At 49.3% G+C, this 112,303-nt stretch overlaps 5 protein-coding genes across 10 annotated transcripts; 3 read left to right on the top strand and 2 right to left on the bottom strand.

Moving 5' to 3' along the window:
* Positions 1–14,532: 14,532 nt before the first annotated feature.
* BCL7C (BAF chromatin remodeling complex subunit BCL7C) lies at positions 14,533–52,825 on the bottom strand. Of its 3 annotated transcripts, none has more exons than XM_007186432.2 (6): positions 52,476–52,821; positions 51,847–51,925; positions 51,404–51,512; positions 51,149–51,310; positions 49,592–49,677; positions 14,533–21,031 (listed from the first exon to the last, which is right to left on the bottom strand). In XM_007186432.2, exons 1-6 carry the CDS (start codon positions 52,565–52,567, stop codon positions 20,831–20,833), a joined length of 729 nt encoding a protein of 242 aa, XP_007186494.1. In that variant the 5' UTR covers positions 52,568–52,821; the 3' UTR covers positions 14,533–20,830. The 3 variants fall into 3 exon arrangements, with proteins under 3 accessions (XP_007186494.1, XP_057385443.1, XP_007186493.1); XM_007186431.3 differs by lacking the exon at positions 14,533–21,031 and adding an exon at positions 48,850–49,039 and having other exon boundaries at positions 52,476–52,813; XM_057529460.1 differs by lacking the exon at positions 51,847–51,925 and having other exon boundaries at positions 52,476–52,825.
* Positions 52,826–55,802: 2,977 nt separating this feature from the next.
* Positions 55,803–61,161, top strand: CTF1 (cardiotrophin 1). Of its 2 annotated transcripts, XM_057529459.1 has the most exons (3): positions 55,803–55,882; positions 57,065–57,183; positions 58,837–61,161. In XM_057529459.1, the coding sequence occupies exons 1-3, from the start codon at positions 55,858–55,860 to the stop codon at positions 59,299–59,301; spliced, it is 609 nt and encodes a 202-aa protein (XP_057385442.1). In that variant the 5' UTR covers positions 55,803–55,857; the 3' UTR covers positions 59,302–61,161. The 2 variants fall into 2 exon arrangements, with proteins under 2 accessions (XP_057385442.1, XP_057385441.1); XM_057529458.1 differs by lacking the exon at positions 55,803–55,882 and having other exon boundaries at positions 56,040–57,183.
* Positions 60,771–63,642, bottom strand: LOC102998729 (cardiotrophin-2; the record flags this gene model as incomplete). Its single annotated transcript, XM_007186433.3, has 2 exons — positions 60,771–61,229; positions 63,493–63,642. Coding segments are annotated over 2 exons (609 nt in total), but the record flags the coding sequence as incomplete, so codon positions are not given.
* A 19,709-nt stretch (positions 63,643–83,351) lies between these two features.
* Positions 83,352–104,207, top strand: FBXL19 (F-box and leucine rich repeat protein 19). 3 transcript variants are annotated; one of them, XM_057529451.1, is made up of 11 exons: positions 83,352–83,554; positions 87,279–87,479; positions 88,873–89,016; positions 89,138–89,224; positions 89,318–89,536; positions 90,037–90,198; positions 91,342–91,853; positions 98,600–98,763; positions 98,854–99,015; positions 103,357–103,575; positions 103,684–104,207. In XM_057529451.1, the coding sequence occupies exons 2-11, from the start codon at positions 87,303–87,305 to the stop codon at positions 103,860–103,862; spliced, it is 2,025 nt and encodes a 674-aa protein (XP_057385434.1). In that variant the 5' UTR covers positions 83,352–83,554; positions 87,279–87,302; the 3' UTR covers positions 103,863–104,207. The 3 variants fall into 3 exon arrangements, with proteins under 3 accessions (XP_057385434.1, XP_057385435.1, XP_057385433.1); XM_057529452.1 differs by lacking the exon at positions 83,352–83,554 and adding an exon at positions 85,040–85,958 and having other exon boundaries at positions 90,037–90,069; positions 103,684–104,206; XM_057529450.1 differs by lacking the exon at positions 83,352–83,554 and adding an exon at positions 85,040–85,958 and having other exon boundaries at positions 103,684–104,206.
* Positions 104,208–105,287: 1,080 nt separating this feature from the next.
* Positions 105,288–110,656, top strand: ORAI3 (ORAI calcium release-activated calcium modulator 3). Its single transcript, XM_007186435.2, has 2 exons — positions 105,288–106,294; positions 109,178–110,656. Exons 1-2 carry the CDS (start codon positions 106,034–106,036, stop codon positions 109,838–109,840), a joined length of 924 nt encoding a protein of 307 aa, XP_007186497.1. The 5' UTR covers positions 105,288–106,033; the 3' UTR covers positions 109,841–110,656.
* The last annotated feature ends 1,647 nt before the right edge of the window (positions 110,657–112,303 follow it).

Genomic DNA, 112,303 nt, shown 5'->3' with positions numbered 1-112,303 from the left:
ACGGCCAAAAAAGAAATAAAATTAACAAAATTTGAGTTGATACTTAACATTGGGAGTTTCCATTAAAGAAAAAACCAAACAGGTTTCCAGCTTTCGATCCATCAAAAGAGCTGGAAACAGTCGGCCCAGGTTCTTGCCTCCAACATCTAGTTTGAACCGAGCAGTGGCTGCCCCCTTTTAGATAGGGCTGTGTTTGCCAGTTCACCCTAGTCCCGTCCACTCCCGAATCCTCCCTGTCTCTGAGCCTGAGGATCAAATGTTGTGCTTGCACTGTTGTTTTTCCTAGAATAGAGAAGTAGGTTTTGGCTCCTGGGTTTCTATCAAAAGGACTCAAATGGAAAGTAAACCCAGAGGGACCTTTGTGTAAAGACAACAGAGAGAGTAAGCTCCCAGCATCCTTCATGCTTTTCCTTTTCTTTCTTGGACCCCATTTCCATTTGAATTTTCCACTTGCCCTACAGGAACCCTCACATCCAGCTAGATTGCCTCACAGCCTCTCAGATGAACCGGAGGACCATATCTTTGCAGTATCTTCTCCAGTGAGTAGATTCTATTCAGCAATGTCCTCGGCTTGTTCTCCTATTCTGTGAAACCTTCCCTGACAACCAAACATCCAACCAACCCCATCCGTCTCATCATTTCTGGAAGCCACGCACTAGGTTAGATGAGTATGACTAAACCACCATCATTTCTCCCTCCCCTGGATTTCTATGGCCGTGCCTGAATCAGTGTCTTATACAGCATCTTGCACATGGTAGGCAGTCAATAAATAACTATCAACTGATAAATGGCCCAGTCACACATGTCTTATCCTCCTGGTTGAACTGTAAGATCTTCGAGGATGGGGTCTAAATTGGATCTATCTTTGCACTGCCCTAGCAACCGTTACAGTGCCCGGCACATAGCAGACACGTGGTAATGGCTAAGGAAATAGGTGCCATAAGGAGGTGCCCCAGACAAGCAATAAATACCGAGTTTCAGTCCAGTCCCATGGCTGGAAGCAGCACCCCCTGCTCCCCCAAGCCCCAGAGGAATGGAGAGACAGCCCCAGAGAAGAGAGAGCAGAGGCTTACTCAGTCCTGAAAGCCAGGAGCACTTCACAGACCCCTCAACCTGGAGGCTCTGCTCAGGATTCAGCTAAAGCTACATCTAGGACCGAGCTGTATCCATGTGACCTTGTGAGTGAAACCCAACCTGATTCTGATTCTGAATTCCAAGCTCTAGAATAACAACAATGGTTCACATGTACTGAGGCTCCCTCTGAGCCAGGCACTGCCCCGTGCTTCACACCCATGGCCTTCCAGCCTCTCCAGGGCCATGGCGTCAATACTGTGAGTATCTCCTCTTCACAGAGAGAAGGCCGAGGCTCTAATGCCTGAGTAACTCACCTAAGGCCACATAGTAACAGGCTGGCCAGGAGCTAAGTCCACGTGGGTTGATTCCAGGGCTTCTGAGCTTAGCACTGTGCTCCTTCCAAACATCTGAGGCTCTATTGAATACCAAGAACTGCACATTTCAGAATGGTTAAGATGGTAAATTTTATGTTGTGTGTATTTTAACTCAATTTTTTTTCTTTCTTTCTTCTTCTTCTTCTTCTTTTTTTTTTCTTCCTTTTTTTTGGGCACACCACAGCATGTGGGATCTTAGTTCCCCAACCAGGGATTGAACCCATGCCCCCTGCATTGGAAGCGTGGAGTCTTAACCACTGGATGGCCAGGGAAGTCCCTTAGCTCAATTTTTTAAAAGAAAAAAAAAAAATCTGAGACTGAGGAGGACATTGGGCCAGACCCAGGGACTCAAACAGATAAAAAAATAAAAAGTCCTGCTCTCACAGAGGTTAAATTCTAAGGAAGACAGAAAAACCAAATAACAAAGTGGGAAGGGGGCTAGGAAGTGTCCGGGTCAGGGAAGTTGTTGCAGTTTTGGAGAGGGAGGCTGGGCGGGGACTTCTCTAAGAAGATGAGCTTTCATGTGAAAGACTGACAGGAAGCAGATGCGTAACGACTGCCTGTCTGCTGCTGCCTTCAAGAACTCTAGAAAGGAGACAACCTAGACCAAGGAAAGCGACTCAGGTGCTATCTGCTATCCTTGAAGTATTCCAGGAGGGGGAAAAGAAAACACAAAAAGTGAAGTTGATTCTTTTCCTTCTCAACATTCCCCTTTGTTTCTTCTCATTTTGCCCTAGATTGATTCTCACTTCTCCAATCTCCTGCAAGACTCACCTCTATTCTGCCTTGTCTGTCCTTCCTTTCTTTATCCCAGCGCCATCCAGAGTGGCCAAGAAATGAGGTGGCAGAGGAGGGGGGTGAGCAGGTGGTCAGGGGAACTAGCATGCTTCCTTCTATTACATGGAGCCTTGCAGAATGTGAAGGGGTGGCAGGAACAGGAGGCAGGCAACCCTGGAGGTGACACATTTGGAGATTCAGGAAACATCTGCAGGGCCAGATGGCCCAGATCCCCTAAGAGTGAGAGGATTAAACACACAGAACCTAGGGAAGAAGCAAAGGCACATGTTGGTTGGTTTTAGTTTTGCTTTTTGATATGCCTCTTTTGTCATAACAGCTTAATTGAGGTAGAATTCACATACTGTATACTTCACTTAAAGTGGACAATTCTGTGAATTTTAGTCTAATCACAGAGTTGTGCAACCATCACCATAATTTTATAACGTTTTCATCACTCCCCAAATAAACATCCTATCTATCAGGAGTCACTTGTCCGCCCCCTTCCCAATTTCCCCCCTGCCCTTTCACTCCCACCTCCTCCACTCTAGGCAACCACTAATGTACTTTCTGTCTCTGTAGATTTGCCTAGGCTGGACATTTTGTATAAATGGCCCACTTTGGTTTTGGTTTTAGTTGGCTTTTTTTTTTTTTTCCCTTTTTTTTGGGAGGTGGGTGGGTGACCACTGAAGAGTCTTACAAAGGTGGGTTTGGAACATTAGAAGTTGAGAAGCTCTTCCAAGGAGACAAAGGTGACAGGAAAAGCAGAAGACGGAAATAACTTGCTTCTGTTTTATTTTTTATTGCTCTGTTTCTTCTTTGTAAGTCACCCCAAATGTCAGGAGGAGAGGAATCCTAAGTAAATGAAAGTGGGAAGTGCTGCAGATTACATCGTCTGCTTTTATTTCTGTGAACAATTTTTTTAACCTGTTTTAACACAGTTATGCCTTCTCTTTGCCAACACTGTAAAGTGTAAAGGGACCAATCATGGAGTCAAGTCAGGAAACCTGGTTCTTCCCATTAGCAGCCTGACTCAGCTCTTCTCAAAGTTTTTTCTTCTGTAAAATGAGGGGGTTAAAGATTATTCCACCCTCCTCTCCAGCATCATCTCCTGAGCGGCAGGCAGTCAGCCTTTTCTATATCTGTTGACAGTCCGTATTTCATTTTTAGGTGCCACCCTAGACTCTTCCTCCAGCCCTGGAACCGCTGGGTACAGAAAGTAAGGAGGATGAGAAGATAGTGACGTAAATTGCTTACAATTTATATAACGGGTCAAATATTTATGAAGAACTTTTATACGTGTTACCTGGGCTGTTTCATAGCTAGGAAGGAATACTAGAAGGGACCTTGGAGAACATCTAGTCCAGTCCCTTCACGTCAAGATGAGGAAACAGGCCTAGAAATAGGATATAACTTGTCTAAGGCCAAACAGCAAGTGACTGCCATAGCGGGGCACTATTCATTTACACTTGAGGAAGCTGGAGCCCAGAGACTTCCATGAAGAATAGGGACTGTCAGTCGGGGAAGGCTCCTTGGAGGTCATCTAGAATCCAAAACCTCTTTTAACAGCGGTTTAGAAGAGGTGCCGGCCCCGGCCAGGTTCCTCGGAATTTACTGGACCTGGATCCAGACCTACGGTCTCGCACTGTAGCATGAATGAATGTGATCTTAGGGGTTCCTGCCGGCAGAGGCACCTCTACTTGCGTCGGGCCGGGGCGATTACTCGTGGCGGGGTGTCCTGGCCTTTGGGGTCCCCTTCCCAGGGAGGAGCCTTCAGGATCTCCTCGTAACCCGGCCCGGAGCAGCAGACCGCTTGGGGCGCGGTGCGAGTCCGCGTTAGGGGCGTGGCCCTCAAGCTGCGAATCAATCCCAAGCCAGGTCGTGAATAGGGGCGGGGTGTCCTCGCTCCGCCCATTTTTCTCAGCTTCCGGAAAGCTGGGCGGTGACCTAGGCAACCGCCCTAGAGTAAAACACCCCCTTGCCAAAATTGCTTCGTCCCGCCCTTCTTGGCACAACCAATCGGAAAGCGAAGTCCTTTACGGGGGCAAGAGAAAAAAAGGACGGCGATTTTTGGAAACCGTGAGCCTGGGACATACACTTTCGAGAAGCTGAGCAGAGAAAGAACTTTGGTGAACTGAAAATTCCGTGTTTCCAATTCGAAGTAGCTGCTCTCCTAGGTGTGGGCGAAGGTAGTGGGAGTCCAAAAACCACCCGATGTTGTTAGTTATACTTCTCGGTGGTAGTAGTATTGCGAGGAATACAAGCATTTAATGTTTAAATTGAACATTTATTGAGCGCCTGCTGGGTGCCAGACACTGGTCTAGGTGCTTGGGCTCAGTGAGCAAACCTGATTATTGCCTTCTTGGAGGCTGTATTCTAACGAGGGGAGATCATACCTTACGTAGTGTGTTAGAAGATGGGACAAGGCTGTGGGGGAAAAAAAAAAGTAGAGCAAGGGGGGACTTCGCTGGCGGTCTAGTGGTTAAGACTCCGTGCTGCCAACACAGAGGGTGCGGGTTTGATCCCTGGTCGGGGAACTAAGATCCCACGTGCTGCCCGGCCAAAAAAAATTTAAAAAAAAAAAGTGAAAAGACAACCTACAGAATGGGAGAAAATGTTTGGAACTCATATATCTGAAGGGACTTGGAGTCATAATAAATAATTAATTCTTACAATTTAACAATAAAAAGATGAATAACATCCCCTCCCCCCCCAAAAAAGTAGAGCAAGGTAAGATGGAGCAGGTTGCATCATTAACGAGGTGGCCAGGTTGGACACCAGTGCAAGAGTGAGATCTGAACAAAGAACTGAAGGAGGCAAGACGGTTTGCCAGTGGGCTATCTGGGAGAGTATCCAAGGCAAGAGGGAACATCTGACTGGTATTACTGAAAAACGGCGAGGAGAAAACTGTGGCTGGAGCGTGTGAGTGAAGGGAGAGTGGTGGGAAACGATTGAGGGGACAGGGAGCGCAGATCTTACAGGGTCTTGTATGCTTGGCTTTTGCTTTGAAATAGGGAGCCATTGCAGGGTTCCTGGCAGAAGAGTGACATTACGAGACATATTTTAAATAACCCTTCTGGCTGCTGTGTTGGTAATCAATCGAAGGTGCAAGGATGGAAGCAAGGAAGTCTGCTAGAAGGTAATTGCAATAATGCATGTTAGGGAATTCCCTGGTGGTCCAGTGGTTAGGACTCCACACTCCTCGGGCTGCCGAGGGCCCAGGTTCATCCCTGGTCGGGGAAATAAGATCTCTCAAGCTGAGCAGCATGGCCAAAAATAAAATAAGGGACTTCCCTAGTGGTCCAGTGGTTAAGACTCCGTGCTCCCAATGCAGGGGGCTAGGTTCCATCCCTGGTCAGGGAACTAGATCCTGCATGCCGCAACTAAAGATCCCCCGTGCTGCAACTAAGACCCTGTGCAGCCAAATAAATAAATAAATAAATAGACATTAAAATAAAATAAAAGCAGCTTGGTTAAAAAAAAAAAAAAGCATGCTAGTGTGTAAGAGATGAGGGTAGTTTGGACCAGGGTGGTGGTGGTGGAAGTGGTGAAAAGTGGTCAGATTCTGGATATATATTGAAGGTAGAGCCCAAACGGTTTCCCCCCAAATTGGAAATGGGATATGAGATAAAGACAGGAATTAAGAATCACTCTAAGGATTGTGGCCTGAACAACGGAAGAAATCGCCATCAATTGACATAGAAAAGGCCGGGGGTGGACCAGACTTGGGGTCTTGGGAAAATCAATATTTACAGGTGGAGTTTTTCAATCAGAGAAACACAGGGGTGACCAGAGCACATAACAGGGTTCAGTTAACTTAGTTGAGAGTCAAGAAATCTTCCTCTCACCTATGTAAGCTACCCCAGTGATTCTCTAATTAATGATGAGGTCGTATCAGAATCACTTGGGAAATCTTTTCAATCTAAACCACGGAGGCAATCTTTATTCCCCCAAATCTTGATTATGGTGAGGGGCGGGGGAAGGAGTGGTGCGAGCAGTGGTGTGTGCAGTCAGTCCAGCAAGGAAGACTGAGGCTGATAAGACAGAGGGAGGGAAGGGTATCTACTCTCTAGTAAAGGGCTCATCTTGTGGAACAACTATTTCCTTCCCCCAAGTTGAAATTTAGCCATCAGGTGACAGGACCAGAGAGAAGCATCCTGTCCAGCCTCTAGAATTTTATTATTTTATTTGTAAAAATGATATAACAATGACGTTAATGGGAGACTTCTGGTTAAATATGGTGGTCTGTAGGCACTTTATCTCTGACTTTTCTTAAAACTCCTTTAAAATGAAAGTAAAGACCTTTTCAACAGGTTGAAGTACACAAGACAAAGAGAACTAGAGAGGAAATGAGAGAAGATAAGAGATAAATAATATTTTTTGAAGCTTGAAAGCATAGAACGCTTTCTGGTAAATATGGCAGGCTATTCAGAGCAATCTATTCGCTGAATACAATACAAATGTGGAATAATAATAATAATAAATTTTCTTAAAAGTACTGAAGAACAAAGAAGGAATTATCAGACTAAAATTTAGCTGAAAGTGTGAACCCAGAGAGGAACTTGAACACAAACTGCTTTTACACTGAAAGCATTTGCCAAACTAGATGAACTTTGGCAGGCTTCACAGAACAGAAATTCAAGCCCTGCGTCTGCCCGGTGCTTATGGAGAGACACCCCCTGCCGTGATCAAACAGGAGTAAACCAGGAGCTGGGAGAAGAAACTACTTGTGAGAAGTTGTGATGACAAGCCAGCCCTGGGGTGGATATGTAGCTCCAGATCACCTCACTTGTGTGGTCAAAAGCAAAAACATCAAGCTGTAAATTTAAATTGGCTGTCGATTGCCTGTGTTTGGGCACTGGCAGAAGCAAATACAAATTCCCCCAAATAAGTTTTCAAGGAGAATATACTGATAGAAATATCCAAGGATACAGAGAAATAACCAAAAGAAGAAACCAACCTGCAAACATTTCCTATATTGGAATTATCACACCCAAATTATAAAATACCTCTGATTATTATGTTTAAAGAAATAAAACATAGACTTAAAATATCTGCCAAGGAGCAGGAAATAATAACGCCACCAAATGACCAAGCAGACTTGAAAAGAATCAAATAGAACTTTTAAAAATTAAAAGTACAATAACTGAAATTAAAAACTCTTCACCAGGGCTTCCCTGGTGGCGCAGTGGTTGAGAGTCTGCCTGCCAATGCAGGGAACGTGGGTTCGAGCCCTGGTCTGGGAGGATCCCGCATGCCGCGGAGCAACTGGGCCTGTGAGCCACAACTACTGAACCTGCGCATCTGGAGCTTGTGCTCCGCAACAAGAGAGGCCGTGACAGTGAGAGGCCCGTGCACCACGATGAAGAGTGGCCCCCGCTCGCCGCAACTAGAGGAAGCCCTCGCGTAGAAACGAGGACCCAGCACAGCCAAAAATGAATAAATAAATAGCGTTCCCTTTAAAAAAACAAACAAAACAAATAAACCTCTTAACCACTTCCCTGGTGGCGCAGTGGTTAAGAATCTGCCTGCCAATGCAGGGGACACGGGTTTGAGCCCTGGTCTGGGAAGATCCCACAGGCCGCGGAGCAACTAAGCCCGTGCACCACAACTACTGAGCCTGCGCTCTAGAGCCTGCGAGCCACAAATACTGAGCCCTTGCACCACAACTACTGAAGCCCGCGCACCTAGAGCCTGTGTGCTGCAACTACTGAACCCATGCACCACAACTACTGAAGCCTGTGCCTAGAGCCCATGCTCCGCAACAAGAGAAGCCACGACAGTGAAGCCCACATACTGCAATGAAGAGTGGCCCCCGCTCACTGCAACTACAGAAAGCCCACACACAGCAATGAAGACCCAACACAGCCAAAAATAAATAAAAATAAATAAGGAAATAAATACCCTGTTTAAAAAAAAACAATATATAATGTCCTTATTTGTCTCTTATTACCTTTTTTTGATTTAAAGTCTATGTTTTCTGATAATAATACAGCCAATCCAGAGCTGTTTTGGTTACTACTTGCATGGAATATCTTTTTTTCCATTCTTTTACTTTCATCTAAAGTGAGTCCTTATTTCTAAAGGACTCTTTGTGTCCTTATATCTAAAGTGAGTCTCTTGTAGAGAGCATATAGATGGATCCTTGGGGGTTTTTTTTGTTTTTGTTTTTGTTTAATCCAAGCTACTGATCTGTATTTATTTATAAATTTATTTATTTATTTATCTATCTTTGGTTGCGTTGGGTCTTTGTTGCTGAGCACGGGCTTTCTCTAGTTGCCGTGAGCAGGGGCTACTCTTGATTGCGGTGTGCCGTCTTCTCATTGCGGTGGCTTCTCTTGTTGTGGAGCACGGGCTCTTGTCGCGTGGGCTTCAGTCGTTGTGGCACGTGGGCTCAGTAGTTGTGGCTCACGGGCTCTAGAGCACAAGGCTCAGTTAGTTGTGGCGCACGGGCTTAGTTGCTCCGCGGCATGTGGGTTCTTCCCAGACCAGGGCTCAAACCTGTGTCCCCTGCATTGGCAGGCAGATTCCACTGCGCCACCAGAGAAGTCCTGATCTGTGTTTTTTTTTTTTTTTTTTTTTTTTTTTTTTTTTTTTAAACTTATTTATTTATTTATTTATTTATTTATGGCTGTGTTGGATCTTCGTTTCTGTGCGAGGGCTTTCTCTAGTTGCGGCAAGCGGGGGCCACTCTTCATCGCGGTGCGCGGGCCTCTCACTGTCACGGCCTCTCTTGTTGCAGAGCACAGGCTCCAGACGCGCAGGCTCAGTAGTTGTGGCTCACGGGCCTAGTTGCTCCGCGGCATGTGGGATCTTCCCAGACCAGGGCTCGAACCCGTGTCCCCTGCATTGGCAGGCAGATTCTCAACCACTGCGCCACCAGGGAAGCCCCTGATCTGTGTTTTAATAGAAGGGTTTACATTTAGTGTGATTGCTGGTAAAGAATTTACTTCTGTTATTTAGCTATTTGTTTTATGTGTGTCATATGTTTTTTGTTCCATGATTCTTCCAGAGTCAGACTGGAACTTACACCACCAGCTCTCCTGGGTCTGGACTCCTCAGCCTCCATAACTGCACGAGCCAATTCCATATAATAAATCTCTTTATATATATTTCTATCCTACTGGTTCAGTTTCTCTGGAGAACACTGCCTAACACCTCATTTTAACCCTTTTGAAGTGCACAATTCATTAGCATGAAATATATTCACAGTCTTTTGCAACCATCACCATTATCCACTTTGAAACTTCTTTTTTATCACCCCAAACAGAAATTCTGTCCTCATTAAACAGTAACTCCCTATGCCCCTTCCCACTATCCCCTGGTAACCTTTATTCTATTTTCTACCTCTATGAATTTGCCTATTCTAGGTACTTCATATAAATGGAATCATAACAAATATTTGTCCTTTTGTGTCTGACTTACTTCATTAGCCTAATGTTTTCAAGGTTCATTCATGTTGTAGCATGTATCAGAATTTCCTTCCTTTTTAAGGCTGAATAATATTCCATTGTATGTATATACAACATTTTGTTTATGCATTCATCTGTTGATGGACATTTGAGTTGTTTTCACCTTTTGGTTTGTGAATAGTGCTGCTGTGAACATGGGTATACAAGTAAGCCATGCCTTTTTAACTTCATTCTTCATCAAAAGAACTGTGTGGTGGGCATCTAGGTTTTTGTTTTTGTTTTGTTTTTGTTTTGTGTCCAGCACCCCTCCTTCCTTCTGGTCACAGCCCCTCTTTCACTAGGAATAGAAGAGATTCATGGGGACTAGATGACTCCTTATCCCCAGTTGTGGCCATTTGGTAGCATGCTGGACAAACCAGGGGCAGAGCTGAGGAAGGTGAGGTGGAGATGCTCTTTGCAGCCTCATTTCCAGCTATTTGGAAATACAACTCTCAGGGAATAAAGCAGACATGAGTAAAAGCATAAGTAAAGTTGGAAAAAGGGGAATTTCCTGGTGGTCCAGTGGTTAGGGCTCCACACTTTCACTGCTGAGGGCACGGGTTCAATCCCTGGTCAGGGAACTAAGATCCCGCAGGCCACGTGGTGCAGCCAAAAAGAAAAAATATGTTGGGGAGAGAATGTCCTGATTCCAGATGCTTCTGTGGCCCAGGTGTACTCATTTCCTCCTTGTGATTACTTAAGATATCCCAGCATCCTTCTAACCACTCCCCCCTTTTGTCTAAGCTAGTACCTTTGGGGTTTATGTCCCTTGCAACCAAAGGGACAAAAACTGACTACTATGTTCTCTCCACATCCGAATTCCTCCTGTTAGGAGGGAGTGAAGCAGTTTATCTTAGGTCAGATTCTCCCGGAAGCTTAACCTGGGCCAAGGATTAAAGTACAAGTGATGGGGGCTTCCCTGGTGGCGCAGTGGTTGAGAATCTGCTTGCCAATGCAGGGAACATGGGTTCGATCCCTGGTCTGGGACAATCCCACATGCAGCGGAGCAACTAGGCCCGTGCGCCACAACTGCTGAGCCTGCGCTCTAGAGCCTGCGAGCCACAGCTACCGAGCCCACGTGCCACAAGTACTGAAGCCCACGTGCCTAGAGCCCGTGCTCCGCAACAAGAGAAGCCACCACAATGAGAAGGCTGCGCACCACAACAAAGAGTAGCCCCTGCTCGATGCAACTAAAGAAAGCCCGTGTGCAGCAACAAAGACCCAACGCAGCCAACATAAATAAATAAATAAATAAAGTACAAGTGATGTATTAAGGAAGTGTTCCCAGGAAAAACCAGTAAGGGAGTGAGGTAGGCAGGTTAGCAAGTGTGTTAGCAGCTCTGGGATATAAATAACACCTTAGAGTTTGTCCTACTTCAGGCCAAGGAGCTGGGCTTTTGTACTTCACACCAGTCTTTGGCTATAAGCTCCCTTGGGGGAGGGAGGGCATGGTGACATGCAACTTCCCATGGGGAAAGTGGCTGCAGCATTGAGGGCAAGCATCTGAAGGTTGCAGGTGGAAGCTATTGACAGGAATCCTATAGCGTTCCGGCTCACAGCCCTGGTGGAAGAGATGTGAGGCTCTGAGGGCTGGACAGTAGTGTTCAATACAATATCCAGGGAAGGCTGGGTCCTCCCCCTCTTCTCCCGTCCTACCTGCCCTCCCCACCCCCACATTAGTGGCAGCAGGCCACTGACACTCACCCAGTGATCCCACCATCAAAGCCAAAGTGTGTCACTGCATTTGCATGCTGGGAAGTTGTCAGCTTTTTTTTTTTCTTCCTGTTTTCCACAGTGCCTCCTGGCCGCATGGCGCAGCTTGCAGGATCTTAGTTTCCCCCACCAGGGATTGAATACTCGCCCCTTGGCAGTGAAAGCGCAGAGTCATAACCACTGGACCGCCAGGGAATTCCCCACAATGTCTTCTAAAGTTCTGCATGAAGAAGCATTCTGTTTACCAAATGTTTACTGGATGGAGAAAAAGAAAGAGGTTCCTAGAGACCTTTTCTCCACAACAGAGACCTCGAATGCCAGGAATGGTCAGCCAGGCAACATAACAATGATTGTAACAGTGAATTCTGGCTTTATTGAGTGCTTACCTTGTGCCAAGCAGCATTCTAAATGCTTTCTATTCATCATCTCATTTAATCCAACAACTATACAAGAGACAAGGGAAATACCATTTTTTAAAAAACAAATTGCAGGGCCAAGCAAAGAGAAGAGGCAGCTTGTGCTTAAAAAAATCCAAACTTGGAAATACCATTATTAGCTCCATTTTGCAGATAAGGAGTCTAAGCTGAGAGATGGTGGAGCTGGGGTGTGAATCCAGGCTGTCTTGACTCCAGAATATGAGCTCTTAACCTCACTCTCTAAAAGGTATACTTCCACAACATTGTAAATCAACTATACTTCAATAAAAAGTAAAATAAAATTAAAAATAAAAGGTATACTTCACAGTGAAGGGGTTTAATTTCTTATGTGTTAAATAACAACAAAGATCCATGCAATCAAATATTTCATAATACAAGAAGAAACATGAGAAACAGTTTTATTGGAAATATTCTAACACGTTTTCCAAACAAATAATCAAAAAATAAATAAGGACATAAAAGATATGAACATATAAACTTTTGACCCTGAAAACAGTGTACCTTCATTTCAAGTTTCATGGACAGTGACAAAATTCAATAAATATTAAGCTACAGAGAATATTTTGGTAAATTTTTAAAAGTGGGAATTCTAGAAGTCAGTCTCGGATCAAAATGCAGTAGAACTAACAATAACATAAAACACACCACTCAGAAATTGAAAAACATAAATACCATCTCAAATTACCCTTAGGACAAGAAGTAAATCAAGGATAAAAAGCAAACTATTTAGAAAATAATAATAATTTTTAGAAAAGGATACAGTCAAAGCTATCTGCAGAGGCATAATTAATAGCATTAAATGCTTTTAGTGTCAAAAAGAGAAAAATAAAACAAATGAATTAAGCATGCAAGTTGAGATTTTGGAAAAGAGTATAAAACAGTCCCCCACCCCCAAAATGGGAAAGGAAATATTTGAAATAGAAAACAGAAAAAATGAATGCCCAGGAGCCTAAGAGTAGGAGAGATGTGCCTTCCGACCTGTGGACAGAGAAGTACGTTGCTGTGCTCCACGTGAACTTGGTCCTCTGACGTGTGTCCTCCGACCTCCCCCCCTTCTCGCTGTGCCGCTCTGCCTGATATACTCATCTGCTCCCAAGGCCTCAGCTCCCTTCAGCCACTTTCTGTGTGTCAGCACCGCTTCTTGTATGCGCTGTGCCTCTACGGCAGCATGTACCCGCGCCCTACAATAAATTCTCTCCACTTGTGACGCCCTTTCTAGCGACGTGAGGTCTTCAGAACAGGAACCACGGCCTCCTCATCGTCGTCGTAGCCTCAGGGCCTGGGATGTGGTGGGTCTTGCTGAATGGAGGAATGAGCGGGTGGGCTCAAGCACTGATTCCTGAGTTGCATTTGGTCCCAAGTTGCTTCTGTCCCCACTGCCCAGCCCCAAGCCCCAAGCCAATGTCACGAGGCCTGGTATGAATTATTCCAATAGTCAGAGAACTAACAATGGAGGATCTGCCTAACAGGATATTTATGCAACCAATAACGACTGTGTTGACAATGTCAATAAAATATGGGGATGCAGGACTTTGATTTTTTTTATTTCCTCTTTTCCACTGAATAATCCTCTACCCTCAAGGCCTGATTCAAATGCCACCTTCTCAGGGGACCTTTCCTGATTTCTCCAACTAGAAACAATCTTGCCTCTCCTGGGCTTCCAGAACATCTGCCCCTCCCTCTGGCCTCTTAAAATGTCCGCTTTTGGTTGTTTGTGTCTCCATCCAAACAGGTGCTGACACCCTTTGGGCAGAACTGCAGGTCCCCTGCATAGCACCACCCCTGCTAAGGAGAGGATGCACTGAGATGTTCTTCCAGACGTGACCCACCTCCCCCTGCATGTGTGGGTGTGGGGAGGGGACAACATACAGGTTTAAATGGGCAGTTGCCCGGGGGACAGAGACCACGCTAAACTCAAAGCAGGCCGGGTCAGAGGATCACGGTCCCTAAACAGACTCTCACCCTCAGAGACCATCCCCTGCACACCTACACTTTGCCTGGCTCAAAAGGTTCAAACCCCCCACCCCCCAAAAAAAGCCTCCAGCCAAAATGAGGCAAGGAGATGGGGGTTTGCTGTCACATTACCTGGGACTGATAAGAGCAGCTGGGGCAGATGTTTGGATCATCTTTTTTTGTGCCCAGATGGACAAGGAGAGGACATTGAGGTGCATGTGGCCATCTGAGCAAGCTCCAGTGGCAAAAGAGAAACCGATTTACTTTAGAAAGAACTGTAACATTAGCTACTGTCATGACCTTCCAAATCATCCTCACTTGGCTCTCAGAACGATCTTTCTAAAACTCAAATCATTCCCTGTCACTCACTTCCCTACTCAGAACGCTTCAGTGCTTTCCCAGAGCCTTCAGGATTTGGCCTGACATTCCAGGCTCCATGGGATCTGACCCCACAGACCCGTCCATTGCCATCTCCTGCTGCGCACCTCCAGACCCCTAAACAGTGAACTCCCTCAGGATTCTCCTGCCTGATCCCTCTCTCTCCTCTACACTTCCCTCTCACAGCATTTCATCCAGGACCGTGGATTCAGAAATCATCCATCTGTGGCAGTCCTAAATTTTCTTCTGGTTTGGACTTCTCTCGTCAGCTCCAGAACAATATATTCAATTGTCAACTTGGCTCCTTCACTCAGATGTCAAAGACATCTCAAACTCAGCTGTCTAAAATACCCATCCCACCCGACCCCCTTACTCTGCTTGTCTTCCCCGCGTCAGTAAACGACTCCACCATCCCCGCAGCCACTTCGGTCACTCCTGACTTCTCCCTCTCTGACCGCTCACACATTCACCCCCCAACTGCACCCGCTAAGTCCTGCCGATTCTACCACCAAAGTTCCTCCAGCGTCCATCCATTCTCTCCATCCAATATGTCACCACCCCAGTCTAAGCCACGTCTACCTCCTGAACTACACAAGAGTTTCCCATCAGGTCTCCCTATGTCTGTGCCCCTACGACACACTGTCACACAATAAAAGGTGGTCATATGTGCAAACAGAATCATGCTACTCCACTGAAGTGGGGATAAAAACCAGGCTTCTAGTTTTAAGGGGCTCCCACTGCCCAGACCTGGAGCAATTTGAGCACCAAAATAAGTAAGGTTAATAACTATAAAACTATTGGAAAATAATATAAATCTCAAAGTCCCTACTAATAATAAATATTAAATAAGTAGGCAGAAGAATGTCAAGTGGAGGGAGTCCTGGAGTTGAAGTCATCATTTTGTAACCATCGTAATAAAGACTGATCTGATTCAGGCAAGAATCATGAAGAGACAGTCAATCTCATCTATTTAATAATCTATGGAATAGGGCAGCTGCATGGTTGTAATGTATCTCCCGGACGGCTTATCAGTTATGAGGGGAAAATTTAAACTAGAGATTGGAGAAATCAGACAAAATCACTAAGGAGGAGTAGACAGACATGGTGTGCCTCTTGCTGTCACACTGAGAAGGATATGACAACATTTATGCAGTCTTCTGGCCGGGAATTCTTAACCCATATATGATCATGAAGAAACAGTAGACAAAGCTCAAATGAGGAACATTCTATTAAAGGGGAAGACAGCATTTTTCCACCATGTCAATGTCATAAAAGACAAAGGCTAACTATTCCAGATTAAAGGAGACTAAAGAGAAATGACAATTTAATGCAATACATCGTTTCTAGCCTGGATTCTGGACTAGAGGGGAAAATAGTACATCAAGGATATTATTGAGACAATTGACAAAGTGAATGGTAAATTAGGTACCATATTGCATCAATGTTAAATTTAGTGAAGTGGATATCTTTACTGCACTGGGGCAGGAAATTCTAAGTATTTAAGGGTAAGAGAACAAGATGTATGCAACTTATTCTCAAATAGTTCAGAATAAAAGTCACATGTATATACTACATATAGAGGGAGAACAAGTAATTTTTAACAGATGAGTTTGGAGTAGAGGACATACGGATGCCCTTCGTACTTTTCTGTAACTTCAAAATTATTTCCAAATAAAAAGTTAAACCAAAAAATCCAGGCTCCTTACCATGGCCCACAAGGCACCTGCCACTGTCCCCAGCCAACCAGGCCAGTCTTGTCCTGCCCACATGCCCCAGCATACTCAGAGCCATAGACACGGGTTGCCTTTCAGTTTTCCCAACACACCGCGTTCTCGTCCACCTCTGGGTCTTTGTGCGTGTACCTACAGTTGCTTCTATGTGGAATTCTCTTCCCTCAACTCAGTTCTCAGGAATATAGTAATTGTCACTTTCTCCAAATGGCCTTTGACCCCCTCCCCCCACCCAGTATAGATTTACCACGTTCTTTCATAGCACCCTGAACTTTTCCTTCATGATACTTGTTACAGTTTGTAAGAGTTGGTATTTGGGGAGGATTGCTTGAGGTCCGTATTCTCTAGTGGCCTGAAAGCTCCCTGAAGCCAGGGATCCTGTCTGTTTCATTCATGATTGTGTCCTCCACCCCTGCTATTAGACCAGGCCCACTGCCGGGCACTTAGCAGACAGTTGATTAAACGATGCATTCTACCCTCCAAGTTCACCCCCAAACCCATGGCAGCTCTCAAAACACACAGCCCACAGTCCCTCTCCAACCCCAAGAACTGACTCAAGAGGCTTTATCTAGGAAGACTTCTAGGGTTCCTCACCACTACAGCAGTATTTGAAACTAGGAGGCCATGGTAAGGAGGAAGGGGAACTCAGGAGGCGAGGCATGTTAAGGGGGAGAGGATGAATTCGGTTGGGAGGCTGGAACGTCAGAGGGGATGTCAAGGAGGCAGTTGGCTGGATTGAGCTGGTGCTCAGAGGGGCAGTCTGGATTAGGAGAGACGGGGAATTCCCTGGCGGTCCAGTGGTTAAGACTCTGCGCTTTCACTGCCGAGGGCCCAGGTTCGATCCCTCGTCGGGGAACTAAGATCCCACAAATCGCATGACGCAGCCAAAGAATTAAAAAATAAATTAAAAAATAAAAAATAGGAGAGATGACTGGCAGCTGAAGCTGTGGACATAAAGGTCTCTCACAGTCCTGTACAAAAGAAAAGAGTCCAAGGATGGTGCCCAGAAAACCTGGACTTAAGGGCTAAGCAGAGAAAAACATCCCTGGAAGCAAAGAAACAGTGTCCAGAAAAGTAGGCATAGTATGGGGAGAGAGAGTTGTTACAGAAGGCAAGAGAGGAGGCCACTTGAGGCACTAAATCCTATACGTCTGTGTTTCCTTCTTCCTTGTTCAAGCTCAGCATCTGGCACCCAGTGAGTTGAGGAAGACTGGCGGAGGCTAAGGGTTTGGACTTGGTCTGAATCTTGACTCCACAACATATAGGCTTTGTGACTTTGGGCGATGGACTTAACTTTCCCAGACTCCAAGCCCTCAGCTACAGAACGGGAGTAATGCTAGTATTTACTTTATGGGGCTGCTGTCAGGATTACACAAGATCATCTTTGGAGAGCCCTTTGATTCGTGTTTTGTCCACAGTCTAAGAATGAATGAGCATCGTAAGTGCACACATGGCAGGAGCAGGATGCAGTGGTTCCGGCTAATAGAATTGTTTCCTAAGTTCAGCCAATAAGAGGGCTTCAGACAACAGTCAAACAGCCCCTCACCCCTTCTATTACACGCCCCCTTCTCTTGATTTGATCCCTATTAAACAAACCTATGGTGGGCAGGCTCTGTTAAATATTGTCCTTTCTCCAAAGCTTCCTTCTGAAAACTGGCTTTCCCCCAAGTGTGCCCGCAGTCAGATGATGCTGGAGTTTGCCTATCTGATGGCAACTAAACCTTCTTTCCCAGGTAACCATGGTGACACTGCCTCCTCAACACAGCTACCTTCTGTGGGTACAGGTAGGTATTCTTGGGCTCCTTACTGGGAGAAACCACTGATGTCTGCCAGGAGCTTCTGGCCATCTCATCTCTGAAGGAAAGGGAAGTGTGTGGATGACCATTTCACAGCTTAGAAAGCACTTCCACAATATAACCTCCCTTTCATCCTCACAACTGCCCTGTGAGGTAGTAGATACAGCAGGTAATAACTATACTGGTCCACACACATCAAGCATTCACAGTGTACCATGCTCTGTGTTAAGTGTTTTCATAGGTGATCTCATTTGAACTCACCAAAATCCTATGAAATGGGTTCAATCAGTTTTTCCATTTTACAGAAGAGAAAAAATGGGGCTCAGAGTGGTTAGACCTTGCCCCAGATCAAAGAGGTAGTAAGCAGTGGATTCAAACCTCAGACTGTCTGACTCCAAAGCCACACTTTTAACCCTTCTTCAGTACCGCCTCACAAAGCAAGCATGTTATTTCGCAGGTATCATTCTATCCATTAGATTGAAGCTCAGAGAGGTAAAGTGACTTGCCCAAGGTCTCACAACCAGGAACTGGCAGAGCTGGAATCCATAACTGGATCTTCTGATTCTGAGGTTCCTGAAACCATGAAACTTCAGTGACTGGGCTTTATGCTATACAGGATAATTATTTCTGCAGCATATTTGCCTTGCCAACCCTACTCAGCTCAGAAGAGCATTTTGATGCAGGAAGTCCTTCCCGACCATTTTCAGGAAATTTTTGTTTTTGTTTTTGTTTTTGGCCGCACCCCGCAGCATGCAAAACTTCCCTGAAAAAAACAAAACAAAACAAAACAAAACTTCCCTGACCAGGGATCAAACCTGCATCCCTTGCAGTGGAATCGTGGAGTCTTAACCATGGGACCACCAGGGAAGTCCTGAAATTTGTGTTTTTCTGAATCCCAAAAATAATCAGTCAAGAAATTGGGAAAACAGGAAAAACTATTATAATTCTCCTGTGAGAACGAATGCTTAATAATAAACATCGAGGAATTCCTGGTTTGAAGGAATCCACTGATGTCAAGTAAAAAGCACGGCACGAGAAGGAAACGCTGACACAGAGTCCAAGGTTAAGGTAGACATTTCTGGAACTTGGGACCAAAGTACATAGGAGGTAAGTGATCACAACTAATCAGTCTTTTTTTTTGTAGCTGTTGCCATGTAAAAAACGTATTCGTGGGAATTCCCTGGCGGTCCAGTGATTAGGACCCCACGCTTTCACTGCTGAGGGCCTGGGTTCGATCCCTGGTCGGGGAACTAGGTTCCCACAAGCCGCCACAAACAAACAAATAAAAAAACGTATTCGTGGCCCTACTTGTTAACAGTGAGTCATTCTCACAGATTAAAATATTAACCTGTTTACATGTATTGTATATCTTATACAAATTCTATGAATGATGTTCTGAGAAGTAAAAAGTTTTAGAAACAAGTCCTTAAATTGGCAATTTCAACACATGATTCTGTGTAGTGTAGTTGATCTTGTTGAAGGTTTAAACATTTTGTTATCCAAATACTACCCAGTAATGTTCTCTGGTATTTTCCTGGTTTTGAATATTTGCTATAGCCTACAGTTCTTTGTAACTACTACTAAATGTTTATTTCTCATTAAAAAAAATATAGAAAGTTATGAAAAATACAGAATAACATGACTTCAGGAATTCCTAAGAATTCTAATTTTTCAATCCCCAATCCTAGATTGATATGTGTGGGGAATTTAGAAACCTTAGCCCAGAGAAACTCGATGACCTTCCTAAGCAATTCAGTGGGATGGCAAACTGGGGAGAGGCCATCTTTCTTGGCCTCCAGGAAGGTTCCACACAGAAGCTGGCCCTGCAGCAGAGCTTCCCTGGTCAACATCCCTCCAAAGGCAGAGGTCTGAGAAGAGGTCAGTTCAGGGAGTAAGGGGCTGAGCCTGAAGCCTTGACCTTGGCATGGAATATCTCCGACGTCTCAAGTTGCATTTCCATCTTGGCACAAATGTTCACTTTCATTCCTGGGAGTATCTGCTCACTTTAGTATAAAAAGTGTTTTAGGTAATTACCACGAGAAAAATGAATGCTTCATAAGCAGATGTCCAGTCAAACCTGCACCCTTCACTCGTGTACCGGCAGGAGAAGCAGTGCCGTGGGGCGGGCTGCGGAGTCAGGCAGGCAGACCTGGGTCTGAATGCTGGTTCTGCCACATACTGGCTGTGTGACTTTGGGCCGGTCCCTTAACCTCTCTGAGACTTAGTTTCTCCTTCTGTAAAATGCTGATAATGAGAACCCCAATGGCACAGGACTGTGGTGAGGATTGAATGAGGTCATTCCCATAAATCACAAAGCCTGGCACGGAGTAAGCCCTCAACCAATGGGAGACGTGATTATTTCGTAGTACGACGGGCCCAGCAGTGGAGTGGGCAAGCAAGAACTCGGTGACGGCCATTGGAACCGCTCAAAGGGCTCACTCGCCCCGGGCCTTCTCCAGGTGGGGATTTTCCGGGTCTGTTGGGGGTGGCTCAGGGTTGTGCCAGAAGCTTCGTGAGCTCCCCGCCAGCCAGCCCAGGCCACCTTCCGCATCCCCACGTGGGCGAGGCGGGCGCCTGGGCGGGAAGGTCTCCGGCCCCGTGGTCTCCCGGGGAACTAGCGAGGCTGGCCCCGCCGGGAGGTCTTGCTGCAGGTCCTCCAGCGATCAACGGAACTCACCCGCAGGCGGAGCATCCGTGGGCCTTCGGGGAGGCAGGAGGGAGGCGGTGGGGAGATGGGCGTGTGACGCAGGGTCTCTGCGCGTGCGCTGCCTCCCCGGGCCTTGGCCGGAGGCTGGCGGAGGCCCCGGCGCTTCCCGTGCAGCCCCTCCCCGGGTGGAGGCCGGGCGCGCACCCACCACTCCGGACCCTCTGGCTACGATGCGTCCTCAGGCGCTCGATGTGGTCCGATTGTGCCCGAAGCCCTTCCCACACTTGGGGTGTCGTCGAGCCCGCTCTGTGCGGGTGTCGGTGGCGAGCCAGATGGGTGCTGTGGCCTTAGGTTCGGGTCAGGCTGGGGCCGCTCGCCCCCGATGATCCCGCGGTGGCTGTGGAGCTGGGAAGCTCTCTGCACCCTCGGGGGCACGGGTGGGTGGCTGGATCTTGGGGCGGCCAAGGGAAGCCTAAGGGCTTCCTCTTGCCTGGGGAGCCGGCTCACCTCCCCTTCCCCTGGGGGGTCGTCCTCGGTGCCCTCGGGGCCTTGCTTCCTCCCACGGGAGCTCTGGGGTCCTGAGGCACCGTAGAACTGGGCCGGGCGTTTGTCCGGAGACCCCTCCTGGGAAGGAGCCGCCTGAGGGGCTCTGTTTTCAGGCCTTTCTCGTGGAGGGCTCTCCTGGTCATCCTCACTCCCGAATCCTGCAGTGAAGAAAGAAGAAGCTGTAGTGTTTTCCCTTCTCCTCACCCCAGCCAAGACTAGGAAGACCCCGCCTTGGGAGTTCTAAGTGGGGCAACTTGGTGGAAAGTCTTTATAAACGATGCATTTCTGACATCGGGCAGAGGTGGAGGCCGGGCCCTGTGGGAGCTCAGTTTCTGAAATTTGATAGAGCCGGGCAGCTCTACACTTATTTGCAGTGTGATTTCAGGCAAGTTACATAACCTCTTACAAAGTCTCAGTTTGTTCAGCTATCGGGTGGGGATAATAGTAAGGGCAGCATCATGGTAGCCACAGACCGCCAGGAAGGCAGGGCACAGCAGCGATATGTTAAATTGGAAAGATCAATATAAACGTGTAATGGGGACTTCCCTGGTGGTCCAGTGACTAGCACTCCACACTTTCACTGCCGAAGGCCCTGGTTAGTCCTTGGTTGGGGAACTAAGATCCCACAAGCTGCCCCGCACAGCAAAAAACAAAAACAAAAAACAAAACAAAACAAACAAAAACCAAAAAACCTGCACCTAAAAGAACACTTCTTTCTACCAGGTGAGGTCCAGTACCCCGCTACTAACTCTCATGTATACCCCTAATGCCCAGATGTTGGTGTCATATTATTTACCATTAAAATAACCAGGAGTCCTAGGAGGGTAGTGGATTCCATTTCTTGATACAAGAAAAATCAGGATGGGTCTACAAGCATCCTGTTGAGGCCAGAAAGCAAGGATATTTTCAAGGATATCAGGGGTAGTGTTACAAAGAGAAAGATGCTAAGTAAATGGACTGCCATTGTCCAAGCTGTAACGATTTGAGCACCCTAAAAAATATGATGATCGTTATGCTTAAGGGAAATATCTGGGAAAGGCTGTGAGACCCTAAGCTACCCAAAAGTATAGTTAATATCAAGTCTTCAAAAAGGTAGTTGTACTACCTTTCTTACATAAAGAAAGGTGATGAGAATAGATATGTATAATTTTGATGCTTTTTATAAGTAGGAGAGTGTTAATATATGGATATTTTGTTTCTTCTATTCTTCCTCTATTTATAAGGCATAAATATGAACTCATTTCTATCTGTGCAAGGAGGAAAGAACAGACCCAGGGAACTGTGAGTCCAGTGACCCTGGAAGAACAGGGTTACCGTGACTGGACAGCACTGATGGATACATACAGTAACCAGGTAGGAAATTTCAACACTCTTCCTATAGGATGATATACCCATTTGTCCTGATGAGAACTAACTTAAACACACTGTCTCATTTCCTAAGAGATGACATGCGAAGGAGCTTTAAAAAATACCGATCTACAGGTCTCATCAAAAAGATCCCTAGATTCTATGATAAGCGATTAACATTCAGGCTATCTAAAGAACTCCCACAATATAAAAACAATAAAACAAACAACCCGACTGAAAAATGGGCAAAGAACTTGAAAAGACACTTCTCGAAAGAACATACACAAACTGACCAGCAAGCATATGAAAAGATGCTCAACATCACTAATTATTAGGAAAATGCAAATCAAAACCACGAGATGCCACCTCACACTCATTAGGATGGCTACTATTAAAAAAAAGAAAAGCCAGAAAATAAATGTTGGTGTGGATGTGGAGAAATTGAAACCCTTGTTCACTGTTGGTGGAAATGTAAAATGGTGCAGCTGCTATGGAAAGTATTATGGTGGGCCCTCAAAGATCCAGCAGTTCCACTGCTACTGGGTATATATCCAAAAGAATTGAAAGCAGAGTCTCAAAAAAAGTATTTGAACACCAATGTTTATAGCAGCATTATTCACAATAGTCAAGGGATAGAAACAACAGATGAATGGACAAACAAAATGTGGTATATACATGCAATGGAATATTATTCAGCCTTGAAAAGGAAGGAAATCCTATCTGACACATGAATTAGCATAGGTCCGTACTTCTGGCCATTTCTCATGCCGGACATAGTCAACAGCCAAAATGCACTGCTCGAAGTTCTGTCCACTGTGAGGATTCTTTTTCACCACTGTCCTCCAGGTTCACCCAGCTGGGGAGCGGGGGCTGTAGCTGTCCACTGTCAGCTCATAACGGCCTATCAGCCAGACTCATCTGTAAACAGGCTTGAGTCTTCATCAGTCAGCTGGGCGTAAGGGACACCCCAGAAAGTCATAGCCAGTGATTGAGGGAGAGAAGACCATGCAACAGGAGCCACCTGGTCCTGTAAATGGCTCACACCTTCTGGACCTTTCCAAGCCTGGTCTCTTATATCAAGTGATGATAGATTGCTGCTGTGCACACCCAACCTCGTGGTTGGGTTGGTCAGACAACACCCCATTCATGATGAGAAGCTCAGGTTGCATGGTCACCTGATGTCACCTTGTTAGGTGTTCAGTTCCTACCAACTCCCAATGGCAAGCCAGAGACTGTTGCTGAAAAGCAGAATAGTTATCTATAGAAATGAGCCTACACTTATCAAAAATCCTATGAGTCTGTGCTTTGATTCTGCTTTTGGTGCTTGCTGGAGTATCACTGGCTCTGGGGGATCATAAATACCAAGAGATAGGGCAGCTGTACTGCAGCCTGAACATGTCACAGAGCCTTCTCTTGCTCTTGTCCCTACTCAAAACTGGCACCTCCCAGGTGACTCTATTGTTGAGATACACTGCCTCCAAAATTCAAATAGGCCTACCAAGCACTGGGCCTCTTTTAGGGGGAGTAGGTTGTATGAGGAGCAACTTGTCTTTCACCTTGGAGAAGATACCTTTTCATACTCTAGGCCACTGCATCTCCAGAAACTTCACTGAATCTTTAGTGGGGCTTATCTCCCACTTTCTAGTTTGCATATGTCTTATTAGGGCAATTAAAGTACTTGTTACTTGCTGCTCATCAGATCCAGTAATGTTGTCAATATAATGGACCAGTGTGGTGTTTTGTGGGATGTTAATGATTAAGATCTTTGCAGACTCTATTACGGCAGAGCAGAACTGACAGAGCCCTGAGGCCACCTGAAGTTACACGGTGGCCTTGCCAGCTAAAAAGGAAACCGCTCTGGTGGACCTTGCATACTGGTATGGAAGAAAAACCAAGTTGATAGCTGCATACCAAATACCAGGGGAAAGGTGCTAAATTTGGGACAGCAGCTGCAATTGGAAGTGTCACCTGATTAAGTTCATGAAGGTCCACCGTCATTTTCCATCTGACTCTTGCACAGGTCAGACTGGCGGGTTAAATGGGTATGTGATAGGTCTCACTACCCCTCTTCTTTCAATTCTTTGGCATGAATCTCTGCACTTCTCCCAGGGATGTGGTATTTTTACTGGTTTGCTGTCTTTGTAGGAAGTGGGACTTTCACTTAGCCCTCCTTGCCATATTGGTCCCCAGTCTGTGGGTCAGAGACCCTATGTGGGGATTCTGCCACTATGACAGTTTTCAATTTATTGCCTCTCAGCTCCAAATTCAGGCTCTAGTATCTGCTCTGAGATACTGGACTGGACTATTTATGCATTTCTCCTTGCAGTTAAGCTTTGTCAGTAGAGGGCGCTAGAGGGACATTGAAAGAGGAAGGGGATGATTTTCCTGGCCCTGGTCCTGTTGAGGTTTGTTTTTTTTCTTGCGCTTGCTGCACAGTTTTGCAGGGGCACATCCAGTGGTTCCCTGCCTTAGATGTGTGTGAAAGTGAGGAGTCCCTTGAGGAGCTCGCAGCCCCCAACTTGCAACCACCTTGCCGCACCCTCTCTACCCCCACGTGGTCACCACAGACCCCAGACCACAAGCTGACTTTGCAGTGAGTGGACTCAACACTTCAGACTTCTTTTGCACCTCATGAGGCTTTCTCTAGCACTGATCTCTGGCAGAGCAAGCTTTCTCCAACACTTGACTTTGGTAGCAGTCTGGTTTTCTCCAGCACTCTGCTCTTACCGAGTGCACTTTCTCTAACGTCAACAGTGCTTGATTCTTGGGGCAGCTTTCTCCAGCACTGGGCTCTCCCTGATTATACATCTAGCTCTTGACTGCACAATGGTATGACTTTCTACAGTGCTTGATCCCTGTACTGGCAAAGCTCTCTCCAGCACTGGGTTCCTGTAGAGAACACTTCCTACAGTCTTGGTTCCAGCAGTGCTCCGTGATTAGCATGACACCCCAGAGGGCAAATTTCCAGGAAGTCCCATTGGTGAGGCAGTCAGCGACTTCTCTGCTACGCCCTTTCAAGTGAAGTCTGGATCTCAGCCTGGTGGGAGAGGACTCTTCCTTGGGCTCTCTATCTCAGTCCTAGGGAGAGTAGCTGATCTTAATACCTCTGTTTCTGTATTCTTTAGAATTGTCTTTAGCTCTAATTAGCCAATTCCCTATTATTCCAATCCCCTGTTAATAATGCTTTATGTTAAACTTTCCCATTGTGGCTTCTTTCTCCTGGTTAGACCTTGATTGATATAATAATTGGTACTGGGAGTGGTCCCAGGAGAAAGACTCACAAAGATGCGATTTTGCAATGATATGGTCATACCCTTGAGTTTGAGCACAGTGCTGAGCTCCTAACCAATGGGAAATGGGATGCCAGCAATCCATGGTATGCAGTGGCATCACAGTTAATCAGACTGTCGCCTGTGGTTGATTGTGATGAGGTGCCAACTGAAGCTCATGCGTTGGGAGCCCAACTGGCTGCTGCCCTTGACTCCTACAGCAGTAGTAATGACTCAGACCTGTGGTGTAGGATGGATTCTTTGCAGTGCACTTGGGTGATTACAGAGAGAAAATGACAAACTCGGGTCTCTTAACTTCCAGCACAAGTCACAATCTGAGAACCAGGATACTTATATGACAGTCCTAAAACTATCTTTTAATTATGTAGGCCCAGAGCTGATATTGCTAAAAGTCAAATACAAAATTTAATTGTGTAAGTTGATGATTTATAATGACAGTTGAATTCACACTCTTATCAAATTTGTCATGGGAAAACTAGGGCATCAATCAGGAAAGAATAAGGTCCAGAAATTCGGAAGGGTGCATCTGGTTGGAATCAGATGAAGCAGACAATATTGAACTCCCAAGTCATTCTGAGGCTCCTTTGCCAGTGGAAGTAGCTTGCTCTTCTGTGTCTGATGAGACTAGCTGTTCTCTGTCTGAAAACCCTGTGATAACCTCACCTGGGGCAAATGCCTTGAAAGGGGGTGCTCATTCCACTCAAAATTCACCACAACTACCCTGTTGCCTCTAAGCCTTTAACAAGGGTCAAGTCTCAACACATTTCAGGAAGACAGGTACACACCATGATCCAGGAAGAAACAGCTAATACATCAAAAGAATAGCAATACATTGCTAATATGTTGGCAGAAACCTAAGGAGTGTGTGAGAATGGATTCTAAGAGTGTTAGACCAATGAGGGTAGAATATAACACTAGATAGGGCCACATTCACTTATATGGGTGTATTTACTAAAGATCCCATATTTAATGTGCTAGCTCACACACCTGAAGTTGGCACTAAGAAGTTATTTGGTTAGCTGACTGAAATTTAGACCTAATAGTGGTCTACATTTAGTGAAGTTGAGATACTAGAGTTCTCCTGGCATCACACAGAAGAGAGAATCCAAAGGCTTGGGTGATAGACTGATTTATCACGTGTAATCTGTCAACTGTATTCAGTGAGAGGACCCAGAGACAATTCCTTTGCTAAAACATTGAAGGGAGCATCTCCATGCTTGAAATAACCATGCTCTGGTTATTCTCCTTTGTAGGCCAGGTATGACTGTAGGGGGTATCACCATTTATTTGGACTCCCTGCTATCAGTGGGTATGAGGGGATCCAGATAAGGTGGACACATTAACTGTAAAGGGCAGCAGGGACCACCAAGCAATCTGATTTCTTGGCTAGCAGAGATATTTGGCAGTGGTATTTGTTCACTGTCCCTAGCAATGAAATAAATGGGAAACCTACTCCACTATTGTTGGATTTGTTTCCTTCTTGACCTTCTGTCTAGTTATTTCGTCCATTATTGAAAGTACAGTATTAAAGTCTCCAACTATTATTGTTGAATTGTCTATTTCTCTCCTCAATTCTGTCAGGTTTTGTTTCATGTATTTTGGGGTTCTGTTTTTAGGTACATATATGTTTATAATTATAATGTCTTCCTGAGGGATCAACCTTTTTATCATTATAAAATGTCTTTTGTCTCTAGTAACAAGTTTTGTTTTAAATTCTGTTTTGTCTGGTAATTAGTATAGCCATTCCACATCTCTTATAGTTGCTTTTGCATAGCATATCTTTTTGTATCCTTTTACTTCCAACCTACTGATGTCATTGATTATAAAGACAGCATATAGTTGGAGCATGTTGGGTTTTTAAAATCTGTTCTGCCTCTCTATCTTTTTTTTTTTTTTTTTTTTTTTTAAAGGATTTTCTTATTTATTTATTTATTTATTTTTGGCTGTGTTGGGTCCTCGGTTCGTGCGAGGGCTTTCTCCAGCTGCGGCAAGCGGGGGCCACTCTTCATCGCGGTGCGGGGACCGCCCTTCATCGCGGTGCGCGGGCCCCTCTCCATCGCGGCCCCTCCCGTCGCGGGGCACAGGCTCCAGACGCGCAGGCTCAGCAACTGTGGCTCACGGGCCCAGCCGCTCCGCGGCATGTGGGATCCTCCCAGACCAGGGCTCGAACCCGTGTCCCCTGCATCAGCAGGCAGACTCTCAACCACTGCGCCACCAGGGAAGCCCTGCCTCTCTATCTTTTGACTGCAGTGTTTAGTCCATTTACATTTAATGTAATTGCTAATAGATAGGATTTATGTCTGTCATTTGGCTATTTGTTATTTATAATTCTTTTCTTTTTTGTTCCTATGTTTCTCCACTACCACTTTCTTTTTGTGTTAAATGTTTTCTAGTATTCTATTTAAATTCCCTTGTTGTTTTATTCTATTCTTTTGAGTTACTTTTTTAGTGGTTTTCCTGGGTATTACAATTAACATCTCTACTTAAAACAATCTAGTTGGGCTTCTCTGGTGGTGCAGTGGTTAAGATTCCGCCTGCCAATGCAGGGGACACAGGTTTGAGCCCTGGTCTGGGAGGATCCCACATGCCGCGGAGCAACTAAGCCCATGCGCTACAACTACTGAGCCTGTGCTCTAGAGCCTGCAAGCCACAACTACTGAGCCCACGTGCCACAACTATTGAAGCCCACGTGCCTAGAGCCCATGCTCTGCAACAAGAGAAGCCACCGTGATGAGAAGACTGCACGCTGCAATGAAGAGTAGTCCCCACTCACTGCAACTAGAGAAAGCCCGCACGCAGCAACGAAGACCCAATGCAGCCAAAAATAAATAAATAAAATAAATAAATTTATTAAAAAAAAAGAATCTAGTTCATGTTAATGCCAACTTAATTTCAGTAGTATATAAAAACTTGCTCCTATATAGCTCCCTTCTCTCACTCCTCCTTTGTGCTATTATTTTTATTTTTAAATTTATTTATTTATCTTTGGCTGCTTTGGGTCTTCATTGCTGAGCATGGGCTTTCTCTAGTTGCGGTGAGCAGGGGTTACTCTTCGTTGTGGTGCGTGGGCTTCTCATTGCGGTGACTTCTCTAGTTGTGGAGCATGGGCTGTCAGTGTGCAGGCTTCTGTAGTTGTGGCTCGCGGGCCTCTGTAGTTGTGGCTCGCGGGCTCTAGAGCGCAGGCTCAGTAGTTGTGACGAACGGGCTTAGTTGCTCCGCGGCATGTGGGATCTTCCCGGACCAGGGCTCAAACCCGTGTTCCCTGCATTGGCAAGCGGATTCTTAACCACTGCACCACTAGGGAAGTCCCCTTTGTGCTATTATTGTCATACAAGTTACATCTTTATTTATTATAAGCCCATAAATACAGTTTTACAATTATTGCTTTTTGCAGTTGTCTTTATTTTTTAAATTATTATTTTTTTTTTATTTTATTGGGGTATATTGTTTTATAATGTTTGCAGTTGTCTTTAAAATATAAAAATTATAAACAAAATATATTTATACTGTCTTTTCTATGTACTTATATAGTTTCCTTTATTGATGTTCTTTATTTCCTCATGTGAATTTGAGTTACTGTCTAGTCCTTTCATTTCAGCCTGAAGGAGTCCCTCTGTATTTCTTGTAAGGTAGGTCTGCTAGGAACAAATTCTCTCCATTTTTGTTTATCTGAGAAAGTCTTAATTTCTCCTTTATTTTTTTGAAGGATTGTTTTGCTGGGTATAGATTTCTTGGTTAACAGTTTTGTTCTTTCAGCACTTTGCATATGTTATCTCACTGTCTTCTGGCCTCCATAGTTTCTGATAAGAAGTTAGCTGTTGATCTTACGGAAGATCCCTTGTACATGATGATTTGTTTTTTCTCTTGCTGCTTTCAGTATTCTCTGTCTTTCAACAGTTTGATTATGATATGTCTAGATGTGAATCTCTCAGTTTATCCTACTTTGAGCTTCTTGGCTGTGTAGATTAATTTTTTAATTTATTTATTTTATTTATTTATTTTTAGCTGTGTTGGGTCTTTGTTGCTGCGCACGGGCTTTCTCTAGTTGCGGTGAGCGGGGGCTACTCTTTGTTGCAGTACGCGGGCTTCTCATTGCACTGGCTTCTCTTGTTGCGGAGCATGGGCTCTAGATGTGCAGGCTTCAGTAGTTATGTCGTGTGGGCTCAGTAGTTGTGGCTTGTGGGCTGTAGAGCGCAGGCTCAGCAGTTGTGGCACACAGGCTTAGTTGCTCTGTGGCATGTGGGATCTTCCTGGACCAGGGCTTGAACCTGCGCCCCCTGGGTTGGCAGGCGGATTCTTAACCACTGCACCACCAGGGAAGCCCCGATTAATTTTTTTAAAAATCAAATTCAGGGAAATTATTTCTTCAAATACTTTTTTCTTTTTTTTTTTTGGCTGCATTTGGGTCTTGGTTGCTGCATGTGGGCTTTCTCTAGTTGCAGTGAGCAGGGGCTACTCGTAGTTGTGGTATGTGGACTTCTCATTGCGGTGGCTTCTCATTGCAGAGCATGGGCTCTAGGTGTGAGGGCTTCAGTAGTTGCAGCACGTGGGCTCAGGAGTTGCAGCACGCGGGCCCTAGAGCGCACAAGCTTCAGTAGTTGTGGCTTGTGGGCTCTGAGCGCAGGCTCAGTAGTTGTGGTGTGCAGGCTTAGTTGCTCCATGGCATATGGGATCTTCCCAGGCCAGGGATCGAACCCATGTCCCCTGCATTGGCAGGCAGATTCTTTTTTTTTTTTTTTTTTTAAAGGATTTTCTTATTTATTTATTATTTATTTATTTATTTATTTATTTTTGACTGTGTTGGGTCTTCGGTTCGTGCGAGGGCTTTCTCCAGTTGCGGCAAGCGGGGGCCACTCTTCATCGCGGTGCGGGGACCGCTCTTCATCGCGGTGCGCGGGCCTTTCTCTATCGCGGCCCCTCCCGTCGCGGGGCACAGGCTCCAGACGCGCAGGCTCAGCAATTGTGGCTCACGGGCCCAGCTGCTCCGTGGCATGTGGGATCTTCCCAGACCAGGGCTCGAACCCGTGTCCCCTGCATTAGCAGGCAGATTCTCAACCACTGCGCCACCAGGGAAGCCCGGCAGGCAGATTCTTAACCACTGCACCACCAGGGAAGTCCCCAAATACTCTTTCTGCCCCTTTCTCTTCTCTCCATCTGGGACTCTCATTATATGTATATTAGTACATCTGATGGTATCCCACAGGTCTCTGGGGGCTCCATTCCTTTTTCTTCATTCTTTTTCCTTTCTATTCCTCAGACTGAGTAATCGCAATTGACCTGTCTTCAAGTGTGTTGATTCTTTCTTCTGCCAAGTCAAATCCTCTATTGAGCGCTGTTAGTGAATCTTTCATTTCAATTGTACTTTTGTACTGTTGAGCTCCAGAATTTCTATTTCTATTTGATATATATATATATATATATATATATATATATATATATATGTATGTATGCATGTGTATACACATACATACATGCACATTTTTAATATAAATGTAATTTTTCTATATGCTTATTAATAGCCTCTGTTTGGTGAGACATCATTCCCATACTTCCTTTGGATTCTTTTGGCGTGGTTTCCTTTAGTTCTTTGAATATATTTATAATAGCTGATTTAAAGAGTTTGTCTGATAACTTCCTCAGGGACAGTTTCTTTTGACTCCTTTTTTTCCTTTGTATGGGCCATACTTTCCTGTTTCTTTGCATGTCTCATAAATTTTTTTATTGACAGTGACATCTTAAATATCATAAGGTGGCAACTCCAAAAATCTGATTCCACCCCTCCTCAGGCTTTGTTGTTGTTGTTGCTGCTGTTTACGAACTTTCCTAGATGAATTCTGTAAAGACTGCATTCTTTGCGCATGGCCACTGAAGTCTGTGCTCAATTAGCTTGCTTAGTGGTCAGCTAATGATTGGACAGAGATTTCCTCTAATGCCTTCAACCAATAAATTTCCTAGCCTTTTCTGAGGGGCTCTATGTGTGTGTGTGTGTGTGCACAACACTGCTTTAACTCCCACTTCTGCTTGCACAGAGCATCAAGGTCAGCTAGAGGTAAGAGCTTAGGGTCTTCTCAGGTCTTTCCTGAGTGCATACAGCCCTACTCATGCTTGTGACCTTATAGGGATTCCCAGGAATGTGTCAGGGCTTTTCAAAGCCCTCTACGGATATTTCATTCCCTAGTTTTTCCTTTCAAGTTTTTTTGTGCTTTTTTTTGTCCAGCCTCTTTTTTTTTTTTTTTAGTATTTACTTATTTAGTTGGTTGTGCCGGGTCTTAGTTGCAGCAGGTAGGCTCCTTAGGGAGTTGCGGTATGTGGGCTCCTTAGTTGTGGCACACGAACTCTTAGTTGCAGCATGCATGTGGGATCTAGTTCCCTGACCAGGGATGGAACCTGGGCCCCCTGCATTGGGAACGCGGAGCTTTAACCACTGCGCCACCAGGGAAGTCCCTAGCTTCTTTTTTTTTTAATTTTTTGGCCATGCTGCACAGTTTGCGGGATCTTAGTTCCCCAACAAGGGATTGAGGTCCAGCCTCTCGTTACCCCAAAACTGGTATCACCATCTCAGGCTGCTGTGATATTAAACAATGGCCACTGATTGTTTTAAACTAGGGATGTTTCAACATATCCCTAGGGATATGGCTGTAGCACAGGGAGAGTTCTGAGTCGGGTCAAATAAAGACAAACTCTGAGAACAGAGCTTTTCAGAGAGCTACCAAATAGAGACACTTCTCTGGGAATGGAGCTGTTATGGAGATTCAAACCTGTTCCCCCTCCTGTGGCTACTAAGCACTGGTTTTCACAATTCCTTTAGTTGTGAGGCTTTTATTTTCCAAGGTTTCTGTGAACCTGTGAAGAGGAGAATGGGACTAAGGCAAGTTAAAACTGCACAGAGTTCACTGTTTTCACTAGGACACAGCTGTTTTTCTGGAATAAATGCTCCTTGGGTTGTAGCTAGGCTTTGGTTAATTTCAGAGTTCTGAAAAAGCTTATTTTGACCATTTTAGCCAGAGTTCTTCTTGTTTTTATGAAGGAGTGAATTTTCAGAGGTCCTCACTCCACCATTCTGGAACTGTTTCTCTTCTGCTTGATCTACAGTAGAAACCCTACGTCTGGTAGCCAAAATTCTGATTTGAGTTGTCACAGTGGAGAATCATAGCCTGTCACTAGTTCGCAGACCCAAGTCAATCATAGACCCAGAGCCGCTTAACTGAGGGTGATGCCAAGTCTCCTTGAGGAAGGACCTTGTACCATTGCTGCAAGTACTCATCATAAGTCTTTCCCTAAGCCTTCCCCAAAGGGACCTGTGGCCCTTTTACTAGGGTGTGCACTGGGTAAAAGGAAATATCCAGACCCTTCATGGGTTATTAGACATTGGCTCTAATGGACACATTCCTAGGGACCCAAAATGCCACTGTGATCCACCAATCAAAGTAGATGCTTACAGCAGCCAGGGGATAGATGGAATCTTAACTCCAGGCCAATTCAGTGGGCCTAGGTGGCCCATAGACCCATTCTGTGGTTATTTCTTTAATGCCTAAACTTATCATTAAAATAGACATACTTGGTAATTGGCACAGTCAGTAATGAGAGACTCAAAGATACTGGAAGAAATCTTACAACACATCAAAAATATAAGGGAAAAGAAATCATACTATTAAATGTAAATTTGAAGGACAGATCCAGAAGACCTAACACACAAATAATAGGAGTCCCCAAAGGAGAGAAAAGTAACAGGTGGAGAGGGAAATTTGAGTCTGAAGATTAAAAGACTGACATGAATGAAGATAAACATCTAGACATATCCTGATGAAATTCCTGAGTTCCAGAGGTAGAAAACAACAACAACAACAATTTGCAAGCTTCCAGATAGAAAGACTAGGTTACTTAAAAAGGAGCAAGAATCAGACTAGTTTAAGACCACCCATCTGCAATCCTATGAGCTAGGAGACAGTAGAATACAGACTGCTAAGAGAAAAGGAATGTAACCCAAGAATCAAAACAAGTCATCGTGTCACTTCTCAACCAGGGCAAAAGAAAGACATCTGCTAGCATACAAGATTCAGTGCATGGATCAAGTGCATGCCTATCTGAGGAAAGTGCTCAAGAAATTCTCTCAATAGTGATTGAGAGCTCATGATAATGCAAGATGAAGAGATGGGGTAGCAGAGGTGAGCAACAAATCTTGCGATATATATAGTTTGGTTTAAATGGTAGGAGATAGACTGGGAATTTGTGCTGTAGGTATTAAGTAAGGATTCTTTTGCAGAAGTCATGAACTTTAATGGAAAGCCTAATAATAGATTAGAACAAAAAAACCCTGTAAACTATCTTAGTAAAACTCCAGGAGTAGGGAGAGTGGGGAAGTTAACAGCATTCTAAAGGTATCATCTTTCAGGAGATTGGGTGGGAATGGGCAAGTAAAACATTTTGGTGAAGGAGTAGGATTATTACCATGTACTGATACAACAATTTAAGAATAATTGTGATTGCTAGGAAAGAAAAGATAAACACTAGCAGCTTAATAAAGGGGGAGGGTGGATGGCAATAAATAGAAACTTGACCAAGTCAACGAAAGTTAAAAAAAAAAAGCAAACAGGAAAACATTAATGAAAAATAAATAGTAAATGTAAAATAAGGTAGAAAGAAAAAAGTATATTGTTTATTACAATAAATATGAAATTATAAGGCAGAAACTGAGACTAAATGACTTTAAAATCTAGCTATAAGCAATTTATAGGAAACACATAAAGTGACAAAAATGTTTCAGATAAATGGACAAAAAATTTTCAGGCAAATGCAACCAAAAAAACAAGATTGAGGGAAGAGTTCTTGCCAAGATTCTGGCAATGTTTATTTCTGGTTTTGAGTGGTGGTTATGAGGGTATTTTGTTCTATAATATCATGTTAAGCTATTTCTTTATGAATGTCTATGCATGATATTTCATAATTGTGATAGGGAGAATAATGGCCTTTGTCTAATGTCCTAAAATGTCCACATCCTAATCCCCAGAACCTGTGAATCTGTTACTTTACATGGCAGAAGGGACTCTGCAGATGTGATTAAATTGAAGTCCTTGAGACAGGGACATTATCCTTGATTATCCAGGTGGCCAGTGTAATCACACGAGTCCTTAAAATTGGAAAACCTTTTCTGGTTATGGTCAGAGGGAGATGTAACTGTGGAAGAATGGTCAGAGAGATGCAACATTGCTGCTCTGAAGAAGGGGGAAGGGGACCACGAGCCAAGGACTATGGAGTCCCTCCGGACGCAGGAAAAGGCGAGGAAACGGATCCTCCTCTAGAGCCTCGGAAGGAACACAGCGCTCCCTACCCCTTGATTTTAGCCCAGTGAGACCCATGTTGGACTTCTGACCTCCAATACTGTAAGATAATAAATCTATGTTATTTTAAGCCACCAAACATGTGGTAATTTGCTACAACAATAGAATACTGATACAACAACAAAAAAGCTTTAAGATGTTTGCCTTCCTGTTATGACCTCTACTTCATCTTCCTTTTCTTTTCAGCTTCACTCTTTTTTAAATTTTATCTTATATATATTTTTGGCCGCATTGCATGCCTTGCGTGGATCTTAGTTCCTGGACCAGAGATTGAACCCAGGCCCTTGGCACTGAAAGTGCAGAGTCCTAACTACTGGATTGCCAGGGAATTCCCCCAGCTTCACTCTTAAGCTAAACTTCCTCCTTGCCCATAGCTTTGTGAGTCAACAGTCATGGGGAGAGAACGAATGGAAAGAGCACTGAGCTTCAAGATAAGGAACCAAAGTTGTAGTTCTAGCTTTGCACTAACTTGCTGTGTGACTCTGAGCCAATTGCTTTCCCTCTCTGAGCCTATAATGTTAATTATTTTAATTAACAAAAATTATATATTGAACAAAATATTTAGCTAGATGTTGTTCAGGGGTATAATACTTCCCCAGTCACAAAGTCTACTTATCCAAACTCTTAAATATGTGAATTTACTTCTTTCTGTTCAACTTATAGGCAACTCTGAGGATTTCAGATCCAGTTCATACAAATTTCAAATCATTCCTTGTTATGACCTTGGGACGTGGAGCTGTAAAAATTAAAAAGGCAACAAACATTCCATAGAAGAATATCCCTCTCAGAGGGCATGCTACCTATCCCAAAATAACCCACAGAAAGAATGCATCCTAAAACATTTCAAGAAAATAAGGAAGGGTATATAGAATATCCATTAATAGAGGAAGTAGTTTAAAAATATTTAAAATGCCACTCTATGCCTATTCAATAACTTTAAGTAAAAGAAAAAAATGTGTAGGATTTTTCATAGGTTTATATATCCCATGTAGCTGCTGAGCATTTATGGTGGAGCCTCAAAGACACCTGGGACATTGGTCATGCCCTTTGAGACCCACGGAAGTCATGGGGTCCCTGGAACGTCCTTGTTCCTTAGAAGTGGCACATTCACTCCCAGCACAGTGACCCCCCCCAGACTCCTGATATGGGCTCTCATGGCCCCTGCTGTTTCAGTTCACTTTTTTCTGGGTCTGGCTTTCAAACTTCCCAAGAGGTTAGATCTGATCAGCTGGGTAGGCATGATCCAGTTGGGCAGTATTTCCAGGCCCAAACACCTCCCAGGCCACCAGGACAGCCTACAGGAGTCCACTGGCGTTCTGGGCATGACCTTTGCTGTGGACGCTGCCTGGTGAATTATAGGATGACCACCATCCCTCGGCCCTGCTAACTGCATCCCTGTAGCAGCCTCAGAAATTATGAAAATCAAATCTGCCCTATACTTTTCTGAATGCTCAGGCCCCACTGAGAATCACTGCTATGGAAAATTGGGTTCAGATGCCAATTCCTGGGCCCATTGGGGATTTGAGAGGAGGAAAGTGGGGTGTCATGACATTTGCTCAGATGGGACTGCAGATGCAGCTGCCATGTGAATTAGGGGGACACCTCTCTAGTACAAGGTCTTGAATTCCTTAACTGGAATTTCTCCCACCATGGGGGTTTTGAGGTATGTAATCATTTAAACTGGAGAAAGAGTACTGTACATGTAGGGGCATAATGGGGGGGGAACTTATTTTTATTTTATTATGAAAAAGAAAATACAGGGAATTCCCTGGTGGTCCAGTGGTTAGGACTCCAAGCTTTCACTGCCGAGGGCCCAGGTTCGATCCCTGGTCAGGGAACTAAGATCCCACAAGCCACACGGCATGGCCAAGAAAGAAAGAAAGAAAGAAGGTACAGAAATACAGATAAGCAAAAAATAAGAGTAACACTATATTCCTACCACCCAGAGATTCCTATTGCTAACACCTTGAATTGGTCTTTTCTATCTTTCCTAAGAGCTCAGCATGGGGCCCAGCATAGAACAGAACTTCCATGGCTGTTGAGGAATGAACCGAAATGACTCCTCACCTATAAATTAGGAGGTATGATGAAGTGATCTCTAAAAATCTCCCCTCTAAAAATCTAGAAGTGTAGAGTAGGGCGGTGGATAAAAACTTGACCTCTAGTGTGTGTCTCATGTAAACATACACATTACATATACCCATCTATCCAGCACTTAACCTAGGGCCTGGCATGTTAGGAAGACCCAGTCAATGGGAGCCACTGTTACCATCATGTCCTTGCTCCCCACAAGGTTCAAGGATCCCCATCTCCTTTCCCCCAAACTCCAAGCCCCTCAGCCCACTTGCTGCTCTGAAAGCCGTGGCAGAAAATGTCTCCTTAGAGCAGACTGTGAGACTCCTTTCTTTACAGGAATACTCTCTTTACAGTGGTCTTTGAGTTTAATTTTGAAATTGAAAAAAAAAGGAAAAAAAAAAAAAAAGCCTGCTTTCGTACTTCCCTGGTGGCGCAGTGGTTAAAAATACACCTGCCAGTGCAGGGATCATGGGTTCGAGCCCTGGTCTGGGAAGATCCCACATGCTGCGGAGCAACTAAGCCCATATGCCACAACTACTGAGCCCGCATGCCACAACTACTGAAGCCCGCGCGCCTAGAGCCCGTGCTCTGCAACAAGAGAAGCCGCCGCAATGAGAAGCCCGTGCACTGCAACCAAGAGTAGCCCCTGCTCGCCGCAACTAGAGAAAGCCCGCGCGCAGCAACGAAGACCCAACGCAGCCAAAAATAAATAAATAAAAATTAAAAAAAAGAAAAAGCCTGCTTTCATTAGAAAGTTGGGAAGAATAGGGAACACTAAAATTTCGCTGTAGATGATGGAGGAAATAGTCTGACTTCAGAGTCTGTGCTCTGTGTTAGAGATCACACGCTCTCCAATCAGACTACGTGGACTCACATCTGCCTCTACTATTTACTGACTGGGGGACCTTGGACAAGTGACTTAACTTCTCCGTGCCTCAGTTTTCCCATCTGTAAAATGGACACAATAATCATACTTATCTCACAGAGTTGTTGAAATGATTTTTGTGAGATTATGCATGTAGTTTCTTAGAGTTTTACCTGGCTCAGGGTTAGCTATTTGGTTCTATATGGGCCCAAATTATTCTTAGATCTAAACTGCTTGGAGTGAGGGTTGAGATTCTCACGCAAGTTGAATAACAATGGACCCTAATTGCCTTTGAAGGAGGATAGGTGTGATTCTCACGCAAGTTGAATAACAATGGACCCTAATTGCCTTTGAAGGAGGATAGGTGTGATTAACTTCAAGTTTGGGTCCAAGCTGAATTGCACAGCTATGTGAGTGGAGGACCAAGTATGTTTGGCTTCTGTATGCTACATTTTTAAAGTTAAGATTTAAAAATTAAGCTCCCTGCCCTCGAGGAAAAGAAACTAGTTTAAATGGAAATGGGCTCTGAGTTTAATGTGCTATTAAAGCCAACAGTGAAAGAATATGAAGTGTATTAAGAAGGGTAGGAGGGTGGGAGGCAGAGGGTCTTGGTGGAGGTGATGGCAAGGGATGGAAAAGTCCCCAGGCCTGGAAGGGGAGAGAGGGAGTCCTGGCACATGCCCCAAGGCTGTGCTCCATGAAACTAGCCAGTCCTAGGAGTAGGTGGCTGCCTGATATTCCAGGAATCATGGGATCCTGCGTACAAGGAATCTCAGGCAGCCCTAGATTCTGGTGCCTTGCATGTGGTATGGGGCAGAAGCCATGGACTTTAAAGGACCACTGTCCCTTGGACAGCGATGCCAACAGCAGCCAAGATGAACAAGGGATTAGACCCTCCCTGGCACCAACACACACACACACATGCACACACCCCTAGGTATCCAGGCAACACTTCTTGGATTCTGGTGTGCCCTTGAGAGAGGAAGAAAGCCCCAACAGTACCTGAGATGGAATCTCTGCTTAGAGTCACAAATTACATTGTTTTTTAAAAAAATATTTGATTATTTGTTTGAAGGGATACCCAAAACAACCAGCCTGGTCCCCACATGTTTTGGTCTAGTGGCTAGAGTCCTCTCTCAAGCCTGCTACTCCATTCCTCACCCCCAGTTTTACTTTCAAACTTGGTTAATAGGTAGTCTTTGGAATTAAAGAGACCTTAGGTTAAGTCTAGGTTCTGTCAGTAGCTGTGTGACCTTGGACAAGTTACCATAGTTAACTTTTCTATACCTGTTTTTTTTTTATTTTAATTTATTTGGTTGCACTGGGTCTTAGTTGCGGCAGGTGGCCTCCTTAGTTGCAGCTTGCAGGGTCCTTAGTTGTGACTTGAGGGATCCTTAGTTGTGGCACGTGGGCTCCTTAGTTGCAGCAGGTGGGCTCCTTAGTCGCGGCTTGCGGGATCCTTAGTTGCGGCTCACTGGCGCCTTAGTTGCAGTACGCAGGCTCCTTAGTCGTGGCATGTGAACTCTTAGTTGCGGCATGCATGTGGAATCTAGTTCCCTGACCATGGATTGAACCCAGGGCCCCTGCATTGGGAGTGCAGAGTCTTAACCACTGCACCCCCAGCGAAGTCCCTATACCTGTTTCTTCATCAGTAAAATGATGCACTTCCTCTTAGGAATTGTTAGGAGATTGAATTGGAATAATAGGGTGGTTTTCCAACTGCGTCCTGGAAAGCCTCAAATCAGACAACCTAGTGTTTTCCAAACTTCATTCACATCCCCTGTTCCCAACCTTCAGACACTTGTACACCATCTCTACTATTTGCTTAATCTTGTCCTTTAAAAATATCAACTTTTAAAATGGAAAAACATTTATTCAAGAAGGAAACTTTATATCACTACCATAAACAGGAAGTACCTATCACTTACCCTAGAATGGTAAAAAATAAATATAACAAAATCAAAATGTTGGTATTCAATTCTCGCTTGCCATGGTTATAGGCCAAAGCTCTGAGCTCAAGGCCAGGACTTTGTTTAAAAAAGATTATCTCAGTCATAAAAGGCCACTTATGGCTGTATATGAAATGTCCAGAATAGCCAAGTCTATAGAGACAGAAAGTAGATTAGTGACAGTCTAGGGCTGGAGGAGAATGGGGATGACTGCTAATGGGTATGGTTTGAGGGTGATGAAAATGTTCTAAAGTTGACTGTGGTGATAGCTGCACAACTCTTTGAATATACTTAAAGAACCACTAGATTGTACACTTTAAATGGGTGAATTGTATGGTATATGAATGATCTCTCAATAAAAGTTGTTAATAAAAAGAGAAAACTGTTAAATCTTATTTTTTTTGTCCTTGAGGTGAATGAAAGGATGCAAAGATACCTGAACCAGGACCACTATTATTTAACTTAACCAGGTCGGTGAGCACCCCCCGCTCCCCATCATCTCCCTGTGGTAAGCTTTTGCCCCCTTATGAAAGGATTCAGTCATAAGCACTCAATGTTAGCTAATATTCCCCCAAACAGATCTGCCAGTCAAGTCGCACAAACCTGGTTTATAACCCTCGCTACTCACCCACTGTCCTGCATCATGACTGTGGAGAAAATCGCCCTGAACCTCACTTTTCTTACTTGTAAAATGTGGACATCTCCCGAGGTATGTATGCACCGCTCCTGACACAAAGTAAGCTCTCAATAGTGGCTCTCATCATAAATGTCCTTAAACTCTTGGAGCAGCAGCGCTAAGAATCAAGGGATGTGGCTTTGAAATATGCCTCTGCCCGGACTAGATACACTGGTGGGAAAGCTTGTCTTTGCCATTCCAAAGTCACATTCTCTTGCTGGGCCTCGGTTTCCTGGACGGTATAATGGGGAGACAGTGGATTCCCAGGGGCAAGTAAATAAAAGAAACCGACTGTGATCGGCTAGTCCCGGGATCCTCACGCCGGCATTACAGCCGGGGAGACAAAGGCCCAGAGGGTCTCAGATGCTGCCCACGGTCAAAAATGCTGGTCAGGAACTCGGGGGAAGGGGACACGTCCGCAGGTCCAGTCCTAGGTGACCCTGATCTGCTGCTGTAGAGCAGACACAACCTCGGCGGAACAGTCCCCCACCCGCGCCCCGCAGCCCCGCAGCCCTGGGGAAAATCTTGTCCGGAGCGCCCGGACCGGAAGTCCGCCGCGGCCTCTCTAGGACCCCGGCTGGGCGCTCGGTGCCCTTAACGCTTGAGACGCCGCGGGGCGCCCTCCCCGCGCTCGGCCGTTTCCGAGGCACACTGCCCTCCTTTGTTTCCAGGAAGCTTCACCAAAGGCAGGGAAAGGAGCCGGGTCTGTGGGTCCAATTCTACAGACAAGGTGACTGAAGTCACACGGCAGCTGAACCAGAGCCCTGGCGCCCCATTTAGGGCTGTTTTCATTGATCCCAACCGACTCTCTCTGGCTCCCTCACAATATCTTAAAATAGATACAGTAAAACCTCAACTGGGGTTATAATCGATTATAACAGACTTTTACTTTCGTTTCTTTAGCACTGCATTTCCTACATTTCCCAGAGTGCCTGTAGTCCTACCGGTGATTTTAAAAATTAAAGATCGGAAATATTATTCGATTCACAAAAATTTGGTTTACATACAGCTTCTCCGTGCGTGATCTGCACTTGGTTCACTCTGCTCCTGACACGGGTCAAAGATAGATGAGGAAAAGATTTAAAAAATATATATATATATATACACATATATATATATATAGTAAGTCCCCTACATACAAACCAGTTCCATTCCGAGAGCACGTTCGTAAGTCCAATTTGTTCGTATGTCCAACAAAGTTAGCCTAGGTACCCCAACTAACACAATCGGCTATATAGTACTGTACTGTAATAGGTTAATAATACTTTTCACACAAATAATACATAACAAACAAACAAAAAATAAAACAATTTTACAGTACAGTACCTTGAAAAGTACAGCAGTGCACTACAACAGCTGGCATACAGGGGCTGGTATCAAGTGAACAGGCAAGAAGAGTTACTGACTGGAGGAGGGAGAGGAGGTGGGAGATGGTAGAGCTGAAGGATCCTCAGCAATAGGAGACGGAGGGCAAGCTTCAATTTCACTCACGCCTAACGTTGATGGCACAGGTTCTGGTTCCTTGCTGGATTCAATTATATCAACCCTCTTGAAAAAACGATCCAGTGATGTCTGGGTAGTAGCTCTTTTCTCCTTGTTGTAGATGACATGGTAGCACTGGATTGCATGCTGAACGGCTGCTGCAACCTTCGTGTACTGTTCTACGTTCAGGTCCTGTGCCTCAAAAACTAACAGTGCCTCCTCAAATAAAGAAAATCCCCGGGCTTCCCTGGTGGCGCAGTGGTTGAGAGTCTGCCTGCCGGTGCAGGGGATGTGGGTTCGGGCCCTGGTCCGGGAGGATCCCACATGCCGCGGAGCAACTAAGCCCGTGAGCCACAGCTGCTGAGCCTGCGCGTCTGGAGCCTGTGCTCCGCAACGGGGGAGGCCTCGATGGTGAGAGGCCCGCGCATCGCGATGAAGAGTGGCCCCCGCTTGCCGCAACTAGGGAAAGCCCTCGCACAGAAACGAAGACCCAACACAGCCAAAAAATAAATAAATTAATTAATTAATTAATTTAAGAAAAAAAAAAAAAAAGAAAGAAAATCCCCTTGCCATTTTCTGCATCGTGAATCTCTTCGGTTCTTCAGTTATTTCTTCTTCCTCTTGTCTCTCTTCGCCCTTCCTCTGGGCCTCCAATTCCATCAGGTCTTCATTAGTACAGTACGTGCCTTCATCAATAATTTCTTGAAGTGTTTCAGGAAACTCCCGGGCAGCTACCGTGTCTGCACTCGCTGCCTCACCACTTACTTTTAGGTTTTGAAGGTTGGCTCTAGCCTGGAACCGATGAAACCAGCCATGGCTGGCATTAAAAGATGCACCCTCTGATTCTTCGCTGTGTTTCTTCTTTGAGTCTTCATAAAGGGTTTTAGCTTTCTCTTGAATCGGCATAAGCTGAGCGGGACTCGACGCTGATGCTGATTCTGCACTCACACTCTGAGAAGTTTCTCCATCTCCTCCATCACTTTTCCACGCTTCTTCGATACTATTGTCGACATCTTCGGCACAGCAGACTTCACATGTTCCATGATCTTGTCCTTGTTCTTTAGAATCGTGCTGATGGTTGAACGATTCATGTTATAAGAACGAGTGACATCTACCATCTTTTCACGTCGCTCCACTCTCTCAATTATTTTCACTTTTGTTTCCATCATTATCGCTTGGCGCTTCTTAGCAGTACCAGCTACAACACCACTGCTTTTACACTTGCTTCCAGACATCCTGGGCTTGAAATAAAGATACTGTACTACTGTACCCTATACAATACTGTACAGTAAAGTACACAAAAGCACAACCACTTGTAGAGGATGCACGCAGGTGACAATGTACGCCAGACACGTGAACTAACTTACGTGATTGGATGTGTGAACGTAATTCGCATCTTTGAAAGTTCACAACTTGAAGGTTCGTATGTAGGGGACTTACTGTTTATGGAAAAGATAATATTGGCTTCATGTTTCAGATGAGGCAACTAAGGTCTAGACAGGGAAATGACTTGCCCAAGATCACACAGTTAGTACAAATCAATTGAATCTGGAATACCTCCATTCCTATTCTGCATCCTGACCCTTCACTACACCACAGTTGCATCCCAGAGCTGACTGGAGGAACAAAGGAGGGGACAGGCAGAAAAGCCACTGCCAACAGATGAATATAAGGGAATGGAAAGTAAGTTATTGTGCTCTTCCCTTTCACTTGCCCTGTGTGGGGACCTGGGGGTCACCAACCAGTCACACCTGTGGGGCCAATGCCTAAGTCGCATCCTATACCAATGAAAATGTCTGGGGGTAGAAGCCAGACATCAAAATTTCCCAGGTGGTTCCAATATGCAGCAAAGTTTGAGAACCACTGCCATAGGCTGAGTATATTCTTTGGGTTGCCAGGCAAAGCCATGGGGAGCCATGGGAAGTTTTAGAGCAAGGGAGCAGCAGACCAGTTTGGAGTTTAAGGAGAATCAATTCTTAGAAGGAAGGAAGTGTAGTCTGGAGTGAGAAAGGGCCTGGGAGACTAGGGGCAGTGGTGGGATCCCAGTTTGCCGAGAACTGAGGGATTTCCGGGAATGGAATTTGAAGGGCTAACATGGGGAAAGTCCTGGGCAAACCAGAATGCTTGGTCACCTTAGATCCTACCTCTGATATCGTTCTGTCTCCCCAGATTTCTGGGGGACTGATGCCATAGACTCTCCATTCTAGAAAGGTCCCTGAGAAAAGGCTATCCATCTCCCTGGGATGTACTCATCCAGGGCTCTGAGCCCCAGCCTTGACAGGCTTGTGCAGGGAAATAGAAACAGGCAGAGGACTTGGACCCATCTGCTCTCCACCCAGCAGAGGGATCCTAGTCAAAGACAAGTCTATGGCATCTAACCCAGCAATAGAAAGGAACAAACTACTGATCCAAGTAACAGTGTGGATGACTCTCAAAAACATTATGCTGAGTGAAAGAAAACGGATGCAAAGGAGTACATACATTCCACGCATGCGAAGTTCAACAATAGGTTAACCTCATCAAAACCGAAATCAGAACAGCGCTGCCTGTAGGGAGCTGGGGACAGGGAAGGGGCAACAGGAAACTTTCCGGGGGGGGGGATAGTGATATAGTTGATAAGGGCTTGCATTATGCAAATTATATATTTGTTGAAACTCACTGGATCACAGTTAACACCTGTGCAGTTTGCTATATGAATAGTTTTTCTTTTTACAGGAAAAGAAAAACCTGTAAATAAATACTGGACTCTAGTGAAAAACATGCATGCCGAAGTGCAGAGAGGGAAGTATACCATTGTCTGCAACTTATTTTGAAATGTATCAAGAAAATAAGAAAGGTTGTTAGATGGATGGATAGGGCTATGTGATAAAGCAAACACAGTAAAATGTTATAGAATCTAGGTGGTAGGTACATCAGTGTTACCTGTACAATTCTTCCAATTTTGCTGTAAACTTTAAAACTATAATAAAATATTAAGGGAAAAAACCCTCTAAGTCTGATCATGTTACTCCTCTGCGCAGACCCCTTCAATAGCTCTTCATCTCACCCAGAATAAAAGCCAAAGTCCTGACAATGGCCTCCAAGCAGGATAAACTTACATCCTGGTTATCCCGTATCACGTGTTATCTGGGCATAATTATTAATACATCCTCTTTTATCCTCAAAGTTTGAATGACAGGTTATGTGCCTGTCCTGCCTCTGAGGCCCTTGCTGACCTGACCTCACTTCCCACCACTCTCTCCCTCCTCCCTCTGCTCCAGAGGCACTGATCTCATTTCCAGGCATGTGCCCCCTCAGGGCCTTTGCACTGGCTGTTCCCTCTTCCTGGAATGCATTTCCCTCAGGTATGTGCAAGGCTTTCTCCCTCACTTCCTTCAAGCTTTTTCTCAAATGTCTCCTCAGTCAGGCCTCCCCTGACCTCCCTATTTAAAATTGCAATCTGCTCTTTCCCCACTTCCCTTACTCGATTTTTTCCGCAGTACTTTTAACTTTCTACATATAATCTAATTTACTGAAGCTAAGTTCCATGAAGGCAAGGATATTTTTCCATCTTGCCTATGCTGTATCCCCAGGGCCTAGAATAGTACCCGGCAAACAGTAAGTGCACAATAAATACACGTTGCTATGAATAAAGGAATTCCCCTGCCTTCGTGGAGCTTGCAGTCTGGTGCTGGAGACCGAAGCCAACATCGACCATCACAAGAGAATTCCTGATGCTCTGGGAAACGGCAGAAGAGGGGACAGGGGGCACAAGGAGAGGAGAGAAGACCACACCAGGAAGCTGAGGTTTGAAAAACAAGAAGCCATCTCCCAGATGAAGAGGGACGAGAAGGGCACTCCCGGCCGAGCAAACAGCATGAGCAAAGCCGCAGAGGTGAGGAAAAAAGCAAAGTGTGTGGGGGTGATTATAGGCAGTTCCAAGGGTAGCTGTGCAGGGATGGGAGGAAGAGGCGGAGTGTGGTGCCATCCTGCAGGTAATGAGGGGACTGGAGGGTTTTAACCCCGGGCAGCATCATGGGCAGATTCAGGTTTCTGAGACCGCCCAGCTGCTGGGTGGACAATGGATTGCTGATGGGCCAGAGCGAAGCAGGGAAACTCACTGGGAGGCACCAGCAAAACAGTGGGGCCCTAACGAAAGGGGCAAGTGGGAGGGTTATTTAGGACAAGGACTTAAGGGGACAGGGTGACTCATGGGATGTTGACTCTGACTTCTGGGTGCTCCCATCTTAGCCAACTCCTGGGATTGTGGGCCATTTCTGGGGAATCCCAGAGGGGATGCTGGGAACAGGTTGGGGGGAGGGCTAGGCTGAGGATCTGTGGGACGTCCTATGAAGGCATTTGGCTCTTTGAGCCTGGAGGTAGGGGGCAGAACTGGGAGGCAGAGACTTGGGAACCATTAATTCAAGGAGTAGGTGGGACCTAGCAGGGAGAGTGTTCATGAAAAGAGCTAGGCCAGAGCGAGAGATATTTAAGGGATCAGGAAAAGGAGAGAGTGACATAGGGGAAGAGAATTGCGGAGCACTGGAGGCTAGGGCCTGAGAGCCAAGGGTGAAGAATTTCCAAAAAGAGAGTGTGGATGTGGGGAGGAGGTGGGGATGGCATGGCAAGGTGATGGTCAGGGATATGGCTATGGAAGAGGTGGCTTTTAAACCAGGTTACAGAGTAGGCTACAGAAAAGGTGAGGGCAGGCTTGGGCTAAGGGACAGCTGCCCGGGGACTGGGGCCTTGGGCCAGGAGAGGGATAGGAATGGGGAAGGCTCAAACTTTAGCCTTTCAAGCCTACTCAGAAATGACTCTTCCTCCCCAGTCTCACTGGCAGGTGAGTCTCTGACCTCTACCCCTACCCCCTAATATCCTCATCTGTAAAATGGGGTAATAGGAAAAACAGCTGCCATTTGTTGAGCACTTACTATGTACCAAGCCAAGGACTCTCTCTCCATGTATTGCCTCATTTAATCCTCACAATAATCTCACCAGGCTGATGTTACTATTATCCCCATTGTACAGATGAGAAAACTGAGGCACAGAGAGGTTAAGTCACTTGCTCAAGGTCACACAGTGAATGAATGGAGACGCTGAGATTCTAACCCAGAGCCTGAATTCTGGGCCTTAACACTGTACTACTAATCCATACAAAGCACTTTACATTTTACAGAGCACTCTCATTACCACATGAGGTGATTCAGGGGAATAAAGAGATGACCCACACACCCTAGAAATGGCTGAGATTTTTACCACTTGTGCTGAGGCTGAATAATGGCCTTCCAAAGATGTCCAGGCCCTATCCCCAGAACCTGTGAATATGTTACTTTACATGGCAAATAAGATTCTGCCGATGTGATGAAATTAACAATCTTGAGCTGGGAAGATTAGCCTAGATTATGCAGGTGGGTCCAATGTAATCACAAGAGTCTTTAATAGAGGGAGGCAGGAGAGTCAGAGAAGCAGATGTGACAATGGAAGCACAGACAGAAAGGGAGTTTGGACGATGCTATGCTGCTGGATCTGAAGATGGAGGGAGGGGCCTCAAGGGATGCAGGTGGTCTGCAGAAGCTGGAAAAAGCAGGCAAACAGATTCTCCCCTATAGTCTCTGGAAGGAACCAGCCCTGCCGACATTTTTACTTTAACCCACTGAGAGTAATTTTGGATTTCTAACCTCCAGAATGCTAAAATAATACATTTGCATTGTTTTAAGCCACTAAAATTGTGGTAATTTGTTAGGCGGCAACAAGAAATGAATGTACCACATCACTGCACACCTGGCTCCCCTGGCCAGCCTGGCTCAAATATTACTACTGAAGCTGCTGTCAGGAAACACCCTGAATTTTTTAAAAAGTTCTTTAAAGTTTCAATTTGGTCTTCTCTGAACCTTAGTCTCTTCCTTTGTTAAAAATAAAAATAGGGCTAATACACCTGACTCTGACTCTCTTACAGGCACAGAGTGAAGGTACCCTTTTATTATTTGAAGTTTCCCACAACCCACTGCAGCAGATGAGGCCTAGTTATTGTCCCCATTGCTCAGATGAACAAACTAAGGCTCAGAGAGGGGAAACAGCCAGCATAGAGCCACACAGCTAGTGAGTAACAGAGCCAGGACTTTCACCAGGACTTCTGACTTCAGATCTACCACACTGAGGTACATGTCTCAGAGTCAAGCTTGTGTGCCACCTACTCAGAGAAGCCTTCCTGGAGAGCCTCAGCCCATTCATTAATTCATTCATTCACCAAACAATTGCTGTGACTGCTCTATGCCTAGTGTGCTGCTAGGCAAGGCTGGGACCAAGTTCTGCTCTCAGGAGCCTGCAGCCTAGTGGATGAGATAGACACACAAACCAACCATCCCCAAACAGCCTGATAAATGCTGAGACAAAGGGAAAGAAGCACACGGGGTTGTGGGAGCCCGAAGGGGGGAAACTCACTGAGCCTGGGGAAGGCTTCCTGGAGAAGGTAGTGACTGAGCCGAAGACAAGCAAGATTCAACCAGAAGTGTGGGCAGGGGTTCCAGTGGAGGAATGGCTAAGCAGAGGCAGGGAGGAATGATGCTGTAGCTTCATGACAGCAGGGAATGGGTTAGGTCATCCCAGGCCCCAAAGTCCCTCTGGGCTTCTGTGTTCCTGTGTGTGAATGGGAATCACGGGCCTAGCTGCCCAGAGCTTTGGTAATTGCTGGGCCCAGGGGAGGGCTGAGCAGGAAGAAAAGGGGTCCTGGGATTCCCAGAGCAGGAGGGCTGAAGGAAGGGTCAAAGGTAAGGGGGACAGGACAGGGTGGAGGGAGTGCTGGGGAGGCAGGGTCCTGGCTCAAACCCCTCTTCCATGTCTGACTCAGGGTGTGACTACAGGTAGGTCCTCTCAGAGCCTCAGTGACCCCATCTGAGAAATGGAGCGTGAGACAAAACTGTCTCCAAAGACCCTCCCCAGCCCTGACGGGGAAATGACATGACACAAAATTACAAAAGGGTCTTTATTTGTAAAAAGCCAAAGGGACCCCTGGGGCGACAGGACAGGCAGGCCGGCTTCTCAGGGGTCAGGGGCATTTGGGCAGATGCGCTTGAGTGGGGGGGCGCCCTCCGAGTCCTCTGTATCACCCTGGGCTGCCTCGGGGACAGGTGGCACTGGCTCAAAGACGGGGTAAGCTTCAGGGGCCTGGAGAGGAAGGGTGGACAGGCATGAGCTCCACCCAAACCCAGGAGTGCAGCCTCCTTGCCTATGCCTTCTCGAAAGCCTCCACTCCACTCCCCTCCCGGACCCGGGAGTCTAGCCCAGGGCCAGGGCCCCAGGACGCAGATTAAGTAGGGCGCCGGAAACAACAACAACACCGTTTGGGGGGAAGAAGTTGACATTTGATATTTCTCGAAAACGTATCACAGTAGTCCTTGTGGGAAAAGTCAGAAGTTTGTAGGGGACTTTCTTAAGCTAATTACATACTTAGGATTAAAAAAAAAAATACTTGGAGGTGCACCATGATCTTTTCAGGCTTTTAATGGTCTCAAATCAGCCCCAATCCAGCCCGCAGGATTTTGTTTCTAAAACACCCTTTTCTTTTCAGTCCCAAGAACCCAGCCTAATAGCCTTTAGCTGTGTCCACGGTCTACATTTCCCACCTGGACCTCAAGAGTGCAGCCCCCAAGGCTTTGGCTACCCCAGAGCCCCCATTCCCTCCAAGACCTGGTAGTCCGGCCTCCCAGCCTCTCTCACCTCAGCCTCCAGCAGTGCTGGAACAGGCTCCTCCTTGGTCAGCATTGGAGGCTCATCCGTGCCGCCTGCGGTTACGCCCCCAGGATCTGGAACATGAAATTAACAGGTGTTCCCTGAGCAGCTGCTCTGTGCCACAGCACAGACCGAGAGGGAAACACACCAGTCACATAAGCCCGCGGGCTGTGGGAGCACTGAGAGGGGAGCCAGTCACCCAGCTGCAACCCAGGAAGAAAACACAGGAAGGACATTTAGGTGGGATCTTGACGGGTGAGTAGATTTGATCAGGTAGACAAATGGGGAGCTGGAGTACATTTCAGGCAGAGGGAACAGAAGCTTGGCAAGCCCAGATTCTGGGGTTGGACTGCCTGGGTTCGAATCCTGGCCCTGGGCAAGTGACTTAATTGCTCTAAGCCTGTTTTCCCCACCTGTAAAATGGAGATGATTACAGTAGTTACCACCTGAGACTGTTGTAAGAATTAAATGAGATAACACAGGAAAAGCCATTACTACAGTGCCCGGCACACAGTAAGTGCTCAATAAATGCCAATTATTGTTTTTATATTAGTAAAGGTACACAAGCGTGTGGTATGATCTAGACAACACAGAACATAGGCCCAAGCCATGGTGTTCTTGGAAGGGAACAATGAGGTCAGCAGGGGACAGTTCACGAAGGGCCTGGAGCGCCAGGCTGAGAAGTCAAAGGTCACAGGCAGCCATTGAAGGCTTTGAAGCAGGAAAATGACCTCGTCAACCTTGTGCTCTGGTAGCTGTGTGGGTCCAACTGGAAGAAAGAAGACCCAGGAGGAGGCTGAAGCTGGGTGCGGGTGAGAGAGATGACAGAGCCTGGGAAGGCAGACACATTGGGGAGGTAAATCTGACCAGATAGGGGATTGACTCTATGGGAAGAAAGAGGAGCTGAGGAGGACTCATACCCCAGATCCTGGCTCACTGGCTGTGTGAGCTTGGGCAACTTACTTAACCTCTCTGGGTTTCGGTTTCTCATCTGGGTTTCTTATGATCTAAATGGAGATCATAACCCTCACAGGGTTGTAGTAAGGATTAAATGAGATAAAACATGGAAAGTGCTTAGAAGGGTGCCTGGCACACAGTAAGATCTCAATAAGTATTAGCTGTTATTATCACTTATTATTAATCACTCTTACGATTATCACGATTATCTATTCCTTAGCAAATATTTATTGAGCACCTACTATGTGTTCCATGGTGTTTTGAGGATACAGCAGTGAACAAGATTGATATGGGCCCAACATTCAGGAAGCGATATGAGGTGGGAGTGGCAGAGAAAGATACTTAACTAGTAAAAAGCTAAATTTACATGAAAACCTCAGACAGTGCTAAGTTATCCACAGATGCTAAGAAGCCAGGGGAAGGAGACAGTCCCTAGAGGAAGGGCAGTGACTTTCCACAGGACTCAGGGAAGGCCTCCCAAGGAGGCAACACAGGAAGGGGAGCAGGTCGAGGGGGTAAGCTGGTGGCTTTGACCTTGGAGAGGACAAGATTCAGAAGAGAGGGCTCCTGGGAGGCACCTGGTCCTACCTCTCTCCTGGCCCAGCTGTGGGGGCTGAGCATCCTCCGGGACCCCTTCCGGTGGTCCAGCAGGTGACACAGGGCGGCTGGGCTGGGGGGTGCCCCCAGGGCTGGGATCGGTGCCCTTTTGCAGGGAGCCTTCCGAATGGAAACTCTGGTTACTGTTCTCATCTGTGGGAGCAAAAGCCAAAAGGGTTGGGCCTGAGGCCTCCAGCCCCCTCCCTCAATCCCCACAGCCCCCCACATCTCAGCATCCCTACATACCATTGAGATCAAGCAGGATGAGAGGGCCACCCCCTCGGGGACTGGCACCCCTGCCCCTCCGCTCCCGGCCTCGGGATCTCTCTGCCCCGCCACCTGCCCTCCGTCGCTCCTGGGGGTTAGAGGGCTAAGGGTCAGAGTCAGCTTTCTAGTTAGCACTTGCAAAGCCCCCACTGTACAAATAAGGAAACTGAGGCACAGAGAAGCAGAAGGCCCTGCATGAGGGGACAGGTTGTGCACAGTGGGTTAGGTCTTGAACTGGGGTGGGGGGGAGCAGGGTCTGGTGTGGGGGGAGGGGGAAGAGGCGGAGTTGCTACTAATTGTTAACATCTGTCCGGGCTCCTGCATTTGAGGTCTGAGTGGGGACTGGAGGTGGAGGCCAGGGTGGGGAGGGGCTTGCCTGAGGCTGCACAGAGGAAGGGCCTGGTGTGGGAGAACTTGCTCACCTCCTCCTGGGGGTCCACCACTGGCACCCACTTGAAGATACGAAGGGAAGTGTCGCCCACAGTCACCCAGCGCTTCTCCCTGTGGGACAGTGGGGGGACTGGGTCAGAGAGGCCTGAGGAGAGAGCCACCCCAGGAGCTGGACACATCTGGGGATACCTGTAGAGGTGGTGGTGGTGCCGGAGGGAAGGGGCAGTTTTGCTAATGGGACACAGTTAGAGGGGGAAACCCTGCAGACCCGAGAGTATAGATAGGGGGTGCCTCTAGAGAGAGAGTGTGACTTGGGGTCATGGCTCTGCAGACCCCTGGGGTATATACATGGAGACCGCGACTATGGGCCCGGCTGGGGACCAAAGCAATGAAGATCACTCTGCATACCTGCGAAAGGAGTGTCAAAGCTTCAGGGGGCGGGGCATAAATGGGGGCTCCAGCCTCGGGAGGGCAGGGTTGGGGAACACGCTTTGTAGACCCCAGGGTGTAGCCAGGAGAAGGAAGATAGAGCCCTGCAGATCCAGGGAGCAGCTGGGAGGCACACCTAACACCTGGGGGCCACAGCTGGCGAAGGGGGTAGACGTATCTGGGGGAGGAGTGGCCCATCGTGTCCCGTCCCTGGCCCCGGGGCAGCGCTCACCATCTCCGGACCTTCTCGATGGTCGCCATCACCTTCTTGATGTCATCCTTGGCCCGGCTCCGGGTCTCGGCCCGCACGGTCCGGCCGGCCATGCTGGCGGGGCTGGGGCCGAGCGTGGCTGGGCCGCCTCCCGTCCGGCTGGCTCAGGCTCGGCGCCAGGCCAGGGCGCCGCTCTCTCGGCCTGTCGTCTCTCCGGGAGTTGGCCGCGCCCTCCCTCGCTCCCCAAGGCTTCCGCGAGTCCCCGCCCCGCTTCCTGCCGCCGCGCCCCGCCCCGGCCCGTCCCCGGAGCGGCCGGGCGGCGCGGGCGGCCAGAGCCCAGGCCTGGAAGCCGGCCGACCCCGCCCCGACCGGGCCCGCCCCCTCGGGGCACCGGGACGAGCAGCGCCCCCTGCCCGCCGCCGAGAGGCAGGTTGGGGGCAGCTGGGCGACTGGACGCGCGCGGTGGGGCTGCGGCCGTGCGTTCAGACCACGTGGGCGCCAGGGGGCGCGAGAGGGTGTGTGTCCCGTGTGCTACCGCTGCGCGTGGGGGCGTCCCTGGAACGGGGGTGTGTGTGTGTGTGCGCGTGTGCATGTGCGTGGGTGTGTGTCCCCCTCGCCAGGCTATCTGGTTCTACACTGTTCAACTACCCATTCATTCAACAGTCTATTGACTGAGTGCCAGTTACGTACGTGCCAGACACTGCAAATATGACTGACTCTCCACCCACCAGAATGGCTAAAGTGAGAATGACGGACCTTACCAAGTGGAGACGAAGAAGTAGAGCAACTGGATCCCTCATATTTCTGGGGGAGTGTAAATTGGTAGAGACACTTTGGAAAGCTGGCGGTTTTCTAGTGAAACTCTATGATCCAGCAGTTCCACTCCTAGGTCGTTAACACCCAACAGAAATGCGTGGGTATCAGAACCAAGGGGCCTGTACTGGAATGTTTATACCTCTATTCATAATAGCCTCAGACTGGAAACAACCCATCGACAGGGGAGTGCAAAATGATTGTAGCCTGTTCACACCATGGAGGACACAGCAAGGAGAGTGATGTCCTGCTACCCCCAACAACTGGGACAAGTCTCATGAAAGAAGTCAGATACAGCACTACACGCTGTATGATTCCATTTATATAAAGTTCAAAGCAGGCAAAACCGGGCTTCCCTGGTGGCGCAGTGGTTAAGAATCCGCCTGTCAATTCAGGGGACACCGGTTCGAGCCCTGGTCTGGGAAGATCCCACATGCCGCGGAGCAACTGAGCCTGTGCACCACAACTGCTGAGCCTACGCTATAGAGCCCGAGAGCCACAACTACTCAAGCCTGTGCGCCTGGAGCCCGTGCTTCGAAACGGGAGAGGCCACCGCAATGAGAAGCCTGCACACCGCAACAAAGAGTAGCCCCCGCTCACCGCAACTAAAGAAAGCCCGCGGCGCAGCAATGAAGACCAAACACAGCCAAAAATAAATAAATATATAAATTAAAAAAAAAAAAGACGAAACCAATTAATGGTGTGAGAAATCAGAATAGTGGTCAGCCTTGGGACTGGGAGGGGCTAAGAGGGGGCTCTAGGGGGCTCTGGGAACTGGTCATGTTCTGTTTCTTAATCTGGTGCTGGTTCCCAGGGCATATTTACCCTTGGAAAATTCGTCAGGCTGTACCCTTATGATGTGTGTACTTTTCCCTGTGTATATTTTACTTCAATGGAAAGTTTACTTAAAATGAGTGTGTCTTGGTTGATTTTGTTTGAGGCTGTGTTTGTCAGCAGATGCCACCTTCTAAATTTCTGTTGTTATGTGTGCGTGTGTTTCAAGGGTGTGGCTATTATGTCTGTGTGTTTTGGTGTTATTATGTTCAGAGGGGTTAAGGTATAGGAAGGTGGTTATGACAGCATTTCTGGATCCAAACTGCTGGGGTAAAATCCCAGCTCTTCTTGTCCAGTGACCTTGGACAAGTCACTTATTTCTAATTCCTCGGCTATAACATGGGAGTGAGTTAATACATGTATAACTTAGAACAGTGCCTTGCACATAGTAAATACCCAACAACAGTCTCTGTTAAAAAAATGTGTGATGGTGACTTCCCTGGTGGCGGAGTGGTTAAGAATCTGCCTGCCAATGCAGGGGACATGGGTTTGAGCCCTGGTCCGGGAAGCTCCCACATGCCGTGGAGCAACTAATACCATGCGCCACAACTACTGAGCCTGCGTTCTAGAGCCCACGTGCCGCAACTACTGAAGCCCGCGCGCCTAGAGCCTGTGCTCCGCAGCAAGAGAAGCCACCGCAATGAGAAGCCCGCGCACCGCAACGAAGAGTAGCCCCTGCTCGCCGCAACTAGAGAAAGCCCATGCACAGCAACGAAGACCCAATGCAGCCCCACCCCCAAAAAAAGTGTGTGATGGCCCCACCTGCTGTGCCCTCTGCCAGTTCATCTCTTTCTTCCTTTATTCTGGCAGTTGTCTGCACATGGCAATGTACTCACAGACACACAGGTCTCCTTCCCAGTTTCTTCATTCACAAACCCCATAACAAGCTGTTGTCTATCGTTTCCCCATCAGACTGTGAGCTCCTCAGGGGGCTAGAGACCAAGAATGGATCATCTCTGGGTCCCAGAGCCCAGGAGAGTGTGGGTGCTTGGGAACCATTTGTGGGGATAAGTAAGTGTGTACAGACCGTTCAGCATTTGTCTGCATCAGGTTAGTGGGTTGACGTGTGGGTTTGACTCCCTGTACCTGTCTCTTAAGCTTGTTCCTGTGTGAGAACCCTTCAGTAGATGCGGGTGTGTCAGAAGAGTTCTCTTACTGGGTCTGGTAAGGTGAGGTGAGGTGGCCCCCTAGTAGGTGTGACTGTGAAAGCAAGGGCAGAAGCCATCTGAGATAGGCCGGGAGGTGTATGTCCGGGCAGGTGTGGCCTAAGCCTGAGGGCCCCCACCTTGGCCTCTCACGCACCCCGCTCTCCCCTCCCCCAGCTAAGAGGAAGGGCAGCACATTCCTGTCCTGCCAGCTGCTCCCTCTCCACCACCCACCCCTCCCCAGCTTTCTCCGAAAAGCAGCCCGGGCGCCAAGCCTTCCCCCAGGTCGGAGCCTGAGCCTTCTCCTCCCATCTGACTCTGGGCTGTCTCCCAGGCCCCGGCAACCCAAGCCTGCAGGTCCCGAGTCCACCCTGCAGACAACCTGCCGCCTCCTTCCCGACTAGGCCGTGCATGCAGGGAGCTGAGCTCAGGGCCAAGGAATCCTGCCTGGGGCAGCGGAGGTGGGGTGGGAGGTGGGGTGGAAGGGGGTGGTAGATTGTTGGGGTCTGAGCCCTGATTGGCTACGGCCGGGCCACGCCCCTACCCTTTTCCCCATTCTCCCCTTCTCGGTAGGGGGGCGTGGAGGCAACCGGGATCTGCCTGGGGCCAGCATGAGCCGGAGGGAGGGAAGTCTGGGTAAGGGGCTGAAGGGCCGGATCCCGAGCGCCGAGGGGAGCAGGGGTCAGAAGGGCTGGAAGCTGGGGTCTGGGCCCCTGCCACCCCTAGGTCCGGGAAGGGAGCGGCCTGAGCTGGGGAGAGCAGGGCCCCGGTGTCAGGTAACGAGCGGGTGAGTTGTACGTGAGCTGTGGGAAGGGGCAAGCGCCGGAGTTTAGAGGAGGCCTGGGGCTGTGCCTTCAGGGACTTGGGCTCAGGAGGTAGATTACCGGTTCGAGTACACCCTAGGGGAGAATTGGGGTCGTGGCTGGGGCAGGACGCCGGGACCCTATCTGAGTACCGGGAAAGAATCAGAGCTGGGAGCCAGAGCGAGGGGTAAAGTTAGGGGCGGAAGTCTTTGGGCCACAGGGGCTGGTAAGTGACAACAGGAGACGAAAGTCAAGGCTGTTAAGGATAGGGACCCGCGGGGCAAACTCTAGCGAGGGGCGGGGCGGGAGTTGCCGGGCTAGGACTACATTCCCCAGCATGCCCTGGGCACGCGCGCTAGGCGTCTCGGGAAATGTATTCTTCCTCCTGGGGCACCACCCTCTAACTTGTGCTGGTTAAGGCCGGTTGCTGATTCATTGAAACTGTACGGTGCCCAGCCCACGGTTTTGCACAGAAGGACCATCAGGGAAGAAATGGCACTTCAGTATCCCAATCTGTAGAATGGACTTAAAGGCTTGTTTCAATTTTAAGTTCTGTGCTTCGATGATGCTGAATTCCACCAACAATCACTGAGGTACAGAGATAAGTGAGCCCTTCCCTCAAAGGGCTCCCAGGCTGAGGCAGATTCTCACAGATAAAAGAGACATTAAAAGAACCGCCTTGGAAGTATGAACAAATGGCCTTAAGTAGAAGGAAGAAGTTAATTTAAAGGAGGAGTGAATCTGGAGGCTGCACTGAGGAGGCAGTATTTGAATTTGGCTTTAATAGGATTTCAACCATGATTTGGGGACAGGGAACACATTTCAGGGAGAACAACCGTTTGGCAAATGTCTGGTGCCCTATTTTCCCTCAGTTGGAATGGGACAGAGCCTGCCTGGCTTAAAAGGTGGAGAATTCAGAGTGGAGCTTCCGGGTTCAGGAAGAGCCAGCCTGGAAGAAGTGGTCAAGAAGAAAGGGGTTGGGGTGCCCTCATTCCTCCCCCCCTTTTCCCACCAGAGGACCCCCAGGCTGACTCCTCAATCTCACCCCTTCCCCACTTGGAGTCCAAGATCCAACAGACACACAGCCTTGCCCGCCTCCTCACCAAATATGCTGAGCAGCTGCTCCAGGAATATGTGAGTGGGGTTCAGGGTGTGGGTACCAGGGGCCTGGGGAATGGGGAAGTACATACAGATCAAGGGGTCCTTGACCACCCATTTTCTCAATCTCACTTCACAGTTGCAGAAATTGGGGCTCCCAAGAGGGGTCAGTAACTGGCCCCTGGCCACACAGCAAATTGGAGGAGGACCCTGTCTGTGCCCCAAATGCCCCTCCATTAGCCTCAGCATGGAGGCTCCCTCCTTGGTACTTTAAGACAGAAGCAACCTGAGAGAGTGAAGAGAACTCTGGTCTGGGAGTCTGGAAACCTATGTTCTTAGGCTCTGTGTGATCTTGTCATCTCACCTCCATGAGCTTGGGACTCCCCAGGTGTAAAAGGAGGCCGTTAAGGGAATTCCTTGGAGGTCCAGTGATTAGGATTTGGGCGCTTTCACTGCCAGAGCCTGCATTCAATCCCTGGTCGGGGAGCTAAGATCCCGGCAGGGCCAAAAAAAAAAAAAAAAAAAAAAAGGAGGCAGTTGAATAAGATGAGCTGTGAACTCTTCTACCTGTGTTATGCAGAGAAGCCAAGAAGGGGTTTCAATCTAGGGGTAAAAATGCCATCCCAAGAGGACACTTTTACAGAGGAGAAGGATCTGCCAAAATCTTTGGTTGGCCAGAGGACACTGACAAAGGAACCTAGATAGTTCCCCAAATTACTCTGGTGTAGTGGAGGGAGGGTATAGTTTTGAATCAGATAGACTGTAGCCCTGCCAACTTGTTGTGACCATGGGCAGTACTGATAACATTAAATATAATAATTTAATAATTATGACAGCAATAGTAAGATAATAAAGCTAGCTTTGTAGTCCTACCAACTTTGGTTCAAATTCCAGCTTCTGCCCCTTCCTAGATGGATGACCTAGGATAAGTCAGTCCCAATATCCTCATTTACAAGACCATGATCATCATCATCACACCCATTTTTTGGAAGATTAGGAATAGTGTGTTTAAAGCAGCACAGTGCCTGACCCAGAAGCAAAATGTTAGGAAAGGATAAATGGTGTTGTTATAGCATCTTTACAAATTATAAATCACCTTTATCTTTTCATTTGTTCATTCACATGACAGTTATTCATTGAGCCCCTGGTTGTGTGTCAAGCAGGTGCAGAAGTGGGGAAGAATGGGGGGGAGGGAGTGAAACAAACTCGGTCCCTGCACTATCTTCTGTAATTCTCAAGAGGTCCGTGGTAGGAAGGCAGAACAGGGAACTGTTCCCCCATCTTACAGAGGAGACCACTGAGGCTCAGAGAAGGAAACGGTTTTGCACCAAACGGCACAGCTAGTAAGTGGTGGAGACAGGATTTGAAGCTGGGTCTGTAAGATAGCATTAAGAAAAGAGCTAACATTTTTTGTGCCCTTCCAATGAGTCAGGACCTGCCTTAAGCATTTTAACAGGCTCATAACTACCTTATGAAGTTGATATGGTTATTATCTCCATTGAGGAAATGAGGAAACAAAGCAGTGGTGTAAAGCACACGGTGGTTTTTGTTGTTTTGTATTATCTCAAACACAGCCTCTCTGTTGGCAGGAGTGTGTCATTTACGAGATGGGGACACTGAGGACCCAGGAGAGGGGTGGAGGGCTGAGTTCCGGGTGGAGGAGCCGCCCTGACTGCCGCGTCTCCGCAGGTGCAGCACCAGGGAGACCCCTTCGGGCTGCCTGGCTTCTCGCCCCCGCGGCTGCCGGTGGCCGATCTGAGCGCCCCGGCCCCGGGCCACGCGGGCCTGCCGGTGCCCGAGCGCCTGCGGCTGGACGAGGCAGCGCTGGCCGCGCTGCCACCGTTGCTGGACGTCGTGCGCCGCCGCCAGGCCGAGCTGAACCCGCGAGCGCTGCGCCTGCTGCGGCGCCTGGAGGACGCGGCGCGCCAGGCGCGGGCCCTGGGCGCCGCCGTGGAGGCCGTGCTGGCCGCGCTGGGCGCCGAGACCCGCGGGCCCCAACCGGAGCCTGCCGCCGCCGCCGTCGCCGCGGCCACTGCCACCGCGGGCGTCTTCCCGGCCAAGGTGCTGGGGCTCCGCGTGTGCGGCCTCTACCGCGAATGGGTGAGCCGCACAGAGGCCGACCTAGGCCAGCTGGCGCCCGGGGGCCCGGCCTGAGAGCGGTGCGCGCGCCGCAGCTCGCGGTCCCCTCCTGGGCCGTCTCCGCCTCTCCATCCCTCTCCATCTCCAGCAGCGTCTCTGTGTTCTCCGACCGTCTCCATCTCTCTATTTGCTTTGTACGCTCTCGATCTCTTTTTCTCCCTGGGGCCTTCGTGTCTCCGTCTGTGACTTCCCATGTCTATCACTTCCTTGCTTTCCCCCTCTTTTTCTCCATCGCTTGGGCCTGCCTTGCTGGGGATCTCTGTCTCCGCTTCTCCCCATCTCTTGCCTCCTCTTGGCCCCATGTGAGCATGTGTACATCTGCACCTCATCTCAAGGAGGGGACACCTGGCACTCTGTTTCCCTCTGTCCTTCTCTCTCTCCTTTCCTGGCTAGAGACATGTCTGCTGACCCTGTGGTGGGTGGGCTCCTCCAGACAAATTTCAGCCACCTTCCCCCAGGGTCACTCCACCTGCTGCTCTCCCCCTCCCCCATCCCCCCCTTTGCGGCCCTGCCCCCTCTACCTTTGATGTCCTTTCCCTTCTTCCCCTCCCTCTGCCCTATCCCTGTACCTTCCCCCCAAGTTAGGTCTACTGGAGAGAAAAAAAAAATCACCCCTTAAAAAGAGTTTTATTTACGAGAATAAATTAATTTTTTGTAAATAAAATGTTTAAAAATAAAAAGAACATTAAAGTTACCAGTATATATAGTTGTTGAAAATGGGGAGACACCTTTAAGGAGAATAAGGTCCTTGGGTTACAAACTGGTTCCCCCAGACATCCGCAAAAGCCACAGTATAAATAGGAGATTCATGAGCGCCCCAGGCCAGGGATGCCATTTCTCAGCCCAGAACAGGAAGTGGATGTGTTCTGAGCAGGAAACAGATGTGACACGAGTCCTGAGTTTTTCAAGAATCGGATGTCCACTGAATAGGAAGTGAAGCCCCTTAAGATGGGAAGTTGGAACAGTGGCCAGAGTCGGAGAGGTAGACTAGGGGATGAAATGAGCTCCAGCAAGAAGGGAGGCCTAGTTGCTCAGAAAGTCCATATCTTCATACAGGAAGTGAGGTAGACAGAGACAAGAAGGCAGCCCCTGGACCTCCCCAAAATTACAGGAGGGAGAAGGTCTCAGGGACAGCCCAGGAAGGAGACCAACTGTACTGCCCCGTAGAATGGGAAGTGAAGCCACTTCAAAGAGATACTTTTTTCCACCCAGGAAGTGGGCAACCAGTACCACTGGACTGGTAATCCATAAAATGATATCCATAGAGTCCCACCCAGATCTGGAAGGGAGGCCATAGGACCTAGGCAGTCGCCCAGGCAGTGGCGACTTGAGGCCTGGTTACCAGGAAATTTTCCCAAATACATGGTACACAAGCCCTGTCTCCTAGACAAGATGTGTCTCCTTTCTAGCCAAGAAGCAAGGCAGAAAAGAGTCCGTTGTGAAAGGGTAAGTGTTGCAGCCTCTGACGGGAAGTCCCACCTCCTCTACCCAGGGTATTTGGCCTTGAGCAGAGCCAAGTCCCTCACAGCTCTGTCAGTCCAATGGCCATATTCCCGGGTTACTACATAACCTCGACATTTCCTCTCGAAGGCCGAGGCCCCGAAGGGGACAAGCCCAAGAGTGTCCTCTTCTGGGGGGATAGGCAGGCCCAGGGCAGTCATGATGGCAGCCATGTTGCCCAGCAGGCCTTGGGCCCTGAGTCTTGCAGCCCCGAGCTGAGCCAGAAGGATGGGACTGCCAGGGTTCAGGTCACTCTGGTCATCCCCCACGAGCTGGAGGTGCTGGGTCAAGGCCAGGAAGGCCCCCTGGGCACAGCTCAGACGCTCCCTGTCGTTCAGCGCATGCCAGGTCTTGAAGGAGACGGCGGCAGGAGGCAGGCTGCTGAGCTGGAGCTCTGGGGCTGAGAAGCCAGGATCACTAAAGGGGCTGCCTTGGCACTGGAGCTGCATGAGGGACAGAGACGGGAGTGAGGAGGCCAAAAGGCTGCCCTGGGTCTCCCCTGACTTCACATCTGCCTTACATGAGACTGGCATCATCCCAGGGGGAGTCGCCATTCCCTGCCTCTCAGGGAGTTGGTGAAATGTTCTAGCACAGAGCCTGGGCTCTATTAGGTTCCAATTTGGCCTCCTCCACGTACAAGTTGTGCAACTTTGAATCACAGCTTCAGTAATTCCCATGTGACACTATTATGGTGAAGATAAGTAATATATTGGGCTGGCCAGAAAGTTAGTTCGGTTAATGAATACGTTGTTCAATAAAGTTCTTGGTGAAAATGAAAGACGTGTCTTTTATTTTTACTTAAAACTGAACGAACTAGTTGGCCAATGCAATGTATAAAGCACTTAGCACAGCACCTGGCATACAATAAGGGCATTAATATCGTTCACGAACTATATATTTATATTAGTATCATGAACACTATGACTATGTTACTTATTGCAATATTTTCAATATAAATATATTATTGACAATGTATAATACAGCCCTATTTCCTTTTTATTCACAGCATTTAGTGGTTTATGTTTGTTCATTTTATTATAATCATTAATAAAAAATTATTAATATTATTAAATTTAGTTGAGTGCCTTCTCCATTAAAGTTCTCGCCTCCACAAACCTAGGCCCACAGAATTTTAATGCACACTGATAAATGCCCTAATTGATAGATCACCTGGTCCTACATCCCCATCTTACAAGTGGGGAAACTGAGGCTCAGGGTGCCCAAAGCTACCCAGGGTTTGGTGACAGATATGAGACTAGAAACTAGATTAAGTAACTTCACATGGACCTAGAATATAGCACAGCGGAAGAGTCACAAACCCCAGGGCCTCCAGGGACCAGGCAGATCATGTCACTTGGGGAAGAGGGCAGGACTAAGAGGGGGGGTGGGGGTGGCAGGAGGCCAATAGGATCCCTGTGCCTGTTTTTGACAGGCACTCGTACTCAAAATCTGAACAAGCATTGGATGACCTAAACAAAACATCTGTGGGTCAGACCCAATCAGGAGGCTGCCAGTTTGAACTTCTAGACAGTTTTGTGACCTCAGGCAAATTATTCCCCCTCTCTAAAACTCAGTATTCCTTATCTGTAAAATGGGTTGTAAATCCACCTCTCAGAACTATTTGAGGAGTCAGTAAGATAATGAGGCTAGGGACTTCCCTGGTGGTGCAGTGGTTGAGAATCCACCTGCCAGTGCCGGGGCCATGGGTTCAAGCCCTGGTCCGGGAAGATCCCACATGCCGTGGAGCAACTAAGCCCATGCACCACAACTACTGAGCCCGCATGCCACAACTACTGAAGCCCATGCACCTAAAGCCCATGCTCTGCAGCAAGAGAAGCCACCACAATGAGAAGCCTGTGCACTGCAACGAAGAGTAGCCCCCGCTCGCTGCAACTAGAGAAAGCCCGTGCACAGCAACGAAGACCCAACGCAGCCAAAAATAAATAAATTAACTAATTAATTAATTAAAAGAAAAGATAATAAGGCTAGAGTTCCCAGCATGGCTTAGGCTCAAGAAAGCACGGGGCAGGCTTCCCTGGTGATGTAGTGGTTAAGAATCCGCCTGCCAATGCAGGGGACACGAGTTCGAGCCCTGGTCCAGGAAGATCTCACATGCCACGGAGCAACTAAGCCCGTGAGCCACAGCTACTGAGCCTGAGCTCTAGAGCCTGTACTCTGCAACAAGAGAAGCCACCGCAATGAGAAGCCCGTGCACCGCAACAAAGAGCAGCCCCAACTTGGCACAACTAGAGAAAGCCCGTGCACAGCAACGAAGACCCAACGCAGCCAAAAATAAATAAATAAATAAATAAATAAATTAATTAATTAATTAATTTATCAAAAAAAAAGAAAAGAAAGCACGGAGCATGAGGTAGTTGTGGAAAGAATCATGATCCCCTACAGCCTTTCCCTCTATGTGCTTCCTTTGACTCTTCTAACAGTCCTGAGAGGTCAGCCAAGGCAGGAGCACCAGCCCATTTGGCGAATGAGGAAGCTAAGACTGGGAGAGAAGGAATGACTTGCCCAGGGTCAGCCAGCCATCAGTGACAATGTTCCCAGGGGTATGTCTCTAGATGGCAGAGTCCCTATACCCTTGGACCCATGGAGGAGCCTTCTTCTGGCCTTGCTCTGCTTCCCCTACCCAGGGCTGGGCCAGGAGGGTGGCGCCCTTCTCCCCTCATTCCCTGCTCATGCCGTATCACTCACATAAGTCTGCAGCAGTGTTGAAGTATTCTTCTGCATGTAGAGTGCCAGGCTGTAGGCTTGACTGATGGGCTCAGCTGGGGAGATGAGGACCCCCAGACCGAGGGGTGGCAGCAGCAGGGTCAGCAGGCAGAGGGGGGCTGGCAGGAGAAATCAGAGGTCAGTACCAAGTCCCCGGCCTCGCCTGCCAATTCATTCATTCATCATAACAACTCCTCAAATGGGTACAGCCCTTGTGGCCTGCAATGATCTTGTGTATCCAAGTCAGGGCAGAACCATCCTTTAAGCCCATTATTTCCAGCCCAAAATATTCCCCTGAACTCCAGACTCATGTATTCAACTTCCTGCTTGACATTTTCCCTTGGATATTAATAAGCTTCTCAAAGTCAAAATATCCAATGCTCAAAAAAAAAATATCCAATGCTCAGCTCAAGATGCCCTCTTCCCCTTCCTCTCCCAGTCTTCCCCACTCAAGGAAGATCACATCCATTCTCCCGGGTTCTCAGGTCAAAACCATGGGGTCCTTTTAGACGCCTCATTCTCTCCTCTTATGTTCAACTCACAGTAAATCCTGTTGGCTCTGTCCTTAAAAGGTGGCCGAGAGGTCTGTTGTTGTTTTTTTTCCGGCCACACTGTGCAGCCTGCGGGATCTCAGTTTCCCGACCAGGGATTGAACCTGGGCTATGGCAGTGAAAGCCTGAAATCCTAACCACTAGGCCACCAGGGAACTCCCTCGGTCTGTCTGTGTTGCTTGATCTGAGCACTTATGACAAGGATACCTTGACTTTGTGAAAATTCATTGAGCTATATACTTAGGACTTTTGCACATTTCCCTGTACGTATTCGTTATTTTCAATAAAAAAGTTTTAAAAGATGAAAAGAAGTATCTAGAATCGAACTACCTCTCTCTCTGCTGGTGTCTCTGTCTCCACCCTTGCCTCTCTCCGCCACCCCGCAACTCTCCAAGTCCAGCTAGATCCCTCCTCTGCCCAAACCTTCCCGTGGCTCCCACCTAACACAGTGAAAGCCAGAGTCCTCCGTGTGGGCTACAAGGCCTGGCCCCTCTTTTCTGCAGCACCCCCGTGCAGGCTTTGCCTTGCTGGGTCCTGCCATGACCACCCCACAAACCTACCCAAGGCTGCTCCTTCTGGTCCTTCAGGCCTCAACTCAAAAACCCCTCCGTCTCCCTGATGTGTCGTCTTCAGAGACTTCTGCTGTTTACAGATCCCTCATTTATTTATTTGTCTACTTGCTTGTTGCTGTCTCTCCCCCTAGAATGTTGGCTCCAGGAAAGAAGAAACCTCACCTGCTTCATTCACTGCTGGTTCCCCAGCACCTAGCGCAGAGCTTGGTAAATATATATATATTTTTAAATAAATTTATTCATTTTATTTATTTATCTTTGGCTGTGTTGGATCTTCATTGCTACGCGTGGGCTTTTTCTCTAGTTGCGGAGAGTGGGGGGCTACTCTTCGTTGCGGTGTGCAGGCTTCTCATTGCGGTGGCTTCTCTTGTTGGGGAGCATGGGCTCTAGGCATGTGGGCTTCAGTATTTGTGGCACGCGGGCTCAGTAGTTGTGGCTCGCGGGCTCTAGAGCGCAGGCTCAGTAGCTGTGGTGCACGGGCTCAGTTGCTCCACGGCATGTGGGATCTTCCTGGACCAGGGCTCGAACCCGTGTCCCCTGCATTGGCAGGCAGATTCTTAACCACTGTGACACCAAGGAAGCCCCCATAAATATTTTTTAAATGAATGGATGCTGCCGTGAACATCATTATCCCAGCCTCTTTGGGAACTGCTGGAAGTGGAAATATCTGGATTGGAGGGTGTATTTATTTTAAATTTGAGTAAATGCTGCCAAATTGGCTTCTCAAGGGTCGGGCCAGTTGTTCCCACCAACAGTGTGAGGATCAGAGAAGAGGGCAATTCCCTAAGGTCACCAGCTATGATGGGGACGAGAGACAAACCAGGGTGGCCTCCTTGGCTTCCCTGTCTACATTCCTGAATTCCCAGAAATTCAGAACTTAAGGGAAGGCCTGAAGGTGAAGGCCCATTCATTCATTCATTCATTCAACAAACTTTTTGTCTGTTTCTTTACTGCTATGTCCCCAAATGCTTAGAATACTACCTAGTGCCTAACAGGCGCTTGGTAAATATTTCTTGAGTGAATGAATGAATGACGAATGAAGTCCTCTGTGTTTAAGGATTTGGAGGTTCGCAGCAGATGTAAAATAGCCAGGCACCTGAGACAGATGGGCCAGAGGGCCGGGCGGTAACCCCTCCCGTCCTGGTCTCGGGACCACGGCGCCCTCCCTCACTCACGCAGCGGATGATAGCTCATGCTCTCTCCTTGGCTCCTTCCTCTCTGCAGTCTCCGGGTGGTTCTGGGGCATCTTTCCTCCCGCCCTTCAGGTGGCTTTATACCTGGGGCTGAGCCCTAGGGCTGCCCACGAGGGAAGGAAGGAGTCACACCCTCAGAGTGGGAGGGCAGGTGCAGAAGCCCCGGGGGCAGGGAATAGGTAGGGAAGGGGACACTGAGGTGACACCCTCGTTCCCTACAGCCCCCAAACTCGAACTTAAACCCCGGTTGCTGGGAGAAAGGGGGCCAGGCGGGGAGGGGATTATCGGGGGACAAAGGGGCCGCCCTGCTTCCTGCTGCTCTGCACGTCCAGGGATCCAGTTTCCCGTGAGGAGGAGGCCCCCTGCTCCGCCCCACGGGGACCCAGGCACTGGGCCCTGGCTCCTAAGGAGTTTGGAAAAGGGACAGGAGGTTGACATGTCAGCAACAGCACCCACACCCAGGTGCACCCTTAGACACAGGAGCATGTGCACGTCTACACATGGGTTGACAAGTGGGCATACACCAGACATGTGCACACACTTTCATACGTTTATTCAGTCAAGGATGTATTGACCCCAACTGTGTGCTTGTCCCTGTTCCAGATGCTGGGATAGAGCAGGGAGCAAGTCAGACACAAATCCCTTCCCTCATGGAGCTGACACTCTAGTGGACATGCCTACACCCATGTTATACCTCACACCCTGCCTGGGAGAGCCAAACACAGGACTGCGCATGCGTCCACACAGACGCCTATGAACACACAACCATACCCGGAGGTCCCACCAGAGGCACATGCTTGGAGCAGACACATATACACATGGCGTGTACACACACCATGGCCACGCATGTGCACACATACACACGTGTGCAGCTGGAGGTCAGGAATCCTGAAATTTAGCCATGTCTCAGCCTCTGCTATCCTGGGAGATCTTGAGTCAGTGGCTGCCCTCTGCCCAGGTAAAGCACACAGGGACACACAGACATATACCTGAGGCCCTCCCCTCCCCCACCCCACCCACGCCTGGGGAAGCCTTGTGGCAGAGAGGGAGGGCAGAGAGACAGGTCCGGGGTTCTGGTCCTTCTCCAGAGCTTTCCCAGTCTCTCCATAAAGGAGATTCACTTCTCAGCCCCTGTCTACCAGCCGAGTCAGAAAATGGTGGGTCAGACCCCCACCCTGCTTCCATCCAGTTTCAGGGCTGAAATACTGCTCTACCTTTCTCCCCCATTGGGGCTGGTGTGGAGGGAGAAGGTCCATATGCTTCCTGCTAAGGCAGGAGCTACATCTGTTCATTCATTCACCCGTGTATACATTCAGTCAGCAGTTATCGATGGAGCCCCTGCTATGTGCTGGCACCGGGGTGAATAATAAGGGGCACACAGTCCAGTGGTCCCCTGACAATAAACATGTGAACTCATAAAAAAACAAAATTTCCTAAAGCTACAAGATGCTGAGAGGAAGCCAAAACAGGTTGACGTGATTAGCTGGGGGTAGAGGAGACTTAGATAAGAAGCCTGAGGCCCAGAGAGGGGCAGCTACTTACCTGGAGTCACACAGCAAGGCCAGGACAGATTCTAGACACCTGCCCCCCAGCTTGGGACTGGATCTGGGGTATCCCCGATCGGAACTGTGAGCTGAAGGAGGGAAGAAGTTGAGGGAAAGATGGGCTCTGAGGTGGGGGATCCTAAATTGTGTCTCTGAGCCTGTGGGCTGCCAAGGCTGCCAGGCACGGCCTGTATTGGGCAGGCGGTGATGTCAGGGGATTAGACTAGGCCCATTGAGTGGGTGCAGTGAGGCGTGGGCCAGGCCAGGTAGTGGAGGAAGAGGAGGAGGAAGGAAGAGGAGGAGGAGGAGGAGGAGGGCAGGAGGGGAGGAGGGGAAGGGGGAGGCAGACACCCGATCTGGTGCTATGCACAGGTGGGCAGTGTACGTGGGGCCGAACCTCACCCTAGAGGGCAGGCTCACCCTCACCCAACCCCCCCACCTCCTATTCCTCTTGGGGACTTCACGTTCTCTCTCTGGACACCCAGGACACCCAGGTGCCCTTCACAGCTGGAGGAACTGGCCCCCATCCCAAGCCCAGCTCCATTTGTCCAAGGCATTTGTCTTGGCAGATGTCATTAGCTCTGCCACCCTGTCCTGCCCCACCTCCCAGCCCAAGTGTCTCCATCTCTGTTTTGGTCTCACCAGAAGCTGTTGCCTGGGAAATCCTAGCAAATTAAGAGTCAGCAGACTTGGGTGCAAATCCTCCCTTTGTCCTTCGCTAGCTTGGGCAAGTTACTTAACCTCACTGAGCTTCAGTTTGTTTCCTCATCTGGAAACTGGAAAAATCATTCCCACCTCCCAGGCTCTCACTGACTCCACCCACCAAGTGCCTTGACCCCTGCAATGAGGCCCCTCCCAGTCCCCTCAAGGGTTACCCCAATGGTACCTAATGCCTCCAACCAATGGCAAAAGCCTCAATGCCCCACCATCCCATGCTTAGAGCCCAGTCCCCACCAGCCACACTAATGCTCCCAAGAGATCTGTCCCTTCCATCTGCCAGGACACTCAAGCATGACCCCAATGTCATCCAGCAGGTCCCATAGTGAGGCCCATTCAGAACACACGAACATGAACTCCAAGCCAGATCCTCACCCAGACCCCAATATTAAGCCCAACCCCATTCCCACCCCTGACTGCAAATCTTCACCCCCTACATCTCCAGGCAAAGAGAGAAGCAAGTGCAAAGGCGCTGAGGCTGGGAACATGCTTGGCAGGTTTCAGAAACAAACATGGCTAGTAGACAGAGCAAAGAGATTGGTTGTTGTTGAGACATGAAACGATGGGGAAGAGCAAGGGTCGCCTTGTCCCGCCCTGCCACCCCCATACCTTTCCTTGACTCTCCAGTGCCCTCAGGATGAAGTCCCAGCTCTGTAGCCTGGCCTTCAAGGCCGTTGATCCCCCAGTCCCTGTGCAGACTTGCACCTCACTTCTTGCTTTTCCCCACTTTCTATGCCAGCCGCGTGTCCTACTTCTCACGCCTGCTCAGCACCAGCCCCTCCTGTCATTCCCCCTGTGTAGAAAGTACTCCTCCTTCACCTGACACAATCCTTCTCATATTTTAACCTTCAACTTGGGTTTCACCTCCTCTGGGAAGCTTTCGCTGTCTCCTCTGCCCCTTCAGAGCTCCCACTGACCGCAAGCTCCCCCCCGTCCACTTACTGACCATCCTGCATTGTCATTCTCAGTCTCCTCATTTCTCTCTCCACATGACAGGAGGTGGGGTCATCTCCACAGCCCCAGCACCAGGCCACCCGCAAGGAAGACACCTCCGTGAGTGATGGGTGAAGGAAGGCAGTAGCATACTGGTTCCAGCTGGGGGCTCTGCAAAGCCAGGCCAAGGAGTCTGATCTGCACCTGATCTCTGGGAATGCCATGTCAGTGCCTTGTCTTGATGGGGTGGCGGGCCAGCTGGGCAGTTGAGGGCACATGGTCCCAACACGGGACCATCAGGATGAGCAGCACAGCCTACTCCATTCATTGATTCCATGAGCCTTTGCAGTACTGTTCCAGAGGCTGGGATGGGAGTGAACAAGACCGAGGGGCATCCTGCCCTCCTGGAATGTACAGCCTTGCAGCTCAGTTGTCTTCATCATCACCACTAACATTTCTTGAGCACTGACTAAGGGCCTGGTGATGTTGTAAGCTTTTTCTGTATAATAATTCTTTCCTTTATAAAACCCCATGGAATGGATAGTACTGTTTCCCCATTTCACAGATGAGGAAATTGAGGCACAGTAAGGTTAAGTGATTAGCTCAGGGTCACACAGCTAGTAGGACGCATGGCTAGGGTTTGAACACAGGCTCCAGAACCCAGTCTATGAACCCTTTCCACAGCCTTTGTCCCCCTGGGTTCCCCTCAGGAAACTGACGAGGTGCTGTCATCCCCATTTTGCAGATGAAATTCAGGGAAAAGACAAGAATCATATTTTTTAGCCTCTATTATGTTACCAGTCACTTTATAAATAGACATTATCTCATTTAATCTTTGTAATGACCCTGGGAAGTAAGTTTTATGGTTATTATTCCCACTTTTACAGATGAGGTTCAGAGAGGTTCTTGTCAAGATCACACAGAACGGGGACTTCCCTGGTGGTCCAGTGGTTAAGAATCCGCCTTCCAATGCAGGGGACTCAGGTTCGATCCCTGGTCAGGGAACTAAGATCCCACGTGCCGGGGCAACTAAGCCCGTGTGCCGCAACTACTGAGCACTCGCGCTCTAGAGCCCATGCACCACAACTAAGACCCGAGGGGACTGGCCCCAATGTCTGAGCTGGTTCTTATCATCCCATAGCCCAGTATCTGCACCAGCATCTGTCCGCATTCAGAGGACACATGGTTGGACACCATGGTGACCAAATGGGAGGCACAGAGCCAGCAGTGCTTTGTGTCTATGTCTTAACCTAGTCTCCTCTTGGTCCTTGGCACCTTCTGGAATCCACCCACGCTTTGCCTCTGCTTCCTGAGCATCCCTGGGCTTGATGAGGAGGCCCAGAGGAAGAGGAAGAGCACAGATGGGAGATTGAAGTGTTGGCTTTAAAATTGGGAGAAAGTGGGAGTCCCCTGGTGGCCTAGTGGTTGGGATTCTGGGCTTTCATTACTGTGGCCTGGTTCAATCCCTGTCCCTGGTCAGGGAACTGAGATCCCTCAAGCCCTGCTTGAAATGAAATGAAATGAAAGTGAAAAAGAGCCAGCAAGGCTGTCCTCCATTCACAGTCACATACTGAATTCCCATTGTGTAACCCAAACTTCCCAAAGAAGTGACATATGAACAGACTCTAATCAGATGAGTAGACCCTACCAAATAGCAAAAACGACCCTAAAACTACACTAAACACTGCATGCCAGAGATGCAGAACTGGACAAGTAGGTCAATGGAAAAGAATAGAAAGACTAGGAGTAGACCCATGTATACATAGGAATTTTGGATGTGATAAAAGGAACACTTCATATGAGGGAGGATAAGGATAAACTATTAAGATAAAAGAGGGAATTCCCTGGTGGTCCAGTGGTTAGGACTCAGTGCTTTCACTGCCGTGCCCAGGTTCCATCCCTGGTCGGGGAACTAAGATCCTGCAAGTCACATGGCACAGCCAATAATAATAATAATAATAAAAGATATTGGAGCCGTTGGAAAACTATATGGAAAAGTTTAAATTAGATCATGCAGTGAACGCAGCTGGTGTTCCACCCAAATCCCCTTTACTGGCAGTGTACCCATCTCCAGCTGGTGAGAGTGTTGTCTGCGAATGACTCACAGCTGCCTCCTTCTCCCTGGGATGGAGGCACCCACATGACAGCAATGGAAGCACGGTGGTGGACACACTGACATTCGCTGCACTATCCAGAAGCTGATGGCCTCTTAGGATGATGAAACCACTTCTGGAAGGCCCAGCTGAGATGCCAGCGTGGAGAGGATACAGTACCATCCTTTGGAATAAGGTGTACACCTTAAAACAATGGCTATTTTATGGTGCTGTGACCCAGAACATAGGTACATGAACCCGGGAATTAAGGAGTAGAAGAAAGAGTGGCCCCACTTAGTATTGCTCCCAGTGACCTCCTTGGGGAATTTGTGCTTGCAACCCCCCAACTTTAGGCCCTGTGGGTCTAGAGATTCCTAATTTCCAGATTGGGGATGGACATTTCTACCAGGGGACATGGCAAGAGTCCCATTAAATTTTGAGCTACACCCAACCCCTGGTCACTTTGGTCTCCTTCTGCCAATAGACCAGCAGGCAAAGAAAGGACATGCTTATGGGCAGGGGTAATAGACCATGGTCATCACCAGGAAGTAGGACCACCTCTGTGTAATGGGGGTGACAGAAATATGTTTAGCATTCAGGTGATCCATTGAGACATCTCCAGATCTCCATGCTGAGTTTTATTTGTAAGTGGGCAAGTACCATCACCATGGGCTCATAGGGCATGCTAACTAGGGACTCAGACCCTTCAGGGGTGAGGGCCAGGGTCAACCCACCAGGCAAACTGTCAAAACCAGCAGAAATACTAGCTGAAGCCAGAAGCAGAAGGGAAGGGGAGGGCTAGAATGAGTGGATGGCAGAGGAAAGAGGTGATAAACATCAGTTAAGTCTCAGGAGCTAATCCTCCTTTTCTAAGTTTACCCAGAAATTATGATCAATCAGAATCCTGGGGAAGCTGCACGTGGATGGAGAGAACTTAATGGGAGAAGCAAGTAGATTTGAACAGTGCAAAGGTGAACTGTAGTGCACACTGTTGGTGCCCCACCCAGGTCCCTTTACCAACTGTACACCCATCCCCCTGCCTGCCCCACCTCCGGAGAATTGCCCAGCACCTCTCCTCCTGGAAAAACTTGGCCAGTGACAGACTAGCACCAGATTGATAAAAAGGTAGATCCCTTGCCTCCAGGTGAAACTAACTTGGTGATACAATTTGGGCTCCAGAACTTTCCCTATCCAAAGCTAGTCACCAGGTGAGACCACATTCTTGCTCAGCTTTTCGTCACTGCCCTATTCTGATGACCCCATTCTCCTTCTGAGAATACTTCCCCAGTCACTTGGTCAAGAATTTCCATCTTGGACTACATTAAACTCAAAAGCTTCTACACAGCAAAAAAACAATTAGCAAAATTAAAAGACAACCTATAGAATGGGAGAAAAATTTTGCAAACCATATTCCAATAAGTGTTGGTGGTTTCTTTCTGGCTGCACAAGGTCTTAGTTGGGCACATGGGATCTTTAGTTGTGGCATGTGGACTTCTTAGTTGTGGCATGCATGCGGGATCTAGTACCCCAACCAGGGATCAAACCTGGGCTCCCTGCATTGGGAGCGCAGAGTCTTACCCACTAAACCACCAGGGAAGTCCCTCAATAAGGGGTTAATATCCAAAATATATAAAGAGCTGTCAGCTTAATAACAAAAAAACTAAAAGACAAGAACAAAACAAACAACAATGAAAATAAAGAAAAAAAGATAACAAAAAAGGAAAAAAATAACAAAACCCCAAAAATTCCAATTAAAAAGTGGGCAGAGGAACTGAACAGGCATTATTCCAAAGAGGACATCAGGACATCAAAATGGCCAACAGGCACATGAAAAGATGCTTAACATCACTAATCATCAGGGAAATGCAAATCAAAACCACAATGAGCTACCACCTCACACCTGTTAGAAAGTCTATCATGAAGAAGACAAGAGACAGGTTCTGGCAAGAATGTGGTGAAAAGTAAACCCTTATGCATTGTTTGTGGGAGTGTAAATAAGTCCAACTACTATGGAAAACAATATGGAGGTTCCTCAAAAAATTAAAAGTAGATCTACCTTACCATCCAGCAATTCCACTTCTGGGTGTATACCCAAAGGAAATAAATATAGGATTTCAACGAGATATATGCGCTTCCATGTTTATCACAACATTATTCACAATAGCCAAGATATGGAAACAACCCAAGAGCCCATCAATAGATGTAGTACATATACAGAATGAAATATTATTCAGTTGTGAGAAAGGAGGATATGGATGAACCTTAAGCACATATGCTAAGTGAGATAAGTCAGACAGAGAAAGACAAGGACTGTATGATGTCTCTTATATGTGTAATTTACGAAAGTTAAACCTGTAAAAAACCAGAGAATAAAATGGTCTTTACCAGAGGATGGGGCGGAGGGGATAAGAGTGACAGTGTTTAAAGGTACAAACTTGTAATGAGTAGTTAGTAAATAAGTCACAGAGATCTAATGCACAGTATAATGAATATAGACAATAATATTTTACTATAATTATATAATGTGATAGATATCACTACATTGACAATCATATTACAATATAAAATGTGTCAAAGTAAGTATACATTAAACTTATACAATGTTACACATCAAATTTATTGAGTTAAAAAAAAAAAGAATCCCCATCTTGGGCTCTGTTTCTCAGGAATCTGACCCAAGGCAGATCCCTTTCTAACACCATTAAAAAAAATAAATTATCATATCACTATATAGCACAGGGAACTATATTCAATATGTTATAATAACTACAATGGAAAAGAACCTGAAGAAAATATATGTATAACTGAATCACTTTGCTGTACAACTGAAACTAACACAATGTTGTAAATCAACTATATTTCAATAAAAAATAAATAAATTATAGATTAAGGACAAATGTGAAAGAGATCTCTAAACTTACTAAACAAAAATATAGGAAAATACTTTAAAAGCTGGGGCTAAGAGAAAGTCTTCTAAAGAAAGTCACAAAACAAAACATACATTAAGTGAAAAGTAAAATGTTGATAAATATAAGTACATCTCTAGTTGTTTTTTTTTTTACCGTAAGTGTACCCAAATATTGCTCTTGGTTACTCACGTGCACTCCCTCACAATACAGACCACGAATATGTCATGCTTCCACTGATATTTCATTAGTATCATGATGATTTTAAAATATGTGCTCACATTTTTTGATGCGCCTCCCTTCAAAGGGAGCAGGCTGATTCCCCTTCCCTTGAATGCAGGCTGGTTCTAGTGACTTGCTAGTAACAACTAGAATGTGACAGAAGTGATCTTGTGTGACTTCTGAGGCTAGGGCATAAGAAGTGTCTCTCTGGACACTTGCCCTTGGAACCTAGGTACCATGTTGTGAGGAAGCCCAGGTGACATAAGAGACCGTGTGGTAGGTGTTCTGGCTGTCAGCCCCAAGCTCAGCCCTCATCCATAGTCACACATATGAGTGAATGAGCGTTCAGATGATTCCAAGTCCCCCCAACCCCGGCCCCAGCTTTCAAGTCTTATAGTTGACACCCCCAAACATGGTAGAGCAGAGGCAAGCCAAGCCTGACTGAATTCCTGATACACAGAAACCATGAGAGATCATAAATGACTGTTATTGTTTTAAGCCACTAAATTTAGGAAGCAATAGATAAACTAACACAGGGGCCATGTGAAATATATGGCACAAAAATGAAGAGCAATTGAATTACATAGACTCAGTAACAATTTGCAGAAAGAATCCAGACAGTTCACAGCACAGAGTGAGATAAAAGGGCGTTTAACATTTCAGACTCCTTAGAATTTCTTAAGTCTTCAACATTTCGTATGCAGTTGAGCTGACTGTCCCATAAACGTCGTTTGTTGTCTTAGATAGATGAAAATTGTCACGCAGAAGAAACTTCTGTTTGGCAAACTGAAAAACCAAGTTGGTGCTCCCGTTCAAGGACTTGAGGTGTACGTGCTTCCCAGTAACATTGAATGTCTGTGAGGGTACGTGTGGGTCCATCCCTAGGCCCAATTCCCCTTCACTCCACCTACAGCCTACTCACTCCCTTTCTCTCTCACAAAAGAGAGAGAATCCATGAATCAAGAGAGTGGGAGGGACTTCCCTGGTGGTCCAGTGGGTAAGACTCCACGCTCTCAGTGCAGGGGGGCCCGGGTTTGATCCCTGGTTGGGGAACTATATCCTGCATGCATGCTGCAACTAAGAGTTCCCATGCCACAACTAAGAAAAAAAAAAATCCCACAGGCCACAACGAAGATCCCGCGGACTGCAACTAAGACCGGCGCAGGGCTTCCCTGGTGGCGCAGTGGTTAAGAATCCACCTGCCAATGCAGAGGACACGGGTTCCAGCCCTGGTCCGGGAAGATCCCACATGCCGTGGAGCAACTAAGCCTCTGCACCACAACTACTGAGCCTGCGCTCTAGAGCCCGTGAGCCACAACTACTGAGCCCTTGTGCCACAACTACTGAAGTCCGAGCTCATACTCCGCAACAAGAGAAACCGCTACAATGAGAAGCCCGCGCACCGCAACAAAGGGTAACCCCCACTCGCCGCAACTAGAGAAAGCCCGCGCGCAGCAACGAAGACCCAACGCGGCCAAAAATAAATAAATAAAATAAATAAAAATTTTAAAGAAGCTTATGTATTAAAAAAAAAAAAGACCTGGGGCAGCCTAAATAAATAAATACATAAATATTAAAAAAAAAAGAGAGTGGGAAAGGGAGCAGCTAGGCACAACATCCTACAAAGTAAATGCTATGAGAATCATACCTTACAGATGAGAAAACTGTGGTTCAGAGAGGTGAGGTCACACAGTGCCCCACAGCTAGATGTAAGGCCAAGTCTCCAAACTGAGTCTATGTGTTTCTAGACTTCAGTGAAAAAAAGATCCCCTGGGATACTCTTACAAATACAGATTCCTGGTCCCCACCCAGACGTTCAATAGATCCCAAGGAGCCCGGGCATTTGCATTTTTAGTATGGGGGCCACCCGCACCCCATCTCCAAGGGGATTCTGGGTCCTGCTTTGAGGGACACTGAATAATACACACACCTCTGTCTTCTATACAGAACCAACCCTGGTGAGAGAGATACACAAGAGGTCAGGGGACTGTTGTAGGTTAAGAGATTCTGGAGCCAAAACAACAGGATTAGTTATCATTGCTGTGTAACAACTTACGCCCCAAACTAGCAGTTTAAAATAACAACGTTTATGATTTCAGTTTCTGTGGGTCAGGGGTCTGGGTTGAGAGGCTCTCACAGGCTGCAATCAAGGTCAGGGCTGCAGTCATCTCAAGGGCAGGAGAATCTGCTTCCAAGTTCACTCACGTGGCATTGGCAGGATTCAGTTCCCTGAGGATTGTTGGTCTCAGGGCCTCGTCCTTCCCTCCCCTGGCTGTTAGCTGGAGGCTGCTCTCAGTTCTTTGCCATGTTTTTTTTTTTTTTTTTGGCCCCGTGGCTTGTGGGATCTTAGTTCCCCGACCAGGGATGGAACCCAGGCCCCAGCAGTGAAAGCACCAAGTCCTAACCACTGGACCACCAGGGAATTCCCAGTTCCTGGCCATGTGGATCTCTCCATGGGGCAGTTCACAACGTGGCATCTTGCTTTATTAACGAAGCTGAGAAGATCCAGAGAGAGGGCTCAGAAGATGGAAGTGACAGTCTTTCATAGCCTATCTTGGAAATGACATCCCATCACTTTTACTGATTCTGTTCATTATAGAAGCAAGTCACTAGGTCCAGACTACACCAAGGGGAGGGGAATACTAGGAGGCAGGGATCATTTGGAGCCATGTCAGAAGCTGCCTACTTCAACAACCAAATGTGATGTGTGGACATGGGTTGGGTTCTGATTTCAATAAACCAACTGTAGAGACATTTATGAGATAATCCAGGAAATTTGAACATGGACTATGTATTGGATGATACTAAGGAATTACCATTATTTATTTAGATGTGACAAATACCTGTGGTTATGTTTTAAAAAAACATTCCTTATATCTTAGATAAAGCCTAAAGAATATTACAAATGAAATGTTATGGACTTCTTTGGTGGCGCAGTGGTTAAGAATCCGCCTGCCAAAAACAAATACTGTATGCTAACACATATATATGGAATTAAAAAAAAAAAAAAAGGTTCTGAAGAACTTAGGGGCAGGACAGGAATAAAGACGCAGAAGTAGAGAATGGACTTGAGGACACGGGGAGGGGGAAGGGTAAGCTGGGACGAAGTGAGAGAGTGGCATGGATATATATACACTACCAAATGTAAAATAGATAGCTAGTGGGAAGCAGCCGCATAACACAGGGAGATCAGCTCGGTGATTTGTGACCACCTAGAGGGGTGGGATAGGGAGGGTGGGAGGGAGACGCAAGAGGGAGGAGATATGAGGATATATGTATATGTGTAGCTGATTCACTTTGTTATAAAGCAGAAACAAACACACCATTGTAAAGCAATTATACTCCAATAAAGATGTTAAAAAAAAAAAGAATCTGCCTGCCAATGCAGGGGACACGGGTTCGAGCCCTGGTCCAGGAAGATACAACATGCCGCGGAGCAACTAAGCCCGTACGCCACAACTACTGAGCCTGCGCTCTAGAGCTCGCGAGCCACAACTACTGAGCCCACATGCCACAACTACTGAAGCCCGCGCGCCTAGAGCCTGTGCTCTGCAACAAGAGAAGCCACCACAATAAGAAGCCTGCGCACCGCAACAAAGAGTAGCTGCCGCTCGTCGCAACTAGAGAAAGCCGGCGCACAGCAACAAAGACCCAAAGCGGCCAAAAATTAATTAATTAATTAATTTAAAAAAAAGAAATGTTATGATGTCTGGGATTTGCTTTAAAATAATATAATGGGGGAGGGGAAGATGGGAGGAATGGAGGTATAGGTGAAACTAGATTTGTCACATGTAACAAATGTTGGAAGTGTGTTATGTTTAGAAGGATATGAGGGTTCATTATACTTTTCTACTTTTATATGTGTTTGAAATTTTCCATAATAGTTAAAAGAGCAAATTGAGCTAAAAAATCATACATTGAAAGTTGAGGGACTTCCCTGGTGGTCCAGTGGGTAAGACTCCGTGCTCCCAGCACAGGGGGCCCGGGTTCGATCCTGGTGGGGGAACTAGATCCCACATGCATGCCGCACCTAAGGAGTCCGCATGTTGAAACTAAGACCTGGTTCAGCCTAAATAAATAGATAAATATTTTAAAAAAGAAAGTTAAAAGAATATACAAATTCTAAAGTTGTTGCAGATTGACTGTATTTTAATGATAAGAAAAGACAATAACAAGAGGGAAAAAAACCATTTCAGATGGGGAAAGAGAACCATAAATATTAAAAAGAAAGAAAAGGAAGGGAGGGAGGGAGGGAAGGAGGATAGAATCAAGCATGGGAGACAGCTGACCCCTGACCCTTGCTTAATCAAAGCAAGTGGAATTCAGGTCAATCTAGTGGAAGAGAGAGCTTTGGGCAGCAGAAATCTAAGCCCTCAGGGGTTCCTAATATCTGTGTAGGACTGGCTGGAATTTAGGGCCTGGCCTGCGCCTAGAGGGGTGGTGAAGCTGGACCCATTTCAGAAAGGGAATGAAGGCAGGAGGCCTAGTAGCAGCTGGTGGAAGTATTACACGAGGATTCAGGTCTCTCCACGGAGCTTTGGAAGAATGCAGTATTGTGCAGGAGGCCACAGCCTTACAGATCCTAGATTATGAGGAGACTAAATCTCAAACCCTCATCTCTAAATGAACAAAGGCCTGAGGCTCCCTCCTCATTCTGGATTAGATCAGGGATTTTGTATCATAGCTGCCTAGCATGGGGCATGGCACGCGGTGCTTAATACCCATTTATTCCATCTAGTGGTAGTGGGCCTCAACCAAGCAGATGTGCATATCAGAATTTTCCAGAAAGCTTTTAGCATCATTTTTTAATAATTGTGTGCAATTTTTTGCAAAGGTAGTGCAGTCATTTGTCTGGTTCAATATTCAAAAGGGCCAAAAAGGCATCTGTTCAGTGAAAGGGTTTCCTCCCACCTCTGTTCCCCAGCCTCCTAGTTCCCCTCCCTGGAGGGAACCATGGATACTTGCTTCTTCTGAATACTTTCAGGACATTTTATGTATATGTCATGAAATATGTATGTTTGGCGTTTGCTTTTTTAAAACAAACAGTAGCAAAACACACACACTGTTCTGCATCTTGCTTTTTAAATTTCGCAATGTTGCTCATAATCATTCCATACCAGTTGCTTGTTTTTAAACCATAATTATATCTATATATTCTATCTTTATAAGAAAGTGGAGGGCTTCCCTGGTGGCGCAGTGGTTAAGAATCCGCCTGCCAGTGCAGGAGACACGGCCCGAGCCCTGGTCGGGGAAGATGCCACATGCCCCGGAGCAACTAAGCCGGGGAGCCACAACTACTGAGCCTGCGCTCTAGAGCCCGTGAGCCACTACTGAAGCCTGAGTGCCTAGATCCCGTGCGCTGCAAGAAGAGACGCCACCACAATGAGAAGCCTGCGCATCGCAACGAAGAGTAGACCCCACTCGCCACAACTAGAGAAAGCCTGCGCGCAGCAACGAAGACCAAACGCAGCCAAAATAAGCAAATAAATTTAATTTAAAAAAGAGAGAAATTACTGAGACATTGAAATACTAGCCGGTTTCAGTTCCCAGATGTGGGCATTAATGCACAAGGGCTCCCTTCTCCTTCAACTTTGCTTAAAAAAAATTTAAAAAAGAAAGTGGAAAGTTACTGGAATATAAATTTTAAAAATTTCTAGGTACTATTTTGAGTTCATTGCATAAATAAAACCCGTATCTTCTATATCCATTCTAAACTAGAAAACCTGTTGCAGTTACATTCTTCTCTCCGCCCCTTACAGTATAGTGGTTTGTTGTGGTAAATATACATAACACAAAATTTACCATTTTAACCATTTTTAAGTGCACAGTTCAGTGGCATTAAGTACATTCACAATGTTATGCAATCATCACCACTATCAATCTCCAGAACTTTTTCAACTTCCCAAATTGAAATTCTGTACCGATTAAACACTAACTCCCCATTCCCCCTCCCCTGGGCCCTGGTAAACATCATTCCACTTTCTGTCTCTATGAATTTGGCTATTCTAGGGACCTCATATCAGTGGAATCATACAGTATTTGTCCTTTAGTGTCTGGTTTGCTTCACTTAGCATACTGTTTTCAAGATTCATCCACGTTGTAGCATGTATTAGAATTTATTCCTTATTAAGGTTGAATGATATCCCCTTGTGATATTCATATATGCCACATTTTATTTATCCATTCATTCATCAATGGACACTTAAGTTTGCTTCTACCTTTTAGCTATTGTGAATATGCTGCTATGAATCTGGGTGTACAAATACCTGTTTAAGTCTCCGCTTTCAATTCCCAGAAGTGGAATTGCTAGACTATATAGTAATTCTATTTATTTTTTTTGGCATGTGGGATCTTAGTTCCCCAACCAGGGATCAAACCCATGCCCCCTGTATTGGGAACGCAGAGTCTTAACCATTAGACCACCGGGGAAGTCCCCAGTAATTCTATGTTTGATTAATTAATTAATTAAACATTAACTACACATTAAATTAATGTTTAATTTTTTGAGGGCCCACCACACTGTCATCCACAGTGGCTGGACTATTTTACATTTCCATCAGCAATGCACAGGATTCTAATTTCTCCCTGTCTTTATCAACACTTATTTTCTGTTTGTTTTTATTTTTATTATTTTTTTTTCAGCTATGCCGTGTGGAATGCGGGATCTTAGTTCCCTGACCAGGTATCGAACTGTGCCCCAGTCTTAACCACTGGACCGCCAGGGAAGTCCCTGTTTGTTTTTAAATAATAGCCATCCTAAGGGGTGTGAAGTGGTATTTCATTGTGGTTTTGCTCTGCATTTCCCAAATGACTAATGATGTTGAACATCTTGTCATGTGCTACTGGCCATTTGTATATCTTTTTTGGAGAAATGTCAAGTCTGCCACTTACATTCTTTAAAATATATATTTAGGGCTTCCCTGGTGGTGCAGTGGTTAAGAATCTGCCTGCCAATGAAGGGGACACGGGTTCGATCCCTGGTCCGGGAAGATCCCACATGCCGCAGAGCAACTAAGCCCGTACGCCACAACTACTGAGCCTGCGCTCTAGAGCCCGCGAGCCACAACTACTGAGCCCGCGTGCCACAACTACTGAAGCCCACATGCCTGGAGCCAGTGCTCCACAGCAAGAGAAGCCACCGCTTCAATGAAATGAAGAGTAGCTCCCACTAGCCGCAACTAGAGAAAGCCCGTGCGCAGCAACGAAGACCCAACACTGCCAAAAATAAATTAATAAATAAATAAATTAATTAATTTAAAAAAAAAAAGAAGACAAACCTTATTTTTGTACAAATGAAAAGGGGCTCTTGGGTGCTATATACCTTGAGTTTGTTTATGTCTGAGAAGGTCTGAAGTCATTATATTTTAATGTCAACATGGCTGGATTATAGTATTTTCAACTCATGTTTTAAGTATATATAAATAATATCTGCTCATGGTAAAAATGTCAAACTGCAGAGTAAATTATAAAGTGAAAAGTAAAAGTTTTCCTCTATCTCTGTATGCAGTCTCACTCAGCCATCTCCCTACCCAGCCAGCTGGGGGTGCAGGCCCAGCGCCTGGCACTGAGGTGCTCTACACAGTGTAAAAAATGGTCTTGACCTTCAGTACGCTTACGTTTGTGTCTCAGTTAATGAAGTGGGGCCAATAGTGCTTATGTTAGGACTGAAGCAAGCTGGATGGGGACTGTGTTGATCTTGTGAGTACACGTCTCATCCAAAATGGGCAGCCAACTGTTCAGCTCCAGCTGATTCTTTATTTTTAAAATAAATTTATTTATTTCTTTATTTTTGGCTGCACTGGGTTTTCGTTGCTGTGTGCGGGCTTTCTCTACTTGCGGCGAGCAGGAGCTACTCTTCATTTCATTGAAGTGGTGGCTTCTTTTGTTGCAGAGCACGGGCTCTACGTGCACGGGCTTCAGTAGTTGTGGCACGTGGGCTCAGTAGTCGTGGCTCGCGGGCTCTAGAGCGCAGGCTCAGTAGTTGTGGCTCACAGGCTTAGTTGCTCTGCGGCATGTGGGATCTTCCTGGACCAGGGCTCGAACCCGTGTGCCCTACATTGGCAGGTGGATTCTTAACCACTGCGCCACCAGGGAAGTCCCTCCAGCTGATTCTTGTTCAAGGAATGCAGACTCAATGTTGCTGGATTTCAAGTGAAAGGAGAAATTTGTGGTTGCTCTGCCAAACTTAACACACAAAGGGGCAGGATTTGATCAGTTGGCGGATGCTGTAGTTAGTTGCTCTGATGATGGGCTCTGGAGTCTTGGGTTTGAATCCTAGCTCTATCTATCACACATCCATTCCCAGTTTCCTCATCTATAAAATGGGATTCTACCTCATAGGATTCTTATGAGGATCAAATGAGATGCTGAAAGCACATATGAGATGGGCTCTTCATAAAGCTTATAATCTAGGGGAAGAGTCAAATGAACCTCATCTGGGAATTACACACATGAAGGCTTCACTGGGACAGAGACCTGAAGGATGAACAGTTAACTGGGTGCAGCAGTGGGAAGGGTGGAGGGGAAGGGCCTAACAGGCAGAGGGACCAGCTCCAGAGAAAGCCCTGAGGCAATCATGCAAACCCAAACTAGAGCAGTGAGGACGCAGAGGAGATAATCTTCTGGGAGCCAAGGACTTCCTAACTGATAAAGTGTGAGCTAGAAGGAGTCTCAGTTCATCCTGAGGCCAGTCCCTGCAAATTTAGGACTTCACATCACACTGGCCTGTGTTAACTTTCCTGACAGAAAAACCACACCCACCAAGTCTTCCGCAGGGCCCTCTAACCCTCTTCTCTCAAACACAGAAGAGAGGGGGGAAGCACAGGGGTCAAAAGTGAGTTGTTTTCCAGGCAGAGGAGGAAGATCAAGAAGGCAGGTAAGAAGGCACGGAGGTAGGAAGCAGTCCCATTTGCTTTGGCAGCTGAGGTGTCTGGGTGAGGGCAGGTGCCTCCAAAACTGGCTGGGCGATTTGCAGCGTCCACAACTTCAGGTTGAGGAATCTGGTCAGTTTGTAAGACCTCAGTCAAATGGAGAATGGGCGCCCCCTGGGAGCAGTACTCGGTACTGGACACAGGAGGACCCAGATGAGGAGCGGTGGGGGAGGAGGGGGTGCGGCTCAAGATGGGGTAGACTGCCTGCCACGGTTTTCTTCTCACAGGAGCTAACTCCTTGCGGCATGATGGATTCCTGGGATCCCGGAACAGCTGGGCTGGAAGGGACCTCGAAAAAGGAACTACCAACACGTGCCCCGTGTCAGGCCCTGAGCTGGGCATTTTCGTGAACATTGTCTTAACACTCCTAACTCTGCTTCGAGGTAGGTATCGTTATCCCCATTTTTCAGATGAGAAAAATCGAGGTTTGGTGACTTCCCAAGAAGGGGCGGGGATTTTGTATGACTCCAGAGCCTTTCCCCTGGAGCTCTCACGACTTGGAAGCTACCGACTCTCTGAGGTTTGGGGGAACAAGCATCGGGTGTGAGGCGCCGAAGCTTTCCAAGGGACAACAGCGTAACGGTACTTTCGGCAAGAACCACGCCTCCCTTGTCGCGACAACACTGATTTCTGTTGCTTTCCTTTAAGAGCCTTCCCCAGAAAGATGAAGTCCTCGCCACACGGGGAGGCGGATATTATATATTCCTGGATCGCCCGGACGTCTTTCTCCCTCACCCGCATTGATCCCCACTGGTGACATAAATTCTCCCCCGCTACTAGCGAGTGAAGGCATGAGACTACATTTCCCGGCAGGTCGTTCAGAAGGGGGTGGCGGGGAGAGAAGGAAAGAGACCCTCTGTTTCCGTCCGCTCTCAATTTGGCGTGTCTGCCGTGATGCATATTTCAACAGCCCACGTCCTTTCTCTGTAGAGCTAAGGAAGGGACTACGTCCCCCAGCAGGCACTGGCGCAGAGGGCGAGTGATAGGCCGCCATCTTATTGTAGTCCTTTCCCCCGTTTCCGCAGGGAGTAGCCTTAGCGCATGGACTACAAATCCCAGGTCGCCGTCTCCCCTTTCCTTCGGCTGCCATCTTCGCTGGTAGCCCCCGCCCCTTTCCCCTTCCATTGTCTCGACCGAAGAGAATAGAGGGGAGCAGGGAAGACTGCAACTCCCGTCAGGCTCTGCGCCAACGGGATGGGGATTTCGGTATTACAGGCGGGCGAGATGTCCAAGGTGGTAGAATGAGGCGACGGGGAGAGGTTAGGTAGCCTGCCATCTTTATGGTAGTCTCCTTATCCTCCTGGTTCCGCCATTCTTAAGGAACGCTAGAAGGCTAAGAAACTACTATTCCCATCGCACCTCATAAGATCGACTACTAGTCAGGTGTCCGCCCCTCTTCCGCCATCTTGCTTGTAGTCCTCGTTCCTTTTCACCTTTCCATTGTTCCTGACGAGTAGAAATGGCAACGGGAAGGCAGCAGATGGACTGCGACTCCCGTCAGGTACCACACACGCGGAGGGTTGTGGACAGGAGGGCGTGTGAGTGCCTGGGAAGGAGGTCGGGCCGGGGAAGAAGGCCATGTTGTTTGTAGTCATCGTTCCCGCTGCCCTATGCTCTGCAACGGGGAGCCTCGGGGCAACCGGACTATAACTCCCGGCACCCTCGGCTCCCGATTCGGCACGTCCTCCGCCATCTTGTTTGTAGTCCCCGCTGGCCCCAGCGTCCCATTGTTCCCACGGTGGCACCAGCGTCCGCAGGACTACGACTTCCGTCGTGCCCTGCGCGTGTTAGTCCTGGAAAGTGGAGGTGGTGGGGGAAGGAGGGGGCAGGGGGCGGGGTTCTTCTGGGAGAAGGAGGGAGTAAAGAGGAGAAGGAGGAGGGAAGGAGGAGAGAGGGGAGGGGGAAGAGAGGAGGAAGGAGGAAGGAGCTCAGGAGGGATGAGAGAGGCGGCCCGGGCCCCGGGCCGAAGCAGCGCGGGGCCGGGGGACCAGGGGGGCTGAGACACCCCAATTGCCCCCTCCCCCTTTTCCTGCCCCCTTCCATCCTTTCCTTCCAGCCTCCGGCTTGAGGAAGGGAATTTATTCAAATTTTATTTAAATCCCTATCTCCGGAGGGTCGCGCGCTGGGGGGAGGGGGAGAGGGCGGGGGCGCGCGCAGGCTGGGGGGGCGGGGCCGAGCAGCTTCCTTCACCCCCCTCTGCTCGCCCCGTAGCAGCCGGGCAGGGGGCCGCAGGCCAGGGGCGGGCCCAGGGGAGGGGGGCAGGTTACAGGGACCCCCCCCTCCCCGGGAACCGGCGGTGGGCGGGGCTTGAACCCCGGAAACGGTGGGGGGCCCAGGCCTGGCCCAGGACCCCTGGGCCGTGGGGGCCGGGAAGGGGCCAGTTAAAGGGCCGGGGGCGCCGGGGAGAGGCGGGGCGGGGTGGGGGGAGGGGAGCTGGGACTCGGACCCCCGGACTGAGTGGGGCCCGGGCAGAAGCTGTGCACCCTGCGCCCGAGGAGCCCCCGTTGGCCTGGGGGGGCTGAGGGACTAAGCCCCCCAGAGCAGGACCTCCCCCTGGAAGGGCCGCGCCGCAGCCCGTGGGAGGGCCTCGCCCCCGGCGCCCCCCATCTCCACTCGCCGCCGTCCCGGCCTCCGCCGGAGGGAGGGGCCGAGCGCCCTCGGGGGGCCGTGGACCCCGGCGTTCTGAGCGTTTCGCGCCCCGTGCCGCCCGGCCCCCCCGCCGCCGATGGCCGCCGACCCGCCGGGAGCTGCCGAGAAGGGAGAGATGGCTCCCGGGACACGTGTGAGGTGGGTTCATGCGGCTCCTCCTCACCCCCAGACCTGGGCAGCTCCCAGTCCCATTCATCCTCAGCCCGGCCTCTCTCTACCTTACCCGCCCCCAGCCTCACCCTCTCTTTGCTCCAAACTCCTCATCTCCAACCCTCCTTCCTGTTACCTCTCAACCTTGGGGAACTGGCCTTCCTTCCTAGACCCTGCTTCCCCTTGCAGACCCCCATCCCCGCCTGCAGTCGCCGCCCTCCAAGGCCCCTCCCCTGGAGCGCTGGAGGGCCCCTTCCCCCCATGGATGGGTCTGGAAGTCCCTGGAAAGGGGGAAGCTGGGGTAAGACTCTGGCCATAAAGAGACCCTCCAGGCCCGCTGAGTCTGTATGGGATCTTGGAGGATCTGGTTTCCATGGGAAGGGGAGCCCAAGGGATTCTAGACAATTAGGAGTGGAAAGCAGCTTGGGAAGCTGGGGGGGGTGGTACACATGTAGGACTGAGCCCATCTTGAGTTCTGTGGAGATGTCAGGCTGGATTCGAGAATCCCAGGGAATCTGGGAGATTGCCCAGGTTGACCTGAGAGACCCACGAGGAGGCTGTCTTAGAGCAGACGGAGCTCTGTGGGGAGCAGAGGAGTTGAGATTTTTGGCTGAGGAGGGGCTCTGAAGCAGCATCTCAGGGAGGGTTTCCGAGCACTGGGAAGTTGGGCAACACAGTGACTCTTTAGGGACTGGGTTAGGGAAGAAGGATACCGTTGAATCCGGTGAGGAAATCTAGATTTTAGGGGAAGAGAGATTGGGTCTTAGTAGCTTATGAAAGAGAGAAGAGAGGGAGTAGGAAAGGTCTGGAGCTTCCACCCAGGAATCTGTGGGTATTTGGGAGCTAAATCTGGGGCATTTTAGATTGGGGAGAGCATGGGCTGGAGCACATTTGGGTAACAGGGGAAGAGTTGGGACCTGTCTAAGGTAACTCCACAGACAAGGAGCCCCTGGCTTTCCAAGGAGCTTTGCTGTGGGGATGTCAGTGGAGAGGGCCCATGTCCCTCTCAGTGTCCTTTCGTCCTCCCTGGCCTAGGCAGGAGGGCACGATGAAGTGTCAGAGCAGGAGTGAGCTCCGGAAGCCAGTTCTCGGGGCTCCCAGAGGGCCCGGGTGAGCTGCTTTAGGGAGAGAGCGGCCTTGCCTAGACGGAGTGCTTCCCCTCACCCGCTGCAGGAGACACACCTCCTTGTTCCTTGTCTCCCTGGGTAGGAAGCCAAGCTCTGGCTGCCTAGTAGTGGGGGAAGCTGCCAGGAGTCTCCCCGGCCAGGGCCCCAGTGGGCCCCTGACCTTGCCACCCTCCACCCACAGCCCTCGGCGTTGCTGACGCCCCCAATGTCGTCGAGCAGCCGGGGGCCGGGGGCCGGAGCGCGCCGACGCCGAACCCGCTGCCGCCGCTGCCGGGCCTGTGTGCGAACTGAGTGCGGGGACTGCCACTTCTGCCGAGACATGAAGAAGTTTGGGGGGCCCGGGCGCATGAAGCAGTCGTGCCTGCTCCGGCAGTGCACTGCCGTGAGTTCTGCCCCCGCCGTAGCGGGCACTCCTGGGGCTCCGGGCACCTTTCCCCAGCCAGCCCCAGCGCCTTTCTGGGTGACTGGTGGTGACTCCTTAGAGTGTAATGTAAAGTTGCTGTTTGTTCACTCATTCATTCACTGGCTTGTTCAGATATTCTCCAGGCCCGTTTTTGTCCTCAGCTTCAAGCTGGGGCCAGTGTTAGGGTGTACAGAAGAATCCATCCCACTCTGTACCTTCACGTTTTTCCCAACTTTCAGAGGTACAGACCCACAGAAAGCTCAGGCCCTCCTGTACCCCTTCCCAGAGCTGGCCCTGTGAATAGGTCTTTGCCTTCTTTGGCCTCCTTTTCACCTGTTAGAGTGGTCTTGGATTTGAGGCCAGTCTTACCCGCTGTGTGACCTTGAGCAAATCACTTTGAACCTCAAGGTACCTTCTCTGTGAAATGTTTCCTTTGCTGAGTTGTAAAGGTTAAACAGCATGGATATGAATGTACCTGCTACAAGGCCCAGCACACAGTAGGTATCCAAGAAACGTGGGTTTCCTCCCAGCTTCCTCATCCTTTGAGCTTCCCAGGGCTCCAGAGAGTGGTCCTTCCCCAGCAGCCATGAGGAGCCAGCTGCATCCTGGGTCCCCCTCATGCCGCCACCTCCCTTTTTTCCTGCAGCCACTCTTTCCTTGTTGGTCGCTTTACCCCACAGCCCCTCCCTTTTCCTCCTTTCTCCCCCAACCCTTGCCTCACTTTCCTTCCTTCTTCCCCACCTGCTGCTTCCTTGAGCCTGCCTCACAACCTTCTTGATATGACTCAATATTACCACTGATTTTTCCAAAGTCATGTTGTCTGAAGGCCACTCTCCTTTTTCTAGGACCAGCCAGCTGCCTTTAGTGTTCCCAGGGGTCTTGCCAAAACGGGGTTTATTGTGGGGTCCAGGGCAATCCTTGCGCTGCCCACTGAGCAAACTCAGAATCACCCCAAGCTGCTGCTGTGTTCCCTCCAGCCCTCTCTGGGTATTATTGTCACGTTTGCCTATAGTCTTCTTTCTTTCCCAAAGCCAGCTACAATGTCAGGGTCACAAAGGCCCTGGATCCAGATGCAACGATCACAGCAGTAATAACTATGTATCAACTACATTTCCTGCATTATCTCATTTTTATGACAGTCTTGCAAGAAAAAAATTCCTAGCCCCATTTTACAGATGGAGAAACAGAGATGTAAGGAGGTTAAATCGGTTGCTCAAGGTCATACTGCCAAAAAGGAGCAAATTCAGGATTTGACCCAGCTTGGCCCATGGGTTCTGAACCTCATCCAGCAGCTGGCCAGGATCCCCAGAAAGAAGGGTCTTTCTCCTGCTGCTTGCTTTTGGAGTCCCTGACGCCCCCTCTCCCCCGACAGCCTGTGCTCCCACACACAGCTGTATGCCTCTTGTGTGGGGAGGCTGGGAAGGAGGACACAGTGGAGGGAGAGGAAGAGAAATTTGGTTTGAGCCTCATGGAGTGTACAATCTGCAACGAGATCGTCCACCCTGGCTGCCTGAAGGTGATGGCCCTGGGGACCCTGGAGGCTGGGGTAGGGCAGATTGTCGGGGAGCAAGGAGGTGGGCTAGGCTGCCTCTGAGTTTGCTGGCACCTGACATCCACTCCCTGCCCTCTGCCTGCAGATGGGGAAGGCTGAGGGTGTCATCAATGCAGAGATCCCCAACTGCTGGGAGTGCCCTCGCTGCACCCAGGAAGGCCGGACCAGCAAGGTAGGGGCTGGGGCTTGTCTGGGTGCTAGGCTCTGGGTAGGTGGGAGGTTGGGGATCTGTGCAGAACCTCACCCCCAGCTTCCATCTCCCCAGGATTCAGGTGAGGGACCAGGCCGCCGCAGGGCTGACAACGGCGAGGAGGGCGCCAGCCTGGGGAGTGGATGGAAGCTGACGGAGGAGCCGCCACTTCCACCACCCCCACCCAGGCGCAAGGGTCCCCTACCTGCTGGGCCCCCCCCAGAGGACGTGCCTGGGCCCCCCAAAAGAAAGGAGAGGGAGGCAGGGAATGAGCCCCCTACCCCAAGGAAAAAGGTGAGCCAGGGAGCATGCTCACTAGGTCCAGCCTAAGGGATTCTGGGAGCTGTAGTCCTGTTCCTTTTGGAGGGGAGGAGGCCCTGGGAGATAGTGCTTCATGGGTTTCCCCCAGAGATTGTAGGGAGATATAGTTCAGGAGTTGTTGGTGGGAGGATGGCGCGTGCTCAGTATGGTGGAGAGGTACAGGTGAGAGGCAAATGGCACTGGACAGGGAAGCTTTGGGTGCTTTAGAGAAGAGGCAGAGAGCATGCTCAAATTAGCTGCTGCAGAGGAGGAAGGAGGGGCTGGAAAGGGCCTGAGGGGGAAGAAAGAGGAGATGAGAGCATGCTCAGTGAGCCAAGACACTGGTTACAAGGTGAGCATGCTCAGAGTTCTCCCTGAGATTGGGGGCTTCTGGGATTTGTAGTCTGAGAGGAGAGCATAGATCTTAGTTTTGTGGACAGTGCGGGGCTAATGGCGTCTCTCCCTTTCCCCCTATCTCCTTCTTGCCTTGGTAGGTGAAAGGAGGCCGAGAGAGGCACCTGAAGAAGGTGGGTGGAGACGCCTGCCTCCTCCGAGGATCGGACCCAGGCGGCCCCGGCCTTCTGCCCCCCAGGGTTCTGAATCCGAGCCAGGCTTTCTCGTCCTGCCACCCTGGGCTCCCTCCCGAGAACTGGGAGGTGTGCCGGGGACCTCCTCCCTCCCCTTCCCACCTTTCCGTGCCCCACCCTCCACCCTGAAGACAGAAATCTGTCCCTTTTTGCCTACGTTGTCCTGCCCCAGCCCCACTTGGCCATGATGGGCATTTGGGCCCCTGGAAAGAGTGGAGGGGGAGAGTGGGTTGGGGCCAGGCCACAAGAGCCCCGGATTTCCCAAGAACCCTTGGGGTATCGTCTGACCCATTTGCCTTGTCTTTCCAGACCTTAAAGGGGAAAGAACTGAGTTCAAATCCCTGTTCAGCCACTGACTCCCTGATTGGTTTTGGCAACTTGTCAGCTGCTCTGAGCCTCAGTTTCCTCATCAGTGAAATGGAGATGATACTACCTCCCTTATCCCATCTATGCCACCGAGCTGTTTAATGACATTAAAGTAAACGAGCTTTGTAAACTGAAAATGTACTAGATTCGAGGGAAATAAGGCCCAGAGAGGTTTAAAGACTTGTCCAAGGTCACACAGCAAAGCTAGAATTCAGATGTCACTTTGCACTGACACACTGAATGCCAGGGTCTGCCTGATTGTGTTCAAATTCTGCCTCTGCCACTTATCAGTTTGTAACCTTGGGCAAGTCCCATAATCTCTGAGCCTAAGTTTCCTCATGTCTAAAAAGAGTGGCCCAAGTTGCCCACTCCATCCCAGCACTGTGAGGACGTCATGAGTCAGGATGGGAGGCTCCACCCAGGGCCAGACAGTCATTGTTACTGTCCCATCATTGAAGAGACACTTGAAATTGTCTGGTCCAGCGTTCCATGTTGTAGATGATGAGAAAGGGGCTTCCCATTGTCAGACAGAGAATGGATAGCCCAGCCAGTACTCAAAACTAGACCTGTAACTGTTCTCCACACCTCACTGCTTTTGGAAACTCATAAGCTAGTGAGACCCATAAGACTTAATTCATTGGATCAGCGCCTTCATGTGACAGATGAGGATAGTGAAAAGTCCAGAGAGGGCCATGGCTTGACTGAGGCCTCACGTCACTCAGGAGCAGAGCCAGGGCTGGAACTCAGGACTGTCCCTTGGGCCGTTCATCCCTTGGTGACTCCTCAGGGATAGGGGGTGGGGAGGAATGTGCCAGGCCCTAGAACAGCCTTCCTCTCTCCCCGCAGAAACCAAAGCCGCCTTTGGCCTCTGCGGAGGGCCCGGCGGTGCCGTCCCCATCACCCCAGAGGGAGAAGCTAGAGCGTTTCAAGCGGATGTGCCAGCTGCTGGAGCGGGTGCCTGACACCTCCTCGTCCTCGTCAGACTCCGACTCGGACTCCGACTCGTCGGGCACATCCCTGAGTGAGGATGAGGCTCCTGGGGAGGCCCGGAATGGGCGACGGCCAGCCCGGGGCAGCTCAGGCGAGAAGGAGAACCGCGGGGGGCGGCGGGCTGTGCGCCCTGGCAGTGGGGGGCCCCTCCTCAGCTGGCCCCTGGGCCCCGCCCCCCCGCCCCGGCCCCCACAGCTGGAGCGGCACGTGGTGCGGCCCCCACCTCGAAGCCCCGAGCCCGACACGCTGCCTCTGGCTGCCGGATCCGACCACCCCCTGCCCCGAGCCGCCTGGCTTCGAGTCTTCCAGCACCTCGGGCCCCGAGAGCTATGCATTTGCATGCGAGTCTGCCGGACTTGGAGCCGCTGGTGAGTGGCCTGGTCAGGCCTGGGTTCCATTGCCCACACGCTCCTCGCTTGCTGTGTGACCTGTAACAGATCCCGGAGCCTCCCTGGGCCTTGTTCTTGTAATGATAATGCTTCTGTAGGATGTACGTACTGCGGTGTGGTACTTCCGTGTTGACTGTGTACAGGCTGCTTTTTATATATGAGCTCACTGAACCCTCACAACTTTGTGAGGTGGGTGCTGTTATCCCATTCTTCAGATGAAGCTGAGGTCAAGGTCATGTGGAGAGGAAGCAGTAGAACCAGGAATTTGAGCCCAGTCCTTCTGGCTCCAGAACCTTTCCTCTTAATAACTGTCATTTATGAGTGCTTAGTATGTGCCAAGCATAGTGCTGACTGCTCTGCCTGCATCATCTCACTTGCTTTTCTCCTCCCTCTGCTGAGGACAGTCTCATTGTTGGTCGCACTTACACATAAGAAAGCCCTTTGCCGAGTGGCCTCTGTCCTCCCAGAGGCAGCCGTATTTGGGCCTCCTGATACTGCTTGGAACTTCTTTGTGGCCCGGAGCCACCACCAGCACCCTCGGCCTACCCTCCTCCCATCTCCCCACTGCTTTCTGAGTCTTGTTTCTACAGAAATGGTGGTCATCCTCCCAAACCCCTGGTCTTCCTCTTTGGTCCTGCCCCTGGCAACCCCCCCGCCTCTCCATCAAACTCCTACACACTCCTCCATCTGTACCCTCCCTCCCCCCCACCAAAAGAGCACATAGAGACTTTCTGCATGTTGACAAGCCTTAATTCACTTTCAGGTTCCCATGAAACTGTTCAGGGCAGATACTGTATCTGTTTTAGCTTTATGTTCTCAGCACAGGACAAAGGGTAGTGTAGGTGCTCAAAAAACATTTTATTAAATGAGTAAATCCAGACTCTTTCCCAGGCCCTTACTGTGGGCCAGGCATCCTGTTGGGCACTTTGCAAACATTAGCTGATGTGTTCCTCATAATAACAGCCCTGCGAGGTGGGGGAATGAGGGACACCTGAAAGCACAGTGCAGTTAGTGGCTGACCTCAAACCTCAGTCCTTTTCCTAAGGATTTTGGGGTGCTTGTTCATACTTTCTGGTCTCCGTGGAAGCTATAGAGCTAAGAAGAGAGGAAGGTAGGCTCTGGAGGTAAATTACCCGTAAGTGAATCTTACTCTTCCTTTGATTAGCTGTATGTTATCAGGCTAGTTCCTTAACTTCTCTGTGCCTCAATTTCTTCATCTGTTAAACCAGGGGGACCAAGGCATTTACTTGCTAGTGTTTTTGTAGGTTAATATACATAAAAAATTGAGGACAGTACTTAGGGAAGAGAAACTTCTCAGTGCCTTAACAGCAAACATTATTACTCACTCAGCTACAAATATTTACTGAAAGCACAGACTTTTACATCCTCAGAACACAGATATGTGCCCTTGAAGAGCTCCCAGTCAAACTGCAACATAGAAGCAAATAGTTACAGCAGTTGCTGGGGATCACCACCCTTGCCCCAAGTAATAATTGAGGAAATGTTTGCTGAGGCCTCTTCATCAGGGCCAGCCCTGTGTTTGGCACTGGGATCCAGAGCTTGAAGAGGACCCGATTTCTGCCTCAAGGGGAGACTTGTGACTAGAGGTGGACGAAGCACAGAAGCTGGACTGGACGGTGGTTTCCAGCTTGGGCCCTGGAGTCTGGCACCCATGGGTTTCATCAGCTGTGATCCCTGCACTTCCTGGATGAAATGGCCATGGGTGGATAGCTATACCTATCAAGGCCTCTCTTTTCCTGTCTGTAGTCTGGGTTCATATCAATACCTTGTAGGGATAAAATGAGGTGGTTCTTGCAAAACACTTAGCACAGTACCTGAAGGGTGCTAAACACTCAATAAAGTAGTGGCTTTTGATGAGAAGGATGAGGGGAAGGTGGAGCAAGGGCCTGCGGGGGGCACCGTGGGACCAGTCAGGAGGCTCTTCTGAGGCCTCTTCATCAGGGCCAGTCTAGGCACAGAAGCAGGGGCAGTGAGGATGGAGAGGAGGGACTGGAGTTGGGAACTTTTTAAGAAGCAGAATGGCTTGGATTTGGTGGCTGAATGGCTGTGGGGGCAGCAGGGTGACTCTCAACTGAGTTTCTGGTCCATGAGCCTGGGTGGGCAGCAATGCCATGGCCCAGGCTTGGGAATACTGAGGAGGGGCAGGTTCCGGGGTAAAGCCAAGAGCTCAGATTTGCCGTGTTTGGTCTGAAAGGCCTTTGGGCCAGTCAGGAACAAACAGGAGAGAGAGCAGCTGGATGTACAGGTCTGATGCTTAAAAGAAAGATCGAAGTTCGGGAGTTTTTAACCTACAGGTAGCGACTTCAAGGAAGAGGGCAGAAATCAGTATGTCAGCATTTGTGAGTTAGAGAAAGAACAGGCAGAGAGAGATCGAGGGCACGAGTGTGTCCTGAAGGAGAGAGGTTGAGGAAGGAGTGAGTGATGAACAGGGTCGGGTGTTGACGAGAGGTCATGAGAGGCCAAGGACCAGAAGTGGCAGTTGGATTTCGCTACAAGGAGGCGTTGATATCTTTGGCTGTGCTACGTGGGGGTGAGGGCACTGGAGCCAGGTCGCCTGGAGTTGAGGTTGGACTTGATCTCTTTGTTCTCTGCTGTGTCCCTCGTTTCTAAGATATGTGGCATACAGTAGGTACTGAAAAAACACTTGTCGAGTGAGTGAATGAATGAAAGTGAGGAAATCAGGATAGAGTGTGGAAAGAGGTAGGGTGGAGTGGGATAGAAATTTTTAGGTGGGAGAGCAGGAGGTTGCAGGCTTTCCTGTCTGGTGCCTTCCATCTTCTCTTGGAAACAGGCGGCAGAGTGATCTGCCCAGGCGAGCGGAGGGAGGGCGGGTGGATAAGGCCTGGGGGAGCTGCTGAGTCGCAGGGGAGAGGGTTGGGACTTCGGAGGAAATGAGCAAGGAAGGAACTAGACCCCAGGTTCAAGGCAGTTGGGGTTAGGAGTAAAGACTTAGAGGGGGACAGATTGGAGGACAGCGGTGGCAGCAGGGAGCCCAGAGAGCTGAGAAGGAAGAACTGTCTTCGGTTGGAGCCAGGAGGCCGTGCATTCCTTACAGGTGGTAGTTTGGGCTGGTCTGGCTCTGTGGCCCCAGAGGGCCTCTGCAGGAGGGAGGTTTTGCACCCGAATTTGGGGATTTGGAGGTGGGCTTAGTAGGGTGCTGACTTGGTCAGGGGTGTTGAGTCAAGGGGAAAGGGAATGGGGTGAGGCATTTGGACATCAAGCTCTACCTCCCCTGGCTTGATGTATGCTTTGGCCTCAGACTTCTTCTGACCTCTTGCCTAAGTGTCATTCTCTAATCTAGAAAGAACTTGGCTATGGCTCCCTGTCACGTTCACAATGAACTTCCACGGTCCTGTTGGACATTTGGACACGAACAGCGACTGCACTAAACACTTCTTCTTTTTAGAGAAGCCCTTTCAGAAGGGTCCTGCACTATCTCCCTTCTTCTTTTTTTTAACATCTTTCATTTAATATTTTTCAATCATTGTTTAAAAAAAATGGAAGTGTAGTTAATTTCCTCTCCCTTCATTTTTGCAGCAAACCTTTGAAATAAGTGCTGCCTTTACCCCATTTTATGGTATGGAAAACGGAGGCCCAGAGAGAGCAAGTGACTTGCCTAAGGTCACTCAAAGCACAGAGGTGGCAGAGCTGGGATTTAGATCCCCACAGCTCACACTCCTCACCTCTGAGCTCTATGGCCACAGCCGTCCAGCCTGGCATTCCAGCCCTCCTTGCCACGGCACCCCTACCCTGGGCCTCCTCTAGCCTCACCCCCGCCTCTTCTCCACTTCAGAGTTCAGGCTCTCGATCCAGACTAGCCTGGTTTATGACCTGGCTCTGCTACCACTAATAACTGTGGGACGTTGAATAAGTCTCTTAACCTCCCTGGGCCTCATTTTCCTTACCTCTAAAAAGGAGACTAGTAGTTACCTCCTAGGGCTGTTGTGAGGTTAAATGCTTAGTGCACAGAATGCAGTAAACCCTCAGTGAACACTAGATGTTCGTGCTAGAGTCACTGTCATCGTCATCCTCATCGTTCAGGGGAGCTGATGAATTGCCCTTTGTTCTGCTGCCTCGGGTTCTCAGAGCTCTCCGTTTTCTCTCTGTGCACTGGGCCTGGATACTGGTTCTTCCTCATCTGGAACTCACATCATCTTCCTCCCCTCACCGGAATAACTACTGCCTTCCTTTTCTTTTTCTTTTTTTTTGCCACACTGCGCGGCAGGCAGGATCTTAGTTCCCCGACCAGGGATCGAACCCGTGCCCCCTGCAGTGGAAGCTCGGAGTCGTAACCACTGGACCGCCAGGGAAGTCCTAACTACTGCCTTCCTTAAAGTCTCAGATCAGGCATTGTCTCCCTGGGAAGCTCCCCCTCCCAGTTTCTCATTGACTCTTATCATGTCCCTTGTTGCCTCAGTTACTGTGGACTTAGCTGTCACCCCCCTGTTTTCTCACTGTTCCATGCCTGGACACTTAGTATTAGTAGGGCCCTCAGTGACTGTTGGCTGCCACTCTGAGCTTTAAACCCAGTGTTCTGGTCATCTAAGGGCAAAGGGACAAATTAGCTACAGCCAGGAAAAGTCAGGAGAGACTTCCTGGAAGAGGAAGCACTGGAGCTGAGCCCTGAGTGATCTGGGGTGGTTGGCATTTCTGTCAGTCACACATGTGCCAAAATGTGTTGGCACCGAACAGCGTCTGTCTATAGGCGGGCAGGTGGTTTGGCCTGGCTCTTGTGGAGTACGATATAGAAACAGTTGGTGGTCTGTGTGTGCCTCCAGGGGGGAGGGCTCCCTTCTAGCCGTGGAAGATACAGGAGGGCTTCAAGGTGGTAGCGGCAGTTGAGCTGGAACTCAAGACTGGGTCGGAGTGAGCAGAGAGAGATTTTGGATGGAGTAAGATGGAGAAAAGGGGCAGAACCTAGGGGCAGAAGCTGGGTTGAAGGTGGGTTATTTTGGGTTTTGTTTTTTTCCTTTTCCTTTTTAGAATTGGAGAGATTTGCAAATGTTTATTGGTTGAGTGGACGGAACTGGGAGAGGGAGAGGCTAGAATGCCGGAAGAGGGGGGAGATGGTAGGAGGTGGCAGGTGGGACAGAGGGGTGGAGTTGTTCAGATTGAAGCCTTAGTATCTGTGCTTGCAGCTTTCCCTAAAATGTCACCCGGGGCTCCGGAGTGTGCCTGGCAGTTGTAAGTGGCACAAAAACATGGCTTAATCCTTCCATTATTGATAGTTTTGAAAAGGAAATCTCTCCATTGGGTGCTATTATATCTTTAACACCTTTCTAATACTTATCTCCCTGTTCAATAAAAATAGTCTTTAGATGGTAGCCAAAAGCCACAGCAACACCTAGCTAGAATTTAGTAACCCTGGCCTGTTTTTATGGTGTTTATTTCTAAGGTTAACATATTTATGTGAAACAATACTGGTTTTAAGTTCAAAGAGGGGAAGCAATTTAAACATAAATTCATGTTCTGCAGATGAGTGGATAGCGAATGACTAGAGTTTGGGCATCACTGCCCCAGCACAGGGCTTCTTGAAGGGAAAGCCTCCAGAATGGGGGCTGGGAGGGAGGTAAGAGACAGCTTCCTGCATCCCTCCTCACCCCTGTTGCTTCTGACACAGTTCATCTAGCCCAGTGGTAATTTCCTGACATGGCTTTGAACTACTGTACTAGAAGAAACTTTTCAGACTGAGTCTTGAGGAACTTCAGTGTACTACAAAGTATTAGTAGATGACCTTGGGAGAGATGGGGAAGGGTTCCCTGGTAAAATAAGTTTGGGAAGCCCTTCTCCAGGTCTCTGCATGTTGGACTAGTCAAGGCTCTCAGAAATGCTGGGATCAGGATCAAACAAACCTGTTTCACTTTGTTGAGGCTTCATTCGTCTTTGTGGTTTCAATACCTGGGACCTCCTAGGCCTTCCATAAACACTGACTGAGTGAATAAATGGGAAGCCATAAATGAGGTGTGTTGTAGGGGGTGCTCTGTGGGAGCTTTGAGTGGTTCACACTGGCTTGGCATCATCCATTCATGCAACAGATATGCAACAGGTAATGTACTATGCACCTGGCCGGTGCTGGGCACTGGGGCTGCTGAGGGGAAGAAGCCAGGGCTGCCCTTGTGGAGCCTCCATTCTAGCTGAAGGGATACAGTAATCAAAGAGAGAGACTAGGGCTGTAAGTCAAGCCTTGGGCAGCTGGTCCTCAGGATGGGCAGATGCGGATCAAGGGCAGAAATTACTAGAGCATGAGAAGTGCCCACAGCCACCATAAGAAGCCCAAGGTAGGGGATGGGGAGCTGCTGGAAGATCTCTTTGGGGCTCCATCAAATACAGTGTGTAGGGGTGGGTGCGTGTGTCTTTGGCAGAACGGCAGAACGCTTTAGCAGCTGTAAGGCCCGCTAACTATAGTAACCCCATTTGAGCTTAGAACAACCTTGTGGGCAGGCTGAGTCTGGACTGTCATCTCTACAAGGCCTCTGAGGCTCAGAGAGAGGAATGGACTTACCCAAGGTCTCACATCCAGTTAGTGATGGAATCGACCCCTGAACCCAATGCTCTTGGCCTGGGTCCTGGGGCTTCCTGCCCTCCCCGCTATCTTATATGGACCAGGAGAGAGCTGGGGTGAACCCGTTAGCATGGGGGTGGGGAATTGTGGGCTCCCTGAGAGCTGAGGACTGAGGTCTCTGTCTCCCCCTTGTGGCCGACAGGTGCTACGACAAGCGTCTGTGGCCTCGAATGGACCTGAGCCGGCGGAAGTCACTGACCCCGCCCATGCTTAGTGGTGTGGTTCGTCGCCAGCCTCGAGCTCTGGACCTCAGCTGGACAGGTGTCTCCAAGAAGCAGCTCATGTGGCTTCTGAACCGACTGCAAGGTAGTGCCGGGTGGTGAGGCGGGACTGGGGGAGGAGGGGGACAGATCTGGGACGGAGTCCTCCTAGCACCAGTTTCCCGACGCCCCCCAGGCCTGCAGGAGCTGGTGCTCTCTGGCTGCTCCTGGCTCTCCGTCTCTGCCCTGGGTTCAGCCCCACTGCCGGCCCTGCGGCTCCTGGACCTCCGCTGGATCGAGGATGTTAAAGACTCCCAGCTCCGAGAGCTGCTGCTGCCTCCGCCAGACACCAAACCAGGTGCAGCCTCTGTTGGCTCCTTTGTAGAAGGGGTCGGACAAGGTGGGGGTATGAGGCCTCCAAGGTCTCTTCTGACTCCTGCTGGGTATTAAAGGATTTGAAGAAAGGACAGGACACATGAGTTTGAGTAGACAGGCCCTGCTTGGCCATTGTTCATTCGTTCACTCTCCTGCTGTGTGCTGGGCCCTGTGATCAGAGCTGAGGGAACAGGAGGAGGAGGATGTAGCCCCTGCCTTCTAGGGGGAAGATGACTATGGGGTGAAACACAATATAGGACAGGAGGATGACACAGAATTCTGCGAGAAGCCAGGGGATTGTGAGTGAAGTCTCTGGGTGTGGCGGGCACTACTGGAGAGCCTTCACCAGAGGGAGCAGCGGTGACCACTGTGGAAGAACGCAGGCCCAGTGTGGCTGGTCAGTTCCATTTGTCAAGAGGAGCCAGAAATAAGGATTTTCTGTGAAATATCCTGGTTTTTAAATGATGGCAGTTAATTCAGATTCTTTTAAAATTCATGTGTGGACCCAGCAAAAATATGACTGAGCAACAGATTTGGCCCCTCGATCCTCTTGTTCTACAGTAAAAGGATAAGGATTTTCCTGAGGGAACAGAGCAGAAAGAGGGAGCCAGTTGACTTGGGAGGTTGTGTGGAGGTGGTAGTTTCACTTCCCAAGTCAGACCAGCCACCTCTTCCCCTGGTCAGGCCCAGGCCCCCCGCCAGGTAAAGTCAGCTTTATGGCACACATAGTTCTGGGTCCGGCCCTGGGTAGGGCCCTGGAGACCTCAGACTGAGTCAGACCCACTCCCCACCCGGGTGGAACCCCAGTCATGCGAAGAGACTCAGAAGTAGAAGGTTATGGCGTGACATGGTGAGAGCTGTGGTCAGGGGGGCGGGTGGTGGGCAGGAGGGCGGTGAGAGAAGCCCTCCTCGAGGGGGTGCTATTTGAACTGAGTCCTGAAAGGGACAGCGTTTTCCCAGGGAGTGTGAGGCAGGAAGAAACAGTTTTATGAGATGTGAGAACCATGTTGGCAAAGGGGGATGCTGGGAACTGAGGCTGGTCAGGTGAGCACAGGCTTGGTCACTTTGGGGGTCATACGGAGGTGTGAGGTGGGGATGCTGAGGCCTGGGGCTCTTTGTCTAGCTCTAGCCGGGAGATGGGATACTCACGGCATCTTCTCTGGCCCCCACCAGTCTGTTCTCCATAATGAAGCTGGGGAACTATCCAGAAGGTCAGATCTGTCCATGTCACCCCATGCTCTACACTCGTTCTCGTTGCTCCCTGGTGGTCTCTGGATGAAGATCAGTATTTTACCACAGTCGATAAAGGCTGGTCTGGCTCCCACTGACCTATGGTGTCCTTACACTTCAGCCACCTCAGCCTCCTTGCCAAGTTTCCTCCAGCCCCAGGGCCTTTGCCCACTCCTCTTTGCTTAGAATGCTCTATCCTCCTTCACCTGATGAACACCTAATCGTCTTTCAGGCCTCAGCGTAAATGTCACTTCCTCCTAGAAGCCCTCCATGATCTTATCCCCCATTGAGATTACAGTCCCTCTTCTAGAGAACAGTCCCCTCCCAGCATATCACTGTACAGCTGTGAAATGATTTGATTAATATCTGTTTCCTCCCACAAGATTCTTAAGCTCTGTGAGGGTGAGGACCGTCCGCTCACCCCAGCACCTTGCTTTCACAGCTCTCTTTCATGGCTCCCTTCTTCCCACCCCATACCCCTCCACAGCAGTCTTGGAAGGGGAGTAGAGGAAGAACTAGGATTCTTCCCATTTTCTGGATGAGGCCCCAGAGGCCCAGAGGGGTTGAGAGCCAGACCTGAGCACCCACCCACTGCCCACTCTTACTGGAGTTGGACTGAGCATTGGGAACAGTGCGTTGCATGAGGTGAGAAAGTGCCGGTTGTCTGGCAGACTGACTCCATCTCCTCCTGCTTCAATTCACTTCAGTCTAAGCCCCTTTCTCAGGAGCTTGCAAAGGTGAGCTGTCCAGGCCTCCAAGGCCTAAATTCTCATTGGGACTTTACACCCACCTTTATCATCTTGGCTCCCTGGCTTCATGCAGCATTCCTGGAGCAAAACTGAAAGTTTTCCTACTTCCTTGCTTTTGCCCCTGCTGTTCTCTGCCTAGCTATGCTTCTCTCCATGTTCCCTCTCCACATGTTCAAATGCTCGAAGGCCCACCTCAGTGAAAACCTCCCTGATGCCCACTTCTCCCGCCCCAGCCACATGTGACCTCTCTTTCCTCTGCTTCCCTCTATTGGCTCTTAGCTGTGGCCCGAGGTTGAGGGCATCTGCAGATATATCCCCTTTCCAGGCTCTCAGCTCTTCAAAGAAAAAAAAAGAGGTAGAATTCAGAGCTTGCCAAGTCAGGTGCCCACAGACTTGGTGGCCTGGCAGGTTACAGTAGTGGTGGGCTTGGTGCAGGACGTTAGGGAGTACACCATGCAGCTTTCATCATCAGGTGAAAGGGGTAGCCCGGTGATGACAGAGCTGACAATTTTTCAAGGAAAAGCTCCATATCAAAAATTTCTTTATAAAAATGTCCTTTTGGGAATTCCATGTCAAACCAGTGGTTAGGACTCCAAGCTTTCACTGCTGAGGGCCCAGGTTCAATCTTTGGTCGGGGAACTAAGATCCTGCAAGCCGCGTGGAGTGGCAAAAAAAAAGAAAAAAAAAAAAGTCCTTTTTTGTAGCATCAGTCACTAAGAAAATTTTTAGCACTATGCAGACACCATAGAACACTTGTGTAGGCTAGCTTCCTGACTTTGTGACATCTGATCTAGTTTATTTAGGGGCTAGGCTGGTGTCTGGGAAGCAGATAGCGCTGCGGGAAGAGTTTGGACTTAGAGTCACAAGGCCTGGTGTCCTGGCTCTGTTAATTCAGATCTTGGATAGATTGTTTAGTGATTTGAAGCCTCCGTTTTCTCATCTGTAAACAGGAATGATAATCAGAGAACTTGTCTCCCAAGGCTGTGGTTCTTAAAGTGTGGTCTCTGGACCAGCAGCTCAACATCACTGGAGAACTTGGTTTTTTTTGTTTGGTTGGTTTTTTGGCCACACCAGGCGGCATGCGGGAATCTTAGTTCCCCGAATCAGGGATCGAACCCTGCAGTGGAAGCGCACAGTTGTAAACACTGGACTGCCAGGGAATTCCCTGGAGAACATATTAGGAAAATAAACTCTGAGGCCCCACCTTAGACTCCCTAAACTCTGGGGGCGGGGCCTGCTGCCAGGGAGATGCAGAAGCCTCTCCAGTTGGAGAGCCGCTGGCCTAGGGGCAGGCAGCCACTTAGCTGGTGCCTGGCCCACGGTGCGTGCTCAAGCAATGGCTGCTGGTGTACCAAGGGAATTAAGTTACAAAAACCAAAAACGGAAATGCAGGATTGTGGTAGATACAATAAATGGAAAGCTTTGGGTGCAGAGATAAGGGGTGGGTGCTCTTCTACCCCGGAGAGAGAGGAAGAGGAGACCTCTGAGCTCGGACCAGAAAGCCAGGGACCCTGGCCAGGCAGGGGATTGAGCGCAGGTGGCCCCAGGCACAATCTCTTGAGGTAGGGTCCCCTGTGGAGTTTGGCCCAAGTATTTGGTGGGGAGAGAGAGGAGTTTGGAGCTGAGACGGGTGAGACCTTGTAGGAACTGGAATGTTCTACCAAGGAGATTGGACTTCTCTGAGGTGCCCTTGGAAAGTTTTTAGCAGAGGAGGGATGTGGTCCCATTTGCATTTGAGAATGGCTCTCTCTGGATGAGTGGGTGAGGAGGCTGGGGCAGGAGTTCAGGCAGGAGTGGTGTCGCCCCAGTGGTGAAGGGATCCAGACGGGGACGCCACTGATCATGGAAGGAGAGAGATGTGCCAGAGGAGCCTGCTGGGATGGCAGTTCCGTCGGGGATGTCATTTGTTGGATGAGTGACTACATACTGAGCACTATATGCCCCAATTCCTGGGCACAGAGCAAGAACAAGACAGATAGAAATTCTTGCCTTCATGGAAGTGACATTCTAGTGGGACGAGAGGAAAAATATATAATATGTCAGATGGTGAGAAAAAGAGGGAAAAGTGCAGGGAAGGGGTTTGAGTATGTGGAATGTTATAGTTTCAGGTGGAGTAATCATGGAAGGCCTCCTTGAGGAGGCAGTGTGAGCACTGGACAGATGAAATGATGTCGAGTTGTGTGTGTTTGGGGGAGAAGAGCAAGCCATGAGCCATGTAGAGAATGCAAGTTGAGGTTCCCTTATAGTGGGAGCAGGTTTAGGGGGTGGTGAGGGATGAGTGTGGAGACACAGCTGGTGCAGGGATGGCAGCAGCCAGGAGACTGACCTCTTCTCTGCCTGCCCAGGGCAAACGGAGAGCCGTGGGCGGCTGCAGGGGGTAGCTGAGCTGCGCCTGGCCGGCCTGGAGCTGACGGATGCCTCCTTGCGGCTTCTGCTGCGCCACGCACCCCAGCTGAGCGCCCTGGACCTGAGCCACTGCGCCCACGTTGGGGATCCCAGCGTCCACCTCCTCACGGCCCCCACCTCCCCGCTCCGAGAGACCCTGGTGCACCTCAACCTCGCCGGTAAGTGTGGTCCCTTGTCTGTCCATCCTGCTAACCTCTTGGTCCCTGTGGTCCGTGCCTACCCGCTACTCACCTTCCTGGTCTCAGCTGCCATTGCCCCATCCCCAGGTTGCCACCGCCTCACGGACCACTGCCTCCCGCTGTTCCGCCGCTGCCCGCGCCTACGCCGCCTAGACCTGCGCTCCTGCCGCCAGCTCTCCCCTGAAGCTTGTGCCCGGCTGGCAGCCGCCGGGCCCCCTGGCCCCTTCCGCTGCCCAGAGGAGAAGCTACTTCTCAAGGACAGCTAGTTGGGTGCCCCCCACCCTCCCCCAGGACTCATCAGGAGCCTGGACCTCAGGCCTTCCATTTCACCCCTGCCAGGAGGCCAGGTTCCCCACCTCATGACTAGGGGTTCCTGCCCAGGGACTTGAGCCAGCCTCCCCCCTCTCTACCCCCTGCACTGATATCTCTGGGGGTCTCTCCTTCCCATCCCCTCCCCCTTCCACCTGCTTCATTGTCCATCCCCTGGGGGGAGTGGGTCAGAGGTACTGGGGGGTGCTGAGCCAAAGGGATGGTGGGAGGGGGGCTGAGGTGCAAGTCTGAGGGAGGGAGAATGGGGAAAGGGTATCTATCTGCACACATGATACTGGGAGCCAGGGGGCTGGGGGAGGTGGAGGATGGGCGGGGGGGTGGGGGGCGGGCAGAAAGCAGACCACCAAGGGTTCAGGGAACAAAGACCAGATACTTGGAGTTGGGGGGTGGGGGTGGGAGCCAAAAAGGGAAACCAGAGGAGCAATTGGGGATCTGGGCGTCGGAGATGAGGGGATTCGGGGAGCCAGGGGAAAGGCAGGGCTGAGTGAGGGGTGGGGGCAGGAGCACCCCCTCGGGGTCACCCCTCTCCTTCCTCCCTCCCCAGATTTCAGTCCCTTCCCCCCAGCCCTGACTCCTTGAACGTCACTGACAATGGCAGCTATTGTGAGGAGTGGGGGCTGCGGGCCTACCCGCTGTTCGGCGCGGCCCTGGGGAGCGGTGAGGGGTACCCCAGCCCCCTACCTGCCTCCCCGCACTATACTTGAACATTCATCTGTACTGAAGTGTTACTTGAACCGGGGGAACCTCGGACCTGGGGGAGCCGGAGCTTGAGGGGACAGGACCAGCTTGGACTGAGACTGGACCGGTGGGCACCCAGTTTGGACTGGACCACCCCCAGGCTCTCTCTTGCTTTACTGTATTGAGCAGCTCCACCCCTCCTGACCTGGGGTGGGGGTGGGGTGCCAGCCCAGTGATGGGGAAGATGGGACTCCTCCAGCTTGGCTCTTCCCATTCTTTCATCGTCATGGAAACTTGTATCCCATTTGCCCAGGGAACTGCCACTCCTGGTTGCCATGGAATTAGCAGCCAATGGACACCTCCCAAAGCCAGTGCTAAGGCTGGAAAGGGCCCCTCTTAGTTGCCGTGGGAACTTAGTAACAGACTCTTGGCCCTCTCCTGCCCCTTCCTCCACTGCGGGGGCGGGGTCTGGGGAGCCAGGGGGAGGGGGCGGGGCCAGGTCCCGCTCTTCAGCCCAGGCCTCCCTGGGGAGCCAGGTTGTACCATGTAGGGGAGGGGGGAATCTATCCACATACCTCAGGTAACAGGGAGGTGCGCGGGAGGGGGGAGGGACTGGGCGGACCAAAGGCCGGAGGGGAGGGGGTCCTGGGAATCGCAAAAGGCTTGAGGATGGGGCCGCTTGGGGGAGGGGGAGGAGGCAGCCCGGCGGGGGCAAGTGGGGGACCCAGCCGGGCTGGGCTCCTGGGCCCCGGGTCTGTACAATATGGTTTGCTATAAAAGTCAAAATCTTCCAGCCGGGGCCGCCGAGTTGGTGTGTGTGTCTGCGGCGTTGGGGATGTGGGGCTAGGGCGGGGAAGACCCGAGTGTTCGTTGAGGCCCTGGGAGGAGGGGGCTGTTTGGATGGATCTGGGAGACCTAGGTCCTACCGGGCTTCCGGAAATTGAGGATGCAGGGTCTCCTGCGGTCCCTACAGTTAGATGAGCTCACTTTCCCGGAGTTCACTGTTCAGGTAGGGCTTTGGAGTCTGGACGTTGGAGGTGTCCAGGTGTACCTGCAGTGGTCCAGAGCCCGGAACTCCCAGTCACTGACTGGGGCTGGGCGTTCATCTCAGCGGGGCTCAGGCACCTAGAGGATATTCTAAGTGGACTGGGGTCTCGGGGTCCCTTGGGATCTCTGCGGACGGTCCCCCGGCTCCACCCCATCATGTGGCCGCCCCGGCTCCGCCTCCGCCCCAGTTCCTGTTTCGGCCTCGGCAGTCCTGCTTCAGCCCCTACGGCTCCCCGCAGACGCCTGTTCTTCCTGCTCCGCCCGGGCCACGTCTTACTGGGCGCTCGCCGTCGCATCCCCGCTCGTCCCGCCGGGGGATGGGGCCTTCCCCCGGCCTGGGCCCGCCCTGTTGGGGTCCCCGAGGCGACTCGGCCCCGCCTTGATGGACTGGCCCGCCTGGTGCTGCGGCCCCAGGATGAAGGGCGGCGAGGGGGACCCGGGCGAACAGGCCCCGCTGAACCCGGAGGCCGAGAGCCCCGCGGGTTCGGCCACCTACCGGGAGTTCGTGCACCGCGGCTACTTGGACCTGATGGGGGCCAGTCAGCACTCGCTGCGGGCGCTCAGCTGGCGCCGCCTCTACCTCAGCCGGGCCAAGCTGAAAGCTTCCAGCCGCACGTCTGCCCTGCTCTCGGGCTTCGCCATGGTGAGGGAAGGGAAGGGGCGCACAGGGTGGGGGTGAAGCACATGGGGGGCGCCGGATTGGGGGCAAAGTGAACGGGTACCCAAGGGAGACAGGGTAGAGGAAAGGGAAAGACCGGTTTTTAAGAGGTACAAGAGGGGTAGCAAACAAGGTCCCAAGGGACTCCGCAAGTCCCTTCTTATGGGTGGGTGTGTGTGTGTGTATAAACAGGTCCCTAAGCATAAACTGGGCCGTGGGGAGGATAAGCAAGTCCTAAAGGGGTCACAGGGGACACATCATGTCATGGGGGTAGACAAATCACCAAGGGGGATACCTATGCAAGGGTAAAGCGAAGTGCTCCAAAAGGAGCATGGTCCAGCAGAAGTGGTTACTAGATCCCCACCGGAGGTTCAACAGCAAATCAGAGCTGGGTGGGGGCTGGGAGGTGGGGTGGTTGAGAGAACAAACTGGATGGAGTGGTCACCCAAAAGAAGGAGGGCGGCCAGGCCCCAGCAGGCACAGAGGGTGCTTAGTGTAGCCCAGGAAAGCTCTGAGAAGAGAGGATGCCTGTGAGGGAGCCCCTAGCGAAAAAAGCTGCTTAGGAAGCTGATACATGATTCTGGAGATCCGCTGACGGTCCTGGGCAGAGGCCTCACAGGAAGTGAGACCGAGGGAGGTCCCAGGGTGGGGAGCAGTTAGCAGACACAAGTCCTGGCTCTTTCCTGCTTGGGGCCAGCTATGTAACCCTGGACAGGCCTCCGCCTCCTCGGAGGCCAGTGGGAAATTGTGAGATCATGGAGGGTGCACCCTCTGTAGCCTGCCAAGTAGCTGCCCCAAGGTGAGCTGATTCTTGTCATCAAACCCTAGATCCAAGCATGTCAGAGCAAGACACACATCAGAATGGCTCAGACTACCTGTTAACAGAAACCAAGGCCCAGAATGGGGCAGTGGCTTTGCCTGCCAAGAGCACTCAGCAGCTGAAGGATATAGGATGAACTAGGATCCAGGGTGGCTAGACTGTTAGTCTAGGGTTTCCCACCATCATGACAGGAAGAAGGAGAAAATGGGCTGGAGGGGGGTCCTCACAGGAACATGAGGGGGATATCAAGATGAGGATAAAAAGGGGTCATAGCACTAGGTGATTTGTGTTAGTCTCTGCTCCTCTCTGTGCCACAACCTCTGTATTGGAATGATGAGAGGGAAAGTTTCTACCCCTAAGGGTCATCCTAGGTCTATGGTTTTCTACATGGGGGTCCAGGATCTGCAGGTCAGCTCACCCTTCCTGATATGGGGTCATCTCAGGACAGGGAGCTGGCTCCTCTTCACCTGTACAGACCACAGAGGGAAGGGAGCAGCCCCGTGGACCTAGCTGAGGGAGTTGCCCCACCCCCATGCCCCCCATGGTCCAGCCTGTTCCCAAGGGGACAATCCGGCCAGCTGCTGGACTTGTACGTTGCTGGGGTGACAGCTTAAGGGCCAGGACCTTCTCTGCAGGATCAAGAGGCCAGATGAGTAGGTTCTGGGGGCCAGACTGGCCCCAGTCCTGCCAGGGGAGATCAAGGCTGAGTCAGGCTGTGGGAGAAACCAGGACCAGGCCTGGCCCAGATCTCTGTCTGTGGAAAACACCTGCTAACACCCGCCATGGCCCAATTTTCCAAAATATTCAGCCTTGCCTTCCTACCACCACCCTCCCGGCTCTGCACTTTCCTCCTTCCTCCAGCCCCAGAGCAACCTAATGGATCTTGCAAGAACCAGGCATGGGGAAAGATCCCGATTCTGGAATTCAGATGGCCTGGGTTAGAATAACATTATATAAATTGTATTGAACCATTGCTAAGTACCAGGCACTATGCTTAAGGCTTTTATGTGTATCATCCTTCTATTATCCTGTGAAGTAGGTACCACTACTGGGACCATTTTACAGATGAGAAAACTGAGGATCAGAGATGTTAAGACACCTGCCCAGGGTTCCACAGCAAGTAAGTGGCAGGATTGAATTTAGGCAGTCCAGCTCTAGAGTCCAAATTTATACAAGCCTAGAACAGGATCATCAACTCAAGTGTTTGCAAAGGCCTTTGGCAACATGGATGCCAAGTTGGCTGGGTGGGGACTGTGGCTATCAAGAGACCCTCCTCACCCATCCAAAGGGAGCAGCCATGACTCAACCCTAGCTGATCGGTGCCATGCAGGAATGTGGGCCTGGTGTAACCAGACCTTCCAAGTTTCCAAGAGGATCTGGAAATAGGAATATTTACATGAAATCTCTTGAGTTTTAGAAGTTGGCAACGTAATTCTTTAAAAAAACACACTGTCTGAGCCAAGCAAAACATGTTTGCAAGCTGGCCTGGGTTTGTGGTGTGCCAATTTGCAAACTCTGGCCTTGGACTTCAGCGTTAACTCTAATAATAGCAGCAAACACTTACCTGAGCACACTGTGTACCTCACACTATTCTTATCACTTGATATATATTATCTCATTAAATTTTCAAAACAACCGTGTAAGACAGGTAGGTGCTGTTATCCATCCCTATTTTCCAGATGAGGAGATTGAGGCACAGAGAAAACCAAACCACTTGCTCAAGGTTGCACAGCTTGTGGAGTTGAAAATGAACCCAGGCCGCCCCACTCCAGAATCTGTGCTTTTTAACCCCTATGTTATAACAAGATAAGATTGTCAGAAACGTGCCACCAGCGTTCTAGATAGCCAGGTGGGGAAACCGAGGTCTGGAACAGGACAGAGCCTTGCCAAGGCTGCCCATTCATTCACTCAACAAAGACTGGGTGCCCTCTCTCTGCCAAGCACTGTTCTAGGTCTTAGGGATACATCAGTGATGTACACCAACAGGCAGAAAACCCCTCTACTGTTGAGGTTATGGGCACTCAACCCATCCCTTCTTGTCCCCACAGGTAGCCATGGTAGAGGTACAGCTGGAGAGCAACCACGAATACCCGCCGGGCCTGCTGGTGGCCTTCAGCGCCTGCACCACCGTGCTGGTGGCTGTGCACCTCTTTGCACTCATGGTCTCCACCTGTCTGCTGCCTCACATTGAAGCCGTTAGCAACATCCACAACCTCAACTCTGTCCATCAGTCTCCACACCAGCGACTCCACCGCTACGTGGAGCTGGCCTGGGGCTTCTCCACTGCCTTGGGCACCTTCCTCTTCCTTGCTGAAGTTGTCCTGGTTGGCTGGGTCAAGTTTGTGCCCATCGGGGCCCCCTTGGGCACACCAGGCTCTGTGGTACCTGCCTCCCAGGTGCCTGAGACTCTGCCACCAGTGGCCACCTCCCTTAGTCCAGCTTCCAAGCCATCCTCTGCTTCTGTAGCCCCGTCACAGGCTGAGCCACCTGAGGCCTGCCCACCTCGGCAAGCATGTGGCGGTGGTGGTGGGGCCCATGGACCAGGCTGGCAAGCAGCCATGGCCTCCACAGCAATCATGGTACCTGTTGGGCTTGTGTTCATGGCCTTTGCCCTTCATTTCTACCGCTCCTTGGTGGCTCACAAGACCGACCGCCACAAGCAAGAGCTAGAGGAGCTGAGTCGCCTGCAGGGGGAGCTGCAGGCTGTGTGAGGCCGGTGTTAGCCACAGCTGCGAGCACCGCCTCCCTCAGGGGTCAGCCAGAAACCCCAGTTCTACGGACCCCATCCCCCGCCCTGCCTGGAGCCACTTCCTGTGGCCACTCTCAGGTAGAGAACAGATTCCTGCCCTCAGGGTCCTTTGGGCTGGGCCTTGGGCAGCTCCCACATTCCCAGGGATTCTCCCTGTCAGTCTGTCCCGTGGGTTTTGGAAATTCTACTCTACACCTGGGCTGGGAGGAGCAAGGGAGGAAGCGGAAAGTCCTCAGTCCAAGGCTCATGCGGTAGGTAGAGGGGAGGCAGGGAGACCCTGTCAGACCTTTGGTGCTGACTCTTAGCCACTTGCCCCCATATAGAATGCGGAGGTCAGAAGCTTACACACCCACCCAGCTGCCCCAGAAGGCAGCCAATCGTTGCTGTACTTTTGTAGAATCTATTTTATGGTTGGCTTTTTTTTTCTTCCTCATCCTCAGATTTTGATGGGTCCCACCCTCTTGCTTTGGTGTTTGGGTAGAGCGATTTGGGTGTTTCTACCCCAGGCATATGTCCAGCCTTTCCAAGGAGAAGCCACCCTATTTGGAGGAGGTTCAAATGCCTGCCCCACTGCCCTAGACCCACACTTATGCTTCTGTATCTGGTTCCTACTCTCCTGGTTCAGGGCTGGGTTCGGTGTGCCCAGCCTGATCCCTAGCAAGGGTTGGGGTGAGGTTTTAAGGGAGGAGGTCCAGTCCATAGCCCTTGGAATACAGAGCTATTCTGACACTGAATTTTTGATGCACCTAGTTTTGTATAATAAATTGTGTTTCACACATGTCCCTGTGGCTGTGAATGGGGTGAAGGGGAGGACTTGTCGGGAACAGCTGACTTGTTCTTAAGAATCAGGTGGAGGCAAGTGTTCCTGGGGGCAGGGCAGGGGTGGAGGAGAGGAGGTTCCAGGTAGGACCCTCTTGTGGTGCTGACAGGGGCCAGTAGCTTCTGAATGTGGAGACTGAGTTATTCTAAGGCTAAAGGCTTTTGCACTCTTGTTACTGAGCCCAGGGTCTCTTATATCGTCCATTGAGGATTTAGTATAAGTTTCTTTTAGCGTAAGTTTCTTTCTTGAGTGACTACTACATACTAGGGGCTTCTCATAGGTAGTCTTATTTAGCCTACTTAACTTATTTAAAAATCACCTCAAGAGGCAAGTCTTTATCATTACCGTTTCAGAGGTAAGGAAGCTTCAGCCTAAGAAGGCTGAGGATCTTGCCCAAAGCCACCCAGCTAGTCAGTGAAAACTTGGACTACTTTTACCATCCCATGGGGAATGGTTTTATTTGAGAAAAGGAACCAATATCTTTCAACTGGGACAAGAGAAAGGAATCTGATCTCATCACCCATGTTTCCATTATAAATTTATTTTTTCAGCCTCATTTTCCTCAAATTTGTAAAGGGTCCTAATCCTCTCCCAGAAGGATTCTTTTGGTGAGACTTTGGACAAATCTCTCTTTCTCTGTTCCTTAAAATTGTGAATTTGCATGAACCAGGCCTCAAGGGCCTTTCCCACAGTTTTAATGCCTACAATAGTTCCGCATGACAGTATTTAACATCCATTTTCAGAGAAAGAATCTGAAGCTTTAAGAGGTGGTTAATGACTCGCCCAAGGTCATACATCGAGGGGGCTGACAGTACTGAGAGAAGTCTGGAACCTAGAGCATCCTCAGCACAGGCAGTGCCTGGGAGTGCCATTACCCTGAGACCTAGATGCCTGCATCCAAGCCTAAGAAAAACGGTGCCCAGGATCAGGGCGACCTCAGCCCCAGGGTCCGAGGTTTAAGCCCGGGCTGGTGCTGCCCTCGAGCGGCGGGACTGCGTAAGCGAAGGGGGGCGGGGGGCAGAGGGTTGCACAGCTGAAAACGGCAGGCACTGGGACCACGACGCCCGGGGAATCGACCAACCCACCCAAGTTCAAGTACGACCTAGTTTATCGTTTCTTACAGGACCGGTTCAAGGTCCTTTAGGGCCCACCGGCCTTATTACATAACTTTGAGACAAAGATTTAATCATTAATGGCGTGCCAGTACGGGCAAAATGCGGCACCTTCTGAAGGCCTCAGTATCCCCATCTGTCAAATGGGCATCTTAAACAGCTAGAGGCCCAAGGAGGCTAACGGGAGGAAAACGCTCCCTGCATTACGTGCGGCGCCAAACAGCCTGAGTCACCGTTGCTGGTAGTATTTTTCCACCTCCCGGGCGCCGCTCCCAGCCCACCCCGGTTTCGGAGGGTCCTACAGGAAGCGCCCCCGCGACGCCCGGCTCCACACGCTGACCACGCCCTCTGCGCGCGGCGCCTTGGCCCCGCCCACGAAGGAATTCGCAGATTCGCTAGGCCGGCTCCTCCTCAGAATTATTCGGGCCTCTCTATACTCGGCTGAAAATCCTCATCGGACTCTGTAGCCATTTCTCCCAGGTCAGAACTGAGC

This window comes from Balaenoptera acutorostrata, chromosome 15 (genome assembly GCF_949987535.1).
Source record: "Balaenoptera acutorostrata chromosome 15, mBalAcu1.1, whole genome shotgun sequence".
NCBI lineage: Eukaryota > Metazoa > Chordata > Mammalia > Artiodactyla > Balaenopteridae > Balaenoptera > Balaenoptera acutorostrata.
This window is presented reverse-complemented; position numbering and strand designations above follow the sequence as displayed.

Coding starts and splice junctions, on each gene's coding strand:
- CTF1 (XM_057529458.1), top strand. CDS start 56,896: ATGTCTGGTGCCCTATTTTCCCTCAGTTGGAATGGGACAGAGCCTGCC. Junction 57,184..58,836: donor AGCAGCTGCTCCAGGAATAT/GTGAGTGGGGTT, acceptor GCGTCTCCGCAG/GTGCAGCACCAGGGAGACCC.
- BCL7C (XM_007186432.2), bottom strand. CDS start 52,567: ATGGCCGGCCGGACCGTGCGGGCCGAGACCCGGAGCCGGGCCAAGGAT. Junction 51,513..51,846: donor TGGTGGACCCCCAGGAGGAG/GTGAGCAAGTTC, acceptor TCTAACCCCCAG/GAGCGACGGAGGGCAGGTGG. Junction 51,311..51,403: donor CATCCTGCTTGATCTCAATG/GTATGTAGGGAT, acceptor TTGCTCCCACAG/ATGAGAACAGTAACCAGAGT.
- FBXL19 (XM_057529451.1), top strand. CDS start 87,303: ATGTCGTCGAGCAGCCGGGGGCCGGGGGCCGGAGCGCGCCGACGCCGA. Junction 89,017..89,137: donor TCCACCCTGGCTGCCTGAAG/GTGATGGCCCTG, acceptor CTCTGCCTGCAG/ATGGGGAAGGCTGAGGGTGT. Junction 99,016..103,356: donor TCCGCCAGACACCAAACCAG/GTGCAGCCTCTG, acceptor CTGCCTGCCCAG/GGCAAACGGAGAGCCGTGGG.
- ORAI3 (XM_007186435.2), top strand. CDS start 106,034: ATGGACTGGCCCGCCTGGTGCTGCGGCCCCAGGATGAAGGGCGGCGAG. Junction 106,295..109,177: donor TGCTCTCGGGCTTCGCCATG/GTGAGGGAAGGG, acceptor TTGTCCCCACAG/GTAGCCATGGTAGAGGTACA.